Source organism: Panicum virgatum, chromosome 1N (assembly GCF_016808335.1).
Source record: "Panicum virgatum strain AP13 chromosome 1N, P.virgatum_v5, whole genome shotgun sequence".
NCBI classification, from domain to species: domain Eukaryota; kingdom Viridiplantae; phylum Streptophyta; class Magnoliopsida; order Poales; family Poaceae; genus Panicum; species Panicum virgatum.
The window spans coordinates 16,997,056-17,139,934 of NC_053145.1; the positions used below are offsets into that span (position 1 = coordinate 16,997,056).

Below are 142,879 nucleotides of genomic sequence, written 5' to 3' on the forward strand. Positions count from 1 at the left end.
AAGCCAGGTCCGGAAAGATCGTGCTGTTTCCTGGAGTGGTCCGGAGCCCTGCGTAGCGCCTTAGCCTGGTTCCGACCCTAAGCCTACGCACTCCCCCACTCTGTAACAAGCACAGAGCTACCTGGGCCTGCGCATCTAGAGTCCTGGACCTGGTACCAAGCCTGGGATTGGTCAGGAATGAGTCCCGCGGGTCTGCTCTAAGCTATAACTTTGAAGTGGTACACAGGTTCAAACCTGGCCGGTGGTAGACAGTCTCAAACCATTGAGCCTACCTACCAGGGGGTCCGAGTATCTGCTTCAAAGCTTCCATGCAGGATAAGAGCCAATCTCGGTGGTAGACAGACTCACAGCGACTGAGTCTCTCTCCCAGGGGGCCGCTTCGTCCCAGACATCATGGATGAATTCTGCATGCGTCAAATAGCTAAGAGGCAGTATCGTTGCTACTATATAAGCGAACTTGATTTTTCTATCTGTACTCCTGTATACTACGCAGGGAACAAGGCGCTTGCTCGTCTTGCAGACTATGCAGCCCTATGCCAAGGAGGTCCGCAGTATCTTCTACGGCTCAGATGGCAGACAGGTCCAAGCAACTGAACCTATCTGCCAGAGGGCCAGGGCGCCGGGGTGCTGCATATTGCAAATCAACAACTGACAAACAGCTAAGTTGAAGTTTTTTCTGCTTCAAAAATTTCAGCTAGTACAAGTTTGTTACATAATGCAAAAGGAAAAAGATACGATGCCCAGCTCAAGAGTCTGCAGGTTCTCGCTTGAAGTAGGCGGCGACGAAGTCAACGGCCTCCGTCTCCGCTACAGGGCCGTCGATCACGGGCGCCAGCGAGATGGTCGGGTCGTGGCTCCGGAGGCAGGTCAGGATGTGCTCCGCCACCAGCCGGATCAGTTCGCGGCCCTCGGATTCAAGCTGTCCAGCAAGGACTGGCCCCAGACGCTGGAGCCTATCCGAAGCAGAACTCAGCACCGGGAGGGCGTCAGCTACCGAAGCTGGCGGCTCCGCCATCTGGATCGGGCTCAGACCAAATGGCACCAGCGCCAGGCTTGCTTCGCTTGCCTAGTCAGCAATCCGCTGGGCCTCGATGCGCTGGTCTTCCTGATGCTTCCGGACTGCCTCTCGGACCGCCTCCTGCACCCGGGTGTCCAGGGCCGCCTTGGCCACCTCCACCTCGCGGGACCTCTCCTCGAGCTCGCGGGATCTCTCCTCGAGTCCGCGGGACCGCTCCTCCAGCTTGGTCTCCCTCTGCTCCGCGTATACCTTCCGCTTCTTGAGCGACTCTCGCTGGCGCCCAAGCTCCTTCTCTATGGCGGTGGCGTGAGCTTCCCGCTTGGCAAGAGACTTCCGGTCCTCCTCCAAGTCCGCCTCGTCGGCAGTCAGCTGGCGGGCTCTCTCCTGCAGTTGTTCACGCCATCCCTGCAGAGTCGCAGAGAAGACGTCGAGCTCCTGCCTCCGGACCTCGAGGTCCTCGTTGCGAGTCTCCAGCTCTGATTGCTGGGCTGCGAGGTGAGCCTCGAGGTCGGACCGCTGAGCAGCGAACCCAACAACCTCCAGGGTGAAGTCCTGCTCCCGCTGCGCCAAGGATTTCTCTCGGCTTGACACTGCAAGCTCTCGGTCAAACACCTTCTTAAGGTTGACTCGGTAGGCCGCTTGGTCTGCCTTGAGCTTTGACCGAGTTTCCGCGGCGTGGGAGGCTTCAGCCTTCGTGTGTGCCTCCAGGCGGGTGTGCCAGTCGGAGAGGCGCTGACGCTCGCTCTCCAGCGCAGACCACTCCCGCCGGAAGGCCACCTCGGCGGAGGAGGTTGCCTCCTCAATCGAACGCCGAACTCGCAACAGCACCTGAGGAAGCGGAGTCGTATCCTCCTCCGGGGATTGGAGCTGCAGGAGCCGCCTGCCAAACACCACCTCCAACTCTTCCTCCGCAACAGGACCAGAGCTGGAGGTAGGGGCTTCCGCCGCGGCACTTGTCTCCGGCGCCTCCACTGCCGCCGAGTCGGGCGCGGCCGGGCCCAGCTCTGGTGCCCCCGCTGCCGCCGAGTCGGGCGCCGCCGGACCCAGCTCCGGCGCCCCCGCTGCCGCCGAGTCGGGAGTAGCCGAGCCTAACTCCGGCGCTCCCGCAGCCGCCGTGGCAGACGCGGCCGCATCGGGTGCCCCCACCACCGGTACGTCAGGAGCGGCCACGCCCTGCACTGGCACCTCCACCACCGTGTCGGGTGCGGCTGCACCCAGCACCGGAGCCACCACCGCCGCCGCTGCTGCGCTGAGCACTGCAGAGTCTGGAAATGGCATGACAGTCAGCATCACACCATGTGCCACGGAGTTAGCAGCAGGACGCCGTACCTGAAGGTCCCGCACCTGCTGCCACCATCGCTGTCGATGCCGAGGTCGCCGCCGCCCGGGCACCTGCAGATGTGCCAACGGTGGTAGAAGAACCGCTGGGGCGGGAAGCCCTGGTAGCAAAGCAGAAAGGCTGTCAACAAAAAAAAAACGAACAAACAGAACACCGGCGCAAGGGAGGAGAGCAGGATGACACTAACCCAGCAGTACCGGGTACCCAGCGTCCCCGGAGCCCGGGCCTCTTCTCTTGCGGCTGCTGCTGTTGCTGTTGCTGTTGTTGCCCCTGCAGCTGCGATGCAGGCGCAACCCGGGCCTGCACCCGTTGCTGCTGTTCCTGCGGCTGCGGCATGGGTGCGACCCGGGGTCGTGCCTGTTGCTGCTGCTGCCGTCCGCGTGCCTGCAGCCGCTGCTCTTGCGGCTGCTCCTGCTGCTGCTGCTCTTGCTGCCGGCGCGATGAATTCCTCGGCGGCGATGGTGGTGGTCCAGTCGCGCCAGAGGACCCGTGGGGGCCAGCAGCCCGGGAGCTACCCTGGCCTGCGCCCTCGGAAGACCTCTGGCGCTTCGCGGCGGGCTCCGACACCAGGGTCCCGTCGCCCCGGAGTAGCCTCCGCCGGCCTACGTCCCCCGACGACGCACCGGAGCTGCCCTGGGCCCGGCTGGAGCCGGCCGCGGCCGCACTGCTAGCCGCGGCCTGTTTCCCCTTCGTAGTGGCGCCGGACCCCGCAGCGCTCAGCGTAGCCTGATCCCCGGACGTGCCAGGGATCCGGAGCCCACGGTTCGGGTCACCCCCGGTCTGTCGCGGGGCCAGTCCCCCGTCGTCCAGGGTTGGCAGGGTGGCCAGCACCGCCACCCTCGCTGGGTCCTCGCAGAGGGGGACTATGCTCTGCGGGAGGATTAGATTCTCTGGGATGAAGGTGTCTCCCGTTACGTTCCGCACCAGGACCTCCAAGGCCTCCTGGGTCAGGTCGCTTCCCTCCCCGCGGTGGGTCCTGCTGCAATCGTTGAGGCCGGTGAAGCTCCACGCCGGTCGCGGCCGCTGCTTCAGGGGGGCGATCCGGCGCTTCACGAAGTCGCCGAGCACGTGCCACGAGGTGAGGCCGCTCCCTGCCAGTGACCTGATCTTATCCAGCACGGAGTCGAACTCCGGCTGCAGCGATGGCTTGGCCCTCCAGGATGCTTTGTCGGAGGCGGGCCCCGCGGTCGGCAGGACAAGGCGCTCGTTGGCTTCGGTGGTGGCAATCACCCAATCCCTGCGCCACTCCTCCCACTTTCCGCCAGCAAGGCCCGGAATGTAAGGAGTCGGCAGGTCGCTCCTTATCTGGAAGTAGTACCCTCCTACTTCATCCCTGCTCCTTCCGGACCTCACCAGGATGAAGAAGTAGCGGAAGAGGATGACGCAGGGACGCACTCCCACGAACATCTCGCATAAATGCACAAAGATGGACGCCAGGAGGAGGGAGTGGGGCGTCAGATGCTGAAGCTGGAGGCCGAAGTCTTCCAGCAGCAGCAGCAAGAATGAAGAAATCGGCAGTCCCACGCCGGCGGAGACGTGCGAGGTGAATAGCACGAACTCCCCGGCGCGGAGGTTGCCAAGGGGAACCGAGCCTGCTCGCACCCCCCAGCCGGTCTCCTGAGCGCTCCACCCAAGCAGGCGACGCACTGTGTTCAGCTCTCCCTCGGTCTAGAAGCGACGGGGATGAACAAGGGATGCCATCTCCTGATGGGTGAGGAAGGAGCCTGTGTAGGGGGGAGAGAAGGGCGAGGAAGGCTCGGAGGCAAGGGGGCGCAAAGGCTGGAGGAAGAAGACGAATGCGGGAAAGCAACCGTGGAATGCGGTATACCCCGTTATAAAGCCTGTCTCAACCGGCGCGCCCCGGAACCGTCGCCGGAACTCAAGCGACGCCCGCACCAGGAGTTAGCCGCCCAGTCCATGACGTGGGGGCCCAGGCCCACCTGTCAGGGAGGGTGGGTAATCAACGGGGGTGCGAAAAGGCGGGATCCGAACCGTCGCCCGCGCGCGTGAAGCAAGGCGGAAGCCGAGCTGACGTGCGCGCATTAATCGCAGGCGTGGCCGAGCTTTTCGGGAGCTGCGCTGGGGGTAAATGATTCGTTTACTCCGGCCGCAACAATGCCGAACGTCGCGCGTGTGACTAGGTGAACCAATGATCGTGGGGCCCATAGTCAGTAATCCGTTGAGACGTGATGAGGCAGCATCCAACCCGACGGGTGGTCGAAGCCGGTCGAGACCCCTGCAGAAGGGAACTCCAAGCCATACAGAGCCAAGTCGCAGAAGTGGCCCCACCTGTGGGTGCGTACCTTCCCCAAGGTGGGCCCGGGGGCCACTGTCGGTACCCTGTAACAGGGATACCCACTCTTACTGCAGCAAGGCAGGACCCGCGTAGTTGTCCATAGCTGCGTGGGAAAGGCGGAGTAGCCAGGCCCCACCGGTCAGGCTCTTCCCTCACTAGGCCAACGGCCCCGGACCCGCTCCCCGCCTGGGGTAGGGTCCGGAGACGCCACGTATCCCTAAAGAAGGGACGCTCCGTACCGACCGCCGAGGCCCGGACCCCAATAGGGGTCCGGGACCTCCTGCGCCCGTCCGGACGACCCTCACCATGTGGTGGTCCGGAACCGCCACGTGTCCCGAGGACGCGGGATCGTGCGCGAGTCTTCCGCAGGGGGACTCACCCACCCACCGCATTTAATGTGGTGGACAAGGCGTGCTCTGCCACCGCGGTACGTGAGGCAGCCTTTGTCAGGCCTCGCTGAGCACCACGTATTACCAAGAAGCACAGTGCAGCCGCCTGTGCCGCACCTGCGCAGGGCCCGCCTGTAGCATTAAATGGATACGACGGCACGGCACTTTTCCATCATGCCGCCTACGCCGCAAGCTACACCACCCGCTTAAGCAATGTGACGGGCGGTGTCACTAGCTACGACGGGCCGACCTGACAAGACGACGCTAGGACATGATGGACGAAGGGCTCCGGGAGCAGGCGAGGGAATCCAAGAGAGAGATCTCCTTTGCCTGCGACACCATAATGTATGAACAGTACGTTAGGTTATACTGCATCGTTGGACCCACCTGTCGGGGATCCAACGGCTGTGTACGCGCCCCCTTGAGATATAAAAGGGAGGCGCTCGCTGTGCACAGGACAGATCCATACAGACTCAAGCTCTCGCACCTCCTCACTCTCGTGGGAAGGCAATACAACACACAGTGGACGTAGGGTATTACGCTCCGGCGGCCCGAACCACTCTAAATCCTGCTGTGTTTCTTGTGTTCTTGAGGGAGATCGATCTAAGACTAGCTACCCCCTGAGTACACACCCTCTGGGCTAGGGCGGGTGCCTTCCGCCACCCGGCCGTGGTTGGTACCCTGTAACAGGGATACCCACTCTTACTGCAGCAAGGCAGGACCCGCGTAGTTGTCCATAGCTGCGTGGGAAAGGCGGAGTAGCCAGGCCCCACCGGTCAGGCTCTTCCCTCACTAGGCCAACGGCCCCGGACCCGCTCCCCGCCTGGGGTAGGGTCCGGAGACGCCACGTATCCCTAAAGAAGGGACGCTCCGTACCGACCGCCGAGGCCCGGACCCCAATAGGGGTCCGGGACCTCCTGCGCCCGTCCGGACGACCCTCACCATGTGGTGGTCCGGAACCGCCACGTGTCCCGAGGACGCGGGATCGTGCGCGACTCTTCCGCAGGGGGACTCACCCACCCACCGCATTTAATGTGGTGGACAAGGCGTGCTCTGCCACCGCGGTACGTGAGGCAGCCTTTGTCAGGCCTCGCTGAGCACCGCGTATTACCAAGAAGCACAGTGCAGCCGCCTGTGCCGCACCTGCGCAGGGCCCGCCTGTAGCATTAAATGGATACGACGGCACGGCACTTTTCCATCATGCCGCCTATGCCGCAAGCTACACCACCCGCTTAAGCAATGTGACGGGCGGTGTCACTAGCTACGACGGGGTCGCATTTCGTCATCCTCTTCGTCCCCATGGTTCGCGTGGACGACGTGGAGATGACGGAGGGGGTGGCGTCCTCCACGCCACACGCCTCTCGCGTTCCTGCTCCAGGGGCAACTGTGCCTGTGGAGCAGCCACCGTTGGCGGCGGCGCGAGCCGCCCGCCGGCAAGAGTCAGGGCGCCCATCAAGGGCCCCCTCACAGGCTGCGAGCGGCGGAGCGCTAGCAGCGGCTAGGGAGTTGCTTCGCAACCCTCCGGCTGAGGCAGCCTCGCCAGACACCCTGAGGCAGTGGCGAGACGACGTCGACCGTCTCCTCCACCTGGCTCAGGCCTCCCCCAGTTCTGCAAAGACTGGGCAACGACCTCCGCCTGGCAACGCGGTGGTACCTTACCACCAGCGTCAGGGCGGTGCGTCGGCATCTGTGCGCTCCCCCACCGTGAGGGGTGCACGAACAGAAGACTTGCGGGCGGAGCTCAACCGCCGGCGCGCGGGGGAGGATGCCCGCGTCGCTGTCGAGAGGGCGCGAGAGCGCCGTCTCAACATTGAGGGACGCAACCTCAATGTCGATCTGGATGCGGCGGCACCCAGGCCTCCGGTGAACGCCCGGATTCAGCCAGGTGCACCGGTGGCCGGGGTGGGCTGTGCTGCGCTTGCGGAGCACCTCCGCGCCGTGGCGTGGCCACCCAAGTTCCGCCCCCACCTGCCGGAAAAGTACGACGGTACTACTAACCCGTCGGAATTCCTGCAGGTGTACGTTACCGCTATCACAGCGGCTGGTGGCAACGGCGCCGTCATGGCAAGCTACTTTCATGTAGCCTTGTCTGGGCCAGCCCGGACCTGGCTCATGAACCTCACACCTGGGACGATCCAGTCCTGGGAAGAGCTCTGTGCAAGGTTCACAGCGAACTTCGCCAGCGCCTACCAGCAGCATGGTGTGGAGGCACACCTTCACGCCGTGAGGCAAAAACCCGGGGAAACGCTTCGGGCTTTCATCTCGCGCTTCACCAAGGTACGGGGTACCATTCCTCATATCTCAGATGCATCTATTATTACTGCTTTCCGTCAGGGGGTGCGTGATAAGAAGATGCTCGAGAAGCTGGCGACGCACGAGGTGGAAAGCGTCACTACGCTTGTCGTGGTGCTGCAAACCACAGCCGGGTGGCGGAAGGCACCCGCCCTAGCCCAGAGGGTGTGTACTCAGGGGGTAGCTAGTCTTAGATCGATCTCCCTCCAGAACACAAGAAACACAGCAGGATTTAGAGTGGTTCGGGCCGCCGGAGCGTAATACCCTACGTCCACTGTGTTGTATTGCCTTCCCACAAGCGTGAGGAGGTGCGAGAGCTTGAGTCTGTATTGTGGAGATGATGTGTGAACTTCCTGTGTTCTAGCGGGCGTGCTCTCCCTTTTATATGTCCAAGGGGAGCACGTACACTGAGCGGGGCCCCGACATGTGGACCCGGCGATGTATTATAAACTACACTTTGGCCTTCAATGGCTCAGATCCGGAGATCTTGTCGTCGGCTTCTGTGCGTAGCTTCTGACCAGGGATGGTCTTGAGTTGTCCTGTCAGAGTAGAGTCTAGCCTTTGCAGTCGCGCGTCGAGGTCACGATGAAGCGCCGAACTACTGACTCAGTCCACTGTAGCAGCGTGCACTGTTGCTTCAGTCAGTAGCTGGTCATCATGACTCGTCGCTCATGCGCGCAGCGCTGAGTCTTTAATGCTTGTCTCGGTATCTGGCGATCCACAGTGTGGACTGACAAAAGCTGCCCCGTGCCCAGAGGCAGCAGATCCCGCCTCAACCACTCGCACTTAATGCGGGTGGGTGAGGGAGCTTCCAGCGGAAGGCTGGCGCCCGCGCCCGCGTCTGCGTGACACGTGGCGGCTCCGGACCCCACCCGAGCAGCTTGCTGAGCCGAGAGCTCACGGGGTCCGGGTAGGCACGTGGAGGTCCCGGACCTGCCTGCGGGAGTCCGGATGGCACGTGGAGGTCCCGGACCCGCCTGCGGGGGTCCGGGTCCGCGGCCACAGGTGCTGAGCATTTCCACCTCTGGGACACGTGGTGACACCGGACCCGTCCCCAAACGGGAAGCGGGTCCGGGACCGTTGGTCCGGTGAGATGGAGTCGGAACCCAGGAGTCCGGCTGCTCAGCTCCTTAGGGCGTAGTTACGGATAACTACGCGAGTCTTGGCACAGTAGGAGTGGGTACCCCAGTTGTAGGGTACCGACAGTGGCCCCCGGGCCCGCCTCGGGAGAGGCAACGAACCCGCAGGTGGGGCCACTACTGTGAGCAACTTGGCTGCTTCTGGCACCCAGCGGTGCGCCCCGCAAGGGTCTTGCCCTGCATCGTCCATCCCTTGGGTCACCTGCTGCATCATCACGTTTGGACCTGCACATGACTCAAGGTAGATGCTTAGTAGCGTGCCCACGGGTCCCAAATCCTGTTGGCTGTAATCCTTTGAGATGGATAGCTAGGTTCAGTGAACGAAGCTCAAGGGGCCGGCCTTTAGGTTAAGAGAAAGTCCGGACCTCCAGGTTCCCAGTCCTAGGTACTACGGCACTCATTCACAGGAGGTGGTGCGTGCAGGCTTAGGGTACAGAACCAGGCTAAGCGGCTACACGGCTCCGGACCTCCCCGGAGAATGAGTGCGCTTCCCTGAACCTGCAGGTTCCCAGGGGTCCGAACCCCTCTCTTCCATGAGGGGTCTCGAGCTAAGTCACTAACTAGCCAACTCAATTCGGACCACAATCACCGCACAAGAGTAAGAAGCCACGTGGGGGTTAGCGCAAACAGAATGCGTAGATCGAAATTGGAATGTAACATCCTTAGAGGCGAACTGAGAATAAACTTTTCCTTTATAACTAGATGTACATGAGATGTGCGATGTAAGCCAGAACACGGGTTTATGAGGCCGGAGCTGTCCGGACCTCCGGGCCCCCAGTCTTAGGTACTACGGTACTCACCCTAGGGAGGTAGAGCATGCAGGCTTAGGGTACGGAACCAGGCTAAGCGGCTACACGGCTCCGGACCTCCCCGGAGGGTGAATACGCTTCCCTGAACCTGGTTCGCAGAGGTCCGGACCCCTCCACGGGGGAGGCTCACCGGACTGGACCACACGGAAGTACTACATAGTTACAAAGGAAAAGATTTTATTCCCTGCTGGGCCTCTAAGAGTAGGACTTACAGAGATGTAGAGTCGGGGGTACGACCGGAGTCGGCTTTCCGCCGGAGAGAGCCACTAGAGCCGGCTTTCCGCCGGAGCGGGCTTGGTGCGACCGGAGTCGGCTTTCCGCCGGAGCGGCTTGGTGCGACCGGAGTCGGCTTTCCGCCGGAGCGGGCTTGGTGCGACCGGAGTCGGCAGTCCGCCGGAGCGGGCTTGGTGCGACCGGAGTCGGCTTTCCGCCGGAGCGGGCTTCCTCTCATGAGTGAGGTATGCTGTGAGCTGGGATTTGTCGCTCCGCCGCTCGCAGCTTGTGAGGGGGCCCTTGACGGGTGCCCTGACTCTTGCCGGCGGGCGGCGCGCGCCGCCGCCAACGGTGGCTGCTCCACAGGCACAGTTGCCCCTGGAGCAGGAACGCGAGAGGCATGTGGCGTGGAGGACGCCACCCCCTCCGTCATCTCCACGTCGTCCACGCGAACCATGGGGACGAAGAAGATGATGAAATGCGACCAGCTAGCCCCCCTACCTGGCGCGCCAAATGTCGTGGTGCTGCAAACCACAGCCGGGTGGCGGAAGGCACCCGCCCTAGCCCAGAGGGTGTGTACTCAGGGGTTAGCTAGTCTTAGATCGATCTCCCTCCAGAACACAAGAAACACAGCAGGATTTAGAGTGGTTCGGGCCGCCGGAGCGTAATACCCTACGTCCACTGTGTTGTATTGCCTTCCCACAAGCGTGAGGAGGTGCGAGAGCTTGAGTCTGTATTGTGGAGATGATGTGTGAACCTCCTGTGTTCTAGCGGGCGTGCTCTCCCTTTTATATGTCCAAGGGGAGCACGTACACTGAGCGGGGCCCCGACATGTGGACCCGGCGATGTATTATAAACTACACTTTGGCCTTCAATGGCTCAGATCCGGAGATCTTGTCGTCGGCTTCTGTGCGTAGCTTCTGACCAGGGATGGTCTTGAGTTGTCCTGTCAGAGTAGAGTCTAGCCTTTGCAGTCGCGCGTCGAGGTCACGATGAAGCGCCGAACTACTGACTCAGTCCACTGTAGCAGCGTGCACTGTTGCTTCAGTCAGTAGCTGGTCATCATGACTCGTCGCTCATGCGCGCAGCGCTGAGTCTTTAATGCTTGTCTCGGTATCTGGCGATCCACAGTGTGGACTGACAAAAGCTGCCCCGTGCCCAGAGGCAGCAGATCCCGCCTCAACCACTCGCACTTAATGCGGGTGGGTGAGGGAGCTTCCAGCGGAAGGCTGGCGCCCGCGCCCGCGTCTGCGTGACACGTGGCGGCTCCGGACCCCACCCGAGCAGCTTGCTGAGCCGAGAGCTCACGGGGTCCGGGTAGGCACGTGGAGGTCCCGGACCTGCCTGCGGGAGTCCGGATGGCACGTGGAGGTCCCGGACCCGCCTGCGGGGGTCCGGGTCCGCGGCCACAGGTGCTGAGCATTTCCACCTCTGGGACACGTGGTGACACCGGACCCGTCCCCAAACGGGAAGCGGGTCCGGGACCGTTGGTCCGGTGAGATGGAGTCGGAACCCAGGAGTCCGGCTGCTCAGCTCCTTAGGGCGTAGTTACGGATAACTACGCGAGTCTTGGCACAGTAGGAGTGGGTACCCCAGTTGTAGGGTACCGACAACGCTTTTCTCCCTGGCAGACAAGTGTGCCAGGGCCGCTGAGGGCCGTGCATGGCACTCAGCCCCCCGAGACGGAGACACCAAGGCTGGTGGCTCCAGTGCTACCGCTCAGGGCGGTGGCAAGAAGAAGAAGAAGAACCGGGGTCGTGGGGAGCCGCATTCTGGCGGACCAGTCGTTGCAGCAGCAGCGCCAGCAGCGGCGCCGGCTGCGGCGGCAGCGGCTGGGGGCCAGAATGCACACGGCAAACGCCCTCGCCCGCAAGGTGGAAGCGGAGGTTCATGCCCAGTGCATCCCACCGCTCGCCACAGCGCCGCTGACTGCCGCGAGATCCAAAAGCTCGCGAAACGGGTCAGTGGGCAGCGGGAGCAGCCCTCTAAGGATGACTCACCCCCTCCTCGCCAGCGGGCCGGCAAGGAGAAGGCCTCTGACAGCGGGGCCGCAGCCGGGGAGAAGGAGCTGGGGTACCAATCCCCCGCTCGAGAGCTGAAGGGCGTCTATCACAACGACGACTCCGATTCCGACAACGGCGACCGCCGCAAGAAGCTGTACGTGATGTATGGCGGGAGCTGGGAGCTTGTCTCCCGGCGGGACGTGAAGACCCTTCGCCGGGAGGTCCTTTCGGTGAAGCCGGGGGTCCCGAGGGCGGCGCCGCACCAGAGGTGGATGAACACCACCATCTCTTTCGGGCCATCCGATTGCCCGGAGAATATGGCCGGAGCTGGTGTGCTACCTTTAGTCACCGCTCCTGTCATATCCAATGTGAGGCTTTACCACGTGCTGATTGACGGAGGGGCTGGCCTCAACGTCATCAGTTATGCAGCATTTAAGCAGCTGCAGATCCCAGAGTCCAAGCTGACTCCCTCTCGCCCATTCTCCAGAGTGGGCCCACACCCGGTGTTCCCCCTGGGGAGCATCACATTGCCGGTCACGTTCGGGACCGAGGAGAACTTCCGCACAGAGAGCGTCATGTTCGATGTTGCGGAGGTGAACCTCCCGTTCAACGCCATCATTGGCCGACCGGCACTCTACCGCTTCATGGCCATTGCCCACTATGGGTATTTGGTCTTGAAGATGCCTTCCCCTGCTAGAGTCCTCACCGTGCAGGGCGACCGCACCGCTGCCGTTGCAGCAGTTGAGAGACTGCATACTCTGGCGGCAGAGGCTGCACGCTCCAAGGAGGATCCGTCCACCTCGCAACCCAGGGCGCCTGCAAAGGCTCCCAAGGTCCAACCATCTGATCCGGACCAAGTTCCCGTGAAGTCGGTACAGATTGGAGCAGACTCCACCAGGACCACCCGCATCGCGGGGAACCTGGAGGAGAAATAGGAAGACGCGCTCATCGCTTTCCTCCGGGCAAATGTCGACGTGTTCGCCTGGGAACCGTCGCAGATGCCCGGGATCCCCAGGGAAGTGATCGAGCACAATCTGAGGATCTACCCCGACGCCACGCCGGTGCGCCAGAAGCCTCGGAAGCAGTCTGTGGAGCGGCAGAACTTCATCCGCGAAGAAGTCCACAAGCTCCTACATGCTGGCTTCATCGAGGAGGTCCACCATCCCGAGTGGTTGGCCAATCCGGTCGTCGTCCCAAAGGCCAACGGGAAGCTCCGGATGTGCATCGACTACACCAGCCTCAACAAGGCATGTCCAAGAGACCCCTACCCTCTTCCGCGTATCGATCAGATCGTGGACTCCACCTCCGGGTGTGATCTTTTGTCTTTCCTAGATGCATACTCTGGTTTCCACCAGATTCAGATGTCTAGAGAGGATAGGAAGCATACTGCCTTTGTAACAGTAGATGGGCTTTATTGCTACATTGTCATGCCGTATGGTCTAAGGAATGCCTTACCCACGTTTGTGCGAGCTATGAACAAAACCTTCTGTAATCTAATTAGAGATATTGTTGAGGTTTATGTCGATGACATTGTGGTCAAGACTAAGGTAGGATCAACACTAGTGGAGGACCTGTCCCTCGTCTTCGACCGTCTTCGCGCCACCCGCACGAAGCTGAACCCAGAGAAGTGCATCTTCGGCGTCTCAGCAGGGAAGCTGCTGGGTTTCCTGGTCTCGCATCGAGGCATCGAGGCAAACCCAGCCAAGATCAAGGCGATCGAAGCAATGAGGCCTCCTGGCCGCATCAAGGACGTCCAGAAGCTTACTGGATCTCTCGCTGCTCTTAGCCGCTTCATATCGAGGCTGGCTGAGAGGGCCCTTCCCTTCTTCAAGCTGTTGAGGAGGTCCGGTCCATTTTCATGGACCGAAGAGGCTGAACAGGCCTTCCAGGAGCTGAAGCAGCACCTCACCTCGCTGCCAGTATTGGTGGCACCAGAACCCGGTGAGCCGTTGTTTCTGTATCTTGCTGCATCTGCGGAGGCGGTCAGCATGGTGCTGGTCGCCGAAAGGATGGAGCAAACCTGCCAAGGGAGCACCAAGGTCCTCTTGGCCAAGGATGGTGAGCCGGACCCCGGACACGGGGGCCCGTCAGCCTCACCCCAGCTTGAAGGTCCGGACCCTGCACAGGCAGGTCCGGAGGAGCCTCATCCCAGTGGGAGCCCAGAACCACTGGGGGCCCAAGGGACAGATGCGGTGGACAAGGGCGAACCGGACCCAGGAACTAGGGTCCGGACCGTCCAAAAGCCAGTCTACTACGTCAGTGAAGTCCTCCACGAGGCAAAGGCCAGGTATCTTGAGACGCATAAGCTTATCTATGCAATACTTATTGCGTCCAGGAAACTGCGCCACTACTTTCAAGCACACCGAGTTGTTGTAGTGACCTCTTACCCATTAAGAGCGATTCTACACAATTCCAACGCCACAGGCAATATCGCCAAGTGGGCAGCGGAGCTGGCGGAGTTCCAACTGGAATTCCAGCCACGCCATGCGGTCAAAAGCCAGATCCTGGCTGATTTCATAGCGGAGTGGACTCCTTCCCCAAGCAACCCTGGGGGTCCGGTCATAAATGTTGGACCCCCGGAGCCGGAAATCAGGACACCAGTCTTCACCGAGCCTCACTGGACACTCTTCTTTGATGGGTCCGCCCGCGAGAAGTGGGCCGGAGCTGGTGTGGTCCTCATCGACCCAAATGAAGATCAGCTGAAGTACATGGTGCACCTTGAGTTCAAGGCCACCAACAACATGGCGGAATACGAGGCTCTGATCTTCGGCCTGACGCAAGCCCTCTCATTGGGGGTCCGGCAGCTTCTGGTGAAGGGGGACTCCCAGCTAATCATTAAGCAGGTCCGAGGGGATTGCAATTGCAATAATCCCCAGCTCGCGGCATACCTCATACACGTGAGGAAGCTCAAGAAGGACTTCGACGCCTTGGAACTACAACACGTTCCCCGCGAGCACAACTCAGCAGCAGATGATCTCTCTGCGAGAGCATCTACCTGGGCATCTGTGCCTGAGGGTGTCTTTGAAAGACGGCTGCTGAAGCCTACTGCCCAGCCTGCCGAGCCGGGTGACGGGGATCAAGCTGGCACCTCGAAGCTAGCGGTCCCGGCAGCATTCCACCTATGGTGCCCAACTAGGGCTGTGTGTTCTGTTGAGGAGCCTGGTGTCCTCATAGAACCACCCCTATCTGCTTTGGGAGCTCCCGATGCATGGATCTCCGAGATCCGGGACTACCTGAAAGATAACATCCTCCCTGATGACGATGTGTCCGCTGAGCGCATAGTCCGATTGGCTAAACGCTACGCGGTGGTAGAAGGGGATCTCTACCGCCGTGGCGCCAACGGAATCCTCATGCGATGCATTTCCCAGGGAGAGGGCCGCGAACTGCTTGCGGAGATCCATGGAGGCGAGTGCGGAAGTCATTCCTCCTCTCGCACGCTTGTTGGCAAGGCCTTTCGGCATGGGTTCTACTGGCCAACAGCACTCCAGGATGCGGCTGAGCTGGTAAGGTCCTGCAAAGCATGCCAGTTCCATGCAAAGCAAATACACACCCCAGCTCAAGCTCTACAGATGATTCCGCCCTCATGGCCATTTGCTGTGTGGGGTGTGGATATCCTGGGGCCTTTCCCCCGGGCTGTCGGCGGGTACCGGTTCCTCTATGTCGCCATCGACAAGTTCACCAAGTGGCCAGAGGTTACTCCTGTGGTAAATATTACTAAGAAATCAGCAGTCGCATTCCTCAGGTCCATTGTGTGCAGATTTGGCGTCCCAAACCGCATCATCGCGGACAACGGGACCCAATTCAAAAGCAGACTCTTCCAAGAGTACTGTGAGGACATTGGCATCCAGCTATGCTTTGCGTCCGTGGCACATCCCCGCAGCAATGGACAGGTTGAGAGAGCGAATGCAGAGATCCTCAGGGGACTCAAGACCCGCACCTACAACTGCTTGAAAAAGCATGGTGCCAAATGGGTTGACGAGCTTCCGTGTGTACTATGGGGCAACCGAACCACACCCAGCCGAGCTACCGGGGAGACTCCGTTCTTCCTGGTCTACGGGGCTGAGGCATGCCTTCCCCCAGAAATTCACCTGGGCTCACCACGGGTCCAGGCCTTTGACGAATCCATGCAGGAGCAGCTGCGGTGCGACGACGTGGACTTCGTTGACGAGCGAAGGTGGCGAGCAGCAATCCGAAATGCACGCTACAACCAGGCGCTCCGGCGCTATCGTCAACGGTTCGTGCACAGTAGGGAGCTCCGGGCTGGCGACCTCGTCCTCAGACGGATCCTGAACCGAGCGGGGCTCCACAAACTCTCCCCCAGCTGGGAGGGGCCTTTCAAGGTTACAGAGGTATGCCGGCCCGGATGCGTTCGCCTTGCCACAGAAGACGGAGTGCCGCTGCCCAACCCGTGGAACATAGAGCATCTGCGTAAGTTTTACACCTAGGCAGAGCAGGGAAATAACCTTTCCTTTGTAATAAGATAGAGTTAGCGTGCGGCCCGGAGCGGTTGAGGGCCACCCTCGTAAACCCGACCTCTGGCATCCATCGCACTAGCGGCTAACGCGCGGCTCAGAGCGGTAGAGGTCCGACCTCATAAACCCGGCCTCTGGCATCCATCGCGCAAGCCATGTACATCGAGATTGCAAAGGAAGGATTTTCTCCTAGTTCTGTCTTTGTGTCAAAGTTAAATTACGCATTTCGATTCTCGGAATTTTCGCTTTTTTCTAACCCCCGCGGGACCTCTACTCTTGTTGCTGCAACTAAGATCTGCATTGAGCTGCTGGACTACCGTACAGGTCCGGACCCTCTTGCTGCTGGAGAGGGGTCCGGACCCCTAGGGACCTACTCTGGGGAGCGGGTACTTGTTTCCTGGGGTGGTTCGGAGCCCAGTGTAGCCACTTAGCTGGTTCCGTACCCAAAAGCCTGCACTCTCCACCACCCTGTAACGAGTGCTCTAGTACCTGGAGCCGGGTAATTGGGGGCCCGGACCTCGTCCCAGCTCAAGAGCTGGCTTCCTAAGTCCAACACGGCGTGTCCAGCACCATATCTCAAAGGATCAAGCACAGCAAAGTGACCTCACCCACTGCTGCGAAGGGTCTAGGACGATGAAGCCAGGTCCGGAAAGATCGTGCTGTTTCCTGGAGTGGTCCGGAGCCCTGCGTAGCGCCTTAGCCTGGTTCCGACCCTAAGCCTACGCACTCCCCCACTCTGTAACAAGCACAGAGCTACCTGGGCCTGCGCATCTAGAGTCCTGGACCTGGTACCAAGCCTGGGATTGGTCAGGAATGAGTCCCGCGGGTCTGCTCTAAGCTATAACTTTGAAGTGGTACACAGGTTCAAACCTGGCCGGTGGTAGACAGTCTCAAACCATTGAGCCTACCTACCAGGGGGTCCGAGTATCTGCTTCAAAGCTTCCATGCAGGATAAGAGCCAATCTCGGTGGTAGACAGACTCACAGCGACTGAGTCTCTCTCCCAGGGGGCCGCTTCGTCCCAGACATCATGGATGAATTCTGCATGCGTCAAATAGCTAAGAGGCAGTATCGTTGCTACTATATAAGCGAACTTGATTTTTCTATCTGTACTCCTGTATACTACGCAGGGAACAAGGCGCTTGCTCGTCTTGCAGACTATGCAGCCCTATGCCAAGGAGGTCCGCAGTATCTTCTACGGCTCAGATGGCAGACAGGTCCAAGCAACTGAACCTATCTGCCAGAGGGCCAGGGCGCCGGGGTGCTGCATATTGCAAATCAACAACTGACAAACAGCTAAGTTGAAGTTTTTTCTGCTTCAAAAATTTCAGCTAGTACAAGTTTGTTACATAATGCAAAAGGAAAAAGATACGATGCCCAGCTCAAGAGTCTGCAGGTTCTCGCTTGAAGTAGGCTGCGACGAAGTCAACGGCCTCCCGCACGCTGTCCCGAGCGGCGGCCTCCGTCTCCGCTACAGGGCCGTCGATCACGGGCGCCAGCGAGATGGTCGGGTCGTGGCTCCGGAGGCAGGTCAGGATGTGCTCCGCCACCAGCCGGATCAGTTCGCGGCCCTCGGATTCAAGCTGTCCAGCAAGGACTGGCCCCAGACGCTGGAGCCTATCCGAAGCAGAACTCAGCACCGGGAGGGCGTCAGCTACCGAAGCTGGCGGCTCCGCCATCTGGATCGGGCTCAGACCAAATGGCACCAGCGCCAGGCTTGCTTCACTTGCCCAGTCAGCAATCCGCTGGGCCTCGATGCGCTGGTCTTCCTGATGCTTCCGGACCGCCTCTCGGACCGCCTCCTGCACCCGGGTGTCCAGGGCCGCCTTGGCCACCTCCACCTCGCGGGACCTCTCCTCGAGCTCGCGGGATCTCTCCTCGAGTCCGCGGGACCGCTCCTCCAGCTTGGTCTCCCTCTGCTCCGCGTATACCTTCCGCTTCTTGAGCGACTCTCGCTGGCGCCCAAGCTCCTTCTCTATGGCGGTGGCGTGAGCTTCCCGCTTGGCAAGAGACTTCCGGTCCTCCTCCAAGTCCGCCTCGTCGGCAGTCAGCTGGCGGGCTCTCTCCTGCAGTTGTTCACGCCATCCCTGCAGAGTCGCAGAGAAGACGTCGAGCTCCTGCCTCCGGACCTCGAGGTCCTCGCTGCGAGTCTCCAGCTCTGATTGCTGGGCTGCGAGGTGAGCCTCGAGGTCGGACCGCTGAGCAGCGAACCCAACAACCTCCAGGGTGAAGTCCTGCTCCCGCTGCGCCAAGGATTTCTCTCGGCTTGACACTGCAAGCTCTCGGTCAAACACCTTCTTAAGGTTGACTCGGTAGGCCGCTTGGTCTGCCTTGAGCTTTGACCGAGTTTCCGCGGCGTGGGAGGCTTCAGCCTTCGTGTGTGCCTCCAGGCGGGTGTGCCAGTCGGAGAGGCGCTGACGCTCGCTCTCCAGCGCAGACCACTCCCGCCGGAAGGCCACCTCGGCGGAGGAGGTTGCCTCCTCAATCGAACGCCGAACTCGCAACAGCACCTGAGGAAGCGGAGTCGTATCCTCCTCCGGGGATTGGAGCTGCAGGAGCCGCCTGCCAAACACCACCTCCAACTCTTCCTCCGCAACAGGACCAGAGCTGGAGGTAGGGGCTTCCGCCGCGGCACTTGTCTCCGGCGCCTCCACTGCCGCCGAGTCGGGCGCGGCCGGGCCCAGCTCCGGCGCCTCCGCTGCCGCCAAGTCGGGCGCGGCCGGGCCCAGCTCCGGCACCCCCGCTGCCGCCGAGTCGGGCGCGGCCGGGCCCAGCTCCGGCGCCCCCGCTGCCGCCAAGTCGGGCGCGGCCGGGCCCAGCTCCGGCGCCTCCGCTGCGGCCAAGTCGGGCGCGGCCGGGCCCAGCTCCGGTGCCCCCGCTGCCGCCGAGTCGGGCGCGGCCGGGCCCAGCTCCGGCGCCCCCGCTGCCGCCAAGTCGGGCGCCGCCGGACCCAGCCCTGGCGCCCCCGCTGCCGCCGAGTCGGGCGCGGCCGGGCCCAGCTCTGGTGCCCCCGCTGCCGCCGAGTCGGGCGCCGCCGGACCCAGCTCCGGCGCCCCCGCTGCCGCCGAGTCGGGAGCAGCCGAGCCTAACTCCGGCGCTCCCGCAGCCGCCGTGGCAGACGCGGCCGCATCGGGTGCCCCCACCACCGGTACGTCAGGAGCGGCCACGCCCTGCACTGGCACCTCCACCACCGTGTCGGGTGCGGCTGCACCCAGCACCGGAGCCACCACCGCCGCCGCTGCTGCGCTGAGCACTGCAGAGTCTGGAAATGGCATGACAGTCAGCATCGCACCATGTGCCACGGAGTTAGCAGCAGGACGCCATACCTGAAGGTCCCGCACCTGCTGCCACCATCGCTGTCGATGCCGAGGTCGCCGCCGCCCGGGCACCTGCAGATGTGCCAACGGTGGTAGAAGAACCGCTGGGGCGGGAAGCCCTGGTAGCAAAGCAGAAAGGCTGTCAACAACAAAAAAAAACGAACAAACAGAACACCGGCGCAAGGGAGGAGAGCAGGATGACACTAACCCAGCAGTACCGGGTACCCAGCGTCCCCGGAGCCCGGGCCTCTTCTCTTGCGGCTGCTGCTGTTGCTGTTGCTGTTGTTGCCCCTGCAGCTGCGATGCAGGCGCAACCCGGGCCTGCACCCGTTGCTGCTGTTCCTGCGGCTGCGGCATGGGTGCGACCCGGGGTCGCGCCTGTTGCTGCTGCTGCCGTCCGCGTGCCTGCAGCCGCTGCTCTTGCGGCTGCTCCTGCTGCTGCTGCTCTTGCTGCCGGCGCGATGAATTCCTCGGCGGCGATGGTGGTGGTCCAGTCGCGCCAGAGGACCCGTGGGGGCCAGCAGCCCGGGAGCTACCCTGGCCTGCGCCCTCGGAAGACCTCTGGCGCTTCGCGGCGGGCTCCGACACCAGGGTCCCGTCGCCCCGGAGTAGCCTCCGCCGGCCTACGTCCCCCGACGACGCACCGGAGCTGCCCTGGGCCCGGCTGGAGCCGGCCGCGGCCGCACTGCTAGCCGCGGCCTGTTTCCCCTTCGTAGTGGCGCCGGACCCCGCATCGCTCAGCGTAGCCTGATCCCCGGACGTGCCAGGGATCCGGAGCCCACGGTTCGGGTCACCCCCGGTCTGTCGCGGGGCCAGTCCCCCGTCGTCCAGGGTTGGCAGGGTGGCCAGCACCGCCACCCTCGCTGGGTCCTCGCAGAGGGGGACTATGCTCTGCGGGAGGATCAGATTCTCTGGGATGAAGGTGTCTCCCGTTACGTTCCGCACCAGGACCTCCAAGGCCTCCTGGGTCAGGTCGCTTCCCTCCCCACGGACGGTGCCAAAATGTCGCGGGGTTTCTAGGGGTACCCACAGCCGGGTGGCGGAGCGCACCCGCCTATTCCCTGAGAGGGAGTACTCGGGGAAGTACTAGGCGATGGGGCTGGATCTACGCTGAGACAAGGACTCAAGAACACGTGATTTAGAGTGGTTCGGGCCGCCGGAGCGTAATACCCTACGTCCACTGGGAGATGTATTGTTCTTGGTGGTGTGAATGACTCTATCCTCTGCTGGCCTTGGTTCTTGCCCAGCCTGAGGTCTTCTAGCGGCGCCTCCTCCTTTTATAGATCAAGGGGAGCGGATACATAGGACGTTGATGCCCCGACAGGTGGGCCCAACGCGACTGCGGCTACAGTGGTAGCGAATCTTTCCTCCGATATGCGTACTGCTGCTCTTCTGACTCAGGGGGTCTTCTCTTGTCCCGTCAGCTAGGTGCCCGTTGGAGTAGCGTAGCTTGCGGCGTGGCCTGCTGAGGCTATTATGTAGCGTCATAATGGGCGAAGCCGAGCCGTCGTATCCGACTGTTACGGCAGACTGGCAGACGCGGCATGGGCGGCGCCAGCGGCTCCACTGCCTTGGTAATACGCGATCAATAGTGCCCCCTGGTCAATCAAACGCCTCGGCTTCCGCTATATCAATGCGGACGCCCACCTACCGAAATGAATGCGAAGGTAGGTGGACCTCAATATGGAGACCAAGGGCCTCATACACGTGTCGGCCCCGGACCACCCTGAGGCGGGGCGTCGGAACCTTCCCTTGGAGAGGGGTCCGGTTGCTATGCGGGGGGTCCGGGACCCTATGAGGGGTCCGGGATCCGGCGGGGGTCCGGACTCTTCGGGAGGTCCGGAGCCCTGGCTGCTTAAGTGCCTGTCTCTCCTGGGACACGTGGCGTCCCCGGACCTTCCCCGGCCGTGGAACGGGTCCGGTCTATTATCGGAAGGACAGGACTTCGGACCGCAGGGGTCCGATTGTTTGGTTGTAGTCAGGGATGACCACTAAGGCTCTTGCCTAGACACAGCAAGAGGGGGTACCCCAGTCCTGGGGTACCGACAAATAGTATTTATCCTTTTTATTTCTCCTCATATAAGGCCTTGTTTAGTTCACTTTGCATTTTGCATTTTTGGATTTTTGGAAAAGAATTTATCACATTTGATGTATTAAATGTAGACTAATCACAAAACTAATTATAGATCTCGTCTGTAAACTACGAAACGAATCTAATGAGTCTAATTAATCCATCATTAGAGCATAGTTACTGTAGATTTAATGTATCAATTTAATGTCTAATGACGCCCTAATTAGGCTCATTAGATTCGTCTCACGATTTACAGTCCATTTGTGTAATGCGATTTATTTTTCAACTATATTTAATACACTATGCAGACGATTTACAAAAATTTTACGTTTTGGGATTTGGATCTAAACAGGGCCTAAATCGAGTTTTAAGTGCAAATTTTGTAAAGTGGCGGAGAACATCATATCCTATGTTAGAAAGATAGACCAGTAACTTTTCATGAATCCTTTTCAGGCAATTTTTACCATGGAAGGAAACATCGTTTGAGGGTGGATGGGACTAAATGCAAACTTTTTGAAAAGTCAGCATCTTTATCCACTTAGTTAAGTTACAATGAATAAGAGTAGCAAAATATGGAGTAGATTTTCTTTTTTGTTTTGCAAATCTTATTGTGATACTTCTGCCCGTGGCTGTATCGTGCGGATCAGGATCACCCCAGACTAGAAGTCTGATTGGTTGGCTGCCAAATTCTTTAGCATACCAATGTTTTGGTTAGGCAAAATTTATCAATTTTTTAATCATCACTTAATTTGCTACCAAGAGCTACTAATATTTCATGTTTAGTTTATCAAAATGGTGGCAAATTTTTTACCTATATTTTAGTTTGCCAAAAAATTAGCATGCCAAAATTTGGGTAGGAAATTATTATTCAGAACACATAGTACATGGACACCCTGCCATTCCAAAATTTTTGGATCGGTCTGCACTAGTATTCCTCCTCCGCTCTTCGTACTCGACACGACGGTGTCCAGGTAGGAGTAAGGGTGTGTTTAGTTCCCCATTTTGGAATTTTAAAAGGGAATTTTTACACATTTGAAGTATTAAATATAGACTAATCACAAAACTAATTATAAAACTCGTCTGTACACTACGAGACGAATCTAATGAGTCTAATTATTCCATCATTAGCATATATTTACTGTAGTTTTATTATAGCAATTTAGGCCCCGTTTAGTTTCAAAAAAAACTTCACAGTATCCGTCACATCAAATCTTCGGACACATGGATGAAGCATTAAATGCAGTTGAAAAAATAACTAATTACACAGCCTAACTGATTAGCACGAGATGAATTTTTTAAATCTAATTAGTCTATGATTGGACATTATTTATCAAGTAACAACGAAATGTGCTACAATGTCAAAAACCTAACTTTTTCACAAACTAAACACATCCTTAGTATCTAATCACGATCTAATTAGATTCGTCTCGTGATTTACAGTCCATTTGTGTAATGCGATTTTTTTCGACTACATTTAATACACTGTGCAGACGACTTATAAATCTTATGGAATTTTGAAAAAATATTTTGGCCAAATTTTTTTGCCTCCCCCTTTGGGCAAATATATGAAGCATTAAATGTAATTAAAAAACAAAACTAATTATACAATGTGGTACAATAACTCACATGTGCTAATAATGTGGTCAAATGCCTCAAAATATTCGTCTCGCGGTTTCCAGGTAAGTTCTGAAATTAGTTTTTTAATTAGTGTCTAAAAAATCTTCACAACATCTTGTCAAACAGTCGATTTAACACCTGAAAAATTTTGTTTCGGGAACTAAACGAGCCCTAAACAAACTCTACAGTGCAAAGGATGCAAGAAAAAAAACAAAGCACGCACGGGCGACAACCTTCTGCCCCGGCCATCGCGTTGGCCCCCCCCACCGGGAAAGTTCCAGACGGGTCTGGACTCTGGCATAGTCCCAGCGCCAAACGTGCACCGCTGAAACAGAGCACCTCAACGCACAACGGAGGAGGAGGCCGCAGCGGAAAACACAGGAAACTCTTTTCACCGTCCGGCCCTCCGTGCACCCTTTGGGAGCGTCTGCGCGGCGGGGCCCGACCGATACACGGGGCCACACGTCGGTGGGTTGCGGGACTCGCATAGCGGCATAGCCGGGGGGGGGGGCGGGGGGGGGGGGGGCGGGGCGGTCAATTCCGCGCCGACGCGCGCGCACTCACCAGCGGGCAGCGCTGTGCGAGGTGGGCCCGGTTTGGGGGGCGGCGCGGGGCGCACAAAAGATTCGCGGCCACGCGTCGCCGCCTCCGCGAGGGCGCGCGGCGTCGCGTTCGCACGCTAGGGCCTGTGGCCTGTGGGAGTTTTTTTTTTTTTTTTTTGTGGAAGTGGCCTGTGGGAGTTGGTTTTCGGCTTTTCGCCATTTTTGCACGGGCGCCCTCCTCAACCCTGGAATATTCTGGTACTTGTGCCGTAGTCGCATATAAAGCATTTTTCCAGGAAATATAATAGTTAATAAAAGATGCCGGTGAACCAAGTTGATTTATATTAACTTATTGCTGGCTTTATTATTATCTCTTCCTTTACAGACTTACTTTTAGTAAATAAGTCCATATACATTTTCTAATAGTTTCTATGTGAAAAAATTAGTCAGTCCTCTATATCGTCCATCTCTTCTTTTTTTTTTTTACCAAGCGACTATTATATCATATCTTCGTTAGCTTCATCTAAATTATTTTATTTCCAAATACCATAGCTCACACAAAATAACCTTATCATATATGACATCAATAAGTTCTTTTTACATCAACCCATTTCTTCTCAGCTCTATTAAGATGCCGCAGTACCACCCTCACACATGCTCACTAAATGTAAAGTAGTAGTAGTTGTTGTAATCTTTGACAAAGGTTAGTAAATTTTTACAAATACAATCCATCTTTTAGAGTTTCCGTCTAAAGTAACATTGTGTCCGTCATCTATAATTTTTACACATAACATGATGAATAAGCACCATGAGCTCGATTTAGCCTCTTAGGTTTGCAGTGTTTCCACATCGACGCTGGGGTAAGGTGATTTAAATTTGCACTAGAGTGAGACACCACCTCTATACATATGGTGAGCAGGGTTTTAATTACCGACCGGTCCGGTCAAACCGGTGATGTCCGGTACCGGTATACCGGTCCGATTTGGCCGGAAACCGGTCGGTACCGGTGGAATTCAAATTTGAATTCAAATGGCGCAGTTCAACCGGTTCGTACCGGTATACCGGCCGGTTTGACCGATTTACCGGCCGGTTTGACTGGCAACCGGTCGGTTTGACTGGCAACCGGTCGGTTTGACTGATAACCGGTCAAATTCAAATTGTTTTTTTTTGTTTAAATTCAAATGCCCGCAAAGTATACTAAATAAATGTTTGTATAACATATTTTAATCTAAATGAACCCTCTAACCCTCTTTTGTACTACTTTTACATTGAATTCGTATACTTTTGTATACACATTTTTTTTTATTTAACTTCAAATCCCCGCAAACTATACTAAATGAACAAATTTTAGAGAAAATTTGACACCATTAGATTCGTCGCACCTTGAAGTATTTTTAGGAAATTTTCATTTTTTTGAATTTAAATTTAAATTTTGAATTTGGGCCGGTTTGGTACCGGCCCAAACCGGAACACCGGTCAAACCGGACCGGTTCCCACCGCTTAGGTGAACCCTGATCGTGAGACCTTGGAATCAGATTCATACATGAGTTGGCTGTGGTTTATGTAAAATTTTGATTTTCCAGTTTCCTCATAAACGAAAACCCCTTTTGAGGTTTGACGCAAAGCCCTTTTCCGAGCCTGCAAGTGACTCCCCGTAGAAGTAGAACCGGCGACGCAACCCAACAGACGGCCTGAGCGCCCAAAAGTAATGCGGTGTTTAGTTGGTGAAAAGTTTGGGTTTTGATATTGTAGCAATTTTGTTGTTATTTGGTAATTAATGTCCAATCATGACCTAATTAGATTTAGAAGATTCGTTCTCGTCCTAATCAGCTAAACTGTGTAATTAGTTATTTTTATAGCTACATTTAATACTTTATGTATGTGTTCAAAGATTCGATCACCGCGTTCGGCAGGCTGGAGTGGTGTGAGAGAAAAACACTGTTACCTGGCTGGTGGCTGAAGGCTGGAGCTGGAATAGTGAGAGAGAGAATTACTGTAGGGCTGGAGGCCTACCCACCAGCCGAACATGGTGGATGTGACAGATACGGTAGGAAATTTTTTAGAACTGAACGGGGCCTAAATTCCATGACCTGCAAGGGCCTGTACGCGAAATGCCCTCCCTTCCTCCCCGTCCTGCTTCCACCAGGAGCGAACCGACCGACACCGCCTGGAAAGCAAAGGTGGCTTGCGTGTCGCCCCCGTGTTGGCCTTCGCCCTCGCAGCTCAGCTCACCACGACCTCATCTCATCACGGCACCGGTTGCCCTTCCCCCCACCCGCGATCTCCGCGCTGGCAGCTAGCCCGGCAGGCAGGCCCTCACCCACCTCCCCTCCTCTCGGCCTCCGTGCTCCCTCGCCGAACCCACCCCGGGCTCAACCGCAGCCGAAGCAACGCTGGGCGCTCCCTCCCCTCCCTCCTCGGCTCCTCCCCAGATCCGGCGCCGCCTCCACGCTCCGCTCCGCTGCCCTGCCTGCCCCCCTCCTCACCTGCGCGATCTGATGCGCCCCCACGCGATCGCCAGGTAAACAAGCCTCGTACTCCGATTAATTTACTTAACCGCCGCTATTAATACGCCAACCCGTGTCTCCCCCCTCCCCCTCCCCCTCCTCCATCGAGACCGGCCCAGATCTCTCTCGACCCCGACCCCGCCCCCGCCCCCGAACCCCCCAATCCCTCCTCCATGCTGCTCCGGATCGCTTGTTGATCGCTTGTTGGCTTTTTTTTTCTCTCTCTGGGATCAGCGGCGATGCGGTGGAAGCTTAACTCGTCGGTGTACAAGCGCGTGCCGTCCAGGGAGGCCGCCATGGAGCCCGACGTCGAGACGCCGAGTTCGTGCACCCTGTCCCCCCTTGCCATTTCTCCTGCCCAGAAATTTAAGGGTGAGATTTTGAATCCCGCTCTCTCCGTTTCCCGCAGTGAGGGCGACGACGGACGCTGTCGCGGACCCGTCGTGGCGCATGTCGCTGCCGCACGTCTGCGTCGCCACGCTCACCTCGTTCCTCTTCGGATACCACTCCGGGTGCGTGCGTGCGCTCCTCCTCCTCACGTTTTTCACTCCGTCGAGATTGCTCTGCCGCACCTCATCTCAAACTCGTGCTCGTTTGGTGCCGTGGCTGTGGTGACGCAGGGTGGTCAACGAGCCCCTGGAGAGCATCTCTGCCGACCTCGGCTTCTCCGGCAACACACTCGCTGAAGGTACCATCCGTTCGTCCCCGCTGCTAATATGGTGGTTTTTGGTCAATTTTTTTATTACTCAGGTTGTGCCTCTGCTGGGTGCAGGACTCGTGGTGAGCATCTGCTTGGGCGGAGCCTTTATTGGGTGCTTGTTCAGCGGCTCTGTCGCCGATGGGATCGGGCGCCGCCGGGCGTTCCAGCTCAGTGCACTGCCCATGATCATTGGTGCTGCCATAAGGTGACATCATGTGCTAGTTGATTTGTCTTCCTCTTTTCACTAAATCCTTGTCTCTGTAGTTTGGTCGGTTTACTGCTGTATTAAACTGCCACTTGCTACCATTCCTCGTTCTTATGGTGGGTGGAGTCAGCATACAAAATTGATTACTTTAGAGTTAAAAATAACTAATATTGTTTCGTGGCAACATGTGGGGACTGGCTGACTGGTGACCTGTTGTAGTGGTGCTGATGGTTGATGGTACTTTTAGAATTGCTGAAAAGTTGAATTATGGGTTCAACAACTCCAGGCCTTTATTTTTCTGAGCACGTGGCTGGGGTAACAAATGGCGGCTCCAAGAGTACATCCTTCTGCAAAAATTTGAATCTTGTGCTGTTAGGACTTAGATGATGAAAAATGAAAGTTATGGTCCTGTAGCAATTTTGTGGGATTGGCTGGAATAAGGTGATTGGTGACCTGGTCTATTGGTGGTTCTGTAGAATAGCTGGAAACTTGCATTGTGGATTAACAACTCTTACCTTTTCTTTAACGGGGCATGCTGGACTTACGTGGGAAATTGACCCATCTGTAAAATTTAAATTTTTTTAACTTCCTTGATACTTAGAAGAACCAAGTATGTGATGGTTCTGTGGCAGTTATGTCCAAGTAGTGCGTGTAGTCTACATGTCATGGTGTTATTTGGGCACAGGGAAGCCCCTCACCAAGTCAAGGAAACATTAAATTTCCCCATTGACAAGGAGCAACTGGACAGAGCAGTCAAAGTAAAATAGTAACAGTTAGTTGAAATTTTAATCCCGTCACAAAAACTGTGGAGGACTGCTAAGCGAACCATGACTGTGCCATGTAACATCTTTTCCAGCTTTTCAGAACTCTTGAATCTAGTGTAAACTTACTGTACTTGTCACATTGTCATGTGGGCACGTTGAAGGCTCCACAGTCATAGAAATCATAGAGAGAATCTCCCTAATGATGAGAAGGAACTGAATAATTCCATACAAATCTTTGAATTTAAATTGACTTCGACTTGCTGAGTAGGAAGAGATCGAGTTACTGATCACAACTATTTTCCAAAGGTTGTTAAGTAATCTTCTTTTCCTGATTATGAGGATTCTGAATTGCAATAAGCGAGAAGGCTGTCTCAAATATAGATGAGCTGCTAGACTATGTCGAATAATGAATTCAATTATTCAGAAAAAAAAACTAAGAGATGGATGAAATTATACAAGGGATCCTGTTTTCAAAGGAAAGGAAAATGGGGATATGGCGAAATAGGTAGACACTACGGACTTGATTGTATTAAGCCTTGGTATGGAAACCTGCTAAGTGGTAACTTCCAAATTCAGAGAAACCACTGTTGTCTAGATCTGCCTTAAATTATACATACAGATTTACCATGAACACCAGGTTCATAATATCATAACCTTATTGGACTAAATTCCAAGGTAGAACCAAGAGCAGTTATTGTACCCTTTCCAGTCAGCCTAGTCAACAGTGATGGTGCAGTGCTGAAGAATGATGGAAATGTGGGTGATTTGACAATCTGAGTTTCAGAGGATGTGAATGTGATGATCTGGAAGAAAAATGGGTGGTGGGATATCTTGTAATTTTCACAATGCAAATGTGATGGTCCTATATCATATCTGGCATTCCGGGGTTCACAAGACATTCTAAGGTGTCTTGGGTTTCCATTTTGTTATTAGCTTCGTTATGTAATTATGTGTTCTATTCTATATGCCTTCACGCGGAATTTATGTGATACCATATGGCATTGAATGTTATGTTCTCTGCCCTCCTTCAAGTTATTTAATAATACTGCATTCTAAAATCTAAATTGCACTTCAATGGGCATCAAGAATGTTATGATGCACGAAAGAAGTGTATTAGATTGCATCAATGATGGTTGCATGTACTACTGTTCTGCAATTAAAGGAACCATGTATGCTCAGAATGTTTGTTTATGTTACTTCGTATCTGTCCCGTTTGAATGATTCTGATGAATAAACAATCTGCAGTGCTCTCACCAATAGTTTGGAGGGTATGCTTCTAGGAAGATTTTTGGTTGGAACAGGGATGGGCTTGGGCCCACCAGTAGCTTCATTATACATAACGGAGGTATGTAGCTGGTGTTTTTCATCAATAAGTGATTTGATAGATTTCAACTACAGCTCGCCTTATCCCCTGATGGAAATTTTGATATAGTTCATCTTTGTTCGCATTCACCTCTGATGGAATGCAGATTTCTCCTCCTACAGTGAGGGGTACATATGGCAGCTTTGTTCAGATTGCGACCTGTCTTGGAATCATTGTAGCACTCCTAATTGGTACACCTGTTAAAGATATTGATAGATGGTCAGAGACTTTCTGCTGTATTGCGAGCCTGTTGAAGTTTATCTGTGTGAAATCCATCTGTACTAAAGATGTTGCTTTCGGCAGGTGGAGAGTATGTTTCTGGGTTGCAGCTATACCAGCAACTTTACAAGCTCTTGCTATGGAGTTCTGTGCCGAGAGCCCCCAGTGGCTATATAAGGTGCATTTACTTTGGGCCACTGCTGGTTCTTTATGTTATGCTTCTGATTTATCAAGTCAAACATGCATATGTGCTCCTTTTATCACCCATATTGGTGGGCTGTTTTTAGTTTTTTGTTTCTGTTAAAGAGTTTAGGTTACAACATACTATGTGTTTGCAAACCATGGAACTGTATCTCATGTTGCTTTAGTACTTCACAAAGTACTGCACAATGTGATAATTTGATATACTACGGGTTGACAAGGCCACTAAGTGTATGCATGAATTGATGTTCAAGGAATTTACAGAATGATTTGATGAAACCTGTTCTTCTATGCAGTGTGGAAGAACAATTGAAGCAGAGATGCAATTCGAAAAGCTTCTAGGCCCCCTTCATGTAAATTCAGCCATGGCAGAACTTTCTAGATCTGAAAGAGATGATGGAGAAAGTGTAAAGTACTCAGAATTGTTTTATGGTCGCCACTTCAATGGTACAAGCTATTCTGTTATCCATTTTGTTGCATCTGTGCTCTTCTTATAACCTAATTTCTATTTGACCATGAAATTTGTTCATTATAAGTTCATTTTTCGCTACAGTTGTTTTTATTGGCGCGGTGCTCTTTGCTTTACAACAGTTATCTGGCATAAATTCTGTGTTCTATTTCTCCTCAACTGTGTTCAGAGGTGTGGGGGTGCCTGCTAACCTTGCCAACATAAGCATGGGGATTTCGAATCTATCAGGTGAGTGTCCAAGTAATTCTTATACTGCATTATTATGTTCATTTCATCTGACACTTACTTTCTGTGCTATATCCCAGGCTCCATTATAGCAATGGTTCTAATGGACAAGTTAGGTAGAAAAATGCTTCTTTCTGGGAGTTTCCTTGGAATGGTAAGCAACCACCATAAATGGAACTTTAAGTGATATGTTGAATAGAACATTTTTTTAAAGAAAGAATTGTTGAACATTACTGACAGCACCTTACTGGTATAGGCCTTCGCAATGGGGCTTCAGGCTGTTGGAGCAAACCGTCAGTTTCTTGGTTCTACAAGTGTATATCTTTCAGTTGGTGGAATGCTGTTGTAAGTTCCAAGAGTTCTACATATTTGAGCTTGGTTCTCTGTGATTTTCATGTTAAACTGGATTTACTTCAGATATCTATCTTTGGTACTGCATACAGCATGAGTTACATTAATGTATCCGACATTAACATGTTTTGTTATGGCTTTCTAAGACTTGTAAAAAAGTGAAAGGCACTCCATGTTGGGCTATGACATTCTTATCATGTTAAACTTTGATTGTTGTCTTGAGCATTGAACAGTTCTTTACCCTGCTCCTTTGGCTTACTGATTGCTACCAGATTAAATTACTTCTTTTACTTGTCTAATAGCATCAATGATTGTAATTCCCTGAACGTGTTTCATCTTAATTCTTGTGCAGTAATTTTCCCTAATAATACTGCATCACCTATTATGTGTAACAGTTTTCTGTACAGGATATTACCAATTGGTTGAATTGTAAGCTAGCAGTTAGATATCTGTTTGTCATTTGCCTCTATGTTTATAGCATACTTGTTACCTTTTTACAACAGTTGTGGCACTTTTGGTCCAGCTACTTATAGTTAGAAATTTGCAGGTTTGTCTTGTCATTTTCATTAGGAGCAGGCCCAGTTCCTGGACTTCTTTTGCCTGAGATTTTCCCCAATAAAATTCGAGCGAAGGCTGTGGCTCTCTGCATGTCTGTGCATTGGGTAAGACGTATATGTTTGATATCTGCCAGATGTAAATTGATGCAGTAGAAATAAACATATCTGTGTGCAAGTATACACTATATTTTTCTCGAATATAGTATACACTATATATGATATATCTCTGCACTGGTTTGCCTTTGTTTTAGTTCAATCGGGAGGAATCCCATCAACTAGCACAGAAATGATGAAGCTTTATTATTAGAGTATATTTGAGATATCTCTATAATAGGTAGGTTTGGATTGTTTCCGGACTCTACCAAACCGTAGGAGAGGCTTGCCCTTCAAGTCATGTACCCCAATATATACCGGCCTAGACCTCAATGCAACACAATAATCCACACATTACACCAATACTATTATTCTACACTTATCCTGTCCAAATGTTTTCAAATTGAGGTGTGCAGTCTAGGCTTGCATTTCCATAGATTTGTAGACTTAAATACTTTTAATTCAGTTTCAAAAACTTACACTATTCTAACAAGAAATTACTGCCACTCTACAGAATTCTAACGAAATAGTTGTGGACCCACCTGTGAGCCTAATACTACAACTTTTATGAAATGGATCAGGCTTTTGCCTTTTACTCTTTTGAAATTATTTGTCTTTAGACTTTTTTGTTATGGGTGTACATATCACTAAAATTATCTAGTCGCAAAAAAAAAAGTGACCGCCACCTAAAAGTTAACTATTTGTGGTTCTTTCTTTAATTTCTTCCCAACCTTGCAACTGGAATCTCATAAGGCACTGCTACTGATAGGAACCGAGTTCCTACCGCGGCTGCGAAGGTTGTAGGGGTGCGTGGATGGAGGGCGAGGCCTTGGGGGTCGCCGGCGGATGGGCGCCGTGGCGACCAGCAAGGGAAGCGGCGGCGGCGTGGAAGGGGGCGCGCGCGTGAGAGGGAGATCGCGAGGGAGAGAGACGCGAGAGTAGGGGCGGCCCCGTGAGGCCAACTGGAATCAATTCTCAGCCTAATCTGTTTCCATCTAGAGGAGAGTATTTAACTTACAAATTGTCCCACACTTTAGGAAACCGAATAAAACCCTAAGGAAATAAATCGTGGCTCTCCTAGCCACTTGGGCGGCGCCCCCGGCGTTGGTACGTGATCCACGCCGGGGCCGTCGGCTGCTGCGCCGGCTAGGCCTGGGCCGGCTGCTCCTGGCCCGTAACAGCTACCCTGTTTCTGGATTCAATGCACTTGCTAACATGCTATTGTTGAACCTAAATTCCGCAGATTGTAAACTTCTTTGTTAGTCTGCTGTTCTTGCGTCTTCTGGAGCAACTTGGTCCACAGGTTCTGTACACAATATTTTCATCAGTCTGTGTGATAGCTTCAATATTTGTGCGGCGCCATGTCCTTGAAACAAAGGGAAAGACATTGCAAGAGATAGAAGTTTCACTCCTACAAGCACAATAAAGGTACTTCAGCTTAACACTGTCACATTTTGCATATCTGGCAGCGACATTTTAAGGCAGTGATGACGTATAACAGATGCTGGACGTGAACTGACTTTAAAGTTTGAAATTTAAGGCCCATATGGATTAGAAGCATGTAGTCGAGCACAGCTTACCACATGATGAAATGGATTCATAGGCTGCAAAATGCTCTTGTAACTGCAGGTTCTATCTGGGTGGTACAGATTCGGCGTTGATTGGAGTCTGACATGACACTGCTTGCTGAATACCAACCAGCTGCTCTGGTATCCTGCTCGCTGATTCCTGAATCAAGTCGTCTCTTGAGAATGGCGATGCCCTACAATGGTCCCAGGGAAGTTACAGACATGCGCCTGCGACTGCTAGGGCATCCCAGTTTCTACGTAGACATGTACTGAGGTTGTGCCTGTATAGCCCGCCCTAGTTATAGGATACCATGTATTTTCTTTTCTATTTATACAAATACGTGTTGATGTACCAGTGAGAAGATACTACAGCTGGGCTGTTGATGAGCACAGTTAGAACGAGGAACATCTCATGATTTGCATTATACGTTCGGACGAATAATTAAGAACATCTCGTCTAGTTGAAACAATGAAACTGGAGGCGTTGTTGGACGGAAGATTTGTATTTCATCTCAATATTAGAGAATTCTCAAGGGTGAACATCTCGTCTAGTTGAAACAATGAAACTGGAGGCTCCTACGCACCGTGTAAATTCAGGATCTATTGCACTTTTTTTTTTGGGTCTCGAGTAGGGGCTGGCGACAACATCACGAAAACATATTTTAAGTTTCAAGTCAAGGAGCGCTTCGCAACAATTAGTAGTTACTCGATTTGCTTTATTGTTAGCAAATCACTATGTTTGCTTTGGTCGATCGAGTTTGGAAAGGCGGAGTTGTTGGGTCGTCGTTGCTGGATGCTGCCTAGAGCTCCGCCGCGCAGCGGGCAGTGGCCGAAGTTGTCGGCAGAAACTATGCATAAAAGAAGCATGGATCACGCGGTTGGAGGCTTGGAGCTAGGCTTGACTGCGTGTGTGAGAGAGAGGAAAAAGGTTCTGAAGGTGCGGCAAGCATCTATGCACCCACCGGATAACGGATTGGGTGGTAACGCGTGTTGAGAACCAGCAGTAGATGATTTATCCGATGGGAGAGCAATCGTGAGTGAGGCTTGGGTGGACCTTGTTAGGCCACGGGGTAGGGACGTAGGGTTACAAATCCCCCGACTGGATCGTTTAATCAGCTACCAGGAAGTATATCTCACTCGGTTAGTCGGTTACACTAGCAACCATTCGTAAATATCTACTAAGTGTTTGATTCGGGCCATTTGCTCTGTTATCTGTTCGCAGTGGCATCGAATCACATTGCTTGCCGTTTGGTTTCTGTAGGGACGTAATCAGTTAGCATGGTATCGGATACGGTCTTCCGAAACAACGATACCGGTGCCTGCCTAATCACATTTCGCCCCGTCTTTTGCTTGCACAATTGTTTGTGAGGTCCAACCAAACAAATGCCGCTATCCCTTGATCTGGAACGGATAGCACTGATACTACGAGATATATCTTTGTATCAAGAGTTTGCTTTTTGTCATCCCATCCATTACGTTTCTGCCTTTCATACTTACAACTTGTGTGCCTTTACTTTGTTAGAATAGTATCCGGATTGGCTATAAGTTGCAAAACTCTTTTAGGATGGGGATTTTATACTACTTGAATCATAATTGCACATGTAGATAACATGTTTTAGTTTATATTTTGTGCAAACTAGTTTGAGCCACATGTTAAGATTTTAAATTTGCCTAATTCAACTCCTCTCTTTTTAGATTAGAGCACCGATTGCTTTCACATGGATGCAGTCGCTCTTATTTATCTATAAGAAAACACGAGTCAAACCTCAACCCGGGTATTTGATTGATACTTTCATTGCCGGTATAAGAAGATGATGCAAGTTTTCGTTTTGCTGAAACAATACGCCTCATTCATTGTAGACACTTGATTCTACTTCTTTAGTGGTATGTATAACACTCGAGCATCTTGTCACAATCATGTGCAAAGTTTCTGTTTCGACGACAATTTTTTCTATTTCGATGTCAGGACTTCAATGGGTTCTCTTTCCCTAGGAAAAACACTTTCCCTACTACTCTTACCCATTCCCTGGGATTTTAGACCCTAAGGAAACCATCGAATTCCAGTATTGTTCAACCAAAAATTTTATCCACACATCGCCCCGGTAGGTATTTAAACATAGGCCAAATACCAGTGTCGAAAAACAAGTTGGGTCGACTTTTTATTATACCAAAAAAGGTGAGCCACATGGTGCGCGATGAAAATTCTTATTTCTACTAAAAATAAGGAAATTCTTATTTGTACTAAAAGTATTTGCATGGGTCTGGTTTAGACAATTTTTACTAATACTAGGGAAGATGTACGTGCCACAGACACGTATTTAATTTTTCTTCCATCAAACAATGATGTTATTTATTTTCTTTTTAAAAATAATACACTTCTTTCTTTTCCTTTCATAAACAATGATGTCAATTAATATCCTTCCAAAACCATCAAGCAACAATGCCATTTATTTTTCTTCTAAAAATAATACACGTCTTTCTTTTCTTTCCATAAACAATGATGTCAATTATTATCCTTCCAAAAGAAAAAATGACGTGAATTATGGGTTAACGTATGTGCAAAGAAAAGTATGTATATACTAAAGGAAAGTATGTTAATACATGTCTTTTTTTTCCTTCCATAAACAATGATGTCAATTATTATTCTTCCAAAAGAAAAATGACGTGGATTATGGGTCAATATATGTGCAAAAGAATATATGTGTATGTTAAAGGAAAATAATATGTGGGTACAAGAGATAGGTATAGGAAATTGCTGGTGTAAAAGTAATAGGATTTTGGTGGAAAATATTGGCGAAACCAATCTCCCCCTCCCTTTTGTCATGCCTTTTGGTCTGACAAGTGGGGCCTTCGTGAGGGGTACGGTGGACCTATCTTTGGTGAGAAATGTTTTCAATTGTTTTAACTTTTATAGTATAGATTAAAAATAAGATCAGTAGATTTGAAACACATCAGATTGTATTATTTGCTAGATGTATAAGGAAAAATATTATTTCTATTAGAATTTTACCACGTGTCACGCTATAGAATCTTGGCAGTTACTATACCAATGGTATCCGAGGCAACTTTGGCTATATTTAATGGCATCACTCGGAAGAGGAGCAGACCACAAGCCTCAACAATAGCCAAGGAACTAACACATTTTTTTGCAGCAAAATTGTTCTTCAGCCGAGCAGATAGATACCTATTTCACTTGTGGTTGCGCTCTGCGGGTATGGGATAGATCACCATATGCAAGGTAATTTTTAGATCTAAAAAGTTCCCTTATGTAGATCTAGGGTTTTATTGGGGTGCAAATCAAGTGCCGGTGGTGTGATGATTGCTTGCTGCCGGTGGTGGTCGTTGGTTCAGATCCTAGCATTGTGATGTTGGACGCTGCACGCTACGGGGTTGCCATCTTGAACAAGATGATGAGGGTGGGGATCGCTGATTCAGTCACCTAGCGGCGAAACATGGATTAGATTTCCGGATAGGAGTGGTTGATATGGGTGGGCATTCGAATTAGTTCGGGTAATTTGGGCAACATTTCGGGTAATAAGAACTGCTTCTAGAAATACACTCGTAAAAAGGAATACCTGAAAATTCGGGTTCGGGTATTGGGTAATCTTGATTACCCGATGCACAAGGTAGCATGTTGGGGGGCGGCGGCTCGACTGAGGCATGGGCACGTGGCCGCACGGACTCGGTGCGATGGGTAGCTGGGGTGCAGTCGCTCAGGGCGCTTGGAAGCGGGCGGTGGCATAGCGGGGCGTGGTTGCTCAGGTGAGTCTGGTGCGACGGGCAGTGCTGCAGTAGGGGTGGATGCATGGCGTGGTGTGCGGCGCCACAGTGGTCAGTGGGGGTGAAAGGCCCTTGTTTGGTTTTGGTAATTGAGTGACAACTTAGGTGGACTAATAATTGTTTATGTCGAGATACACAGGAGATTAATCCACACAAAGACACTAGTATGAGCGACATGTGCCATGGAGGAGGAATGACTAAGGGTTGATGCTATGCTCATATAGTATGATGGAGGAACTCATTGCATATGAGACATAACATGGAGTTATGTGACCAAAGTGGAGAAGATCAAGACAAGGCTTGGCTTGATAGACCGGTTGCAATGGAGAAGGACAAGTCAAGGCTTTGAAGCGAGGGACCGCGAGGCGGTGAAGCTTGGGCAAGATTTGGCGCCGATGGATCGAGGCAACGGTGAAGAGCGAACAAGGTCAAGATCGATGGACCAAAGAGATCATGTGATGATATGGAGTGGATCATATCATTCAAGGAAGATCAAGCCAAGTGTTGATTCATGATGATGATCAAAAGGCTTGATAGAGTTTGGTGCTTGTATGGCATCAATATTTGGGAAGATGAAATGGAATGCGCAAGGCAAAGGTATAACTTGTAGGGCATTTCATTTCACCGGTCAAAGGTTGTGTAGAGAAGTGCATTACCGGATTTAGGATAGATGGCCGTACTATCAAGAGGGGCAAACTTGTTTGCATATCGGTCATCTAGTGCCACTTGAGCGATCTAACATTGCGATATTGCTAGGATCGAGTGGCGTGGTGAGATCAAGTGAAAGTTCTTTGAAAATGATTGTGAAATGCTAACACACATGCACATGGTATTGTTCACGTGGTGGTGTTGGCACATTTGCAAAGGAGAAAGAGTTGGAGTTGATGTTTATCAACTTGGGTAAGCAAGAAAGGCTTTTTGGTGTTCTTCGGAGATTAGGTTGGCTCTTGGAGTGAAATACTGCTTTGATCCATTGTGTTTTGGATCAAATATTCAGTTGGGTTGTGTAGCCCTCTGAATAAACTTTCCATAGAGTCCAAGATCACCAAATTTGGACATTGAAGCTAAGAGTTATGACCGTTTTACCGAGGTACATTTCTGCTGGAAATAGACCTGCGGGTGGTCCGCTCCTTGGGGGAGGACGGTCCGCCATTATCTCGGATGAGCTCGAACAAAACCGTTTTTGGCTCTGTTGGTGGTCCAAAATGAACTGCGGACGGTCCGGTCCATGGGGGCGGACGGTCCGCCTTTAAAAGCTGAAACGAGCGCAGGAACTTGGTAGTTCTGTCTTGGGTGTCCAAATTGTACTGCGGATGGTCCGGCCCTTGGGGGCGGACGGTCTGCCTCCTACTGAAAATTCTGGGACAGAAACACTGCGGTTTCTGTGTGTGCTCACTTTTTGAACGGCGGACGGTCTGCCGGTCACTTCCAGATTTAGTCAGAGACGTTTGCAAATCGGTTGGTTCGAAGTTTTGAACCGCGGACAGTCCGCCCGGGGCTCTAACGGTCGACTCTGACACATAATCATTGCAGTTCTAGCCGTTGGTTTTGAATGGCGGACGGTCCGGTCTCTGTGAGGCGGACAGTCCGCAAAAACTCTGTTTTCACGGGATTTGAGTGTAACGGCTAGTTTGGGGCGTCCCTCTATAAATAGAAGGTGTGGCCGGCCATTTGAGGTTGCTGAGCACCTTGGAGACTTGGTGTCCATGTGTGAGAGTGCTTGAGAACCCTCTACTCACTCTAACTTGATAGTAATCATCCGATCGAGTGAGAGAGCGATTCTTGTAACACCCTGGGTGTCTGCACAGTAATTAATTAGGTGTCTGCACAGTAATTGTGTAGGTTTGCTTTGCATCATGTGCTTGATTTACTTAAAAAGGATCTTTTTGTAATTATGAAAGGTTATATGTGTAATTATGATTTTATGCAAGGTCCTTTCTACAGTGGTGTTGAATAGGTTGTGTAATTATAGCTTTAGTGGAGGGTGTTTTTGCAAAATTTCAGAACATTTAATGCATGGCAGCCATTTTTGCTTTTGAGTCTAGAGTTGAAGTGAATTTGCTTTGAAAAAGACAAATTTCCTAGAATTCAAAATCTCTTCAATGATTTTAATTTTAGCTCTTGAATCTTTGGTCAAATAAATTTTTGCACAACTTCAAAGTTGTAGATCTTGAAAAGTTGAACAACTTTCATGTTGGGCACTTTTCCATTTGAGTTTTGGTTTAAAAGTTATCGTTGGTTTATAGATTAGTCCCTGGAAGTTTTGGAAATTTCAAATCGGTCCTTATCACCATCTCCCACCTCCCTGCTCTGTTCTCGCCGCCGACGCCACCGACAGCGCCGCCCGCCGGCGCCTTCCCGGCCATTCCGGCCATTACTTCGCCGTGCGCTGGCGCCCACGCGTCGCGGACGACCTCCTCCACCGCCCTCTAGCCTTGCGCTGGAGCTCCTCGGCCGTGCCACGCGCCCCGCCGCTTCCAGAGCCGCCCTGGCGGCCGCCACCGCGGCACCGCCGTGGACAGCCCCGGGCAGAGCTCGCCGCCCTCCCCTAGCGCGCGCACGGGCACTACTTAAACCCCAGAGTCCCTTTTCGCAGGCCCTTTTGCTCTCTCCTCGCTCTCACACCGCAGAACGCCGCCGCCGCCCCGCTTGAACCCCGGCGAGCTCACCCCGCCGCGGAGCCGTCTCACCGCCGCTCCTCCGCCCGCTCTGACCCCCTAGCTAGCGCCGCCTCGCCCTCGCGCAACTCCCAGGCCACTTCCCCTCACCCGAACCCCACCGGAGCCACCCCGCCGCCGTGCTCCGAGCCCGCAAGCCGCCGCTCGCCGTCGACACCCCATCTCCGACCACCCTAGCCTCGATTCCAAGCACCCAGAGGTGCGCCTTGAACCCGTGAAGCTCCCACACCCCTCCACCCTCACCGCCGGTGAGCCCCTCGCCGGGAAACCGCCGGTCAAACCCGCGCTCCCCCTCTGACCCGACCCGAGGACATCGGGTTTGAATTTGAAAAACCCCAGGGGGTTATCTGCGTAGTCAGTGACTCATAGGAATAGTGCCTTAGGGACTGCTTTGTAATGTTTTTCAGTGAACTTTGAAATTCTAGATCAATTCGTAGAAAATTCGTAAAATAGAAAATCTTAATGTTTTGGAATCCTCTTGAAGATCTCTATGCAGTAGAACCATATTATGTTAGGCTTTAGTTGCAAGTTTTTGCTGTATAAATGGTTTTGTGTCACTAGGTAAATAAATATTAGATGTTTAGTCTTTTTCTTATCTAATACTTGAAAGCTGGTCTTGCTCTGAAATTTTTGTGGTAGTTTACTCATGTTACACTAGCTTTGCTATAAAAATTTCATGATCAGTTCTCTTGTGTAGTTAGTTATTTGGTTTAATCCTTGTTTAATAGACTTTATTTATGATAAATAGTTTCTTTTCTTGATAAATCCTGAATTTATTCCTGAGTGTTCATCTGAAGTATCTTGGCTTGTATAGGAAGTTTGAGCTTCAGTTTATGGCTAGAACAGGAGTTAAAATTTAATCTTGCTAAATTGATGTCTGTTTTGTTTATTTTCTCAGAATTAATTCTGTGTAGATAAAATCATGAGAAATTCACAGTAGGTAAAATATCTCTGTGTAGATCTCCTGTTAAAATTTGAGCTTCTGTTTGGCTCTAGTTTGATCTGTATAATTCAAGCTTGTACTAGGTGTTGCATGCATAAATGATTTATTGTAATTAAATGGTTACATGTCTTGGCGTGATTTTTACAGGGTAGATTACTTTGTTCATGTTCTGTTTAGTGTAATGTGTTTAGAATTTATTACTATTTGTACTCTGAGTTGTTGATTTATTTACAAACCATGACTTAATTGTATAGGAAATCACCACCACTCATTTTATGAAGTTAGTTAACTTCTTTTGTGCTGTTGATCATGATGCCTTGTGTAGTTAAATTTGGTATTTAACTACTCTATAAACGATTGCCCATGTGTGTTTATAATGTTGTTCTTGCATTACATATAGACACGACTGCCTTATCGGACGGGACGTACGAGCTGATTCCGGAGTCTGACGGAGGTGATCTCGAAGCTCAAGTGAACACTGCTGAACTAACTGAAGCCCCGGACCAAAGTTCGGAAGAGCCTAGAGCTGAAATAGTTAGCAATTACCGAGAAGGCAAGCCCCGGACATAACCTATACTTCAAATTAATATCATTTACTGTATTATTTTACTTGTGCATTTACAGTTCATAGGAGTTGAATTGAAACCCTAGATGCATGATCCTAGGAACCTATATACTGAACACTAGACTTGAGTTCGAATAATTGCTAAGCTTATAGGACCGGTAAAAGTCGAGTGATTGCCTGTCACTCGCGAGCTTTATAGGAATTGATTGTTTACTTTCTGTTATCAATATAAGGACGACGGACGGGGTTGTGTTCGATATCATGACCTTATGTGAGACCCCGTCTGTGTTGATGAACTTGCTAAGGTCGCGGTGTGTGGTAGTGCCGGTTAAGTTTTTGAAAGTACTAGCCACATGCCGTAAATATGGTACGCGGCAAGCCTAGTAGCCGATTGGACCGGGGAGTGGATATACCTGACACTCTCTCTTAGAGATAGGTTTTATTTTATGTTGCGCAACACTACGACTTCTAGGGACAAGGGTGGACCGGGCACGGGTGGACCTTGGAGCCCTGTAGTCGGGGAGAGTGTTCCTATCCATGAGCCGGAAAGAAAGGCAAACGGTTGTTTGGAAACGACCCGACGGTGTTCCAAACGTGTGTGTTAGGTTTTCCTTGCAAGGTTGAATTTCGATTCAGAATCGTCCACCTCTCACGATGAAATGAGACTACTTGATTGATCTGCCACACAGAGTAATAAGAGCAACAATATTATGATCAATCTTGATGTTTGCTTAGAAGTTCCACCATGATTGGATAGTAGTTGCTTACATAGAACGGTTAATCTACTAGAATCTTGAAAGCTAAAATTTGAAAGTAAGGACCTACTCTTTATTGCTTTTCAGCAAAGGAAAACCAGAGCCTTACAAAGCCTTGCATAGTCTAGCTAAGGTAGGCTACTTATACCCGTTGACGGTTAAGTCTTGCTGAGTATTAGAATACTCAGCCTTGCTGTTGAAACCCTTTTTCAGGTATGACTTTTGAGGATCAGATCGCTAGCTTAACCTATCCTTGCTCATTGCCTCCTGGCTGGTCCGTAGAGTGGGATACGTCTGCGACCGGCAACGACTCTGACGAGTAATACCATGCTTGGGCTAGCCTGGTATTCTTTTGCGATGTGTTGTAGCCGTCACATCTTATCTTCCGCTGTTTAAAACTCTGAAGTTTTACCATTATGGCTTGTATAACTGTTTTACTTAAGTTGGTTTTGTAATAATGTTTTGAACTGGTTTGTAATCATTACTATGCCTGTGTTGTAAAATTGTGGTTGTAATATCTCTGAACTCTCCCTCGTGCAGGGTATGCTTGTTCGATCCGAGAATCGGTGGTTGTATCGGGACGTTACCCGACAAACCAAAAATTGTTCCGTTTGAAGTGCGTTTAAGCTAATGTTGCCTTTATGGTGATGGCCTGCGCACTTGAGCCGGGATAATTTAGGCGGTTCTGCCACAATTCTAGTGCGATTGCTTTGAGAGATTGCATCGAGTGGCAATAGGTGATCGTGTTGCAAGCCGGTGTGCTTGTTACTCTTGGAGGTTGCCACCTCCTAGACGGCTTGGTGGCAAGAGGCTCCGTTGAAGTCCACAAGAAGATTGTGCGGTGCTCCGGAGAAGAGATTGTGAGGGGTATTGTGCTCACCCCGCGGGAGCCGCGAAGAGCAACTCTAGTTGAGCGAGACGTGAAGAGCAACAAGTGGTTGGGCCGGATCATGTGCTAGAGCTCGGGTACATCGGATTCGAGTAATTCGGGATCAGGTTGGTTATTTCGGGTTCAGGAAATTCTACCCACCCCTAGTGGGTGAGTGTGGGTGGAGAATGGGTCAACCCAGGTATAGCTAGCTAGTGGGCATACAAGGGTTGAGCAGACCATTGTTGGGCCTCTTCTTTGTTTTGGGCCTTGAGAAGCTAACAAAGGGTTTTATCCAAAATATAAGGTAGTTCCAGACCTATATAAACTACTATTAGCCCACCTATATATATATATATCACCAAATACTAGGTAATATTTATTAGATTTAGGAAGTTGCACTCTCCAGATATGGGATAGATCGACACATATTTAACTCTCTTAAATTTAGCAAAAGGCTTTCATAAGGTAGAGAGTGCCTCTAATTGAGCACTAAAGATGTGTTTATGTTTTGCAGCTTCACTCCCCACGGACCGCTCTTCTAAAGTTCCGTAAATCTTCTCAATGGCAAGGTTTCTTGATGACCCCATCTTATTTATTGTAAGCTGTTGGACAGACATCTCAGATCTACAAACAAATGAGTATAGAGAACAATATTGCAAGCCTCATGGCACAGGTACAGTTCAACTTCTATTGTTGTTCTTGTTGGTAGTTGCCACGTCATGTCTATCAACATAAATGACGATGATGCTACTTTTTCCCATCACCATGTCGAAGAACCAGCAGATTTTCGGTTTGTATTAGTTGCATAATTCTTAGTTTCCAGTTTGTATTGGTTGTTGGTTATTATCATTGACTCTACCAAGCCATCTTAGAGTTAGAAAATTATTTTTGTAAATGTCACTGGTAGACTTGCGTCCCACTTGTTGTGGCACATATTTCACTGTTTATCACATTGTAAACAATCACAGAGATAGAAAGACTCTGCTTAGTTTATATCGTCTTGTCTCACCTCTAAAAAATACTAAGAGATTGAAATTTGACGTGTAAATGTTAGGAATAGAGATAGAAAGCAATTGATTGCTATTATTTCACTACCAGACACGGCACATAAGTGTTGTGACGCTGCTAAACTATTAAGAGATACAAAGTTGATATTTGGTTCCTATAAATAGAAACTTACTGCACATTAGTAATAGTATGGGCTCAACTCGTTCGGATGGCTGGGCTGGTGACTAGTATGAAATATTCAAGCTGGTAGGCTGGCTGGCTGGTGCCAAGTGCCAACAGCCCAGCCGCTGAGGTGACAGTTGTCGCTGAGAGGCCACGTCCAACAACAGTTGAGAGCCAGCTGCCCATTCCCGATGCTAAAAGCCCCATTTAAATTCAAATCTCTAGCCAGATTTAGCCCACTGGCCGAACGGCTGGCTTAGGATGGTTGGGCTGGTCAGCCCAGCCAGCCGTTTCCGCCCATTCAAACATTTGCTGGTACGTACAAGTACATAACTCACTATTGTCATACACACAAAGCCAAACAATCTTAAAGATAGAAACGTGCTCCATGAATGTTGTTGTTGTGTGTTTCTCTCTCTATACACACACACACACACACACACACACACACACACACACACACACACACACACACACACACACACACACACACACACACACATGCTATTGGGAGCCCCGGGCTCTCTAGGGAGCTCTAGCCACGCCCATTAACTGGTCCAACCGAATCAGCTCCCCCTCCCTCCCAGCACAGCACTAGTTCCCCGGCACCAGGCTACATGCGCTAGTTTCCCCTCCCCTCCCCCACCACGTGGCTAACTAGGTGAGGGAGGGATGGGTTGCATGCAAAACATATTTTATTTTTTCACGATAACTTTTCGCTCGGATATTGGATATCCAATTCGCTAATGGTTTTCACCACTAGATTACTGTTTTTTTTGCATCATATGAGATTCATTTGAAATTTGAATCTAGACATCAGAGAAACCCAAACTTTATTGTCATAGATCCATCTGTCCTAGAAACATGGCATATAAATATATGCGTGCAATCATAGAAACATATGTGTAGAGGCACAAATTATCTCTGAAATTTGTGTTCTATGACATGCTACTTTGATTCCTATGAGCTAATTAGATTCAAAATTAAAATTTCTCATCCCCTAGCTGTTATATCTAGGTTTATCTGTGTCTGCAGAGAACGACTGATTATATGCCAATGTTCATGCGCGTATATGCCAATGTTCGATCTCTACAGACCTGTATGGCAGTGTTATAGATACTATAAACCTTATATGACCGATATCGTTGTCTTCTATGATATGTATATAGTATAAGCTGCCATCTATGACCTTTTTATGACCTGTATCGCTGTCTTCTCACTAGCTGTTATATGCGGTTCTATGGGCGTATGTACAAATTTCTATGACATGCTAGATGTTTATTTGATTATTTCTATGCTTCTATATAAATTATTCTAGGCTTCTATAATTCAAATTTCAAATTTCAAAGATAATTTGTGCCTCTACACATATGTTTCTATGATTACACATATATGTTTCTATGCCCATATATATAGAACTGCACGGTTCTCTTGTATTGGGGATAACATTTCTTTGTGTTTCTTTGACTGTTTCATTACCCATCTCATATGTTTCCAATGTAGGTTCAAACATTCAGCATAGTCTGGAATTTGGAAGGCGAAAGCATGACCCCAACTTGTAGATCGATCTATCTTCATTTGGGTAAAATTCCTAGATTTGCCTTTCCAGCTGCAGCATGGTCAGGGATTTGAAAGGCAAAAGCATGACTCCAATTTGTAGATCGATATGCGAAATCATAATTTAGGGTAGAATTCCTGGATTTGCCAACTTCATTTAGGGTAGAATTCCTAGATTTGCCTTTCGAGCTGAAGCATTATCTAGAATTTGAAAGGCTAAAGCATATGACCCAACTTGAAGGTCGATCTGCCAAATCTCCATTTGGGGCAGAATCCTTGGATTTGCCTCCAGCTGAAGCATGGTCCGAAATAATTTGAAAGGTGAAAGCATGACCCCAACTTGTAAATTGAGGAATGTTGAGTACTCTATCCTGCTTGTGATGAGTGAATTGTCAACCGTGCGGTGTGATCGTGCGCTTGGTCTTTGGATTGCAGGTACACGGGCGTCGAGTGTCGACGGGGAGCTGCCGTGGAGGTGCTGTGGCCGATGGACCGTGCGGTGGACGGCGGTGAAGGGCAATCGGGACCGGAGCTCGGACCGGGCGGCAGCTGTGGCGTCCACTCCTGGATCGAGGGCGCAAGCGGCGACGGAAGGCGGGTTTCCTGGTTTGCGCCACAAAACCAAGGAGGCAGACGGCCGTTGAAGACGCCAAGTCGTGGAGGTGACGGGCATCGGTCTCGGGACTGACGGAGGCGACGGGCGTCGACGGCATCTAGGGCCTCACTGCGGGCGAGGAGGTGACGGGCGTCGGACGGCGTCTAGGGCCACGGCGCGGAGGCGGGAATCTTCCCGCGCGTGAGGTTTTGGCGGTTTTCTCAAAACCGGCCACCTACCCGGGTTTCGCGGACCCTCCAAAACCGCGGACTGGATCTTCATCAAGACGGCGGCATCACGGAGAAGACTTCATTTCGAAGAAAGAACCTCGGCCGTCGGATGAGATCGTGTACAGGGGGTGCTGCAGGCCAACCGGTCTGACCGGTCCCTGGCACCGGTCTGACCGGTCTAACCAACCGGTCTGACCGGTCCAGCGTACCGGTCTGACCGGTCCAGCGTACCGGTCTGACCAGTCCCGCGGGTATAAATACCCCTTCACTTGTGTTAGGTCAAGTGCGGCTTTTGTAATCTATTCGTTTACACTTCTGTTCTCCAGGCCGCCGCCCCTGTGTTCCTCTCCCTCCGTTCTTCTCTTTAGAGTAGAATTAGTCCATGGATTTGTGAGAGTTTGTATTGGATTTGATTGGGAAAGGAGGCCCCATCCTCCTTGTGCCCTCTGGGCTTTTGAATCAATCCAATCACGTCCCTCTTGTGCATTTTGTGATGGATTTTCGTTTTGGTTTTGATGCACTTGATTGCGACGGTTCGTAGAGCTCTTTGGAGTGATTCCTGTGCTTCTAGCTTCGTGCCAATCCCTCTGGAATCATGAGCTCTTCAGAATTGAAGTTTTCGAGTATTTGAGAAAACCCCAATCCCTTTTGATCTCCCCCATAATTCTCAAGATTCGTTGATCTTTAGGCCGAGATCTTTTGGGGATATGTTCACAGGGTAGGGGCGAAGCAATCCCCCAAGTTTCATCGATTTTCGTGGTCGTTTGGCTGAGATTCATCGTTTGAATCTAAGTTTTCGGGGATTTTCTAGGTGCCACCGGTCAGACCGGTAGGCCAGACCGGTCAGACCGGTCTGCTCACTTTTGAATAGACACGACCGGTCAGACCAGTCCATCGCACTGGTCAGACCGGTCCTGGCAGATCAGTTCTGCAGTTTTCCCATTTTGCTTCCGATTTGCTTCGTGTTTTCGTTCGCTGGTTCGAGACCTTTTGTGTTGGTTTAGCTCTTCAATAGCTACTCCAAACTTTGGTCAGAACGCTTGAGGGATTGGGTGATTTTGGGATATAGGCCGATGATTCGAATTTCGAAGAAATTTTGATCGGCTCCCATTCACCCCCCTCTGGTCGCCGGCTTCGGTCCCTCAATTGGTATCAGAGCTTGGTTGAGGTTTTCAGTACCTTAACCGGTTCAAAAACCACTCGGCGACCATGGCGAGTCTTGGTAAGATCCGCGTGTTTTCCAACGAGGATTATGCCTACTGGAAGGTTCGTATGAGAGCCTTCCTGCAGAGCATGGGAGCCGATGTCTGGGAGATTACCAAGAACCAGCTTTACGAGGTGCTTGCTGTTCGGACCACACCTCTCCAGGTGACCCAGCACGAGGCTAACGCCAAGGCCGTCAATGCCTTGTTCGCTGGCGTTTCTCGTGCTGAGTTCTCACGCGTCCAGGGTTTTCAGGAAGCCCACAAAATTTGGACGTGCCTTGAGAACTACCACGAGGGTACACCTCAGGTGAAGGCCAGACTGTTCGAGACTCACCGGTGTGAGTACGAGAACTTCACACAGGAGCCGGGTGAGAGCATTGACCTGATGTTCAGTCGTTTTCAGTTGATTGTGAACAAGGTCAATGCGAACAGATCTGCTGGTGCCCTTGAGTACACAGAGCACGAGAAGGCTCTCAAGTTGCTCTATGCACTTGACCGCTCTGTGTGGGATCTCAAGGTGAACACGATCATTGAGTCTGCAGGATATGAGACTCTGATCGTGAATGAGCTTTTCAGCAAGCTCAAGGCCACGGAGGTGGATAACCAGACACAAGCCAAGCTCAATGGTGCCCCTCCTTCCAAGAGCATCGCTCTTGTGACTGGCCCAGGTGGTGGATCGAGCTCTAACGCTAACTCTGCTTTTGGCTTTTCTCTTGCCTCTTTGCCTTCTGTTTCAGATGAGCAGCTGGAGACGCTGGGCGACGACGACTTGTGCCTCCTCATCAGCAAGTTCCAGCGCGTCTACCACAACAGGCAGAGGAAGAAGAACCCCGGGTGCTACAACTGCGGCGATTTGAACCACTTCATCGCCGATTGCCCCAAGAAGTCCGGCGGTGGCCAAAACAACTCCTTCGACTACTACCGCCACCGCGACCGCGACGAGGGAGGCTCCAACAAGGAGCGTCGGCGCCACAAGCACCGCAGTCGTGACCGGGGAGGACGCTTCGACAAGGAGTCGCTCAAGAAGCGCTTCCAGTACAAGGCCAAGAAGCAGGAGAAGGCCTTCCTGACGCAGCTCAGCGACCTCGACAAGAGCTCCGACACCGACCGCTCTTCTTCACCGACCTCCGACGACGACGACAAGAAGAAGAAGAAGCGGGACAAGGAAGCCTCCGGCTTCATCGGCCTTTGCTTGGCGGCCGGTCGGCGCAAGAGCTTCTACACCATGGCGGGCGAAGCCGATGGTGCTCGTGCGTCTTCAGGTGGACATGCTACACCGATGCACTCCGGCTCTTCTCCTGGATCTGAGAGCGATTCAGAGGTAAACTCCACAATCGACCTGCTTGATACAGAGGTTAGGGAGTTGTACGCCTCTCTCGACAACCAGAAGAGGCTGCTTAAGGAAGCAGCTAGAGAGCGTAGAAAGCTTAGGGCTGAGCTGGCTTGTGCTAGGGAGAAATCTAGTGAGGATGAGTGCGCTGGCTGCATATCTCACATGAATGATCTTGTTGCTCTCCGTGCCAAGCATGATGAGAATGTCGCAAACTTAGATGTTGCTAAGGCTTCGCTTTCTGACGTGTCTCACGAGCTAGCCAAGGCCAAGCATGAGGTTGAACTTGTCAAGGACGCTCCCATTGTTAGTGATGTGCTTGAATGCGATGAGTGTCCTATCTTCAAGTCTGATCTAGCTTCTTTGCAGTCCAAGTTTGCTACTGTTGTTTGTGAACTAGAGGAGCTTAGATCTAGGCCTGTTTTGCTTGGTGCTTGTAAGCTTTGTCCCACGCTTAGGTCGGAGCTAGAGGAGAAGAACGCTTTGATCAAGTCTTTTGGAAAGACTAAGGTCACAGAGTCTAGCCCACCTATCGACTGCTCTGTTTGCCCTGGTTTGATCTCTGATTTGGATAGTCTTGCGGTAGAGAAAGCCAACCTGGAGAATGAGAATACTTATCTTAGGGCGATTCTGAGTTGGGTTTCTAGCAGTGAGCCGCAGTTGGGCATGATGATTAAGAAGTTCAAGCATGGTGATGGGTTTGGGGTCGGTTACACATACACGAAGTCAGACTTTGACAGGTTGTATGGTAAGATTGGTAAGGCTGCTGGAAACACTACTAGCACGAGCACGCAGCCTTCGCTTGTTGACCCCGCAGATGGTGTGCTTAAAGAACCACCGAAAGCACCTCCGCAGAAGCAGGTTTGGGTTCTAAAGCCCAATGAGCTGAGGAATCCCCTCGACACGCTCTCTGCTGCCACAGCCTAGGTTGCCCAGAAGAAGGGGGCTGCTCCTCCCCGTCCGCAGGCTAGGCCTCCACCTCCCAAGCGTGAGGTGAGGTACCACTGCGAGTTCTGTGACAGGGAAGGTCACCTGGAGGAGTTTTGCTTCAGGAGGAAGCGGGCTGTGAGGAGAGAGCAGGAGAGACGGAACGCGGACATGTACTCTGCTCGGGTGCATGGTCCTTCTCGGCGTGGTGATAGGCGAGATGCTAGGGTGCGCCGTGTAGGTGGAGGTCAGGGAGACGGTGGTGGTTACCATGCTCCAGCGAGTGGTCGCTTTGCCGGCCGTGCTGCTGGTCGTTTTCAGTACGGCTATGGACCACGAGACCGAGGCTATGGACCACGGGACCGAGGCTATGGAGGAGGTTTTGAGGCTCCACGCTTTCCTCGCGGTGGTGTTCGTCAGTCACGCGGTAGACGGGACGGGGGATACGCTTTGTCTGGTTTTGCTAACCCTTCTGTAGAGCAAATGGCTCGACACTGGTTTGCTTCTCACTTTGCTAACCCCAGTGTTGAGACATTTGCTCACCCTTTGTCTCACTACTGATGTGCAGGTCGGAGGCTTGGAGAACAGGTGGATCATGGACTCCGGTTGTTCGCGCCACATGACCGGAAATGACAAATGGTTCTCTAGCCTCACCCCGATGCGCTCAAAGGAGTACATTGTGTTCGGGGATAATGGAAGAGGAAAGGTACGTGGACTTGGCGCTGTTCGAGTTTCTGATCGCTTTACCCTGAGAGAAGTTGCTTTGGTTTCGAATCTTGGTTTTAATTTGCTCTCTGTCTCGCAACTTCTTGATGAGGGGTTTGAGGTTCGCTTCAAGGAGGGTTATTCGCGTGTTTTGGATTCCATGAGAGATTTGGTTTGCCGGATTACACCTCGCGATCGGATTTTCTTGGTTGACTTCTCTGGAACTCCTTTTGGCCCTTCTCATTGCTTGATGGCTGGTCCTTCTTCTTATTTGTGGAAGTGGCATAGGAGACTAGGACATTTGAGCTTCGATTTGTTGTCGAGACTGAGCTCACTTGGCCTGATCCGAGGATTGCCCAAATTGAAGTTTGAGAAGAACCTTGTTTGCCATCCGTGTCGTCACGGTAAGATGATTGCCACTTCACATCCGCCTGTTAATCAGGTGATGACCTCTCACCCTGGAGAGTTGCTACACATGGACACAGTTGGTCCTTCTAGGGTGATGTCTGTTGGTGGGAAGTGGTACGTGCTTGTGATTGTGGACGACTTTTCTCGCTATTCTTGGGTCTTTTTCATGAGAACCAAGGATGAGGCTTTCGAGTTTGTTCGAGACTTGATCTTGAGGTTGAAAAACGAGCTACCCCAGGCCAGAGAGCGATTCGCAGTGATAATGACACAGTTTTGATGTCTTTTGCAGTGATCAAGGGCTTAAACACCAGTATTCTTCTCCCTACACTCCACAGCAGAATGGAGTTGTAGAGCGGAAGAATCGGACGCTGGTTGAGATGGCGAGGACGATGCTCGATGAGCATAGTACTCCTCGCAAATACTGGGTTGAGACGGTTAACACCGCTTGTTACGTGTCCAACCGCATTTTCTTGCGTGCTTTCATACACAGGACTTCTTATGAGTTGCGGTTTGGACGCCAGCCCCGTGTTGACCATCTCAGAGTTTTCGGTTGCCGGTGCTTTGTGCTGAAAGATGGAAATCTTGATAAGTTTGAGTCTCGCTCGTCTGACGGTGTTTTTCTCGGTTATGCTTCTCATTCTAGAGCATACCGTGTGCTGATTATTGATACTAACATCGTCAGAGAGACTTGTGAAGTCACTTTCGACGAGACTGCACCGTGCAATTCTTCTGTCTTTGAAGTTGCAGGAGATGATGAGCTCGGCACCTACATCTTTGAAGATGAGGAGGAAGAAGCTGCAGATGGCGAGGCTGAGGCTACCACGCGTGCTGTGGACCCAGCTATCTCTGCTACGAGCTCGGACGATGACGACGGCCCCGACCCGACTACGTCTACTTCCCGGGGGCTGTTCGAGGAGGTGACTCAGGCTACACCAGCTGCACCTGAGGAGACACCAGCTTTGGTTGAGGACGAGGCGACTTCGACACGGGAAGCACCGCGACACATTCAGCGTCGCCATCCACCTCAACAGATGCTAGGTGATCTCAACGAGCGAGTCACCAGGTCCAAGGTAACAAGTATCGTTGGCTTTGCTCATTCAGCGTATGTTGCCTCTTTTGAGCCCAAAGATATTGGACACGCTCTTTCTGATTCTAATTGGGTCAATGCCATGCATGAGGAACTTGAAAATTTTGAAAGAAACCAAGTTTGGGTTTTAGTCGAGCCTCCACCTGCTTGTAATCCCATCGGAACGAAGTGGGTTTTCAAAAACAAGCAGGGTGATGATGGTTTGGTTGTTCGGAACAAGGCTCGACTTGTTGCCCATGGGTTTTGCCAAAAAGAGGGTATTGATTTTGAGGAGATTTTTGCCCCTGTTGCTCGTTTGGAAGCTATTCGAATCTTTCTTGCATTTGCTGCTTCCAAGGGTTTTAAGGTTTTCCAAATGGATGTTAAATCTGCCTTCTTGAATGGCTTTATCGAAGAAGAAGTTTATGTGAAGCAACCCCCTGGTTTCGAAAATCTCAAGTTTCCAAACCGTGTTTATAAACTTCAGAAAGCTCTTTACGGTTTGAAATAGGCACCTAGAGCTTGGTATGATAGATTGAAAACCTTTTTGCTGGCTCAGGGTTTTAAAATGGGATGTGTTGATAAAACTTTGTTCCTCATGCGATCTGGCACTGATTTCCTTTTGGTTCAGATATACGTGGATGATATTATCTTTGGTGGCTCTTCTCACGCTCTTGTCTCCAAGTTTTCTGAGCAGATGTCCAGGGAGTTCGAGATGAACATGATGGGTGAGTTGCTGTTTTTCCTCGGGCTGCAGATCAAGTAAACTCCTCAGGGCACTTTTGTCCATCAAGCCAAGTACACTAGAGACTTGCTGCGGAAGTTCGACATGAGCAACCTGTCTCCTCAGCCGACTCCGATCAGCACATCGACGGTGCTTGATGAGGACTTGGACGGCGAGGCGGTGGACCAGAAGGAGTACAGGAGCATGATCGGCTCTCTCCTGTACCTGACGGCGACGCGACCGGACATCCAGTTCGGTGTCTGTCTCTGCGCGTGGTATCAGGCTTCGCCGCGCACCTCCCACAGGCAGGTGGTGAAACGCATCTTCAGGTATCTAAAATTCACCCCTGAATTTGGTCTTTGGTATTCTGCGGATTCTTCTCAGGTTTTGGTGGGCTTTTCTGATGCCGATTTCAGTGGGTGTCAGTTGGATCGCAAGTCGACATCCGGCATTTGTCAATTTCTCGGTACATCTTTGGTGTCTTGGTCCTCTCGCAAGCAGGCTAGCGTAGCGCTTTCTTTCATAGAAGCTAAGTATGTTGCCGCTGCTAGCTGCTGCTCCCAGATACTTTGGATGAAACAAACCTTGCAGGATTTTGGCTTGAGTTTCGGTAGGGTTCCCATCTTTGTAGACAACATGTCAGCTATTAGCATTGCAAAGAACCCTATCCTACACTCCAGAACCAAACACATAGACATCCGATTCCATTTCCTGCGAGACAACCATGAGAGAGGACACATAGACTTGATCCATGTCCCATCTGAGAGGCAAACCGCAGATATACTAACCAAACCGCTAGAGCTGGACACCTTTGCTCGCTTGCGAGGGGAGCTTGGGGTTTGTTACCCCTTTTGATTGCTGACTTTTCTTTGGTTAGCTTTGTAGATTTTATTTGCTTCTCTTTGTTTTCTAGGTTTGGTAGTTGCATTGTGCATATGCATTGTACATTTTGCATTGTTTCACTTGCACTAGCATTCTTGTATATATTGCTATGATCTTCTAGTGCCTGCTAGTGTGAGTTGATAAACTTGATCATGTATAGCTTGCTCCACTGTGTATATTACATCATCTGAGTTAAGCTATTTTGATTTGAAAATCTGAAAACATGATCACCCTGTCTTGGCTACTAGCATGTTAGGGCGTGTTGATATGCTTTGCTATCTTATTCATGCTAGTGTGGCTTTTTGTTCAGCAATTCATACTTGAAATGATAAAAAATCTGATAAAATTGCTTGAACTATTCTTGAAATGGATTGAAAAGATCCAGGTGGGATTGCTTGTCGTACTGATCGAGTTTTCGGGACGGCTCACTTTGCACTTGTGAGAACCCGGGCAAGGCTGTGCATGACTGAAACGAGTGCTTTAAGCTTCTGACTGTCTTTTGGCATAGGCTTGGCCTCGTTGCTAAGTGAAGCATGACAAGCTTTCAACCCCTGGCATTAAGAATTGATTGCTATAAATTTATTTGAAAAATAAACGTTAACAACATCTTTGGCTGGTTTGGCTCACCTGTATGAGTTTGAGTAGCACTGCCTTCCATTTCCTACTTGTTAGTGCTATATCATGGGTGATGCTTTTATTTCTCCTAAACTGAACTCGCCTAGCTCTAGACTGATTTGATATACCCTGTTGAGCTAGATGCAGGTCTAGTTTATGGAAGCACACGTGCTTGTGACCAGATGTTGCTCATATCTTTATATCCCTGAATGCTTTCACTTACACCTCCTGCATCGCATTCATTGCATAGCATCTGTTCAGGGGGAGTTTCAGCTTCAGGGGGAGATTTAGGTCTTTTTAGACTTGATGTGTGCATGTGCCAACAAGGGGGAGATTTTTTGAGAGAATTGATCGAACAAGGGGGAGACTTGTTTGATTTTTGAAAAACTTGTTGTGCACAGGGCTTTGAGAGTGAGAGTGCATCATTTTGGGAGAGTTGCACTTGTGAGAGGGAAAAACTTTGCTTGGGGAGTTTCTGCTTTGGTTTTGGCTCCTGGTTTCCTCGTTTTCCCTCTGCTTCCTGCATGACTGCATCGAGCGTTACCTCTGTCTTTGAGGAGTCATGTTTTGGCTTTTAATCGATTGCGTCGAGCCGTTGCCCTTGTCTTAGGGGATCGATCTCTACTTAAGTAAGTGACTGTTTCTACCTTTCTGAGCTTTTTGTCACTTGCTTGAGTTCTTCACTTTTTGCTTCTCTTTTTATCACTTCTCTGCTTTCAGGTGGTGTGTTGACAATGCACTCATCAAGGGGGAGATTGAGGAATGTTGAGTACTCTATGTAGGATCAAGAACACCGACTAGAGGGGGGGTGAATAGGCGGTTTAAAATCTAAAGCCAACAACACTAGAGAAATTTAATTAGTAACAAAAGAAAGCCCTATGTCATGCTATTACTATCTCTAGATGGGTTTGCAACCTAGGGTGACAAGATACAAATCAAGCTCTAGTAAAGTAAATTGCTCAAAGTAAAAATAACAATTAAAGTGAGCAAGAGAAGTAACCAAGCTTGACACAAGAATTTATCCTGTGGTGTCGATGACTTGCCGGTCACCCCTAATACACGTTGAGGTGGATTCCAAGAATCAACCGCTCCTCTATCAAGAACCTCTTGATCTTGAGCCGGCTTGAATCAAGAAACCGCTCCACACCTCGATTCCACTAGAGTTGCTCTTCACCACTCCGGTGAGGTGAGCACAAACCTCTCACAACCGAAATCGGGGCTCCTCAACAATCTCCTTGGAGGAGCTCCACGAAATCCTCTTCTCCAAGCCGTCTAGGGAGCGGCAACTCCCAAGAGTAACAAGTCGTTGACGCTTGCTTGAAGTTTCCCTAGTGCCACAAAGCTCAAACTCTTGATGCAATGCACTAGGATGCCCTCACACTCTCAAGTATGCAATCTCTAAGCAAGTGTGTGTGAGAGAGGGAAGTCTTAGCTCTAAGATGTCAACGGGGAGCTGCCGTGGAGGTGTTGTGGCCGATGGACCGTGCGGTGGACGGCGGTGAAGGGCAGCCGGGACCGGAGCTCGGACCGGGTGACAGCTGTGGCGTCCACTCCTGGATCGAGGGCGCAAGCGGCGACGGAAGGCGGGTTTCTTGGTTTGCGCCACAAAACCAAGGAGGCGGACGGCGGTTGAAGATGCCAAGTCGTGGAGATGACGGACGTTGGTCTCGGGACTGACGGAGGCGACGGGCGTCGACGGCGTCTAGGGCCTCGCTGCGGGCGAGGTGGTGACGGGCGTCGGACGGCGTATATGGCCGTCAGAAGGCCGAGGCGGGAACGACGTCTAGGGCCACGGCGCGGAGGTGGGAATCTTCCCGCGCGTGAGGTTTTGGCGGTTTTCTGAAAACTGGCCACCTACCCGAGTTTCGCGGACCCTCCAAAACCGCGGACTGGATCTTCATCAAGACGGCGGCATCGCGGAGAAGACTTCGTTTCGAAGAAAGAACCTCGGCCGTCGGATGAGATCGAGTACAGGGGGTACTGCAGGCCAACCGGTCTGACCGGTCCCTGGCACCGGTCTGACCGGTCCAGCGTACCGGTCTGACCGGTCCCGCGGGTATAAATACCCCTTCACTTGTGTTAGGTCAAGTGCAGCTTTTGTAATCTGTTTGTGGACACTTCTGTTCTCTAGGCCGCCGCCCCTGTGTTCCTCTCCCTCCGTTCTTCTCTTTAGAGTAGAATTAGTCCATGGATTTGTGAGAGTTTGTATTGGATTTGATTGGGAAAGGAGGCCCCATCCTCCTTGTGCCCTCTGGGCTTTTGAATCAATCTAATCCCGTCCCTCTTGTGCGTTTTGTGATGGATTTTGGTTTTGGTTTTGATGCACTTGATTGCGACGGTTCGTAGAGCTCTTTGGAGTGATTCCTGTGCTTCTAGCTTCATGCCAATCCCTCTGGAATCATGAGCTCTTCAGAATTGAAGTTTTCGAGTATTTGAGAAAACCCCAATCCCTTTTGATCTCCCCCATAATTCTCAAGATTCGTTGATCTTTAGGCCGAGATCTTTTGGGAATATGTTCACAGGGTAGGGGCGAAGCAATCCCCCAAGTTTCATCGATTTTCGTGGTCGTTTGGCTGAGATTCATTGTTTGAATCCAAGTTTTCGGGGGGTTTTCTGGGTGCCACCGGTCAGACCGGTAGGCCAGACCGGTCAGACCGGTCTGCTCACTTTTGAACAGACATGACCGGTCAGACCGGTCCATCGCACCGGTCAGACCGGTCCTGGCAGATCAGTTCTGTAGTTTTCCCATTTTGCTTCCGATTTGCTTCGTGTTTTCGTTCGCTGGTTCGAGACCTTTTGTGTTGGTTTAGCTCTTCAATAGCTACTCCAAACTTTAGTCAGAACGCTTGAGGGATTGGGTGATTTTGAGATATAGGCCGACGATTCGAATTTCGAAGAAATTTTGATCGGCTCCCATTCACCCCACTCTGGTCGCCGGCTTCGGTCCCTCATAAATTGATAATCTTCATTCCTTTGATCCGCCTTTCCAGCTGTAGCAGAAGAGAGCAAAATGCCCAGCTCTATACACGATTAAGAGGTGAAAATTCACCGTCACACGATATCAACATTTATGTGATAGAAAGATGTGGGTGTGCTAATTATTTCGTAGCTCATCAAGAAGTGGACACTACATCTTTGCCGAACTCATAAAAGACACCTGATTTGGCCAACACATCTTTATTAGATGTGATGTTCCCGTGCAAATCAACAGCTACGACACTTCCAATGGAGTTGACGACAAAGTATTGCCGAGACTCATCCTGCCTAATGATGGAAATAGATTAATTAGTACTTCATAAGCTGATCTCTTTGTACGTGTGCAAGTGACAATACGTGTTGATCTTGGTAGCGATCTGAACTAACCTTGATTCCATATGTGAAACGCAGATAATAATAAAGTACTGAAGAGAAAAAAAATGGAAGACGTAAAGAGGAGATCCGAATAATGAATAAAATGGATGTTAGCATCATAGGAGAACATGCCTATGCTAGACCGAACCCGCTCAAACAACGAAAACTAGTAATCGAAGAACGTTGATGCCTTCTTGTTCTTGCACCCCAGCCGGTCTTGGGTGGTGATCTGGAGGAATAATACTAGCACCCATGCCGCCGGCGCTACTCCCTCGAATGGAACTCACTCTTCACAAATCTCAATGTTTGCCCACCAACAAAACGAAAACGAAAACTAAAACGAAAACGAAAACAGTAATGCAACAGCTTAGACGTCCAATTTTTGTTTATTGTCGGACGCTCCACACATGTTGCAACAGATGAGCATCGATGTTGTAATAATTATTTCTTTATGTTCCACAGTGGATGTTGCATTAAGCAATGTATGAATGATGCGGTGGAAATTTTCTTTCTTCGAATCGGATATTTCTTTTAACGTGCAAGCGTTGATTTCTAATATTGCAACTATTATTTATTAATGTTGCGATGGGCTGTCAGATGAAAATATTCAGTTCAGACGTCCGAGCGCTAGAAGTGTGAATAAAAAAGAATGTGACGGAAACGGAGGTGGATCCGTAATTGCAAATGGGCCGTGATCCAAATGTTAGATTAGGCCTAATTTTACCATCAAACTACCTGCATTTCCGACCCACTTGGCCCAAGCCTACAGCCGACCTTGCACCACTAGGGGCCTGTTTGACAGGGCTCCGGCTCCGGCTCCAGGAAAAACGGCTCTGGCTCCGGCTCCTTTGGTGGAGCGGCTTCTCTAGTGGAGCTAGAGCCGTTTTGCAAAATATTTGGCAAAACAACTTCACTTGATGGATTGATGTTGTAAAATGTCTAAATTACCCTTCTTTATATTTTTCATTTTTTTTATTTTCTTTCTTTTCTCCTTTTTTTCTTCTTTCCCTTTTCCTTTTTTTCCTCCTATTCTCTTATCCATTCGGCCGCCTCCCTCATCCTGTCTCTCCTTCCTCACGAGTCACGCCCCTTGCTCCAACCCCTTTCGCGTCCTCCAGTCGCTCGCCCGGCCATCGTCAACGGCCCTGGACCCCCCGATGCCTGCAGCAGCCAGCACCACCGGGTCTCCCGCAGCCCGCCGCTGCCTGGCCGCGCCTGGAACACAAGCTCCCGCCGCCGGCGGCCTCCCTCCCTGCCCCGCCCGGTCTCCCGCCACCGGCTGCCCCGCTCCGCCTGGTCTCCCGCCACCATCCTCCCACTCCGCCGCGCTCGGTCTCCCGCCGCCGCCCGGCCGCGCTAGGGGCACAGGCCTCTACTGCTGCCGTCCTCCTGCCCCGCCGCGCCTCGGGCTCCGCTGCCGCCTCCGGTGTGACCCGCTGCAGCCCGGCCTCCGCGAGGAGGCATAGCGCGCAGGCGGGGGGCAAAGGTGGCAGGGGGTCTTGCGGAGCTCCCGGAGCTGCGCGGAGCCATGTTTTTGTGGCTCCGGCTCGCTCAAACCACTCCAGTCAGCGGGATTTTAGGGGGCTCCGATGTCGAAGCCGCTTTAGAATCACCGTTTGGAAGGGCTTCACTTGGAGCCGCTCGAGAAGCCGCGCAGAGCCCTCCCAAACGACGCCTAGCTCTTCTCTCGTTGGACGCCTACACCGCGCACATGATAAAAAATCTTTTATCACCCGAAGAGTCTACTCGTCATGCATTGACCGTGGGAAGGAGTGCGGTCCAATGCTCCCAGGACGGACATTGGGTGACGCAACTTCATGCCCGCTAGGCCACGAAGTCTGAGAAGAATAACGTTAGCTGTTTCTTCTCTTTTTTTAGAGTTAATTAGATCTATGACATTATAATTTTGCAAGTCCTCTTATCTATTATTATAATTTATTTATTTGGAAATATACCATTACAATTCGTTTTTTATTTGAGATGTACAATTTTATACATATTTGATGCTCTCGGATCCACTTACAGGCTTCTATATTTTCGTATGATCTAAAATACTTCTACTGTCTCTCTTCTCTCCACTTACTGACATATAGACCCCACGTCATCTTCTTCATCGTTCCTTTCTTCTCCAACCTGCCTTTCTTCTCTCCAGCGGTCTTCGCACCTCCGCGAAAGGGGCCGCCGCCGCGAGCTCACAAGACCTCACCCGCCGTCGCGAGCTCCAAGGCATCATCCGCCTCGCCCCCGTCCCAAGACCATAGCGCGGCCAGCACGGCTGCCACCCCGCGGTCCACACCTCCCCCCCCTCCGCAGGTCCATAGGAAGGTGTGCTGGAGCGGTTTGAATTCGCACCTGCAATCTGATGGATACATCAGTACATGCAAGCCCTGGAACCCCTGGAGAGAAGGTGTGCTCGAGCGGGCCTTGTGCTCGTAGTAAGTGGCGACGTGGTCGACGGCGGCATCCACGCCTCGCCGGCGCAGCACGGAGGTGCTGGTGCGCGGCGCACGCGTGGGGGGGGGGGGGGGGGGGGGGTGGGGGTGGGGGTTCGGGGCATGGCGGAGCCCCTGCTGCATCCTCACGAGCACGGCTTCCTCGACGCATGACGGCGAGCAGAACAGAGGAGAGGAGAAGAATGGACGGACGAAAGGGATGACATCTGGGGCCAGATGTCAGTGAGTGGAGTGAGAGTGTTATAGCAGGGGTATTTTGATCCATACGGTACTACAGACGCCTGCATGTGGGCCTAAGAGTATCAAATACATATAAAATGGCACGCCTTAGAGAAGATTAAGAATTGTAATGGCATAGTTCAGAATAGGTGAATTGTAATGGCGGATTAAAGAATTTGCAAAATTGTAATAGCATGGATTCAATTAATCTTTTTTTATCAAGTGTTTGATCAGCGGACTTCTGTTTTCTTCTCTTTTTTCTATTTTTAATTTTTTTCTTCTCTTTTAGATATTTATTTTCATCCACCTTTTTACTTTCCTTTCCTTTTCCATTCTAATTCTCTATTTGCACTTACGCTTGTCCCATAAAGAGTGTAATTTTATTTTTCATACAGATTAGTAATGTCATGAAATAATCTCCATGCTTTCATTTCAATTTTCATGATATGTCAGGTTTGGTGGGTCAAAATATGATTGTAGTGCAAATTTTTCCATGCAAATTTCTTCCAAATCCTATATTCGTTTGTGCACAATAATATTACTCGCAATTAATCCAATAGAACAAGACCACATATGAATGTATTGAATTTTTCTCTTCTATTTAATTTTCTTCTTATGTTTATTACTTATTCTGTTCTTTTCTTCTCTTTGCTATTTCTTTCCTTCAATTTTTATTTTTCTTTCTCTTTTCTAATTCTCTTTATCTGTTTATTTATTTATTCTCTCTCTTCTAATTATGAAGCTCATGTACTTTATCTTTATTTGAATTTGTACTATATCTTTTTTCTATAATCATATCAACAATATTTATTTCTTATATAATTGATTGTTCACATACATATACTTACCTATTACTTAGTATAAAACTATTTGTTCACATTTAAGAGCGATGCATGCTTAATGTACAGTAATTTATTTGTATTGTAAACTTATAAGTTGGTGTCTGAAATAATTTATTTTGTTTATATTCTAACTTATTTAGCACAACATGTATATATATGCTAATAAGAATAGTTCTTTTTCTGTGTAAATGCATTTGTTCTTCATGTAAAATTCTTTGTTTGCGTATAACTAATTTATTCGCAATGCTAAATTATTTGTTTACTTTGTAGATTAAATTATTTCACGATATTGACTAATTTGTTCGTAATATTCATTTGTCATTATTTGTCTTACAAAATCAAATGTTCGTGATGTTCAACATATGTTCATAGTATATTATTATTTGTGCACCATGTTTAATTTTTATTTTATGGAAAAAAATAATTTTCTTCGTGTGTCAAAATATTTGTTCCCACTAGCGGAAATGAAGTATTTTGTATTAAAAATATATTTTTAAAAATATTATGTAAACATAGGCAGATGTGGTCTCGTTTTGAAGATATTGTGATGATAATGTTGCAATCCAAATTTAACTTGGATGCTTACTTTAATATTCATAGTTTTCTTAGTTTGGAATTTGTATGCACATGAGTGACATCCAGGGGTGGACCCACCATGTATTCATGGGTATTCAGTTGAATACCCAACATTTTTGGCAAAACAATTCATATACATAGTATATAATATGTGTATGTATGAAAAAAATAGAAAATAACAACACAACTCAACAAACACAGGCTTCGCATTCCATCTTGGGCTCAAATGGCCCACAAATCTCCCTGCTCCAGGCTCAATCGCTGACCCAAACTGCTTCCCCCGAGGCCCCGATTCTCCCACTTCCCTCACCAGGCAGGCGCCCTCCACGACACAAACTCCATCCCCGACCCTGCCTGTTCCTTCCCCTCCCCTAGCCCAGGACGAACCCTACCGGCGGCAGCGACCGGCAGCGTGATGCGGCGTAGGGGCCAGGCGCTCAGGCGGCCAGCGGCAGCGACCGGCAGCGTGACGCCGCGTGGGGCCGTTGGCATTCGGCAGGGGCCTGCCCTCAGCGGTGCGCACGGGCGCAGCCGCGCAGGGTGGGCGCCGAGCAGCAGACTGCAACTAGCTGGCAGCTGCTAGCCATTTCGATTGGGAAAAAAAAAGGTGAGCACAAATCATTTTCCACTGGCGATTGTTTGTTAATTTGTGACTGCGAGTTAGTTTAGCCATCTAAGGGCTAAATTTTATAGAGCTAATCTATATAACTAATCCTGGTGCATTTTCTTGCATCAGGAATTTGCCACGTCGACAAAAATATATGGACCGTTGGATCGGCCGATCCAACGACCAGAAACAATTCTAGGGCATTTGACCCCATATGTGGGACCTGTCGACATGGGTCCCACATGTGGGCCCCACGTGAGCCCTGTAGGACCCGACAATGTGGGTCCCACAAGTGGGCCCCACTGTGGACCCACGGGACCCACAAGTGGGTCTCCCCATATGTGGAGCCCATGAAACCAATTATGTGTGAGGTTTACTGTAGTTTTTCAAATAAAAAACCCTCTAAATTATGATAAAATCAATACGCACTCTATCTACGTCGCTCCGCATAAAACTCTATGAACTTTGGTGAAATTAATTTGCACTCCACGAACAACAAATTCATAGAAAACACCCCAAGACTTCTGCAAAACCAACCGCTTAATGTATATTGGTGACGGGTTAAATTGCCTCACACATTTACACACTGCATATACCACAACATTGACATGTATGATGACTGACACATACAAACTTTCTCGCTACGGACGCATGGACGATCTGGGGACGTAAATTTGGCAAAAAACCCTCGACCTTTGATGAAATCAACCCGCAGTCTATGGATGGCAATTTTAAAAAAAAAACCCCGGACTTTGTGAATGTCTACAAAAGACCACCTGTACCACAACATTGACACGTATGATGACTGCTACATACAAGCATTCTCGCTACGAACGCATGGACGATCTGGGGATGTAAATTTGGCGAAAAACCCTCGACCTTTGGTGAAATCAACCCGCAGTCCATGGATGACAATTTTACAAAAAAGCCCTCGGACTTTGTGAATGTCTACAAAAGACCACCTGAACTTCAACGAAATCGATACGCACTCTATTGATGGCAACTTTATGAAAAAAAACCCTGGTCCTTGGCGAAACCAATCTGCACTCGACGGACATCAAATTCACAGAAAACCTCCTTAATGTGTATCCGTGACGGGTTTAATCGCCTCGCACATTTACATACTGCATATACCACAGCATTGACATCTATAATGACCGCCACATATAAACTTTCTCGCTACGAATGCATGGACGATCTGTAGACATATTTCAACAGTCTACACCTCACACACATACATTTAACAATCCAAATCAAATTTGACCGAACTAGCAACAAAACTTAATAACCACACATATATATATATCCGTGACGGGCCTCTCGGGAGCGCCAACAGCGCATCATTTTTCTAGTTCAACGGCTAAATTTTAATCCTCAAATTAACCCAAGAGCTAATATCCAAAAACATGACTCTAGCCCAAACATGACCCTAGCCTACCGATGGCCGGCTGTGCCTGTGCGCCGCCTCGCCCTCTCACCCTCTCGCTCGGCGCTCCAACCCCACCGCCGAATTTTCCCTTCCACCACGGATTCAAATCAAAACCCCAAACACGCAGATGTGGGTCCAGTGTTATTTAAAGATATTCTTTTTTTTGAAGGATTATTTAAAGATATTCAGTTGCATATCTATTATTTTTGGCAAAAAATTAGCATTTCTCAAGTCTCAAGTATATAAAAAACGAAAATGAAGAGCATAACGGGCTTCAAAACGCGAAGCAGCCCACTTCTCCCGTTTCCCTCTTCCCACCGCCGGCCCACGTTGTCCCCCTGGCCCACGATCTGCCCCAGCCCATCCCTGCCCCCCTGCCGTCCTGCTCCCTATTCCCCAATCCCAGCCGCAACCCTAGGGAGCGGCGCGCTGCACGGCGACCGGCGGCGAGGGCAGGCGACCAGGCGCTGTCGAGCCGGCGAGCCGCGGAGGGGCTGCGGGGCGCGGGCTACGGGCACTGGCTGCTCCTCCTGTTCGGCACGCGCGCGCGACGGCCTCGGCACCTCGGCGGCCAGGCGCAGGCGCGCAGCGCCGCATCCAGCAGGCAGTCAGGCAGGCGGCAGCAGGCGCAAGCATTCAAGCAAGGGCAACCAAGCCGTAACATCACGGTCAGTGAAACTTGTCTTTGCAATTTACGAAATTAATGAAAAATTCACAACAACGCAGTAGCACAATGAGATTTCTGAAACTCGATTACACCATTTGAAATTTTGAATACCTGCCTCCCAAATGCTGAGCCCGCCCCTGCTAACCCCGGCGTCGGCGGGCGGTAAGCTTCATTGTCCCCTTCTCTTTTCTTCTTTCTTTTTTAGGGGTAAGATCAGCCGGTGGCTGCTATACAAGTGGGAACATCCACTAGAACCGCTTTATAGCAATCCGGAAGTACAATGATTTCAAGTTTATACATTGTAGTGTAGGACGAGTTGTGAGTAAGTGTTTGAATTCTGAGCAAGTGTTTCACCGTTGTTCACCGCAAGCGGCGGTGCAAGTGGAGTAACCCCAAGGAGGCAGTGGCCGTAAACCCAGCCTCCCCTCTTGCTCTTGCTGAACTGATATCCTGCGTCATCGCCGATGATTACCTCCACCCCTTGACTTCCCTTCTAAATACCCTCCCCCATCTAGAACCACAAGGTGTTATTTTTTCCTTTCTATTTTCTATTTGCGAGTTTTCAGAAGTTTCGGTTCAATTTAAGAAGATGCCAGTAGTTTCAATCTGGTATTGATAATTCGAACACTCAGCTCAAAGTTTTCTAAACTTTTCAGTTCAGAGTGCATACTCGGTGCTGATAGTCTACAGAATTTCCAATGAAAAGGTTCAAAGCTCCATGTTCCGTTTTCAGACCTCCAATTTGGATCTTAAAATTTGTGAATAATCGAGGCCATATTTTGGTTGGATCTGAAGGAAAGATTTGGGAAAATAACTGGTGTTAATGAAGAGAAAGCATGTCAACTCTCCCTTTCCAAATTGATGGCTCTATCTTTTCTTGTGTCAGAACTTGGTTGAGCTCTCAATATTTTCTTAGACTTGATTAGTCATTTATAAGGTTGGTGGTTTGGTATATACCGATTGATGCTTTGAATTAATGTTCTGTTTGAACAAAAGTAGGTGCAATTTGTTCCTGTGTAGCTCTTCTCATGTCAGTGTAATGGCACAAGCTATGACTTAACCTGTTTGCCCCCCTTTTTCTCTCTCTCAGGCTCAATCCATTGCTAGTTAATTGTTATAACACGAATCGAGTAAGTTGGATTTTGCTATGGCAGCCGAGGAAGATGTCAAGCAGAGGCAGATCATTGAAAACCGTGCAAGAAATATAAGCCACAATGTTCGATGTACTGAATGTGGTAGCCAATCAATTGAGGATTCACAAGCTGATGTTGCTATTCTCCTTAGAAAGGTTCTTCCTTTTACCCTTGAATAAATGAGTTGCCTTGCCTATTGGTCATTACAAAAACTCATGTTAACTGTAGTTTTTGGTCATTCTCTAACTGAATAATTCAGATTTTCTCATATTGTTATGTGTTTCTTTCTGATGTTTCCATGCAACTTCAACTATTTATCTGAAGCAAAGTTAGAATTACATCTTGGATATTGAAAATGGAAATGTAGTAGCTTCCACTTTGTTGGATGTATCTCAAGGCAGCTGTATTGCTTGGTGCATCTGCCCTTTAATAACTGAGTTGACATTTCCTCCTGGTAGTTAAAGAACTGTGCTGTAACTGGGTTGTTTTTAGTCATTCTATAACTTAATTTGTCAGATGTGTGGACATTGTGAATGTGTTTGTTTCTGTATTTTGGTGAACCAACCATTCAATTATGGACCTAGAGCAGACAAGACTTGTTGGAAAGTGAAGTAATGTAGTTATGAAACTCCTGATTTTGTAAGATGGAATCTATTTTCATGCAATCATTTGTTTTTTAAAATATTTTCTTTATAAATTTACTGCTTTCAGAAGCATGCTTAAATCTGATAATTTTTAGGGAACCGAAGATCATGATAACAAACATCTCACATTCTCAGTGGTAACCATTCCACAAAAGGAATATCTCAAGATAGTGTGTATTCTTTTATACATGATGGGCCTGTCAATTCTTGGCATATAAAACATCTCACATTTTGAAGTTTGTTTTGATAACTGAAGCTTTCACCATGTGGTTTGGTAGTTGGAACTTGGAAACTTAATGCTACCATGTTAGTCTCCAAGATGTTAAGCTTTATGAGCTTTTGGTTCCTCTGCTATATTTTGTATATTTGGTTGCACAATCAGGAACGTATTGTTGACATGTATGTTAATGAGGAAAAAACAACATTCAGTAATAATACTAATTTAACAGCGTAATGCTTTTTTGTACATTAAACAATTTATATTTTCTGTCAGGCAGTAATGACATTGCATTTTGCAGCTCATTCGTGATGAAATAAAAGCAGGAAAGAGTGATAAAGAGATCTACAAGAAACTAGAGGATGAGTATGGAGAGACGGTTTTATATGCCCCTAAGTTTGATCTTCAGACCGCTGGGATATGGCTTTCACCTGTAAGCCCTAATTGAGATCTAGCATTTCGTACATGTTTCCATTTGTCTGAAAGTAATTTTTTTAATGGGTTGTGCTACTCTGAGACATGCTAATTGAGCTAGTTGCTTATCAAATCCCCAGATACCTAATAAATCTGTTCATCTGAATCTGAGACAAAGCGTTACTTCACCTGATTTGAGTACATTCTGTGCAGGTCATTGTGGGTGGTATAGCAGCTGGAATCTGGGCTTACCAAAAGCACAGGCAAAGGACGAATGTTCACATTATGGCTTTGAACCTTGTCCGAGGGGTTCCGCTGACTCCAAGGGAGAAGGAAACCATGCTTGAGATCCTCACACCACCACCGCCTCCAAGGAAGTGGTGGTGGCCAGGCCAATGATGTAGTGTTCATGTGTTTATCCAGCAGTATAGAGTATGTTTCCCATGTTGCAAATTTTTAGCTCAGAGTTTGGATGCATATTGGATATATGTGATACTTCCATAACGAATTTTGGTTGAAACAAACAGTTGCAACATGTACTCCATGGAACTAGCAGCATTTGCTGCATTACTGAAGGCAATGCATTTCTGGCAGATTGGGAACAGATGAAAACAAGTCTGGTGTTGTCTGTGCTCTGCTGCTTCTGTGAGCAGTATTTGAAGTCTACCCATAAGTTACCAAGATTACCACTTGTTCCACTATTAGTCAAAACACCAAGATTACCACCTTACCACAGTTCACTTTCTTCTACCTTTCTTTCTGTATAACGTATGCATCTACAGTATTCACCTATCTACTGAATGAGTGTTTCTTCAACCTTTGGTGCCTTATTTTCTCATGTCTTCTTGAGCCAAATAGCATGCCTGTCAGACAAATATTACCACTGGTTGCTGCTCTCATTGACAAGCTTGATGCCGCATTTGACGTCCACGCAGCGCCTGATGTACGGCGTCACCTTGTCCAGGTCCACGTCCCTCCCAGCCGCGCAGCCGTAGGCCAACGGCGAGTGGAAGCACGGCTCGACGGAGACCGCCCGCCGGCAAGGCAGGTCCCGTGGATCCAGTCCCTCCGTCCAGTCGTCGGCCCACATGGGCGCCCTGGCCATCACCCAGGGCCGCAGCCCGGCGAGCCCCTGCGCGACGTACCCGAACGTGGAGTAGCCGCTGGTGACGAGCACGTCGCACATGCTGAGCAGGTACATCTCGCTCAGCGCCCACATGTCGTGCGCCGCGTCGCGCCACCGCTGCCGCCCCTCGTGGCTCGGCTGGTGCACGCCGCCGGCGACCCTGCCGCCGTACTCGTCCCTGATGCGCTCGTAGTACCACGAGCTCAGCGACGTCACCAGGACGGCGTGCGAGGACGTGCCGTTGCCGCCCCCGGTCGTCTCCGGGAGGAGCCTCTCGCCGCGGACACAGGAGAGGACCTGGTCCAGGACGGCCTGCGGCGGCTGCTTCTTCTGGAACACCCTGATCTGCACGCCGACGCGCTGGGCGGCACCGGCGAGGTTTGAGTGGTAGTAGTTCGTGACGGCGTGCCAGACGCGGTTCGTCGGGTGCAAGAGGTACCGGCCCAGGTGGTAGAACACGGCGTCCTTCTCCGGGAACATGGCCTCCAGCTCGCCGGTGAATGGCGGCGTCAGGAAGAGTCCCGGCACGATGTAGTTGTCCGTCCACATGAAGAGCCACGGCACCTCGCCGAGGAGCCTCTGGTGCGCGCCGCAGAAGAAGAGCTTGTCGTGGAAGCCGTAGCTGCTGCCGCCGGAGAGGTGGAGGTACAGATACGGCGGCGGCCGCGGCGCCGACCAAGACACGTTCCCGTCGGCTGACACGGTGACGGCGCCGCTCTGCAGCATGTTCCCGAGGCTCTCCTTGGAGCCGCCCAAGTAGCACCGCGTAGAGGAAGGACGATGTGATGGCGAGCATGCGGTTGCCGAGGCCGCGGTAGCTGATGTACACGAGGTAGCGGCAGCCATCGTCGACGACGCCCTCGCCGGAGTCGAGCCGCCGGACCGCCTTCTCATACGCGGCCGTGCCTGGGCCGCATCGCTTCTGGAGCGCCTCTTGCTTCCGGAGCTTGTCGATGAGGTACGGGGACGGCTTGCGCGACGACTCCTTGTGGTAGCCGGCGAACTCGTACCGGCTCCGGCACGACCCGTAGGTGAATTCTGCGGTAAGAAGGCCGTCGAGGAGATGGTCGGCGGTGATGTTCGACCGAGGATCCCGTTCTGTTTCATCACATGTTCAAAAAAATTGTAAACTAAGCTTTCAGTATAAATTCAGGGGATTTGTTTGGCGCGAGTGTACTGCTCAAACATAAAATTTTCTAATTTGCATGAGGAATGAACCACCTCAGTTGAACTATGCAAAATTATTTTTTGCATTCTAAACGTGTTTGCAGAGAGGTGTTCCGTTCTCTAATACTATCTATTATGCGTGATTAAAGGGTAAATGACAGCTGAATATATGTTCTGATAGTCAGTAAAGAGCAATTTTTGGTGGATTTGTGTTGCTTGCCTTCTAAATAAAGATGATCAGCGCCTATATATGATATGGAAACAGTAGCTTTGCATTTGGGGATCGGATGAACGAAGGCATGGACCTTGCTTGGAATTTTTGAAATGATAATAATTCATGATACAAATAGAAAAAAAAATGAATGAATGCATGTTGTAGCTACCTCGTTTTTCCAGGCGCATGTAGTCTAGGTGTGTAAAAATCAAAGTTTTTAATAGCCAGCTATAGCTAAATGGCTATAACTGCTAGGAAGGGCTACCACTATGGCATTTAGCCCGCTAAAGCCGGCTATAGCCCGCTAAGTGCTGGTTATAACCCGCTAAATGTCGTAACGGTAGCCGTGCCGCTAAACATTTTAGCCGGCGATTTAAAACATTAGTAAAAATAATGGCAATAGTCAAACAAGTCATTGTAGGATCTGGAGGCTAGGCATATTGGACAATTAATGGACATTAAACATTATATTGAAGATAGTGGCCTAGTGTACTCGTCAGTGTCGTCACTGATAGTACGTTGGGGCAGTTTTAATTTTCTGTTCCCGAACAAGTCGTTGCACTAATATTCCCGATAATGTCTCCGAGTACTCGTCACTAACAGTACTTCAAGAAGTTTTGTTACCGAAGGAGTCGTTGCACTCATATTCTCGGTAACATATCTCCGAGTACGCGTCACCAACAGTACATTTGGAAAGTTTTTGTTACCAAATCAGTCATTGCACTCAAATTCTCAGTAACATCTCCGAGTACTCATCACTAGCAGTACCTTCAGGAAGTTTTGTTACCGAAGGAGTCGTTGCACTCATATTTCTGGTAACATCTTCGAGTACTTGTCCTGAACAGTACCTTCAGGAAGTTTTGTTACCAAATGATTCATTGCACCCATACTTTCGGTAACGCTCCGAGTGCTTGTCAATGACGGTATCTACGGTAAGTTACATTACCGAAGGGGTCAACACACCCATAGCCCAGAGTTTATCAACTACATACGGGAAACCGGAAAGCCTAAGTGGCTCATTTCCTCCAAAGATTTACGACCGTTGACGCCCACCGTGGGGTAGATAATTGGGTGAACTTGAAAGACCCTTTCATCAAAAGTTCATGATAGGGATTTTATAATGAAGTAATGTGTTTTTTAAATTTTTAACCTAGAGGTCTAACTAGCCATTACACCAGGGATAAGATCTATTTTGAGCGTATTTTGCACCACATGCCACGTTGTTTTGGATCCTTTTTCCAAATTTGGAATTCGGATTCAAGGTTCGGGGGCTATGGATACGTGTCATCAGTGACTTGTTTCGCAAATTTATTTGGAAGATAAAGGAATGACACTCAAGATGGACTCTTAGCCTGATTCTTCAATTTAACCTGAGGCTCGAGGGCTACTCCATATAGAGTGTGATTTTCATCGCACCCCATATATGAAGATTATTTTTGAAGACTTAAAATCTACTCGGACAAGAGCACCACGCTGCCATGGAGCAGCTAGCAAAGTACTTAGAAGACACGTTCTAGGTTAAGTTCAAGGAACTCGATAACTACTTCAGAAGTAATGGGAAGCCTGCACAATTCGGCTATGAAGAGCTCGGGGGGTTGTCAGACCTAGGACCACGGGATAGCTGATCGATGTGGCACAGATCTGTAAGGAACAAGGGATGGGGCATGTCCCATATCGTATCAGAATAGGGCTAGTCAGTACGGAAAAAAACTATTCGAGAAGTACTCGGGAGGACTCCTAGGCTAGTACCGATCTAGGGTTCCATGTAACCCCTATCCCCCAGGCTATATAAGAGCGGGCAGGAACTTCTCCGAAGCATATACTCACCTCAGGCAATACAAAACCACAAAACAGGCCAGGCCGAACGTAGGGTGTTACACAACTCGCAGTCTGAATCTATCTAAATCTTGTGTTCATTGCACCATCGTGTTCCTCAACATAAGAGTTAGACATGACGATAGTGCGTGGTCTATTCTAACTGCCCCCAATATCATACTGCCCACCCTAGTAAGGTGAATGCTCTATATATCCTTTGACATCACTGGTAGTGTTCCAGTAGCAGTAATGCCAAGATGAGGACATGTTCTCTGCCACCCAAAAATTGTGATGATCGATTGTATATATAATGACTAATACGTAAGAGCAAGGTTAATGATTTAGCCTGCTGCTGGCTGCAAGAATCTTTACAGCTCATCTCTCAGCCTACTTATATAATGGTTTAGCCATCCATCATAAATACATGACCCACTTGTCTATCTCACAAAATGTCTTTGGTTCTTGTGTCGAAGCTGGCTATAAACTAACAGCCCACTTTCTCTCTTTCCTCTTCTCTCTCCACCTTAGTATTTAGCCTATTTTTAGTCCACCATAATACGGACGCGGATTCAGTCACGGCGTAACTGGCGCAAGAAGACAAAAACATTGGAGCGAGAGTACTGTAGATGGTACTGTAGAAAATTACTGTATCACATGTACTGTTTGATACTGTAGCTTACACACTGTTTATTCAGATCCAGCCGTTGATCTTGCAATGGACGGCTATCAAGAGGTGGTACGTCGCCGCTACAGTACTCAATGACTTACCTTCAGTAAGTCACTGAATCTCAATCCTCATCATACTTGCTCTGACGAAATGCGCTATTCCTATCATCTTATTCGGCAATGAAGTACACTCATCAGCTTTTGTCGACATTATTATATATATTGAGGCATCTCGATCGATAGTCAATAATATACTGAACTCCAACTCCACACCAAATCACATGCCCTGTAGTGTGACCTCTCTATTTCATCTTTTTGTAGCAAGCTAGTGATCGATGTGCCATCCTTATTAGCCTTGCCTAGCTTTTGATGTATAACATTACTTAGAGCATCTCCAGCAGTTTGGCAAATCGAGTTGTCATCTTTGATTTTTGGCAAAAACGTTAAAAATACTCCTCCAACAGTTTGGCAAAAGACTTGACAATTTTTGGCAACTTGAGAAAAACCAGCCTCCAGCACGTAAATATACGCGCGCGGCGCGCGGTTGGCATCGTGGTTTCTAGTCAGGTGGGAGGGTGAAAAAAGGAATAAATAACAGAGAAGGGTTCCTGATTTAAGTTTTCAAGAGGTGGAAGGGCATAAATATAATTTTGTTTCTCTCTCAGGGTTCCTGATGTAAGTTAGATCTGGATTTGGCAAGTGAATTATGCCAAACTATTGGAGATAAGTTTTTTTTACTTGGCATATCTTTTTAGAAGTTGGCAAAACACAAGATATGCCAAGTAAAATATGGCAAACTCTTGGAGATGCTCTTAGAGCATCTCCAGCAGTTTGGCAAATCGAGTTGCCATATTTGATTTTTTGGCAAAAATATTAAAAATACTCCTCCAACAGTTTGGCAAAAGACTTGGCAATTTTTGGCAACTTGGGAAAAACCAGCCTCCACCGCGTAAATATACGCGCGCGGCGCGCGGTTGGCATCATGGTTTCTAGTCAGGTGGGAGGGTGAAAAAAGAAATAAATAACAAAGAAGGGTTAATGATTTAAGTTTTCAAGAGGTGGAAGAGCATAAATATAATTATGTTTCTCTCTCAGGATTCCTGATGTAAGTTAGATCTGGATTTGGCAAGTGAATTATGCCAAACTGTTGGAGATAAGCTCTTTTTTTACTTGGCATATTTTTTTAGAAGTTGGCAAAACACAAGATATGCCAAATAAAATATGACAAACTCTTGGAAATGCTCAAACATTGTTGCACTGACCCTCTCATGTATCGCCTTCACCGATCTAATTCGTGGCGGTGTTGCATCACTGCATCTAAAAGGAGGTCAACTCTATATTACAGCCGAACGCATTATGTGACAGCACGCATATAGCCAAACATGTGCGTGCATGGTGAGTGTCTGATTTATACTGCACAATCTGAAAATAATATATATGGTATGCACACATTAAAAAGGCAACGATCGATCGTTGACAACGGTTGACTCGTCGTCTGCGTCCGTGTCCTCTGACTGTGGGGTGGCCCTCCGGCCTCCGCGCGCCGTCGACGTGGGGATGTATGGAGGCCCAGCGCCGCGCCGCACCGGCCGGCCGGCCTCGTAGAGCTTATCAGGTTCGTATGGCACCGCTCGACGGATCTAGCTACACTAAGCTACAATACTTTTAAAAAATATATATTTTTAGAGCAGGTTCGGTACCCGCTTTTACTTTTCGTAGCTAAAATTCAATTTGTCGGACGGATAATGTGCATGTCCCTACGATATGCATTTGTAGGGACGTCATGGCATCACCCGCTCCCACAAAATTGACTGGTGATGACATAATCTGCCGCTACAAATCAATTTAGAGAAAATGAAAAAATAGAAAAAGCTTGAAAACAACGAAGTAAAAAAGAAAAATATCTCAGGTAACCAACTACCACCAAAGCCCATGTACTACTGGGGTACAATTTTGACAAAATTTGCATATTTGTGTGGGGCCGTTTAGTTCCCAAAATGAAACTTTTTGAATGTCAAGTCGACTGTTTGACCAAATGTCGGGAGGGTTTTTCGGACACTAATTTAAAAACTAATTTCATTACTCGCCGAGAAACCGCAAGACGAATCTTTTGAGGCCTTTGCCCGCATCATTAGCACATGTGAGTTACTATAGCACTTATGGCTAATTATGCACTAATTAGGCTCAAAAAATTCGTCTCGTCGTGTACATCCAAACTGTGCAATTAGTTTTGTTGTTTAACTACATTTAATGCTCTATGCATGTGTCCAAAGGGGGAGGCAAAAACTTTTGGGAACTAAACGGCCCCTTAAACCAGGGTTCGAAACGCTTACCTCAAACCTCGGGTACCCTCCTCTCCACCATACTACACAGTCACTTATGACTCTATGTGATATGTTATTCTTTCATATTAACTCTGAAATCCATATCCGTCCCTAAAAATATTTTTCTATTTCATTCCAAAAATTTATTTAAATCTTTAAGTACAGAACAAATAAAAAGGTGAAACTTCTACACTATATTTATTATGAACTATAGATACAGAAAAATATATCAAGTATATAGAGGTTAAGATCTTGGAAACTTAAAAATATAACTTGAGTTGTATTAGATACTATATAGTTAAAACCATATGTTTGGCACAAAAATGATTTATCCTAAACAATTTTAAATGAATAATGTATAAATTATAAAATTTTTAATCTTACCACTACAACTTTGATATGGAACTTATGTGCATCCGAGGTTACAACTTCAATATGGAACTATCTACCTCCGAGGTTATTTGAAAACAAATCAAAATTTGTAGATTTGAAACTAGAAAACTTATAATAGTTTCTTAAACTATTAAATAATCTTAAATGGAAAAGTTATCAACTAAAAATTTTTAGATTTCATTAAGCTCTATAATTTTGACATAAAGTTTGTCTTCATCTAAAATCATATAAAAAAGTTATATTTTTTATATGAAACCATTTGTAGAGACGTGTTATGCTATCACCCATTTTTAGATGCGGCTGATGGCATGTATTTTTTGGGGCGGGTGACACCATTATCCGTTGGACGGAAGATGGGGCGGGTGATGGTTTCACCCGCCCCTAAAAATGGTTCCATTTCCGAGGATGGGTAACGCAATCACCTGCCACTAGAAATGCCTTTTCAGCAACTGATCAATTGCCACAGTACCTCCGTTCCGATCAGACTCGCTACTGGAAAAAAAATAAGATTTTGCTGCAAATCATTTAATTATTTTTGTAGTAGATTATTCTAGCAAGAGGCTTGCAAGGTGTTTCGTCGCGTAGCTGCTCGTAGACAGCTCGTCGTATAGTATAGCTAGACTAGATAGCCCGGTCGTCGGCTCCATATGAAGAGGATCTATCGACGCTCGTGGCCACATGGTTTTATATTTTCTTTGAGAGGAAGCAAGCCACATGTTTTTATATATATCCCAAAAACAAGAAGAAGAATATATAGTCTGTGTATAGAAATGATGATCAAATAAATCGATCGATACGATGGTTGTTGGTTGGCACGTTTGGGTCTGTAGATCGATCATCCTGTCTAGCTAGTTTCGGTAAGCTCGAGGAAGCAGACTGTAGTAGTATGTCACTACCGGATTTCCAAACTTTGCCGAGTGTCAGTTACACTCGGCAAAGGACAGGTTACGCTCGGCAAAGTATTTGCCGAGTGTAACACTCGGCAAACGACACTCGGCAAAGAATCCCACGGCAATGCGGACTTTGCCGAGTGTCGTATCACGGGCACTCGACAAAGGATTTGCCGAGTGCCCTGGCACTCGGTAAATAAGCCACGTGGCGCCACCCCTGGTCCGGCGCTTTGCCGAGTGTCTAACGGCAAACAATTGGCAAAGTTTGAAGTTTTGCCGAGTGTCCTAGTCTGACACTCGGCAAAGTCCGCGCGCCGGGGGGCCTGCCATGTGGCCGCTTTGCCGAGTGCTGGCTTATGGCACTCGGTAAAGTGCCCGCGTCAGGGTGCGGCCACGTGGCTATTTTACCGAGTGCTGGCACTCGGCAAACTTTCAAATCTTTGCCGAGTGCCAGTACTTTAGCACTCGGCAAAGTTGCTGCGCTGCTGACCTGTGCAGGCCCCTTTGCCGAGTGTTTTGGCTTAAACACTCTGCAAAGTGGTGAATTTTTCTTTTTTTGTTTCTATTTTCTCTGTTTTTCCATACAAATACGACAGAAATATATATGAATGCAGGTCATTACAGGCAGTTATAGTCCATCACATATAATTGACAATTACGAGAATGACATCGATACAAATAACACAGTCCATCACATATATCACAAGTCCAATACATAACACGAGTCCGTTACATAACACAAGTCCATCACATAGAATATAGTCTGATACGTATAATAAGTCAAATACAGTAGTACTACAAGACACTCACTGCTCAGGTCTGGGGGACGAAGATGGCCACTGGGCCGCCGGCGAGTTCTGGTCCGGAGGAGGATTGTTCGATGTGTTCCACGACTGATTCTGCAAATAGGAACTTATAAATTGAAGAAGCATAACAAAAATATAATAATATCTACAAACAAAGCATACTCACGGGGACACAAATAAAAAAAAGAGACTGTGACTATTTTATGTTCTACTATTATACACATAGGCCACAAATAGTCAAAGTCCAAAGATCATGGACTCAATATAGCAGGTTGCATAATGGACAGTACAAGAAGAAACAATAAGAACTATAAGCAAGCTGGATGTCCAATTGTGAGCTTCTAGTTCCTGTGCGTGCATCTTAAGTTCTTGACATTAAACAGTGGCCACATTAGGACCAACTATTTGTTATTGAGCAGGATATAGTACAACGTATCATAATTCAGAAGAGCACAAAAATCATATACCGCTACCATTTTCCCTTATCGACGCAGTACTATGAAGATTAAATATCGAGCTGAACGAACGAGATCTGATTCTGCGGGATCGCCAATAAATTGAAGAAGCATAACAAAAATATAATAATATTTACAAACAAAGCATACTCACGGGAGTGTCAGAAGGTCCTGCAGGAAAGTAAGGCTGAGCTGGTAAGACGAAGGGAGGAGGCGGCGTCGCATAGTTCATCGACGCGCCAAGTCCTTGCATCCAGGTGACCATGCTCTGCAACATAACCGACTGCTCCTCCCTCAACTTCCGCTCCTGCTCCAGCTTGGTCTCGATCTCCATTCGGCACCTCCTCTCCTCCTCAAACTTTGCCTCCATCTCGGCCTACAAGATTTAAAGCTCCATGTTACAATACGAAGCAAAATTTCATTTTAATCATAGAACGGCAACTAAATCTAAACTAACCTGTCTCTTGTGCACGCTAGCCACTGAAGTCTCAGGCCGTAGGCGTATGGGCGGGGTCGAGTCGGTGGTACTTGCCCTAAGCTGCGAGAGACTGGGCGTACTCGCCGTGTCGACCAAGCTGTTGGCGATCAAGTACCGCCCGTGCTTCTTCCCTTGTCCCGCCCTCATGATGGCTTCTCCGGAGAGTGGCGCGGTGGTCGGATCCCAAGTCTCCCCGTGGAGCGCCCTTCCCACCTCCGTGTATGCATTGATGCGCGCGTGGATGTTTGGGTTTGTGTATGCCTCTGGTGGAGCCGCTGGGTTGTAGGCCACGTCCGACTTTGCCCTGCCCATGTGAGACATGGCGTACGCCGTGAAGTCGTTGCAAGACTGGCCTGGATGAGACTCCGACTACCAAGAAGTCAACAAGATGATTAGTAAGAATTAAAAATATAGTTTTAGAAAGAATGAAGAAATTAGTGAACTTACCCAAGTATTCTTGTACTCGCCGAGGCTAAGGCTCCCTTCATCAAGCGGCGCTCCCGGCATAAGGCGTGCTGGCGGGCCCAATCCTCGCTGATCCACTTGTCCACCATCATAGACCAGCACTCAGCCTTGTTTGCACACCAGTTCGGAGGCACCTAAACGTAATAAAGTGCATGACATATTGTATTATCAAATACAAGATAAATGAATAGAGATGACATTTATTTACCCTTAAGTACTGGTCTCGCGTGAGGAAGATGTCCCTTGCGGCTGGTTTCTTGACACTCCTCTTCTCGTACTCGGCGCAGTACACAACGACGGCCTGGATACGCGCCTCGTAGTGCATGTCCTTCACCAGCTTGTAGCAAGCCTGGTGAGCCAGCTCGTTCGCCCGGGCCTCATAGCCTTCCTCGCACCTGTAGAAATCCTGCATATATACCCACAAGATAATTGCAATCATTATTCCAAAAATTGAAACAGAATGCGATATTTCAACCATTTTAGTACGAGGATGACTTACCCACAACTCCCCGACCACCCGCCTCGCTTTGGTGTTGAAGTTCCTTCCTTCGCGATCAGTAGCGTCCGGGCTGGCCATGTAGTGGTCCCACGTGTATGCCGGCTCCAGCACCCCGGCATGCATCACGAGCCCGGGGAAGTGCAGCCGGCACAAAAGACCCAAGATATCATTGGGCTTCCGTTTGTGCTCACCAGGCTGCACAAAAAATCACCCCCTGCAAGAGTGTTTAAGGTAAAATTTTCATTAGTATTGCAATTTTAAATATATGTAATGCATAATAAATAAGTACTAACATACTTACTTAGGCTCTAGTGGTATCGGACGTCGCGGGAGTTGCGACGGTCCACGCAACCACACCACCCGCTCATCTCCTGCCGCCCCCTCCTCGGCCTCCTCCTCATCCTCCTCGTCCCCCTCCACGTGCTCCTCCTCCTCGCTCCCCTGGTCCTCCACCCTCTCCTCCTCCTCCTCCTCCTCGGCCTCTACAGGAGAAGGGGTCCTCTCCCTCCTCCCCTCCTCCTACTACCTCCTCCTCCACCCCTCCCTCTCTGTCTCCCTTTTGCTCCCCCTCCTCCACCACCTTTGCGAACACTACGGCTCCCGGACCCCTCGGGTGCGTCGGACCCACTACCGCCTCCTCCACCACTGCCTCTGTACAAGGAGCTCAGCCAAGTCATCTTTTGGCCGCCTGGCATCTTTGTTTAGTTACCTGAAATCAAAAGGAGTGAACGAATTAGTCAGGATAAACAATACTTGCAAATAAATGAAAATAAAAAATATATAACTAGAAATTAACAAAATATATATTAAATATTGCGAGTCCTACATGTTTTAAAAGGAGTAATGTTGTCTTCACTGTCTCTGCCTAAACGTAGTCGCTCTAGTAATTGTAAGTCCTGAATATTTTGAACCTCATCTCCACCTTCCTCGTCAACTTCCCTTTCATTGTCGACTTCCATTCCAATCTCGTCGGATAAGTCTATCACGAAACTGCCTTGTAGCCCTTCTTCTTGAAAAAACTCTCCATCATTGTTGTAATCTTCGTTGTTTGGGAGAGGTAGTTTGCCGTGTGATGATACTTTATACACAACATCCCAACCCCAAAGACGGTGGTCGGATTGGCACGGGTATGAGAGATAATAAACTTGTATGGCTTGTTGAGCCACAATGTACACATCTTCGCCTTGTAACGTTGAATCCTGTCGAATTTCGACTAGGCCAACACTAGGGGTATGTCTTGTTAATGTTGGATCAAACCAATGGCATTTGAAAATGACTGGAGTGAGCGGTACAGAACCATGAAACTTGAGTTCGTATATTTTTTCAACTCTTCTGTAATACTCGACTCCGTCTTGACCTAGCGTAAAAACACCGGTATTAGTGGTTCTTCGATTGGGTCGACTCTGCTCGTATGTCATTGTGTGGAAGCGATATCCATTCACATCATAAACGTTAAACGACTTGACCCTGTAGCTAAAACCATCGGCAACCTGTCTCAACTCGGCACTCATGGACGAATCAGTTTGGCCCTGCAAGCGTATGCACGATAGTTTGTCATATAGTTCGAGGACAACGAAATGGAATAGAACTATGAATTCAAGACTACATTCTGTTGGAACCAATAAATGAAATCGGAAAAATGGCTTTTGTATTTCATTATGTTATGTGACCCTGAAACAAAGCCTTTGCAACATGTATTTATTAATTTGGACTTCTATTAATTTTGTATTTCAATGTTAAATTCACAAAAATGGCTTTTGTATTTCATTATGTTATGTGCCAATTTAAATGATATGAATACAAGTAAAATAATGTTATTACTTAATTCAATATTGTAGATCGATGGACCGACAATGGATGTACGGCGACCGGTGCACCATGGCGTGGATTAATGGTCTAAAGTCTTTTCTCGATGCGGCGGAGGCCCACAAGTCATCGAAAGGTTTTATGTGTTGTCCGTGCCACGTTTGCCAAAATAAAAAGGAATACTCTAAGAGGAGCACTCTACACGCCCACATTTATGAAAAGGGTTTCATGGATAACTATACTCTTTGGACCAAGCACGGTGAACCTAGAGTTGTGATGCAAGATGGTGAAGAAGATGATGATCATAATATTGCAGACTGGGCTCATCTATATGAAGCGGGAGCCTTTGAAGATGAACCCATGGACGAGGCTGGAGAAAATGCAGCAGAAGACCAACCACCTGATGAATTAGGTCAGGTTCTAGTGGATTCACAAAGAGACTGTGAAACTTTAAAGGAGTCAAAGAAGTTTGAGAAGATGTTGGAGGATCACAAAAAATTATTGTATCCAGATTGCAAGCATGGGCTTAAAAAGTTGGGTACCACACTTGAAATGCTGCAGTGGAAGGCAGCTAATGGTGTCACCGATAAGGGATTTGAGGAGCTACTTGGAATCATAAAGAACATGCTTCCAGAGGGAAATGAACTGCCCTCTACAACATACGAAGCAAAGAAGGTTGTTTGCCCTCTTGGATTGGAGGTACAGAAAATTCACGCATGTCCTAACGAGTGTATTCTCTATCGAGGCGAAGAATGTGAGAAACTGGATGCTTGTCCTGTCTGTGATGCAAAACGGTACAAGATCATGCAAAATGATCCTGGTAAGGTCGACGGGGAGCCCGTCAAGAAAAAAGTTCCCGCTAAGGTGATGTGGTATTTCCCAGTAATATCACGTTTTAAGCGCTTTTTCAGAAATAAATCCAATGCTAAATTGATGCGGTGGCACAAAGAAGAGCGCAAGCAAGATCAGATGCTGAGACACCCTGCGTATGGGTCCCAGTGGAGAAACGTGGATAGAGATTTCCCAGATTTTGATAACGACCCAAGGAACATAAGGTTCGGTTTAAGTACGGACGGAATGAATCCATTCGGCGAGTGGGGCAGCAGTCACAGTACATGGCCTGTGACCCTCTGTATGTTCAATCTTCCTTCTTGGCTATGCATGAAGTGGAAGTACATGATGATGCCGGTGCTTATCCAAGGCCCAAAACAACCGGGCAATGATATTGACGTGTACCTAAGACCATTGGTTGATGAACTTTTGCTGCTGTGGAAGGAGGAAGGTGTACGTGTTTGGGACGAGTACAAACAGGAGAATTTTGACCTGCGAGCATAGCTTTTTGTTACCATCAACGATTGGCATGCACTTAGCAATCCGTCCAGACAGTCGAATAAGGGATACCAGGCATGCACTCATTGTCTAGAAGAAACCGATAGCTTGTATCTAAAAAATTGTAGGAAGGTCGTGTACATGGGTCATCGTCGATTCCTTCCCCTCAACCACCCCTTAAGAAGAAAAGGAAAACATTTCAAAGGGGAACCAGAAACTCGTGCTAAGCCTATATTCCGAAACGGGAAGCGTGTTTTCTCGATGGTGAAGGATGTCCATGTCGTGTTTTGAAAGGGCCGTGGAAGCAAACAGGTTCCAAATGATGAAATCGGCCATGCCCCAATGTGGAAGAAGAAGTCCATACTATGGGAGCTCCCATATTGGGATGTCCTGGAGGTCCGCAACGCAATCGATGTGATGCACTTGACGAAGAATCTTTGCGTGAACCTGCTAGGATTCCTTGGTATGTATGGGCAGTCAAAAGATACACTAGAAGCAAGACGTGATTTGAAAGAAACAAAACAACGAGAAGACCTACGTCCTGAGAAGAGAGAAAATGGACAGCACTACTTACGTCCTGCTAGCTACACTCTCAGCAAAGAGGAGAAGGAAAGCATGTTTGATTGCTTGAACAGTATGAAGGTACCGTCCGGTTACTCCTCGAATATGCAGGGAAGAATTAATATGAAAGAGAAAAAGTTCACAAACCTAAAGTCTCATGATTGCCACGTTTTGATGACCCAATTGTTTCCAGTCGCGTTGAGGGGTATTCTACCAGAAAATGTAAGATTAGCAGTGGTGAAGCTATGTGCCTTTCTTAATGAAATTTCGCAGAAGGCAATCGATCCGAATAAGCTCACAAGTCTACAGAATGATGTGGTCCAATGTCTTGTCAGTTTTGAGATGGTCTTTCCACCTTCGTTCTTTAATATTATGACCACCTCCTGGTTCATATTGTGAAAGAGATAAACATTTTAGGCCCTGTATTCCTACACAATATGTTCCCTTTCGAGAGATACATGGCAGTCTTAAAGAAGTACGTTCGGAATCGTTCTCGGCCAGAAGGATGTATCGCCAAGGGCTATGGAACAGAGGAGGTCATTGAGTTTTGTGTTGATTTCATTGATGAACTTAGTCCGATTGGGGTCCCCATGTCACGCTATGATGGGTGATTGGAAGGAAAGGGACACTAAGTAAGAAATCTAATATGCACATCCCTGAAAGTGAAATCCGCAAAGCAAAATTCACCATTCTACATAATTCATCCCTCGTGGCCCCATATATGGATGAGCACATCAATATTGTCCGATATGAAAACATAGGGAAGTCTGAGGCATGGATTACACGTCATCACATAGATATCTTTGCGGTTTGGCTGAGAAGAAAACTCATAGGTGGCAGCACGATTGATGTACAACTACAATGGCTTGCTAGGGGACCATCGGCCACAATCATGCAATACCAAGGATACGAGATCAATGGATATACGTTTTACACAAGAGCCCAAGATGAAAAGAGCACGAACCAAAATAGTGGTGTGCGTATTGATGCAATAGGCCATGATGGAAATAAGGACAACTACTTTGGTGTCATAGAGAAAATATGGGAGCTTGACTATGGCCCCTTGAAGATTCCTTTTTTCAATGCCAATGGGTGAACCGAGCAGGTGGCGGTGTAACGATAGACCGGTATGGAATGACAATAGTGGACTTCAAAAAGATTGGATATAAAGACGAACCATTCGTCCTCGCCAAGGATGTGACGCAGGTTTTCTATGTGAAGGACATGGCAAGTAAACCTAAGAAAAATCAAGGCAAGTCCGACGACGAGCCAAAATGCCACATAGTTCTTCTAGGAAAAAGAAAAATCATTGGAGTTGAAGACATTTCGGACAAGTCAGAAGACTTTGATCAGTTTTACGACCGTCCTCCATTCTCTATCGATGTTGACCCTAGCATCCTGTTGTCCAAAGAGGATGCTCCTTACTTACGCCTCGATCATGATCAAGGGACATTCGTAAAAAGAAAGGTTGTCAACGTTCCATTAAACAATGATGTGTAATCATTATGTTATACTTTCATGTTCATGTAACCAAGTGATTGATGTAATATATGGTGTATGAAATAACTTATATTTTAATTTTTATGCATTTATATAATAGTTTGCACAGAAAACACAATTGAAACAGATATAAAAAAATTTAGACTCAATATGTTAAATTAATTAAGTGCATACTCAACGTGATAAACATAATTAAAACAGAAAATCTACTTAATTTTGCATGCACATATATGATAAAACACCCAAAAAAACAGAAAATCTATTTAATTAACTGTTTAATTAACATGTATGAATTAACTGAGATTTAAATTTTTTATGCATTTATATAATAGTTTGCACAGAAAATACAATTGAAACAGATATAAAAAAATTTGGACTAAATATGATAAATTAAGTGCATACACATTAAATATATCCAATATAGTGACCTATAATACAGAAATATAATTTTGTATGGTGAAAACAACATATATTTGTATCTATAATTAATTTATTATGAATAAACAACATGTAAAACACTAAAAAAGAAAACAGAAGAGCTATCTAATTAGCTGTTTAGTACCGGGCCGTGGCTACGCCCGGTACTAAAGAGCTACGTGAAAATTTTCCCGCCAGATGGGGCAGGTTAGTACCGGGCGATGCCCTTGACCGGTACTAAATGTGGCCATTTAGTACCAGGCCGTGGCTACGTCTGGTACTAATCTGCGTTGGCGCCAGTTTAGTACCGGCGTAGCCACGGCCCGGTACTAAAGTGGCACCCCTATATATATAACACAGCCCCGGCCGTTCCCCCTCACCTTCAACTCTCGTCTCCGCCCAGATCGATTTCGCCGCCGCTGCTGCCGCCGGTCGCCACTCCGCCTCCGCCCCGCCGCCGCGCCGCGCCTCCGTCTCCGCGCCGATGCCCCGTCGCGCCTCTGCTTCCTCCACCGCGACGCCGGGCCCTCTCCTCCTCGGAAGCGGGCGCCCCCGATCTCCACGCCGGCCGCCGGCGCCTCCTCGCGCGCGCACGCCGCCGTTCGCCGCCGCGCGGCTCCCGGCCCCCTCCGCCTCCGGCTCCTGCGCTGCCCCGGGCCGTCCGCAGCGCCACCTTCGCGCCGCCGCCTCTAGCGCCGCCGCCTCGAACGCCGCCGCTACTGCCGCCGTCGTCATTGTGAGAACTGGGGCTGACGTCAGCACGAGTACGTGCTGACATCAGCAAAGCTATTTAATTGTTAGAAATTTGCAGAAAATTGATGAAATTGTTAGAAATTTGTTCAAATCGATGGAATGTCTATAGATATTTATGAACTTTGTGAACATTTGTTAAAATCGACGAAATTTGTGAACTTTTGTACAAATTTGTGAACATTTATAGAAAATGATTAATTACATCGAACATTTGTGAAAATTTGTGAACATTAGTAAAAATTTATAGAAAATAGTACGAACGGTTACAATATTTTTCATGTAAAAAATTATAGTAAATTTGTCGAACATTTGTAGATATTTATACAAATGAAGTAAATAATGGAAATTATAGATATTCTTTCAAATTATAGTAAATTTGTAGAAAATTTGTAGATATTTGTAAAAATTCGGTAGATATATACGTAGAAATAATAAAAATAGTAGGAAAATGTTAGGAATTGATAAGCAATAGTGAAAATTGTAGTAATTTTAGAACATTCATAGAAAATTATAGATATTTGTGCAAATTGTACTAAATTTGTTGAAATTTGTAGAAAATGTATGGAAAATTATAGAAAATGTGGAGAAATTATGGAAATTTTTGGAAAATGTATGGAAAATTACTGAAAATGTATGGAAAATTATGAAAAATGTATGGAAAATGTAGAGAAATTACGAGAAATTATGGAAAATGTATGGGAAATTATTGCTTAGGTATATTGTACAAAAATCTTCATGTCTTTACAGCTTTATTGAAGTTATAAGGGAGACGCGTACGGAGGCGTTGGACCCCGACAGGTGGGCCCAACGAGGATGAATAGTATACCATGAAAAAGACATTAATGGTGCTACAGTGGTTGAGAATCTCTCCCCGGATACGCTTCATCGCACTGTAGACTCTCTGACTGAGGGGGGTCTTCACTTGTCCCATCGACGAGGCGCCCGTTGGGGCAGTGTAGGTTGCGGCGTAGACTGTTGGGTCTACGGCGTAGGCGTTATGATGGGCAAAGCCGAGCTGTCATGTCTAACTGGCGTAGCAGACTGACGCGCGTGGCGTGGGCGGCTCCAGCGGCTGCACTGCGCACCTTGGTAACGCGCGATCAACAGTACAGCCTGGCAAAAGTCGCCTCGGGCACTGTTGTGGCAGAGCGCACTTACGACTCCCGCATTGAATGCGGTAGGTGGGCGAGTCTTCCAGTGAAGCCTCGTGACCGCGCGCGTGTCCATACCTGTGGACACGTGGCGGCTCCGGACCCCCCCTAGGCGGGGTGTCTATTCCCTCCCCGCTGAGGGGTCCGGATAGTATATGGGGGTCCGGGACCCCGTGGGAGGTCCTGGGCCCCCGGTTGTTTTGTCCGAGCGCTCCCTTCTCCGGGACACGCGGCGTCACCGGACCCTTCCCTAGCAAGGAACGGGTCTGGGGCCGCTGACCGGGTGAGAAGGGCTTCGGACCGCGGGGGTCCAGCTGCTCAGGCCATCAGCGCATAGTTCAAGGATAACTACGAGGCTCTCGCCTAGACACAGCAACACCTCTGGGACACATGGAGACACCGGACCCGTCCCCGAGCGGGAAGCGGATCCAGGACCGTTGGTCCGGTGAGATGGAGTCGGATCCCAGGGGTCCGGCTGCTCAACTCCTTAGGGCGTAGTTACGGATAACTACGCGAGTCTTGACACAGCAAGAGGGGGTACCCTAGTCTAGAGGTACCGACACTGCTCGAATTAAACATACCCATTTCTATCGGGGAATGGATGATATTTGGATTGATTTTGACCATTTTTGGTTTCTATTCCATCAAGACGCCCTAGACAAGTCCCTTGTCAGTGTATGGTCTATGTAAGTGTTTTCTGTCAATTGTATACTCTAGCTCTACTAAGTCGTTTAGATTTCTCATTCCCTCCTTTTATTTTTAATCGTGCAGGATGAAAATGCAAGAATGCCGAAAGAGCGGGATTTACAAAGTTGGCTTCATAGATCCGAATGTTATACATGAGGAGTGTGTACGCCAATATCCTAATCGGACCGAGAATAATTTAGTCATGTCCTTGGATGGGCAGCTCGATCGCACATTCATTCTGTTGCCGTACAACTTCAAGTGAGTCCTTTCACTTTTTGAGTCACTTCAACTAGCCAATAAGTGTATATATCTAACATTTCTTGTATCCATATGTATGTATCAACAGTTTCCACTGGATCCTACTTGTGATCGAAATCGATCGGTCCCGAGTTACTGTGTGGGACTCCTTGAATAAGCCACCAGAATTATATCAAAATCTCATAGACATCATGCAAAGGGCATGGTCTCGGTTCCTCAAAACACAATTAGGAGTCGCGTCAACACCGATTGAGCTTGAATTCAACTATAACAAGTCGGTACGAATATCTCACGTCTACTTTCATTTATTCAAACAGCATGAATATTTCATAACATGTATATATGTATATAGTGTTTGAAACAGAAACAAGGAACCAACCTCTGCGGATACTACATATGTGAGCACATGCACTTTTTTTGCAGAGATACCAAGAGGGTGACACAAGAAAACTTCGAAGTACGTATAACATTAGTAACAATTTCTTGTATCTAATTCCATGCAGGTACTAAATTAAACTATTGGTGTTTATTTGTTGTTGACAGATTTGGAGACTGAAAGAGAACCTCATCGAACCGGAAAGAATCAGGGCAATTCAAGAAGCACTCTGTGGATTCCTATTGGATGAGGTGATAAATCCAAAAGGTGAATTTTATTCCGATCCAATGATAAGTGTGGCTCGAGCTGATAAACTCAACAAACTCAATAAACCCACGAAGACGAGATCAAGATACTTCGGGGTTAAGCAAAGCAAATGAAGATTTAAGGAAGGATTCCCTATCTTATCATTTCCTCGAAGATATCTCCAAGATAACGACGTCCAAAGGGGTGCAATCGTGAAGGACATAAACTCTAGAAGATGCGAGGAGTCTACACGCGAAAGATGAGACCGAGGCGGGCCCGAAAGAGGGTAGGCCAGCCGGCCTAGGCCCATGAGCCGTCCGGCCTAGCCCGTTTCCGAGGCGGTTTGGCCTCCCCTTCGACCGGTGGCTTCCTCGGCTCATAAATAGCTCGCACCTTATTCAACTCGTGGCATCCATCCACCCAGAACTCGACGAAAACCTAGGGCCAAGACCGGAGGGAGACGACGGCCGCCGCAAGTCTTCGAAGTTGTCTAGGAGATGGCTTAGGCCGCCCCTAGCTGCCATGGCCTCCCTGTGTGGTTGTGCCATGGCGGAGTTCATGAGCTAGTTAGATTCATCGATGGTGTGCACACGACGGTGATGATCCAAACACATCTATTATGTGAGTAATGATAATCATGTCTTCCGAATCTATTAGCGATCATGTCTCTTCTTTTTGATTTTGTTCTTGCCTTGTGTGCGCTTATTCCTAGATCTATTCTCGAGATAGATTGCATGGGGTGTTCTTGTAGCTATGGTGGCTAGGAGTTCATACCGGATCTACCCAAGGGGGTTCGACACGTCTAGCGTGCTTCGGGGTGCTTTTGTCCAAAGGGAGCGTCGTGACAGGGCGTGGCCTGAGTAGGGGGTTCCCAAGGGGTTGGATTGGAGGTTTTGATTTAAGGATGCTATTGATTGAGATGCATGATTTATTTGCTCGTTAGCTTGAACTACAACTAGATGACGATAGGCCTAGTCATGTCTTTGGTTTTGCTATGGTTACGCCTATGTTCATGGATGAGATCAACCTTTACACAACACTCATATCTATCAAAGGTTTACTCTATATGTGCAATTCATGCTTCATGTTAGGATAGATCCGTTAGATTAGATGGAAAACCTTAGGTAGTTCTTTGTCGATCCACGGATTGATAAACCTTGGGGGAGTACTCTAAGGGAAATGCTACCATGATCCGTGCGCTTGCGGTACATAAATTGGGGTGCTAAGGAGCGTCAACAAGCTTTTTTGGTGCCGTTGCCAGGGATCGGCAACTCGAACCCTAGGGCGATCTATCTAGTTTTTTTAGACTAACCCTAATTTTTATTATTGCATATACCCTTGTTTTCTTGTTTGTGTCCTTGAAAGCAGGTGGAAAAAGCTAGACACCAAACTTGGACTTCGAGAAGTCCATAATCCACTTCAACAAATTTCAACAATTGGCAACAATATGATCAAGGAGCCTCGACATGGAACATCGATAACGTGCACATCGACATGACGGCAACAATATCAAGATTCGCTCTTTAGTGGTTGGTGCTAACTTTTGTTAGCGGCCCAGCATCCGCTATCGAGTCCCCACTCCCCATAGAAAAAGATGATAAATAAGGTACGCCGCTATGTCAATTAATTTTAAAGACTAATGCTTTTGGGAAGAATTGTTTATTCAAGCAATAGGTATGAAGCATGCCCGCGAAGAAAATCGTGCGATCATCATCATCTATGAAGTGTTACTGTTGTGATGAGTTTTTTGTCCAAGATCAGAGAAGTACCATGAGCAAATAATAGATTATTTTGAAGCTCCATCAAGTCTTCTTTCCAACGGATCAAGAACCGTCAACTTTGGAGATCGGTATGAAGAGTTATGGTAAAATCTTTCAACGCTGCGCGTTCTGAAATCCATCTGGACAGATTGCAGCGCCGTAATAAAAAAACATAACTTCTTTATCCGGAGTCCAATTGGGGCGAATGACCACTTGTTGGAAATATAATTTGATGCACGTTGCAATGGAGCAGAAGTTTGGTACATGTTCTACACTGGATGAAGGGGAATTCAACGAGGACAGAGGCAGTAGCAACCAACGAAGACGGTGATGACGATGTCAAAGGATGATTGGAAGGCTGTGTACGTAAAGATGATGATTTGAAGTTGACCAAAGCTGGAGGCAACAAGATTAGAAGAACCACGACACCACCCATCTTCTCTAGTGGGATGCTCGATATACTTCTAATCGAGTGATGCTATCAAGGAAGGAAACTGTTCGGATCATCAACATGAAGCACATGAGCATCTTCCAATCCCGACACATTGGGTAGAGCAAGAATAATGGAGAAGGCACATTATTGAAGCCTTGATATTTACTGGTAATCAATGGTGATGACCTTGAATCCTAGGGACGCACGACACTACGCTCCAAAGACCACATGATCGAGATCATTGACATCTTCGGATGAATTCACAAAAAGATATTGTTCTCATCAATGTCCAGCTCGACCTCAGAAGAAAATAGCAGCATATTTTTGGATATTCAAAAGCTCCACGAAGTTCCCATTCCAACAAATCAAGAACCAAGTCAATCGGAGATTCCAACAATCGGATATGGCCAAAATATTGAAGGTTGTGCACTCTGAAAATTTCTGGACAGCATGCAGTACCAAAAGTGAAACGGGCATAACTCCCTCGTTTGGACTCGGTTTAAGATGAATGACTACTCGTTGGAAAGGTAATTTCATAAAAATTTCAATAGGTCTATATTTTGGTATATGTTCTGTTGAGTATACAGGAGAGATTCCATGAAGAATAGGCAGGAGCAACGCGATGAGAACAAGATAGAGAAGATGACGATGACAACAATGAAGGGGAGTTTGGGCGATGCTTTCATCAAGCATACATGATAAAATTCAGAGGCTTGGAGTAGAGGAAGAACCCCAATGACATTGGCAAATGAAGGCACAAGCGGTCGACCTTCGACAAACGAAAATGTTGCAAACAAACCACGACGGATTACAAGAGCGCAACATTCAACACATGGAGACGTGAGAAGCAAACCACGACGGACCACGAAGAGTGCATCAAGATGACATCTCGCACAAAGCACCACGACTCCAATGAGTATGAAAAAGCTCCGAGGCTAAGGTATACATTGAATTCTCAAGCTTCTATTGGTTTTGTTGATAATCTTTAATAATCTCATGCTCGAACCGATAGTCGGAATGAAAGTTTAAATTCTATGCCTTGTTCTTTTCATGATAGGCTAGAGTTTCTTGAGAATGTTGATTTCATGCTTAAAGAACCTCTGGCTAATAATGAGCTCTGCGCTATGCAAGAAACACATGCTGCATTTAATTACACCATGTCTTGTTGATGAAATTTAATTGAGGATATGATTATGTTGCTTATATTTACAAATAATTGCAAATCTCGATCTTGCTTTGCGCTTGGTCAAGCTCATGACCCTAAAAGAGCACATGTCGGGAGAAGCCCCGAATTTCACTAACCATGCTGGACATGAAACTCAAATCATGAGGAGGGAAACCGTGCCTAAAATTTTGAACACCATCATCAACATCTTCAATTTTCAAGAACAGATGTCGCTAAGCCTCATCAATTTTGTGCTCAAGTCCATAGATTTACAATGCAAGAAAGTTGAATATTCAGGATCTCCATCAAGTCCTCAGTTCAATGCATCCATGATCGATACAATTGAAGACTCACAGGAGGAGCAATGTCTCAAACATCGGAGATGCACGTGCTGAAATCAGCACGGGGCAGATTGCAGTGACGGGGAAAAAGGGGCATAACTCCCTCAATTAGAATGCATTTTGGGCAAATGAAGACTTGTTGGAAAGAAGATTTCGTGCACCTTGCATTGGATCAATTGGTTGGCACAACTCCCAATCTGGACAGAGAGGAAAATCCGTGAAAAGAAAGGTAGCGACGAAGGACAACAAAGAAGGAGGTTACGATGATGTGAGAAACGACTGGGCAAGTTTTCCATTAAGCGTGATTGATCATGTCCAACATGGGAAGTGGAATAAGAGCTGCATGGAACATCTTCACCTCTTGCATGAAGGACCATGGCTTCGCATCAGTTTGAAGGTAAGAAAGTCGAGCTCTATGACTTTAAATGAAGCGCTTTGCGGGAGGCAACCCGATCTTTTATTTTATATATATTAATATGACTGTCTACATTGCACTCTTTAATCGGAATATCAAGTAACATTGTACCATTGCTCTAACAAAAACCACAACTTCATGTTGTTCATTCTAAATGTTATTGAGGTAGCACTTTGTTATTTGATCTTGGGAAACTTGTAGACCTTTTTGTGTGCCTATTAGTGTTTTGAGTCTTTTTCTTTGTGTTTTTTTAGAGAGATTTACGAAGCATTGCACCACCCTTTGATTCTAAACTTGTGGCTAGTTAACTTAGGCTAACTTTTTATTTTGTTTTAGACCACCTCATCATGTCATATCATTTTGTTCACCCACCCCGTGTTGTATTGCATATCATGTTGTTCGTCTCACCCTTGCATTGCATTGCATTTTGCATTTAAAAAAATTCTTAAAAAATTGACTAGCCTCGCTTTTGAAATCCTAAAACTCTTAGGAAAACCACTCATAGAGCAATCCTAAAACCATAAGTTATGTTTTTTATTCAAAAAAAAATCTAACTTTTGTTTCTCTCTAGTTTTTTTTAAACCACCTTAGATAGAATTTCTATACCCAAGATGGTGACACAAGAAAACTTCGAAGTACGTATAACATTAGTAACAATTTCTTGTATCTGATTCCATGCAGGTACTAAATTAAACTATTGGTGTTTATTTGTTGTTGACAGATTTGGGGACGGAAAGAGAACCTCATCGAACCAGAAAGAATCAGGACAATTTAAGAAGCACTCTGTGGATTCCTGTTGGATGAGGTGATAAATCCAAAAGGTGAATTTCATTCCGATCCAAGGATAAGTGTGGCTCGAGCTGATAAACTCAACAAACGCCGCAAGAAGGATGCCGGTGCCGATGATGATGCAGATGATTAGAATTATTGAAGAATTTGTCGGAAAAAACTTATGAGAATTCATACTTGTAAATATTATTGTCTTTTATCCATGTATGTATATAATTTCTAACATTTCTTTTATCCATGTATGTATATAATTTTTTTATTTGCTTTGCTCCATATACATATACGAATTCTAGATACGAGTACGAGTACGAATACACAAACCGCTGCGAGTACGACTACTAATACTAATTAATTGAAATTGAAAGGGAAAGAGAACAAATATAAAGCATCAAAAAGAAAAAAAAATTGTTTAGTACCGGTTGGTATTACCAACCGGTACTAAACTGCTGGCCACGCCAGCAGCTAGGCCGAGCACTAAGTGTGTGTGCACTTAGTACCGGTACTAAGTGTGTGTGCACTTAGTACCGGAGGAGCGGTACCGGTCGGAAACCGGTACAAACTGGGGGTTCCCGACCAGTACTAATGAGAGATTTTCTAGCAGTGCATGCTGTGCAACATAACCGACTACTCCCTTAGCTTCCGCTCCTGCTCCAGCTTGGGCTCGATCTCCATTCGGCGCCTCCTCTCCTCCTCAAACTTTGCCTCCATCTCGGCCTACAAGATTTTAACCTCCATGTTACGATACGTAGCAAAGTTTCATTTTAATCATAGAACGACAACTAAATCTAAACTAACCTGTCTCTGGTGCACGCTGGCCACTAAAGTCTCAAGCCGTGGGCGTATGGGCGCGGTCGAGTCGATGGTACTTGCCCTAAGCTGCGAGAGACTGGGCGTACTCGCCGTGTCGACCAAGCTGTTTGCGATCAAATACCGCCCGTGCTTCTTCCCTTGTCCCACCCTCATGATGGCTTCTCCGGAGAGTGGCGCGGTGGCCGGATCCCAAGTCTCCCCGTGGAGCGCCCTTCCTACCTCCCTGTATGCATTGATGCGTGCGTGGATGCTTGGGTTTGTGTAGGCCTCTAGTGGAGCCGCCGGGTTGTAGGCCATGTCTGACGTCGCCCTGCCCATGTGAGACATGGCGTACGCCGTGAAATCGTTGCAAGACTAGCTTGGATGAGACTCCGACTGCCAAGAAATCAACAAGATGATTAGTAACAATTCAAAATATAGCTTTAGAAAAAATGAAGAAATTAGTGAACTTACCCAAGTTTTCTTGTACTCGCCGAGCCTAAGGCTCCCTTGATGATGTGCCGGACCCGGCATCATCAAGCGGCGCTCCCGGCATAAGGTGTGCTGGCGGGCCCATTCCTCACTGATCCACTTGTCCACCATCATAGACCAGCACTCGGCCTTGTTTGCGCACCAGTTCGGAGGCACCTAAACATAATGAAGTGCATGACATATTGTAATATCAAATACAAGATAAATGAGTAGAGATGGCATTTATTTACCCTTAAGTACTGGTCTCGCGTGAGGAAGATGTCCCTTGCGGCTGTTTTCTTGACGATCCTCTTCTCGAATTCGGCGCAGTACACAACGACGGCCTGGACACGCGCCTCGTAGTGCATGTCCTTCACCAGCTTGTAGCAAGCCTGGTGAGCCTGCTCGTTCGCCCGGGCCTCATAGCCTTCCTCGCACCTGTAGAAATCCTGTATATATACCCACAAGATAATTGCAATCATCATTCCAAAAATTGAAACATAATACGATATTTCGACCATTTTAGTGCGAGGATGACTTACCCACAACTCCCCGACCACCTGCGCCGCTTTGGTGGTGAAGTTCCTTTCTTCGCGATCAGTAGCGTCCGGGGTGGCCATGTAGTGGTCCCACGTGTATGCCGGCTCCAGAACCCCAGCATGCATCACGAGCCCGGGGAAGTGCAGCCGACACAGAAGACACAAGATACCATTGGGCTTCCATTTGCGCTCACCAGGCTGCACAAAAAACCACCCACTGCAAGAGTATTTAAGGTAAAATTTTAGTTAGTATTGTGATTTTAAACATATGTAATGCATAATAAATAAGTACTAACATACTTACTTAGGCTCTAGTGGCCGAATGATCGAGCGTCTCGCTAGAGGTATCGGACGTCGCGGGAGTTGCGACGGTCCACGCAACCACACCTTCTGCTCACCTCCTGGTGCCCCCTCCTCGGCCTCCTCCTCGTCCTCCTCCTCCTCCCCCTGCACATGCTCCTCCTCCTCCTCCTCCTCCTCGCTCCCCTGGTCCTCCACCCTCTGTTGCTCCTCCTCATCCTCGCTCCCCTTCTCCTCCCTCTCCTCCTCCACCTCCTCCTCCTCCTCCTCGTCCTCTACAGGAGAAGGGGTCCTCTCCCTCGTCCTCCTCCTCACCTTACCTCCTCCACCACTCCCACTACCTCCTCCTCCACCCCTCACTCTCCCTCTCCCTTTCCCTCCCCCTCCTCCACCACCTTTGCGAACACTACGGCTCCCGGACCCCTCGGGTGCGTCGGAACCACTACTGCCTCCTCCACCACTGCCCCTGTATAAGGAGCTCAGCCAAGTCATCTTGTGACCGCCTGGCATATTTGTTTAGTTACCTGAAATCAAAAGGAGTGAACGAATTAGTCAAGATAAACAATACTTGCAAATAAATGAAAATAAACAATACTACAAATTAACATAATATATATTAAATATTGCGAGTCATACATGTTTTAGAAGTAGTCATCATAATCGGGATTAGCTGGATCGAAATCCTCATCATCACTATCAGCTATGTCAACATAACCAGCAGAATCCGAAGGAGGAATGTCGTCTTCACTGTCTCTGCCTAAACGTAGTCGCTCTAGTAATTGTAAGTCCTGAATATTTTGAACCTCATCTCCACCTTCCTCGTCAACTTCCCTTTCATTGTCGACTTCCATTCCGATCTCGTCGGATAAGTCTATCTCAAAACTCCCTTGTAGCCCCTCTTCTTGAAAAAACTCTCTATGATTGTTGTAATCTTCGTTGTTTGGGAGAGGTAGTTTGCCGTGTGGCGATACTTTATACACAACATACCAACCCCGAAGACGGTGGTCGCTTTGGCATGGGTATGAGAGATAATAAATTTGTGTGGCCTGTTGAGCCACAATGTACACATCATCGCCATGTAACGTTGAATCCTGTCAAATTTTGACTAAGCCAACACTAGGGTTATGTCTTGTTAATGTTGGATCAAACCAATGGCATTTGAAGATGACTGGAGTGAGCGATACAGAACCATGAAACTTGAGTTCGTATATTTTTTCAACTCTTCCGTAATACTCGACTCCATCTTGACCTGGCGTAAAAACGTTGGTATTAGTGGTTCTTCGATTGGGTTGACTATGCTCGTATGTCATTGTGTGGAAGCGATATCCGTTCACATCATAAACGTTAAACGACTTGACCCTGTAGCTAAAACCATCGGCAACCTGTCTCAACTCGGCACTCATGGACGAATCAGTTTGGCCCTGCAAGCGTAGGCAGGATAGTTTGTCATATAGTTCGAGGACAATGAAATGGAATAGAACTATGAATTTAAGACTACCTTCTGTTGAAACCAATAAATGAAATCGGGTTGTGAATTTCCCGCGCCATTTTTAAGAAGACTCTCTATTTCTATTGGGGTTGGAGCCCTTGACCGATGCCAAAATAGTTGTTGAAATTTTCTATATAAAAAATGACAAAGGGGGTTGGATGCTAAGTAGTGCAAACTTGTGAAACGGAAACTCGTGAAGTGGTCACAATGTTGAGAACTTACACAATATACGGCTCCACCTCGGAAAGGTTGGTCAACACGTATAGCATGATACGACGCCACTCTTCATGGTTCAAGGTCTTGTACCTCACATCACTTGCACTTCCAAGTTGTCCTCGGAAGATGCTGAGACTCGATTCATTATCGCCAGCATTGTAACGAGGGGGTGGATTATGCACGCTGGGAATATTGTCACCATAGTATTTGGTTGTGAAGTTTGACACCTCCTCTAGAATATATGACTCCGCAATAGAAGCTTCAATTTTACATTTATTTTTGCATTTCGTTCGAAGGACCTTCTGGCATCTCTCAATTGGATAGCACCAACGGTACTGCACAGGCCCCCCCATCCGTGCCTCATACGGAAGGTGTAGAAGCAAATGCTGCATCGGATTGAAGAAGGTGGGTGGAAAGATCTTCTCCAGCTTACATAGCAACACAGGGGCCACTTTTCCATGTCCGAAATGACGACCCGAGATAACTCCTTAGGACACAGCTGGCGGAAGAAATTGCTCAACTCTGCCAGCACTCACCATATATTATCAGGGAGATAGCCTCGAACCATCACCGGAAGAAGCCGCTCAATCCATATGTGGTAGTCATGACTCTTCAGCCCGTTGATTCGCATCATAGTCAAATTAACTCCCCTCCTTAGATTCGCTTCATACCCATCTGGAAATTGTAACTTTTGGATCCACTCTAGTGCTTCCTTTTTTTGGGGTCTCGTTAGGACGAAATCCGCCGGAGTCTTCCTCCATTGTCTCCTTGGTCTCGGAGTCTTCATTTTGTATCTTGGTCTATCACACAACATTGCCAGATCCACTCGAGCCTTGACGTTGTCCTTCGTCTTATCAGGGATGTCCATGACAGTTCCAAAAAGAGCCTCACCCCAATTCTTTTCAGTGTGCATGGCATCAATGTTGTGTGGAAGGAGAAGATCGTTAATATAGGGAAGCCTCCACAAGCCAGAGATCTGAGTCCAGGAATGTTCTTCGCCATATCCCACAAAACCACCTGCATCATTGACCTGGAGAGCATCTATCTGAGCATGAAGCACGGCACTCGTCAGCATCTGCGGTGCAAGTTGTGTAACTACGACACCTTTCTTGAAGTTCTTAGTGTCTCTTCTAAATGGATGGTCAGCAGGAAGGAATTGTCGATGTTTGTCAAACGACGAATACTTGCCACCCTTTCTCAACCAAATGAACTGTAGAGTTGCCTTGCATGTTGGGCATGGGAACTTTCCATGAGTACACCATCCGCAGAAAATGCCATACGCTGGGAGGTCATGCAGGGAGTAGTGGTACCACACATACATTCTGAAGTTTGTCTTTGTCGCTCGGTCGTACGTCCACACCACCTCCTCCCATGCTTTGATCAACTCATCGATTAGAGGCTCCATGTAAACACTCATTTTATTCCCTGGGTGCTCAGAAATAATCAACGACACAAATATGGTTTGTCGTTGAAAGAGAACGCCGGGGGAGAGATTCAAGGGAATAACGAACACGGGCCAACATGAGTACGATGCGGCCATCATACCATAAGGATTGAACCCATCGGTTGCCAGCGCAACACGTACATTACGAGCTTCTTTAGCTTTCTCATGATGAATCTCATCAAAATGAGTCCATGACTCACCGTCGGAGGGATGCACCATCTTATTTGGGTTGTATCGAACACTTTTTTTGTGCCATGTCATCTGTTTCGCGGTTTCCTCATTCATATAGAGTCTTTGGTTCCTCTGAATGAACGGAAGGTAGCGTACGATTTTCACAGGAATCGTGAGCTGCCTCTTAGGCTGACCGTCACCAGCATCCACCTCCAAGAACCTTGAGGCTTTGCATTTTGGACAGTAAGTTTCATCCTCGTTCTCTTTCCTATATAAGATGCACCCATTAGGACAAGAGTGTATCTGCTCATATGGCATCTTCAGTGCACTAAGGATTTTCGTCGCCTGATACATTGTCTTGGGCAGAATGTGATCTTCCGGAAGCATGCTACCAAAAACAGTCAACATACTATCAAAGGCGTCACGACTCAATCCAAACTGTGACTTCAAGGCCATTAGGCGTCCAATGCCGTCCAGCTGAAAAACCTTTGTTTGGCCATGAAGGGGCTTCTGTGCCGCCTCCAACATCTCATAAAACGCCTTTGTGGTTGCCTCTGGCTCCTCCTCCTGCGGTCCTTCACCGAAATGTTCCCCCTCATAGTTATCTAACATGTCTCCAATCCCACCAGCTGCATCACATTCATCGATGCATTGCCTAACGACCTCGTCCCTCATACGATGCGCTTCACCGTGAAAGATCCACCGGGTATAGTCTGGCATAAACCCATACTTGACAAGATGTTCGCCCATGACCTTCTTTGTCTTTCGTTTCTGGTTTCCACAACTGTTGTAGGGACACCACATGAAACTCGACCCTTTAGCTTGCGCCCATGCCCCTTCCAAGAACTTGTTGGTCTTCTCAATCCATTCTTCGGTCATGCTAGCTCGGGTAACCCGGCCCGTGTACATCCACTCACGGTCATTCATCTTCGAAGATATCAGCGACTACTGTCAAAATTAAATGCATGTAGACGTTGGGTCTAGACTCTAGTAGGTGAAGATAGGTCCTAATCCCACCCGACCATGCGTAGATGCGGTTAGCTTCCATGATCCACTCCTATCCGAGACAGAATTTTGGCAGCACTTCCCCACTGTTCTCCAGATACACGTCCTAGAAGGAAGTTTGTGTATCCGAAGAACACCGGGGAGATGATGCCAAAACCCAGTCTCAACTGTCCGCATCTATGCATCCTCGGGCTGTCCAAAAAATGTGGACAATTCGAAAAAGATACATTTATAGATATGCAAAGATATACATATCTTCAACTGTATCTATTCTGAACGGGAGCCACCTAACTATGTGTCATGATCTACGAACATTAACATGCAGAACATTAACATGCAGATGGACGGTGACGGTGTTTACAGTGGGTCGGCGGTGTAGGCGTGACCGGCTTGGTGTGGACTCGCAGTTCAAGCTTCTCGTCGAGCACCTCCACTAGGCCCTGCAAAATCAGGTAGCCCGTAGGCCCTGCAAAATCACCAATGTCAGCTTCAAATTTTGGCAGCACCTCCCCTGCATGGGGAGGTTACAAAACCTGCAACAAAAGAGCGGCACGATGACCGGCAACCACATATACGGCTAACCAATTTTCAATTAATACTAATTACAACTAAATTTAAATCCAACTAAATCTAACTAAAACTAAATCTAACTAACTAATAACTAATTGTAACTAACTAATAACCAATTCTAACTGTTTCTAAATAATACTACCTAATATAGATTATTACTAATTATATATATATATATATATATATATATATATATATATATATATATATATATATATATATATATATATATATAGAAAAAACCTTACCTCACTGCCGACAGCAGTAGTGTGTGGGGAGACCGCCGGCGTAGGGGCCGGGGAGGATGGCCGCGGTCGGGGGCCGGGGTCGGGGGCCGGGAAGGAGCACGCGCGGCAGCGGCCTGCCAGCAACGGGGAGGAGGACGCGCGGCAGCGCGTCGCCGCAGGGCCCGGGGAGGAGGGCCGGGGTCCGGCCGGTGTCGGGGAGGAGGCCCGGGGTCAGGGGTCGGGGAGAAGCAAGCCCGGCGGCGGCCGCCGCCCCCGTGGAGGACGACGCACGGCGGCGCGGGGGCTGGGGCGACGGCGTGGCGCGGGGGCCGGGGCGACGGGGCCGGTGTAACACCCTAATTTAAATTCCAGCATTTATTAATAAATTTAATTGGCTTTATTTAATTTTCTAAGTTTTATTGTGTTAGACTTGCATTTAATCTAAAAAATTTTGTTCCTTAAGTAATTAAAATTTTATCATAGATTTAAATTTTGGTGTTGCATTCATGCTGGTGTATAGTTTTAATTAATTGAGTGTGGTTTGAATTCAAATTTGAATTTGAATTCAAACTTGGTTTGAATTAGAAATAGAAGGGAAGAAGAAATAGAAAAGGAACCCAAAACCAAACTCAACCCAGCACCGGCCCAACCCATCTCCGCAGTCCAACCCTCTCCCGCGACCCAGCCCAGCCAGCTCGGCCCACTTCTTTCCCCAGTGCTTTCTCCTCCGCACCCGGCCTGCCCAACGCTCACCTAGCCCACTTCCGTTTCTTCCCAGCGCGGCCCGCACGAACCTCCGCCCCGCTGACCAGCCTGGCCCACATGGCAGTCCCGTCCGCTTCCTCCGTTTCCCTCGCGCACGCTTAACGGCCGCGCCCTCGCCGCAAATCCCGGCGAGGATTCCATGCCGGACGCGCACGCCTAGGTTGGCCGCCGCCCTATAAGTAAGCCTCGGCCTTCCCTGTACCCCATCATCCACACCCTAGCCGCCCGAACCCTAGCACGCCGAGCCGCCCCCCCCCCCCCCGCTCCGCCGCCGCAGGTAAACCGGCCCGCCTCCGCGTTTCCCCCGCCGCCGTCGACCTCAAAGCTTCTTTGACCCCTGGACCCCCTTCGCAGGGCCACTAGTGTCTTCCCGGCGAGTCAGCAGTCTCGGAGCACCCCTGCAGTGACCCGTCCACGGCCACCGCACCGATCCCGCCGCCGAACCTCGCCGACGACCCATCTGCGCGACGTCTCCGGCCACCAGAAGCCCCGGTGAGAACCCACAACCCTCCCCGGTTCTTTTGGCGTTGAGTCTGATAGTCTGTAGTCCCTTGCCCCTGAGAACCCCGCTCGCCGGCGAAGTGCGCCGCCGCACAGATCCACCCCCCCCGTCGCGCTCGCCGTAGTAGGCCTCCCCGAACCCATCTGATGCCTCGTGTGGTTTACGCGTGGTGCACTGACCCGCTCTGACCCAGGCCTGGGTCGGATTGACCCCCGGAGGGCCGGAATCGGCGAACTCCGGCGAGCCTAGCGCCGCGCCGCCGCGGACAGAGCCGCCGGCGGTCGAGCGCCGCCGCCTCCCGCACCCGCTTAACCCTGGCCGCCCGATCTGGTTTCGACGCTCGAGATTAGATCGGAGTTGCATTAGATCTAAGCTACCAGATCTCAATCCGACGGCTGAGATCCAAAGATAACGGTTCGCTGGCCTTTTTGCTTATGAGCCCCCGCGCTTTCTGGTAATCAACCCGCACTCCTTTGTAGTTCAAAAGTAATTGCAGATAGGCCCAAAACTTTGCAAGGACCCCCCTGACCTTCCTAGAAATTGAACCCGCCGTCCAGCCCCTGTCTTTTTGCGAGTTAGACCCCAGAACTACCTTTTAATTATGTTTAGGCCCTCAGTTTTTTGCAGAAAACCCCCTGGAACCTTAGTTTTCTTGCAGTTTAGTCCCTATAACTTGTTTTTAGCCTAGATTATGCGTTTTAGCTCCGTTTTAGGCGTTCTTTATGTCCACGCGATCGTTGTAACGCGTAGAATAGTTTTAGACTAGTTTAATGTGCTGTTTTTATGTATTGATGTATTGTTTCTTAGTTTTTGTTAGTGTTTGCTTGTATGCTTATTATTGTGCATTGTTTTGGCCATGTGTTCGTGAGTAGACGTTGATCCATCTGAGGAGCCCCAGTACCAGTACCCGGAGCAGCCGTCTTCCGAGCACTTTGAGCAGCAGCAGGAGCAGTTTGAGGAAGGCAAGTGTAACATGAACAACCTATCACCTTTAAATACACTTTCATACTGCATTTTAATACTGTATGCCTATAAGGATTTCCTAGCCACTTTATATCCTTTATATATATCCTTTATGTTGCATTTTGTTTAGTTGTGCTAGGTTGTTGCGCTATAACACACTCTGGTCCTTTTTAATTAATTTGATTAATGGTTTACTTGAACTTAATTCTGAGAGTGGCCCTCTGTGCTTCGTGCTTGGGTGGCTCACGTCTCGTTAAAATATGGTTTTTGTAGAAACATGGTTTAGGGGGCCAGCACAGTGCTTAGTGCTTGGTTGGCCACTCTCCATAAGGACCGGTTCATAGAGCGACAACCTGGGACAACAGCGCTACCACAAGGCTAGAATGGGATAGACTTGGCGTAATAATTAGATCTTTTTGGTTTGGAGTAACTTACCTGCGGGGCAGGGGCGGTAAGCTTCTATGGCCCTCGTGCTGAGTGGCCTCGTCTGTGCTTCGTGTCTTGACACCCACTAGACCTGCTCCATAGTCGCTGATCCACCCTCGCGGTTACTCCCTACCAACGAGATTCTTTGTAAAGGCCTCGTAGTGAGTCGCTAGTCATCTCACCTAAGGAAGTGTGATGAACAACTGGCGTAGCTCACGACTTGTGGGTAAAGATGTGCAACCTCTGCAGAGTGTAAAACTGGTATACTAGCCGTGCTCACGGTTATGAGCGGCCCAGATCCTCCTTTTGATTAGTGGGGTTATCTCCTTCCGACGAGGGAGGTGCCTCTCGGGGTTACTTGGTGGTTTTGGTTTGGTTCTCAGTAGTATCATGATTAAATTTGACTAATTACTATGTAACTGGGTTAATGGTAATACATCAACTCGTAGTAAATAGCTTAAATAAAATCTTGCCAACACTTAAAAGCTAATGCAGTTGAGTCAGCCAACCTTAGAGCCTCATAGTTTGTGTTATACTTGTTGAGTACGGTTGTGTACTCACTCTTGCCTCTTCTCTACTTTTTCCTCTTGGCTACGCTACTGCTGCTCAGTTCCTGCCGACGCGAGGGAGTTCGCTCAGCGCTTCTAGGACTACGAGGACTTCTAGGCATTCGTCTCCCAGTCGACGTCCCTGTGGCGCCCTGCTCAGCTTCGGAGAGTTTTTATCGTATTTTGTACTTCGCTTCCGCTGTATCAGACATTTTGTCATTAATGTAATAAATAACATTCGTATTCGCTTTATTATATCTTTTTACGTGATATGTGCTATGATATACTGTTCATTCTATTGTATATACGTGTGACTTGATCCTGGCACGTATATGATTGATCGGTTTATGTCCTTTTTATAAACCGGGTTTTACAGCCTGGGATGGCGTCGACCCGGGCGCGGGGCGATGGCGTGGGGGCAGTCCGTGCACAGAGGCGGGCGGGGTGGCGGCGGGTGGGGGGGGAGGCGTCGGAGCGGCGGTGAGCGGAGCGGCGGCGCGAATAGGAAAAATGGCTAAGTGTGTGGCCGCGGGGGGGGGGGGGGGGGGGTTATTTCCACTAAAATGCCGTGTGGCAGTTATGCCGAGGGCGGGATCTGATCACTCAGCATACTAACCATATGCCGAGTGCCGGATCCTAGGCACTCGGCATACCCTAAGTATGCCGAGTGTCATAATTTTGGTACTCGACATATTTAATTTTTCAAATGCAATTTACACCCTTTAGATAAACTCAATTAAAAAAAATTTTAACTACAAAGTTGTTTGCCTTGTCAACATCTACAACTTTTCTATATAACTTTTTCTCATTTCACAAAGTGACCGTAAAATTGTTCACAAATCGGATAGCTCTGGGAGATGATTCTAGAATCAACACAGAGATCAATAAAATTAGTGAACTATCTCAACAATATTTTGTCAAATGCATAAAATATCAAAATAAAACTTGTTCCTCTTCTCAATATTGATAACTTTGTAGTTCAAAACTTTTTTGTTTCAAGTAATTCTGACGGCGCAAATTACATTTGAATTTAAACGAATTCAATTTTGAAGTTCTTTTGAAATACCTCGGATGGGTAAACAGCCAAAAGAAAATGTGTAGATCTCGAAAATATAAGAAACTTTGCAGTTCACAAGTTTTTATTTAGAAATCATGTTGTCAAAGAAAATTAAGTTTGAACTTTTAAAATTTGAAAATTCAAAATTTCAAATTCACCTCGTATGAAGATTCTACCAAAATGAAAGTTGAAGATCTAGGTAAGATATGAAATTTTGTAGTTCAAAAGTTTTTTTTAATCTGTTTAGACGCTTAAACTTGCGATTTACAGTAACTTAAATATATAATTTAAGGAACTGCAACCCTAACTGGACACTAAACAAACTACGGCGCGATGGTAACGGTGGGTTTTTGGTATGCGGGAGGTCGCGTGCTCGATTCCACCGTCGGCCACAATTTTTTTTTTGGGTAAAACTGGACTTTGCCGAGTGCTGGGAAAAGACACTCGACAAAATCTCATTTTGCCGAGTGCCAAACGGGAAGCACTCGGCAAAGCAAACAGACGTGACGGCCGTCGCGCATGACGAGCACGTGCACCGGCTTTGCCGTGTGCTCGCTCCGAGGCACTCGGCATATCCATATTTTGCCAAGTGCCATTTATTTGCCGAGCGCCGGCACTCGGTAAATATGGATTATGGCATGTGCCTCTGGTTTGCCGAGTGTTGGGCTCTAGGCACTCGGCAAAGAGGTTCTTTGCCGAGTGCCTGTGTTGTAGCTCTCGGCAAACCTTCTGGCACACGGCATATAATAGGTTTCCGGTAGTGTATATACGGCCGGCAGCGATACATCGTCATCACACATACGCTCCACGACATTCGACACATACGTGCGCAGAGTTCTCCAACCCTTTTATATCCATAACCAAACCTGAGATACATTTCAAAGAATAAGTTATTATATAGTATATTATTAAATTTGGTACAGTGATTATATAGAAATTTTAGAATATGAAAGAACAAATAATTATTAGAAGTATTATTACCTCACAACTATGGTGTAAGAATATATTTATATACACTATTTTTCGTGAACGTACCATTGACAGTTGGATTTTATTTCTTCTCATTCTTTTCTATTTTCTCCTTCCCATTCTTTTTACCCTTTTTTCACTTTTTTTTATGTTGGTCGTCTTACTCAACAACATTAGGTGGTTTTGCGAGAATCTTGATGTTGTTTTTCCTCGAAGTGGCTCTAGACATCGCAACATAAAACTGGCTATGAGAAAAGGTAAAGACTTATTTTAGGCCGGCCGTAAATCAGACTGGTCGTACGGCCGTTCGGACCGTGGGTGTTGCATGCATGTGAGGGACAATGACAGAACCAAACAACGCATGCATGCACTTAATTTCAAAATAGAAAAGATCATAGTTTCAACACCGAGCATTGAAATCAAAATTCGATTGCACAGGTGTGTTTGTTTCAATAAAAACTTCAAAACAAGATCTCACACCACTATGTTTTAATGATATAATTTTTTTTGAGAGAAAATACTTTTTCATGCATTCTAATTTGCATATGATGTTTGCGAAAATTGCTCATGGGTTTACATAATGTTGCTTTTGCATGCCCGAGTTCAGTTAAGTGGATATTGATGTTCATATTGTGAAGATAGAATATTTAATGTGAATAGTGGATAAGGGTAAACAACTTTGTTAGGTAGGTGAATGTTTATCGCATGATCAATAATAGGCAACTTTAGCAGATCGATTGAGCATTTTGACTAATTGATTTTGGTATTTTTTCATTGTAAATAAAGCAATTTATGTGTTTTGAAAATTATCGTCGAAATATATTCAAGTGGGGTCTTGTTTTGAATGTCTCCTTGAAAGAGATACAAGTGTGCAATCGGAATTTGTATTTGCTGGATGGTTTAAGAACTACAACTTTTTTAAGTTTTGAGGTCATTTGCACGTGTCACTGCCCGCACGTTGATTCCTAATCATTGTATTCCTAAAACAGTGCGGCCATACGAACAACTAAATTTACGGCCGGCCGTATTGTAGTTGTGTCCATGAGAAAATACTGGCTCGGGAAGGTACACACTAACATTAGGGATTGTTTGACCTTGTGACTTGTTAACCGTCATGTAAAACTTAATCTGACTGGGAACTGCTTTCTTTTAAATTGGAAGGGGAACATCTCATCATCGTCGGACGGGCATAATGGTATCCGGAGGAGGAAAAAATATTTCCCCGCATGATGACCTAACACAATTTCTGCATCGATTCACTATGTAAGAAACACTCTAAGATGATGCTCACAAAGGTGACAAGTTGTTGTTGCATGTCACCTTTGTTATATGGGTGACGCGTGAAGATGATGCATGTCACCTTTGGACCCTTGGGGGTCTTCCTAAAACGTTGCTCGTCACCTTTGTTATGTGATAGGTGACGTGCAACATCAATAACATCACCTTTATTATAGGTGACGGGGCATTAAAGCAGGTCACCTATAGGGATAGTATAGTGACATGTTTTGACAAGACAAAGGTGACGGGCAACATCAAAATACGTCACCTTTGTGATGACATAGGTGACAAACAACATGCTGATGGTTCGGATGTCTAAACATTTTGTACTGCAGACGGTCCGCCAAGGGGGGCGGACTGTCTGTGACCTTGTTGGTATTTCTTAACGTCAACTGTAGAAGCATAACTAAAATACATGTCCTAGTAACAGCACCAAGAAATGGTTAACATCTCTTAGCACAATTACTGAGGAACACGAGTATTCAGAATCATGAACTATTCCGCAAGCGCAAAAAATATATCAGTGAAGCATTTTACGCAATGAATATATTGGGGTGTCATTTATATTTCCGCAGGCAAGGCAGCAGTGTAAAGATATTACTAAGCTAGGGAGAATTTCTACTGAGTTAATATTTAAGTCTGAACACGGGTAAGTGATAATAATAGCAGAGGTAGTGTGAGACAAGATGAGCTTAATAAATATAACTTTTATGGGTAGCAGAAGAATGAAAAGCAAGACAAGGGAACTAGAGATGTTTCATCAACTTTAGCATGCATGAGACATAACAGAGTTGTTTGTTTATCTAGATCAATGATCAACTTGGACTAAAGATCCAATACACAACATGGAGAACCACGCATGCCAGACAGATTTGACTGTCTGGCCATCATGAACATTTATGCACCTCCTACCCTCCTAACTAATGTGGAGGATTACGATGGCACAAAATGGGGCTGTCACCACCTGCAGGCTACCTCTACAAACTGTTGGAAAGGCCGACATGTGTCCCTAATGTCTTAACGTTTATAGAAAAATCCGCAAGCGCACGGATATACCATTGTAGCATTTCACCCGAAATTATTCAGGGTATCGTTATTTATATTTTTCTAAGGGATGGCGAGGTTGTGTAAAGATATTTACTAGTTACATAACCATGACATTATGAAATAAGGTGCAAACTGCTGATTATATAGGGGTAAGTGACAAATAAAAAATAATCAGGAGTAATGTGACACACAGAGCAACCAACTCTCATGAATAAAGAATAAACAAGCACACCTAAGGTTAGTGGGAGCATAGGCACAGATTCTAGTATACTATTCATATTAGCAGATAAGTTATGTTAGCCACATGCTTAGAACTGCAGGTGCCGGGAAATTAGGGACATCGAAGAGAATGACCCACACTGGAGAACATCCAGTCCCATTTCATCTTTGCATGAACTCCTACATGATACTCGAACGTCAGGGAGTACGCTAACTGAGAAGCAACTTCCCGGCGGACCGACAGGGCTGTCACCACCTGCGGTCTACCCCAGTCAAACCGTGGAGCACCGTCATATCCGAGGGATCCCGCATACCCGGGTGCCATACCTGCATATGAGGCCACTACCTTAGCACCCTCGGGTCCCCCACCCTTCGGATGGACAGGTAAGATGCTAAGGCAAGCCCGAAAGCACAACGAACCGATATCCTTACCCAAATCATCTGGTCTAAGCAAGCAACTAGTATAACTTGATAAAGCACAGATCAAGGCTAAGCATGCTAAGAACATAGCAAGATAACCAAGAACAAACTCAGTACGAATAGCATAACGAATGTCGGAATACAAAGCCATACCAGAGGCCAAGGATTGCTCGCCTACCTCGAGGACGACTGGATTCGCTAAAGAAGATGAAGTACTAGCCTAGCCCCACTACCCTAAGGAGTACAAGTCACAAGAGAGTGTGAGAGAGAGGCCTTCAAGTGGTGTGTGTGGAGTGTGTGGAGGGAGGCCCCTTATATACCTTGGATAGGTCGGTTCCCGCCAAAACTATACATGGAAACACTGAGAACCGCCTTCAGGAGGATCAGCACTGCCTTCCCGCCAAAGTGTACCTGGACGGGAGCCAGGGCAGGTTCGGCCGGCCCCACCTTGGCGGCCCTGGCCACCGCCTTCCTTTGTGTGTCTGCCTGGTGGGCCCTGATGTTGGTACGTCGGTGTCGGGGTCCAGTTGGTTGGTTTGGTCTGGTTTGTGGGCCTCTTTTACATGTGTTATGCAGATCGCGATCTTCTGCGACTTTATCTGTGTATTTTTTGTGTTTTCTTCTTATTCCGGACTTGTGCTCCTGAAAACATAAATCTTCGAAAACAACTGTGGAGCTAGGTTAGTGATACAAATATGCGAGTAAGAGGTATCTTTTCCTTCTTTTATGAGTATAGTTGACGGTCATATTTCGCACTTAACGACCGTCAACACACCCCCAAGCTAGCCTTTTGCTCGTCCCGAGCAAAACAAGGCGCTTGTTGTTGATCAGGAGTTGCTACGATGTTGAATTTCTAACTCATACTTAGGCACAACCAAATGCTTCTTACCTTGATTTTGAATAAGTTGGCCTTTGTTCTTACCTTTTACCTTACTCCTGTGGAGCTTATAGCATCACCTCATCTTTGGCGGTTGAGATTCAGAATGGTATCATAGAGTGCTCTCAAAAGAAATTTATAAAGTTCATCGGATGATCTCTCAGATCGCTCAATGTATATGATTCCTTACCAAGGCTTTTTATTGTGCCTTTCTTCCTCATCCTACCTCTAATGGCTGTTATTGTGGAGCTGTAGGTATGGAGGATTTGAAGGCATACCTGCTTCTCATATTTTGCTAAGTCAAATACCGGATTCAAAGGAGAAACAAATCATAAACCTTGATCAAGATGTGCAAGTGTGTGGATATTTTTGGTAGATGGTGTATGAACTCCTTTGTATGTACCATCTCTTTTTTTGGATAAGGGGCTATCTTTTCTTTCTTTTTTTTGATATGCCTAAGCATGTGGCATACCTTCTTTGGGTATGCATCTTTTCTCTCTTTTTTTTGACATGCCTAAGCATGTGGCATACCTTCTTTGGGTATGCATCTTTTATTTTCTTTTTGCATAGCCCCATATTCTTGATATATTTCTTTTGAGAGAGAGTGGTTTCATACATAAACATGGAGTTTTATTTTGTGGATGGATGGATGTTTGCTTACTTCTAGTGTAGAAGCATAGCATGTGGTGAAAACGTGTACGTGATCTTGATCATGTGAGTATGAAATGAATGTCACTAAGGGTCACACCAATTTGACAAAACTCAATGAGATAGCAAGTTGCATATGTGTAAGGTTTTCCAATGAAAACAACATATGGCTTTGGATAGAAATTTTCATATCATCGAGGAACTTTATTATATTTTTGTGTTTTCAAAATTAAATACTCCGGATGTCAAGTATCACATAAGAGAATATCATAGCAACTCTACTTAACCATATCATAGCTCACAACAATTTATATTTGGATCATGCTTTTCGCTACCCACAAGTTTCAAGTTTAAGGTTTGAACTTTTAAGCCAACAAACCCAAAACTAGATAGAGCATAACTAAGGATATGAAGGAAAATAACACAGTAACTATTCATCATCTCAACAAGGAAAACTTACATTGTGCTTACTACACATATTAAAGAAATATTTTGGTATTTTCTAAGTTTTGCAAATTTTTATTTGTTTTTAATTATGCAGTTTTTTATTTGTTTTTAATTATGCAATTTTTTATGGATTTTCTATATTTTGCAAATTTTTATGGGTTTCATGCAAGGTTATGAAAGTAGTAAAAATAAATGGTACAAGTTACCTCTCGTGGGGGTCCTCCCCCAAGCTAGCTTCAGGCTCACTACGGTTGGTCGGGGTTGAAACCCGTCCAGCGGCAGTAGGCCCTCCACTCCTCCTGTCGCTGCAACTGCAATTGCTCCATGTCGTGGAGTCTCTCGCCAGTGTGACGCTGCCATGCTTGGGATGTATCGATGTGTTGGTGCAGCGTTTCTTGTATGTTGTCGCCCTGCACCCGCAGCTCACCTAGCTGCTGGGTGATGGCATCGAAACCTCGGGATGAGTCCGTCCGTTTGATGAGGTTCGGGCCTCCACTGGAGCTGGAGCTGGTGGACCGGCGGCTTGGTGCCTGTCGTGCCCACTCCTCAGTGCTGGTACTATGCCATGACGAACCACCGGCCTCATACTGATGTGAGTGCTGTGGCTGCTGAGGCAGTGGTGTCGATTCTGCTTCCCTTCTGGTCCTACTTCTTGTCATCCTGCCAGGCAAAGCAGAAGATCTATGCCTACGAGCCCCTTCTCATGGAACGAGAGGGATGGTTAGCGAATGTCAATTATACGAATGGAACTCTGCATTGGGTAATAGGATCTCATTTGTATTGCCCAAGTAAAAGAAAATCAAAGAGTCATCCGGGCCTTTCTTGAGTGTGTGACCTTGGATCAGATAAGCCTCGTCGATATACGCACGATCGCCCTCAATGAAAGGAATAAAATTCCCCTCTAAGACACCGACACGTGTAGCGATGCGAGTAATCAAAGAAGTGCACTCAATAGGACCCGTCATCTTGAAATTCGAAAGCCATTGCTTAACCAAAGCTTGCGCGGGGGAGATTTTAATCTTGTTGACCAAGGCAGAATGAGCAACTCATCGTTGCGCACGGGTCGGACATCATCTCTAGGAAAGAGAGTGATGGCTAACCACTTGTGCATCAACTGAAGAGTCGGATTATGAATATCGTTGCACCGAGGTGCAAACTTGTCATGGACAACTTGACCCGAAATCTGGCCCCAAAATTCATGATGATTAAAACCGCGGCAAGCTTGCTTAAGAGAAATTGGCCAGCGTTTGTTGAAATCGAGGTGGCTAGCAAAAGTTTTACAAGAAAGCAAATACTCTTTCCCGAAAAGTCCAAAATAAACCCTGTTTTCCATCTCCCGAAGAGTGTAAATAAATTGGATGGTGAGGAGTCGAGAACCATACTCCTCAACGAGAATGAAGTTATCCCATCTATTGGCATGCCAAACGTTAGAGAAGTCTTCGTACATACCTTTTTTGATGAGGGGATCTGGATCGAATGCTCGGGTGTGGATGAAGCTTCGGTTCTTGAGGATGGCGTAGCCTTGTCGTTCACGGTCATCTCGCAAGTCAAGGTAGGGGGCATCTTCTGCATCAGTCTCTATGGCCTTGGCTTGCGGTTCGGCTTGCATCTCTTCGTATTGTTCTTCTTCCTCATAGTCCGTCATGCTTGGTGTAGGCATAGGTTTGGGTGTGTACGAGCTTGGGCCACCCCGAGAACGGGATGAACTTCCACCCGTCATCTTCTTGAATGCGCCGGAAACCTTTGCCCTAAGCCTTTCATGATGAAGCAAAACAAACATGTACAACTCAAAACAAGTTATGTTAATAAAATCGAAATGAATGTTCTTACCTGCGATTTGCTCCTTCTTTTCTTGCAGCAAAGAAATGAGAGAGAGAGAGAGAGGTTTCTTGAAATCAAATTTGAGGAAAAATCCAATGAAAACCTGAGAGCAAAGTTTGAGAGAGTTCGAGAGGGAGTGGGTGAATGAGAGTTGAGTGTGAGAGCTCAAAACTCACCCCTTGGCGTCTATTTAAAGAGAGAATGGCCAGGCACCGTTGGAAGAGACAAGCCTCAACGGCTATTGACCGTTGGAGAAGGATGGGCCCACTAGCCATTGGCAAGGGGCCGGCCGACCCTAGGGTTCGGCCGAACCCTAGGTGGCCCACCCTGCTGACAGCCAGGGCCCACTGCCCTTGTAACGGTCATATGCTTTTTAAACTTTGGTGCTGGCCAAACTTTGCTTTGAAAAAATGTTCAAATTTATTTTCCAAAGGATTTTAACACTCGAAAATATTTTTAGATTTTTGTGAAAACAGAAAAAGTGCTAGAAAAGTTTCTAGCATGCAAGAGTGTTTTGAAAATGCAGTGGGAAAAATTGAAAAAGTCGAGAAAAGCAAAATAGTGAAGAATAAATATGAGATACGTACCGATTTACCTTCGGCAAGGGCCCATCATTTTTGAGTCTGACGAGCGGGACCTTTCTCCTGCTTTGGTTACCACTGTTCAGCTCGTCTTGGAGAATTGGACGAGGACGAACTTGCAACTTTACGCCACTTCTTCTTGGTTGTCTTTGTGATCGTGTGGTTGTAGAATCTTGATTAGGAGACGTTGCTTCGGCTTTTTCTTGCATTCTTGGCCCGGATTTTATGTTGATCATTGAACACTATTCCTTCTTGGGCCGGAACGGGAATTTTTCTTCTTTTCCATTGATGTTGAAGCGGATTTCTCTAACCCCCACATCGATGTGTGCTCCAGCAGTGCTCAGGAATGGCCGCCCAAGGATGAGCGGTGTCTCTTTTGATATTTCCATGTCGAGCACTACAAAGTCAACTGGGATGAAGTAATCTCGAACTCTAACTAGAACATCTTCAGCGAGTTCCTCCGGATAGCAAACTGAAGAGTCGGCTAGCTAGAGGTGCATCGGTGTTGGCGTCAGATGCGTGAAGTTGAGCTTGTCAAAGACGACCTTGGGCATTACGCTGACAGTAGCCCCAAGGTCACACAAGGCATTGCCGAAGTGTTGAGTGCCAATCGAACAATTGATCGTTGGGCATCCCGGGTCTTCTTTCTTCTTTGGAGGTTGGTTGAGTATAGCAGCGCTACATTCTTCTGTAAGCTTGACAACCACCATTGTGGGCAGTGGTCACTTGTTGTTGATGATGTCCTTGATGTAGTGGGCGTAAGTTGGTACATGCATTACGTCCAGCAATGGGACATTGACATGTATCTTCTGGATTTTCTTCCTCGGGTTCTTCAGAGTCATCATGTTTTGGAGATTCTTCCTCCTCTACTTGTGGACTTGCTATTTTCTCTGCATGGTTAGGATGCGGTGGATCACGAGTGGACTTACCACCCCTCGTGGTCACCGCATTTATCTTTTCTAAAAAGGGAACAACATCAGCTATTTGCGCAAGTTGTGTTTCTATCATTTTGTTGAAACTTAATTGATTTTTGAGTGCAGAAGAAAGAGTTTCAACTTTTGCATTTATATTTTCCAAAATTTTATCGTTGGCAGCAAGCTTTTTGTTTAAGGATTCATTTATTTTAGCTTGGCCAAAGACTAGATCTCTCAAGGAGGGTTGGTTCGAATTGAAATTTGAGTTAAAGTTGTTACCTCCTCCTTGGAATGGTGGGCGTGCTTGACCCCACCCCTGGCCTCCTTGTGGACGAAACCTGGTGTTGTTGTTGTTGATGTGGGCTGCGTCTTCTCGGGTCTCAGGGCAGTCATTCCCCGAGTGTCCACCGTCACCACAAACCTCGCACATTGAGTACGAGTTCATGGCATGGACGGAAACGGGCATCTATTGCCGGTTCCCTTCATCAAGTTTCTTCAGTAGGAGGTCCAGCTTGGCGGCGAGCATGTCCGTCTCCTTGACGGTATGCATTCCGCCCTTTGTTCTGGGCTGGGAACGCTCCTCGTTCCAGCCCTGGTTGGAGACCATCTTTTCAATTAAAGATTTTGTCAAGTCCAGATAGGTTCCTCCAGCAGCAGCATCAAGATGGGCTCTAGATGTAGTCGTTAGCCCATTGTAGAAGCTTTGGAGCACGAGCCACTCGTCCATCCCAAGATGAGGACAGGCGAGTATGTATTCTTGAAGTCTCTCCCAAGCTTCTGGGATGGATTCCATCCCCGTCTGTTGGAAACTTGAAATTCTTCCATGCAGGGCATTTGTTTTGCCCAACGGAAAGAATTTTGCGAGAAACGACGTAGAACATTTGTCCCACTTGATGACGGCTTCCTTGTTCTGATAAAACTATTGTTTTGCTTTCCCCAGGAGAGAGAAAGGAAACAGGCGAAGTCTGATGGCATCGGCCGTAACGCCCCGTATGGTCACGGTCTTGCATAACTCTAGAAAGTTCTGGAGATGGACGTTGGCGTCCTCATTTGGCTTGCCACAGAATGGGCTAGCCTGCACCATATTTATGAAGCTAGACTTCATCTCAAAGTTCACGTCCCCAATATCAACATTAGGTCCAGTTGCCACATTGGCAGCTGAGGGGACGGAGAAATCGCGGAGAGTCTTCTCAGCCATGGGTTCGGTGATTGTTGATGGTGCTTGAAGGGCTGGTTCGCTTGTGGACTGCGAGAGCGGAGGAGGGACGATGCGAGGTCGAACCCTTCTTACGAGCTTCTCTAGATTTTTAACGAAGTTTGTCGGCAAGGAGAAACCAGACATACACTACCCTGTTTTCATCCAATCATGAGAAAAAAAGATAAACACATTATCCTGTATAAGCAGTAGCTACTTCTTACTCATATTGCCAGGTTTATGTGCTTAGTAAAATCTTTACACCTAGTGCCATCCCCGGCAACGGCGCCAGAAATGCTTGTTGGCATTTCTTAGAGCAATCACTAGGAACGGGGTTGTTAAGCTCGTTCCCGGCAACAGCGCCAGAAATACTTGGTTGGTATGTCTTAATGTTTACAGAAAAATCTACAAGCGCACGGTGTTGACAGCCAAAATTGGCACCAACCGGTCTGACCGACCGGTCTGACCGGTCGAGGCACTGTGGCCAGTCCGGCAGGGGACCGACCGGTCTGACCGGTGGGTCCGACTGGTCTGACCGGTCTAGGAGGAATCCGATTGTAATTAGAGTTCTTAATAGATTTAGATATGTAAACATAATTTCTTGCGGGGTAAGTCTTCCCCACTCTATAAATATAAAGGGTCACGGCCAATTGAGGACACAACCCAATCGAATCTATCAAAAACACATCTTTTATCTCTTTACTTTTTCGCTTTACCCTACTTTTCCAACCTCGACATGCTATTCTTCTCTCGTCTCCATGGCATTTGAGGACGCCCTAGCCAGCCTGCCGAGCCTAGGGCAACCCTACGCGCGCTTTCCCCGACGGGGTGCCCCCCGGGTGAGCGTTCGTCGGGTCATCGTCGTTCTACACGGCGACCGGTCTGACCGATCCCTCTGACCAGTCTGACCGCCCCACGCAGGAAGAGCTGCAAGGAGCCCCTCCTCGCGCCGCGTGACCTAGTGCGATCGTGTGTTGATCCGTAAAAGGAGTCAACACACGGATATACCGTTGTAGCATTTCACCCGAAAGTATTCACGGTATCGTTATTTATATTTTCCAAAGGGATGGCAAGGTTGTGTAAAGATATTTACTAGTTACATAACCATGACATTATGAAATAAAGTGCAAACTGCTAATTATAAAGAGGTAAGTGATAAATAAAGGATAATCAGGGGTAATGGGACACACACAGAACAACCAACTCTCATGAATAAAGAATAAACAAGCACACCTAAGGTTAGTGGGAGCATAGGCACAAATTCTAGTATACTATTCATGTTAGCAGATAAGTTATGTTAGCCACATGTTTAGAACTGCAGGTGCCATGAAATTAGGGACATCGGGGAGAATGACCTGCACTGGAGAACATCCAGTCCCGTTTCATCTTTGCATGAACTCCTACACGATACCCGAACGTCGGGGAGTATGCTAACCTAGAAGCAGCTTTTCGGCGGACCGACAGGGCTATCACCACCTGCGGTCTACCCCAGTCAAACCATGGAGCACCGTCATATCCGAGGGATCCCGCATACCCGGGCACCATGCCCGCATATGAGGTCACTACCTTAGCAGCCCCGGGTCCCCCACCCTTCGGATGGACAGTTAAGATGCTAAGGCAAGCCCGAAAGCACAAAGAACCGATATCCTTACCCAGATCATCTGGTCTAAGCAAGCAACTAGTATAACTTGATAAAGCACAGATCAAGGCTAAGCATGCTAAGAACATAGCAAGATAACCAAGAACTAACTTAGTATGAATAGCATGACGAATGTCGGAATACAAAGCCATACCAGAGGCCGAGGATTGCTCGCTGACCCCGAGGATGACTAGATTCGCTAAAGAAGATGAAGTACTAGCCTAGCTCCACTACCCTGAGGAGTACAAGTCACAAGATAGTGTGAGAGAAAGAGACCTTCAAGTGGTGTGTGTGGAGTGTGTGGAGGGAGGCCCCTTATATAGCTTGGATAGGTCGGTTCCTACCAAAACTATACATGGAAACACTGAGAACCGCCTTCAGGAGGATCAGCACCACCTTCCCGCCAAAGTGTACCTGGACGGGAGCCAGGGCAGGTTCAGCTGAACCATAGGTTCGGCCGGCCCCACCTTGGCGCCCCTGGCCACCGCCTTCCTTTGTGTGTCTGCCTGGTGGGCCCTGATGTTGGTACGTCGGTGCCGGGGTCCAGTTGGTCAGTTTGGTCTGGTTTGTGGGTCTCTTTTGCATGTGTTATGCAGGATGCTATCTTCTGCGACTTTATTTGCGTATTCTTCGTGTTTTCTTCTTATTCCGGACTTGTACTCCTGAAAACATAAATCTTCGAAAACAACTGTGGAGCTAGGTTATTGATACAAATATGCGAGTAAGAGGAATGATATTTCACACTTAATGACCATCAACAAAATTCAAACGTAAACTTTAACCCAAACACCACGTCTGCATTAACGATTACTACTATAGCCTTGCACAAGGGACATCCGTCTCTATCAGGAACCTTAGTTCTAGAGCACCCAATTAAGGGAGATGTAACCAAATTGTGTTGTTATCTTACTAACTCAAGTTGACATGTAAGATAAACTACTCAAAATATTATCATGAAAGGATCACATATATTACCAAGCATATGAATCAAACATACCAAATTCAATAAAACAAACATCTAGAACAAAGTAAAGACATACATAAAGAGATGATACAAGACATACTAACTCTTCATGAAGACTCTAACTCCATGAGTTACAACTCCACACCTGAATTCTACTCCCTAAAGCTTTACAAGAGAATATCTCTCAGTCCGGTTTCAAATGAAAGAGCTTGGAGAGTTGAAGCACTTTCTTGGACTTGTGGTGGAGCGCACAAAGGAAGGGCTATTTCTGGTACAATAGAAATATGCCATGGATCTTCTACATAAAGGTTCGGGATGATTGACTGCAAGCCCATGTCTACTCCTATAGATCCCAATGTGAGGCTACAAGAAGTTGAAGGGAAGGACTTGGAGGATGTGACTATGTATCGACAGCTGGTCGGAAGACTTATCTATCTTACCCTGACTCGGCCAAATATTTTCCTATCTAGTGGGAGTGGTCAGTCGATACATGAGCAATCTAAAGAAGCCTCACCTTTATGTAGTCAAACGCATCCTCAGATACGTTAAAGGCACCATCAATTTTGGTATTCTATACAAGGAGACGAAAGATTGCCAGGTGATGGGATATTGCAATGCCGATTACGCTGGAGATTGTGGCGCACGACGATCAACCACAGGATACTTCTTCAGTCTTGAGTCAAGACCCATATCATGGTGCAGCAAGAGACAACCCACGGTGGCATTATCAAGTCCTGAAGTTGAGTATCGATCAGCAGCAATGACAGGTCAAGAAAGCACCTGGCTTAAGCAATTGATGGAGGATCTTCATCAACCGATGGATTATCAAGTAAGGATTTCTGTGACAACTTATCCTCTATACGCCTAGCAGAAAATCCATTTTTTCATGCAAGGACCAAACACATAGAAGTCCACTACCACTACATAAGGGAAAAGTTCCTTGAAGGTAAGATTGAGATGGTGCCTACAAAGACAGATGGGCAATTTGCTGACATCTTCACAAAAGGTCTAAACAAGGCAAAATTTGAGCAGTTTCGAGAAGCACTCGGCATGGTCTGCAAAAACAAGTCTGGATAGAAGTTTACCTTGAGGGCGAGTGTTGGAAGAATGCAAGACAACCTTCTAGAGTATTCTCTACAAGGCAATAACAAGATATTTTATGGTGTACTCTAGAATTAGGAATAAATAAATTAAAAAACCTTGTAATATTTAGGAAGAAGGGGGACACATATCACCACCCAATGATCCTTCTTGACCTATAAATAGAGGACCTCCTCTTTGCCATGCCATCTATCAAAGATTATGGTAGATGAGAAGGGTGAGTGCTAGAATAGCTACAAAGAGAGGGTGTGTTGTGTACTCTTGTGTAATACTATTGTGTTGTAATAAAGCAAGTGTTTTTGTAAGTGTTAGTCTCCTAGTTTCTAATTACTTAGTGTATAAGTTGTGATCTATCGTAGGCTAGCTCTGCCACCTGGGATCAGAAAGGATCTGGGCTTTTCATCATAGGAAGTGTCTGTCTCCCGGAAGCCAGCTTCTTCTGTTTGTAGGCTCTGCCACTCAAAAGCGAGAAAGAAGCTCTACCATCGAAAGGATCTTATACACTAAGTAGTTAGAAATTGAAAAAGCTAACTGACTCTAGAGTGAGTTGGTGTGTCTTATGTGTAGGTCCTCAGCTAAGGGGGTATTAGGGCCACCTCGGTTCCCAACATAGTGTATCCCTGTATACAGTAAGGACACTTTTGGGCTTGCAGTGCTTTGGCTAGAAGGTCTGATGCACATGTCTTGGTTTCGACTAGTTTCAAGGCAAAAGATCTGGATTTGAATACCCAATACATCTGCTAATGCTATAATTGCTGGATTATCAGGTGAAATGAATCGGGTTTTCGAAAGAAGAACCCGGCTCTCTATATTGTTGTGATAGTCCCTAGATCAGTAGCTATCATATACAGAACTCATTTCAATCACACATCACAGTCGTACAACATCTTAGATACAAACATGGGTTTATTTATTACATAAATCCAGAGGATCTGTGTTACAATATTCTGATACAAGCCTCTTGGGCTAAAAAGGAAACAAGCAGAAATCGGAAATGCTAGCTAAACTTCTGGGCCGTCCTCCATCTTGATGTTTCTTCTCCATAGGCAGACTTGAGCATAGAACGAACCGTCCTTAACCTTCATCCTTCATCACCTAGCTTGATCTTCGAGTCTGGTACTGACTGAAATGTCGGATCCTCAGCTCTATTCTTTAGCTTCAGACTTGGTCTCCACGTCGGATCCTGTATCTAACAAACTATCCCCAAGGACGGGATATGTTCACGTCACAATCCGTATGCAGCTTGAAGTGGATGCAAGGGTAAGAAAAGTGTCCAAGGATAAGGCCGAGTTTTTCCTATGCTACAACAGCAAGCTCAAAGCATCATCCAAATCTCCTGACGCGGTCCATTCCGGCATCCCGGACTACCGATCGACTCACCTTCAAACACTCACTTAGTCGGTACGAGAACTCCCACTCCTCACACCTCAACTGCTATCTGAGCAGGAAAGTAAGACTAGAGGGAGGTAGAAATATCTAGCGGGACTACACTATGAGAGTCAAGCCGGATCAAGAGTTGTACATATCCGAGTACACAGCTATACGTATAGTTTTAACTCTGCAGAGCTTGTACACCTGTACCCACTCGGGCTGCAAGTCGGGAGTTAACCAACTGAGACACAACACACAACCACAACTCTCTAGCCGATACGGTACCATCCTGCTTTCCCGGGGTTAGGGACATTCGGCACAACGAATGACCCAGGACTGTGAATCTCTAACCTGGCCAACTGGCTTCAAGAGTCTTGAAGACTAGGGTCGTCCAATACGACTCGGCCCGATGCACCCCGAATGCCTCATGGGCGTGCACGGTCTACCCTCTTCTCAACACACTACTCTACTCCTACAGTCCTGGTACCGTACCGCTAGGAATGGCAGGAACCCCTGCCTATACGGGGGTAAGTAGTGTGCACGTTTAACATAGTTCCGTCATGAGGTCCACTCTCTCGATCTATGTTGCCAGGGAATCAAAATGCGTATCCGCCGCTAGCGGTCTGCAGAAGGCACCCATTACAGGTATCGCCTCTCCTTTCTCCATCCACCGGTGTCCTCCGACACTCATGCACCCACCACAGGTGCCTCGTAGGGTATCATAACACATACCCCTGGCTCCCTGATCCGAAGATCAGGCTGGTCGCTCGCCCCCGCTAAAATCCTATCCACCAGCTCCTCATATGTGAATCCCCACTCACGTCAAGACTACCACCACAGAAACCTAGTATCCCATCACACTCATATTCCCCTAACCATATGATTGTGGAGTAGGTGGTCAAGGAGTCGGTAAACAAATGGGTCATGCAGGTTCACTCAACAGTATGTAAAAGTGGTAGCAGATCTAGCATGCGATGTCTATAGGTGATAAGAACAGAGATGGGCGTGAACCTGGCATTTCTTCGTAGACTTCCTAGGTCTTCGTGTCGTCCGGGACGTACTCTTGGGTTTTTGGGGTCTTCTGTTCGCTCGCGACATGCTTCCGGGCCTTTAAGGTCTTCTCGTCGTCCGGTACGTTGATCAGCTCCTCCCCATAGGGACCTAATCATAATAACATATAAAGATAGGGGCTAAAGTGCAAATATGCACAAAACTACACGAATAAGATCCAAATCACCACACATCCTACTCTAACCGGTAGATCATGATTTTAGATGAATTTTGAAATTTATTTAATATTTTTCGGATGTCCGGTTGATTTATTATTAATTTTCAAAGATTAAACCAATTTCTGAAATTAATAATGGATTATCAAAAAAGAAAACAAACAGGGTGACATGTGGCAGCTCCTGGCAGCTCCGATTTGATGACATCAACAGTGGGCCCTGCTGATGTCAGTGTTGACCAAGTCAATGTGTTGACCTGGTCAACGAGTTTGTGGGGTCCACAGGTCAGATGGGGCCCACGAGTCAGTCTCACATTGAGGCTGACAGACGGAGCCCATGTGTTCAGGGTTTCTAAAAAGAAAAAGAAGAGGGAAAAGAAAAAAAGCTGGATAGGTTCTTGGGCTGGTGGACCGAGGTCAGCTCGGCCCAGCCCAGATGTGGCGGCTCGGCTTACCAGGCCGGCTCGGTTTGCAGCTAAGTGGGCTGGCTCGTTAATGGCTCAAGGAAAAGGCCGGCTCAGGACTCGGCTTATGGGAGAAAAAGGGTCGGCTCGTTTTGGTTAAGGGATCGTGGGTCGGCTTGGGTCTTGCGGCTAAAAAGGTTGGCTCGGCTCAGCAGGTTTCTATTTCCGCCCTCTCTCACTCTCTCTCTCTTTCTCTCTCTCTCTCTATTTCCCCCACCGACTGTCAGACCGGGCCCGCTGGTCAGCTGCGGCACACTCGCTGACACGTAGGGCCCATGTGTCGGCGTCAACGGGATCACGTGCGGCGCCGACCGATCCGGTGTGGCTAGGCTTGTTGCGTGCTGGCATATGGCGGGAACAATGGCACCGGCGGCGGCCGGTCCAGCAGCAGCGGCGGTGAGGGCTCGCCGGTGGCGAGGGCTTCTGGCGGCGACGGTGGTGGCATCTTGGGGGACTCCTCAGCGCGGAGCTTGGCCGTCGACGGATCGATGTCGGGTCTAGGGCAAGAAGAGGCGGGGCTTCGGCGAGGCAGGGCAACGGCGAGGTCAGACGGGGCGGCGGCATCCCCGGAGACGAGACCTGGCCCAGCAACTTCCCTCTCCTTCTCTCGCGGCTCCCCCTCTCCTTCTTCTTCTTGCTTCTCCCTAGTTCTTCTTCTACTCCTCTGTGCGGCGGCGGCGGACGGCTTGTGTCGGGTACCATAATTAGGGGCACCCAAATCCAGGGACCAAACCGCCCTCAAAACACAAAACGCAACAGGCCCACGGTGCCTGCCACCTTGCCAGGCTCTACAACCACAGCAAGCCTAGACCTACCATCTTCCTCCGATCCGAAGGGAAAGAAGGATTACTCGACGGCTCCAAATCTCTTAAACAATGCCCAAAGAGGCCCAATTCGCACTCAGCCCACATCCTAGCTCTGTGGAACGGCCCATCCGGACCCCCCTCGAACCCACGGACCAATCTCTGCGTCGCTCAAGGCCTCCCCGCCGAGACCCTCGACAGCGCACCGCTTCTCCGCCTCACTCGAGGGTAACGAGCCTACCCTCGGGAGAGCGGACAAACTCTGCCTCGCTCGAGGCCACCCCTCGGCAGACGGATCTAGTAACCCATTTGCTCACCCACCCGACGAACGGAGGCATTAAATGCTAACAACTCCACCGCAGGGCCCGGGTCAGACGGCGTCAGGCCGCCATGCCGCACAGTGGCTGTGACTGGAGTCCCGTCCACCAACCCCGGTCACTACTCCGCCATCCCCAGCGCTACAGCGACACTGTGGGAACCCTTCGACGCTCTGTGCAGACGTGCCCGGCACTGCTCCCCTAGTCTGTGTACTTTCTTCACTGCAGAACCCTCGACGGGCATGGGCGCAACCCTCGAACGCGGCCTCGGCCTTGACCGGAGCAAAACCCCCGCTTGGAGGACCCTCGGCGCTCTGCCACGCCATGCCTAGAGGACGATACCCCCCACAGCAACTACCACGACGCCCACAGGAGCTATCAGGACGCCAGCGCGATCTCCGCAAGGCCAGGACATTCCCCGGGGCGACTGCACGCCCGGCGCCATGATCTCTAGTACCTCACAGTGTACTTTCTACAGTAGACTTCCACCACGCACCCCCAATTCGGGGAGAAGACGACGACTTCTAACCCCCTCCGTACATGTACTCCACCCCTCCTTGTGTCTATAAAAGAAGGAGGCGGGCCTCTCATCCACACGAACGAACACACGATCTAACTCCGCTAGCTCCACTCGCACACAGAGCACTCGCTCACTCTCCGGATATTGGCACTTGCCTCAATCACTTAGCAGAGACCTGGGAGCCTCCCTCCCTCTCTTGCCTTGCTTGTACCCCTACTACAGGCACTCTGGTGCAAGATAATACAGCGCCCTCGCACACCCCTGCTGGACGTACGGCCCCACAGCCGGAACTAGGATAAACCCGCGTGTTCTTGTATTGCCTCTTGCATCAACCGTCTAGGGTTAGGGATCACGCAGCATCTTCACTAGTTGGTGCCGGGCCGCCGGGTCTGGACACCAATAGTTGGCGCACCAGGTAGAGGAGCGCTGCGTGACTTTTGTCTTTGTTCCTGTTGTCCCCTAGATGGCAGACGGGCCACGCCTGCTCCCGGCAGGCATGGTGCTCAGGTTTGGGAGCCTTGACTTCGTCGCGACTGGCATCAGTTACGACATGGAGCTTCTCCCGGCCGGAGCAAACCCCGACACTCCGACTCCACCACCCCGGCGCAGGAGGCGCTCGGGCCAGCGCGCGCAACAAGCGTGCATGGAGTGGTGCAGAGTGGTTCGCCTTAGCTCCCCCACATGGGTCGAGGCAGGCATATCGTAGCCTAGCGCCATGGTGGAGGACGTCACTACATTACCACCACCAAGTGCAGCCCCGGCGCCTCCCAAGGAGGGCGCGACCATGCCATCGCCCTTTCCCTTCGGGATGCGCTCCGCTGCTGCGACCTACGCTTCGTCAGTCAGCACCAACATGAGCGCGTACGAGGATCTGCCGGGTCATCACCTCATCTCGATCCGCAACCTCATCGCGTCGACTCTAGATGATTCGTACCCCACATTTAGCAGCTACATCGCTTCTATCCTTTAAATTCCAATCTATTTGTACATAGTTTGTACTTGTATCTCAAAGTTCCCGAAGCAATAAAGAGTATGCTTTATTTATTTTTATTTTTTTGGAACCTTTCGAACCCTCAGGGGCTCGGACGCACATGAACAGTGAGGTAGGCTCTGCTTTACCCTCGGCAAAACCAAACTTCCCTCGCGGGCTACTATGGGGGAAACCCCGAACGTCCCCAAAAACACCAATGTTTTTTTTGAAAAAATTATGTATCTAAGTTCCTCGTATACTTAGAAAGATAGACGCAAGGCATAAGCGACTGTGGAACGGGATCGGCCGAGCCGCGGGACCACCTACGCCTCCGGGATACAGCATTCCCACACACCACCCTACGCCTAAGTTACTTATGAACGCAAACTTCCTCGCTGAAACCTATCTAAGATGCATACGAGAACACGGAAATAAAGTAAAGAAAATGAGGGCTCGAATAAGGCCTCGAGCAGCCACACTGTCAATATACATTAACTAGTATTCTCACACAAAAACATAGTTAAGACAAAATATTAACTCATTTACATGGGCTCCGAGGCCCAGACTTCCTACAGGTTGCCTTCTCCCCCCTGCGGATCCTCAGTAGCATTGTCTTCGGCTTCGGGGAGGAGATCGTCCTTAAGCTTATTGGACAAGGCGGCGGCGAAGCCCTCGACGGCGGCATCAGCCTCTTCCATAGCAACCATCGCAGCATCCCCCTCGACGCCAGGCGCGATGACGTATCCCAATGACACCCGCTCGAGGTTCATGTCGTAGTGTGTCGAGGCCACGGCGAGGGTCCTTTGAACGCCGAGGCAGAAGGCGTTCCTGATACGCTCGGCCACCCGACCACCCAGTGACCGCAGGTGACTGGACACCGAGCTACCAGATGAGGCTCCCTCCCCCTTGAGTTCTTGGCACACGGCCATGGCGGTCTTCTCCAGGTCTGCATGTTCAAGCTACACCGTTGTGAACGCGACCTGGATTGCTTCCTTTGCCGTGGTCTCGTCCGCCACCCTCTTCCTCAGCTCTGAATGAGAAAACAAAGATGAGTTTCGGCAAACTAAGAATCGACTTAAGCAAAAATCTCGGATACTTACCCTTGATGCATTCTTGTGCTTGCGCCAGCTGAGTCTGCGCGGCATCCGCCTGCTCCCGGAGCGTGGACAAGGAGGCCTCCCTCTCTCTGAGGGTGGTTTCTGCGTTGCGGATGGCCACCTCCCATGCCTTGAGGACAATGTCCTTCTCCGTGAGGGTGACGGTGAGTGTGGTGATGGACGTCCTCTCGCGCTGGAGCTCAGCATCCTTACGCTGGAGCTCAGCCTTTGCGCCCTGGAGTTTAGCCTCCTTCGCCTCGAGTGTTTTATCCTTCAGCTCTAGCGCCGCTCTAGCTCGCCGCAACTCGGCCTCATGTGCCTCGGCCTCTTGGGCCTTCTGGTTGGCTGCGGCTCGCTGTGCATCACGCTCGCTGTGGGCTCGGGCCAGCTTGAGCTCCAGCTCACGGCTCCGCACCTCCAGAGGGAACACCTGGCCAGCCCGGGCATTGGCTTCGTCCAGCTGTGTGATCAGATTGATGTTGTATTGATCAAGCTAGCACACCCTGGAGTACAGCTGCATGAGCCTAGCACTCTTATCTCGCGACATGGACATCAGCTGCTGTAGACGAAGAAACATGAGTGGAAATCATATGCATGAAACCGAAAACAGGCGAATAGGACACTCACATTGTTGACGTTGAAGTTTGCATGCGAAAAAAAGGCTCAGAGCGAGAGAGGTTCTCCTCGATCTGGACCCCGATGGCGATATGTACCCGCCAGGCGTTGCCATCTTCCCGCTCGGCACGGGCAAAATCCGAGGGAACCCCAGACTGGGTGATCGCACAGTCGACCCCGTGGTGGGGCCCCTCGGATGTACCAGCCTCAAAAACATCTTCGGAGGCCAAGATGAACTCGGCAATCCGGACGGCGGCGTTAGCCGCAACAGCCGGGTCGATGTCCTGCGAGTCCCCGTACTCCTCGCTCGGCGGCAACTCCACCACCGGCACTACGTTTCCCGTCGCCGACTGTGCCGCTAATCCCGCAGCGTCACCCTCGCCCCCAGCCCTCGTGGGTTCCGGGACGAGGGTCTCCTCCAACACCCCCGCGGGGGTCATCTGCATCATCGCCGCGGCCCCTGCACCCTCGACCTCAGCCCCCGCGGGCTAAGGGGCGAGGACCTCTCCCTCTGCTTGGCTAGCGAGGTGCTCCGACGCATCCCCGCCAGTCTCTCCTCCTACAGCCCCTGGCCGGGCGGTGTCATCTGCGCCGCCTCGGCCGGCATCATCTGCAGTTCCCGGCCGGGCGGTGTCTTCCGCGCCGCCTCGGCCGGTCTCATCTCCGGCACCCGGCAGGGCAGCACCCTCCGTGCTATCCCGGCCGGCCTCCTCTTCGGTGTCCGCCCGAGCGGTCGCTGCTGCTCCGCTCTGGCCGGCGTCGCTCCCGCCCTCCAATGCTCGGTGTCGGTGTTTACCGCCAAGCCTGCTCAGGGATACCCTTAGCAGTAAGGTTTGTAGGTAGGGATCGACTGCTCTGGAACTCGATGGTGTAAGGAACACAAAGATTTAGATAGGTTTGGGCCGCGAGTTGCGTAATACCCTACGTCTTATGTGGTTGCATTGTCTTAGGTGTTGATGATCGTTTGGAGGGGTTCCCTGCCCGCCCTTATATATCCGGGGGAACAGGGTTACATGAAAAGTCCTATCCGAGTACAGTTGGAGTCTTACTACAACACAATCGGGTAGTTTCCTTTGTACTGCAGCTAGTTCTACGCCTATTCAGGTAGTTACAAAAGAGGTAAGGTACATCCATGAGCTATCCCTTACTCTAGAACATTCTATGTCTATAAGCAGCCCCGCTGCCCCGGGCCTGACAAGCCCCCGAGCTCTTCGTAGCCGAGTCCTGCAGGCGTCGAGTACTTGGTGGGCGTCTTCGAGTACTTCAAGTAGTCAGAATGTCCTTCCGATTGCTTCTGGGCCTTCCTTCGGATACGTCGAGTAGTCTTTCAAGTACTTCCGGTTGCTTCGAGGCTGTGAGGTGCTCAAGCCCCGAAATCTTGATCATATATGGTGCGCAAAGTACTCGCGCTCCATATGGAGTAGCCCCCGAGCCTTAGGTTGAATCGCAGAATCAGGCTGAGGGTCACTTTAGTATTTTTCCTTCATTATTTTTCAAAAAAATTGAAAAATAAATATCTGATGCACATATCCCGCAACCCCCAAGCCTTAAATCAAAATCCCATATGCTACGAGTAGCCCCCGAGCTAATATTTGGACTTAAGGATTTAAGACGTGGCATCAGATTTTATTCTTCAGAATATTTGCAGGATTTATCAGATCCAGTATCCGAAAAGACCTCTTTTTCGGATAAAATCCCAGAAAAATGATACAATTGAATATGCCACACTGATTGCACCCGAAATAACTTCAGAAATAAAACACGTGATGTACAGCTCTTTTCTGTGTGTTCACATGTGATGTTACTGTATGGAGAATCTGCATTATTGCGTCCTTGAATGCATCCGTGAATGCTGCAACTGTAGCGTCATGGGTTGTCCTCCAGTCGTGTCCCTTGTGACTATAAAAGGGGGGAGAGAGGCCTTTGCCAGAAGCACCAATGTGTAACAGCCATGGCTTATCCTTGGTGTTCTTGCTCTCGCCCTCCTGAAGTTTGTGTAGTCCTTTCAAGCAAAAGATGCTAGAAGAGAACTTGCGAATGACAAAAAAAGTCCCTGCTACCTCATCCTGCCACTCGCATGCTCTCATTGGATCCATTCTGGACATCATGTCCTTGCATCTTCCAATGAGGCAGGTTCTCTGTGGACTGGTTGAGTCTTGTAGTGTCACATCCTTGGGGTTGCCTATTTCTGGGTGCCCAAGAACTTACATCTCTGGCAAGGAGACTCAATCTTGTCACAACGTATTCAGGGAGAACGAGAAATTTCTTCGCAAGATGCTACAAGAGGAATTGCGAGGTGATTACTGTAATCTGCCTCCATACTCTTGAAATTTTTCTCCCAGAATACGAGTATCATTATTCCCTTGATGGGAATAACAAGTTTGTACTTTGTCATGGTCTCAGGCCAATCTAGTTGTAGCAGGCTTCTCAGGAAGCCAAGAAGTGCGCGTGCAAAGCCTAGTCGTTGTAAAGTTAGTTAGGAAAAAGTACTCGAGTTGTAATATCGAGTAGTTGTACTGTGTCGAGTACTTTTCCTTGTTCTAAAATGTAATCCCAGTCGAGGAAAGAAGAGTCGAGTAGTTGACAAGGGATGTGAGTGTTTTCTTTTTGAGTCCGGCGACTAAAGTGCCGCGGACCTCAACATCTGGGGATGATGCTGTGGTGGGACAAACCATCCCTTCCGCCACAGTGGACTCGTCAAAAGGGACTGGGACTACTCTTTCGGCGAGTAGTTCCAATGTAGATAAAGCCGGTGACGTGGGTAAGTAGGCCCTAATTGTGAAGCCTGCCCGCAAATTTGGCATCAAGGGGTTTGCTCTGAAAAGAGCTCCTATGTAAGTTTTCGAAAAAACATGTATTTTGTAGTTTTTTGTCTGTGTATCGAGTAGTTTATAACTACTTTGTCTTTTTAGCGACACGATCTTGGGGAAAGATGCTGAGGACAACTCAGCCCCCAAATCGGCAATGGAGAAGCCTCCGGATACTCCTGATATGAGTGCTCATGAGACAGAAGATATGGTGAATTCCATGCTTCGGGATTCTCTGTTGCCTGACACCGGGAGGAGCGATGAGAAGCTCCTAGAGGATGGTGGAAGCGACAGGCTTCCAGAGGAGCTGGATGGCGAAAAGCTTCCTGACGGAGGCAACGATAAGCTGCCTGAGGAAACCCCTGCAAGTAAACTTATGCCACCTTGTATTAAAAAGGTATCTTTTCTCTGCTCTTAATTTGATTAAGTAGCATATTGTTCCTCTAGATTCCCAAAATACAGGGAATACTATAGAGAAGATTGAAGAAGTGCCCAAAAGGGCTGTGTCTGAAGTGCGGGCAAGTACTTCCCAGGTCTCATCGGGAAGTGTCTTGCCGCGAGAGAAGGTGGAGCTTGCTTTCAAGATACTGGAGGTAAATAATCGAATACTTTAGTGTAGATCGAGTAATGTACTGATCTTTTTATTTTTTGCAGGAAGCACTAGGGCGGGAGGGTGGCCAAGCCTAGGACGATACAGAGCTGAATGCTCTGAGAGAGAGAGAGAGAGAGAGAGAGAGAGAGAGAGAGAGAGAGAGAGAGAGAGAGAGTGAAGACGCTCTCGTCCGAGAAGACTGCTCTCCAAGGGAAGCTTAAGAAGCTATCCCAAACCAAGAAGGTTAGTCTTTAGCATATACTATGCATTCGACTAGTTGATCTGCTTGGTGTTTATAAGATTTTCTTTCAATTGAGTACGCAGCTTGTGCAAAATCTTTAAAGATTCAGGAAAGCTTAGTACTGAATCTAAAGATTCTTGTGTACCGAAATGTAGATGAGATTGAAAAGCTCAAGAAGATCAAGGAGAATTGTGATCGGGAGATGGTGGAAGTCATGAAGCAGCTGAAAGAGCTGTCAGAGTCCCGGGACTCAATGCAACAAGAGCTTGTCGCGCTGTGGCAAGTCAGGGATGCTGCCTAAGAAATAGCCGAGGTTATGGATATCCCGGAAGGGAACGAAGACGAACCGCTCTCGCTGGCGGGGAAACTTCGTAAAGTACCAGAGGCCTTTGAAAGGTATGTCTCCACAACCACCCGTCAGTACGTGGGTCATGTACTCGGGTTGGTAAAATCTTACTGGCCGACCACTCGGTTGGATGCACTTGGGAAGGGAGCCAAAGCTGATTGTACGGAAGAACAATTCAATTAGTATTTGGAAGAAACTTTTGTCGTGGCCAACCAGATAGTGGAATCCCTGAACAAGCCTGATTCTCCTTGAACTTTAAATGTAATTGATTTGGCATGTGGGCTAGAAGTACTTTTTGACAAATATTGAATATTTGTGTAATGTTTAAGTACTTGTTATGTGGTAGGATTGTGGAATCCTTTGGTGTGTCGAGTAGTTGTACTCGAAGGATCTGAGTGCTAGCAGCATCGCGCCTACTCAGTTACAATAGTAGATACGAGGATTTGTATCCATAGGTGCCTTATTCGGCAAGGTATTCTCGAATGGGGTCGAGTTTGTGTGATTCTGAATCAGAATTCTAGTGCTGATCGGTTAGGATTGAATCCCGCAGGATTAACCAAGTGGGAAAAGCACTTAAAAGAGTGTCAAAAAGCCGTAGCTTAAAGCAAATTTCCTTTTTAAAGGAAATGCTTTGTTAGAGCGAAGCTCATATGGATTTTGTTGTCCAATTGGGGAAAAGCTCTTATAGAGTATTCAGAGAGTTAGGAGCTTAAGATGTTCCTTGATAGATAGGTGAACATGAGACTCTTGTCAACCTATTTTAGAGTATCAAGGACTTATTCGTACTCCTTGAGGGATTTCGTAGTTGACCAATTAGGATGGACCTTGCTTGGTCACCCAGATAGTATACAACTTTTGTAAAAATATCCCGGACTACTCGATCTTATCGAGTAGTATGTCCTATAGATGAATTGGATTGATTTCTAAAATAGGACTGTTAGGATTGTACTCCGTCGAGTTAACCAAGATGTAAATATTCTAGAAATATCCCAAACTTACTCGAGTAGGGCGAGTAAGGTGTCCTACCCGAGGACTGGAGTAACTCTTAGGGGAAGTCTTGTTAGGTACGAACCCCGTCGAGTTGCCCAAGACGAAAATGCCGAAGGAGTATCCAAAACCTACTCGAGCCAGCGAGTAGGGTGTCCTTTAACCAAGGACTGGAGTAATCCTTAAGACAGAACTGTTAGGTATGAACCCCGTCGGGTTATCCAAAATGTAAATGTCGAAAGGATATCCAAAACTTACTCGAACGGGGCGAGTAAGGTGTCCTCTAACCAAGGACTGGAGTAATCCTTAAGACAGAACTGTTAGGTACGAACCCCGTCGGGTTGCCCAAGACGTAAATGTCGAAAAGATATCCAAAACCTACTCGAGCTAGCGAGTAGGGTGTCCGAAACACGGACTGGACTAATCCTTAAGACAGAACTGTTAGGAAAAGATATCCAAAACCTACTCGAGCTAGCGAGTAGGGTGTCCTAAACACGGACTGGAGTAAATCTTCGGACAAGTCTGTTAGGTATGAACCCCGTCGGGTTGCCCAAGACGAAAATGTCGGAAGAGCACTCAAGGGTAAACCATAAAAACTAATTGAAAGCTGCTCTAGTGTTGAGCATGACTTTCGAGGTGGAGTATTGGTCATATGAGCGAAAGCCAAGTAGCCGATTTATGGAAGAAATCAACTTTTATTTAGATTTGTCAAAATTACAATATTTGTAAAGTGACAGACTCTGACTCCTAAGACCTACCCCTTGCCCGTTGGATGTGAGCAATGGTTTACATGACTGAATAAAACTATTCGATGGTAGAACTAGTCGATACAGGGGTCGACTAGATTTTTGGTAGGGTCTCCTTCAGGAGTGGTGCCCCAAGGGCCTTGCGGAGTGAGTCACACTGAAAGATCGTGTGAGAGCTCTTTGGGTGGATGAAGCACATGCGTAGCAGTGCTTTATTGATCCTGTTTCCGCCATGAGACGATTCTCCTTGATGCGGGGTGCGTGATTTATGCTTCTTGAAGGATGCAGAAGCCTTTGGTGGGATGCGGTAGTTCGAAGAAGGACTGTAAACCTCTATCTCCTCGCGTTCCTTTCTCCTTGAGATGATGACGTTGCGAGCGTCGCGACCAACGTTGATCACATTGCGGAAGTCACAGTTGGTGTAGTTGTAGTTGTCGCCCTGCTGTTATTGCTGGCTATTGGCGAGGCGCTGGCGCCTCAACGCCCTTTTCTGGTTAAGCAGGCGGCGATGCTCGTAGAGGTCTTCTTCTGGATGTTGCTCTTCCAATTGCACAGTGACTGTCACTGCTGGAGGAGGCGCAGGCGGATCTTGCTTGATAGTAGCTTGGGCTTCTATGATTGTGGGAGGAGTAGTTTCCATGTTGTCGGAAAGGTACTCATCGAAATCATCAGAGTTGTAGTTGTCGAGGTTGAGATGCTCCGTGGACTCACCCTCAGGTTCCTGAACTTCGGAGATGCAAACCACGAGGATTTCGCGGCAAAGATCTTGAATCTTTTGGTCTTGTTTGCTTGAAGACAGGTCTAGAGGGGTGCTCTGCTGGAAGGGCGGATCCGTTGGCTGTGAGCCAGAAGTGTTGGGATCTTGTGAATTCCTTAGGTGCACTGTTCGTCCTTGCGGCGTTGTATATATGACCAAGTTAGGGAGGGAATCCTGATCGGACTTGGGATTCTTAGCCGAGTTGGACTCGACATGCTTGTTGTACTGGATTAGGTCATCCAGCTCGTCCTCCGAGTTGGAAAAGTACTCGGATTCGGAATCGGTTAGTCCACCGATTTTAGAGTATGTGTGTTTTGGGTGAGCGAGAAGCGGGATGCCCATCTCTATGTGGAGGGCGTTCTCGTTCATCCAATGTAGCCATGATTGAGTGGGAGTCAGCCCTTCTAGTTCTTTAATCCAGGGTTTGTCGAAGGTCGACTTGCTGGATTGTTCCGGAGCTTTGGCTTTTCCCTTCTTAAGCTTGGCTAGTTCCCAAAGAGCATCAGCATGTTCAGGTGGATTGGCCATAGCGTCCATGAACAAGTCGAGGTTATCAGACCAGCCTTTGAGATCATCGAATGGTTCAAAGTTGTCGAGAATGTTCATGAATTGATCAAAGTCCTGATCGAATGAGGACTAGAATGGTTCAGGAGTTCGAATGTGAGCAGGTTTTGGTGAAGGGCTCTAGGGTATCCTGGAGATAGACGATCCATGTTTTGCAGGGTGTTTTCAGCTATCTTGATACAGTCGGCGAGCTTGGAGTCCACTGGATCGATCCCTGAGAGTATATCACCCGACCTTTTCAGTGGCGGGTTCAACACTTCTGAGTTCTGCTGCGATGTAGATGAGCCCAGAGCAGCTTCTGCAAGTTTAATGCAGCCCTCAATTGATCGTGAAACTTGACCTACTCCTCCGAGTAGTTCAAAGTTGTTGATCTTGGGGCGTTTGATCATCTTGAGATGAGTCAAATATTTTCCGAGGGTTTCGGAAAAGTGAGTTTTTTCAGTATCAGAATTTGTGTCGGACTCAGCAAACTCAGAGGGTCGAGTTGGAGTCGACACGTTTTTTGATTTACCCGAACCGAGTTCGAGTACAACTCTTTTTTCGTCGAGATCTGCTGTCTTGCATATGTCGGCGAGATGAGCGGTGGTTTTTTTGTTTAGGCGAGTTGGGCGTGACAAGGTGGCTGGTGAAGCCTCCCGATCCGTCAGCCGTGCATGCCCAGGAACCGAAAACGAGGGTTGTGCCCTCTGGCACGTTGTTGGCGTCGCTTGAGCCGGCCATCGAATTCGCTAATGAACTTGCCGAATCCCCGACCTGACGCGCCAGCTGTCGGTGTTTACCGCCAAGCCTGCTCAGCGATACCCTTAGCAGTAAGGTTTGTAGGTAGGGATCGACTGCTCTGGAACTCGATGGTGTAAGGAACACAAAGATTTAGACAGGTTCGGGCCGCGAGTTGCGTAATACCCTACGTCATGTGTAGTTGTATTGCCTTAGGTGTTGATGATCGTTTGGAGGGGGTCCCTGGCCGCCCTTATATATCCGGGGGAACAGGGTTACATGGAAAATCCTAGCCGAGTACAGTTGGAGTCTTACTACAACACAATCGGGTAGTTTCCTTTGTACTGCAGCTAGTTCTACGCCTATTCGGGTAGTTACAAAAGAGGTAAGGTACATCCATGAGCTATCTTACTGGGCCGACTAGGCCCCTCGAGCCATCGCCTCCTGGAGCGCCGCGGCTGCCATCTCCAGTGTCTGGGACCCTCCGGTCGGGGGCTGTGACGCAGAACGCAGCATCGCACCAACCCCAGACTTGAGGGCCATGATCGGCGCAAGCGAGACGGCATCCCGGGTAGCGGCCCTGTGGCTGCACCAATAGGGAAGAACGACAAATCAGCAAGGACTGCACGAAATTGAGATCGCTTACTCTGACAGGGAGCTCAGCCTACGCTTGCCCGTGCTGCTCCTCTGGTCTCGCGGCGCGCTGCCGCTTCCCGACGACTGGCCCGAGGGCTTCGCCCCTCGATCAACTTGAACCCTCGGGGCCGTCTGCCTGAGGGTCTCCGCGCTTGCCGCGGACGTCCTGCCACCAGCTGATGTTGCGGATGCAGACGTCCGCCCGCCCGTCGCCGCCGCTGGCGCAGGCGTCACCCTGCCTGCTGCCGTGGGGGATCCCCTGCCCGCCGCCGGCGCGGGCGACCTCCGATCCGTCCTCGACGCGGGCACCCTCTCCAGCATCGCCGGTGCACGCCTCCCCTTGCCTAGCGTCGCTAGCGCGAACCTTCTCTCGCCCAGCGCTGGCGCCGTGGCCTCGACGTCGGCCCGTTGCGGGGCCGGCGGAGGGCTTTCGGCCGTCACCGCCTCGAAGTCTTCAGACTCCGAGAAATCCACCCCGCCGGTCAAGGAGTCTTCCTCCTCGGTGGACTCAGGCGTGGTCGGTGGTGAGAGTCCCTCCCTCTTCGCTCTGGCACACACCTTCTCGTGGTTCTCCTTTCTCTCTCTCTCTTCCTGGCGGCGGTCGCCTTCGCCTCGTCCTTCCTCTTCTAGTACGCCTGCGCATGCAGACGGTTCACTTTGTGGACCTCGGGGAGCAGGGGCTTTGAGACATAGCCTTTTTGGCTCAGTCCCTGCAAGCATGACCCAGATCAAAAACAAGAAGAAGGAGATGGATCAGAACGAAATCGACAACAATCAAAAGCCAGACTCACCAAACCGATGTACCTTTCTCGGGGCGCATCTTCATCTTCCAAGGGTCCTCGGGGTCAGAGGGGAAGTGCGCCACTGCACTCTTCGCCCTCTGGGCATCGGCTTTGAGGGAGAGTAGCACGCTCGACATCCTCGAACCCTCTGCTGCGGCCTTGGGAGTCAGCTCGAAGATCGCCAACCTCCTCTCCATGAGGGGAATCACCCTTTGCTGGTGGAAATTCACAATAACGGCGGCCGCCGTCAGCCCCTTCTTCGCCAAGTACTGCAGCACAACGATGAAGTTCTCGAGCCTGGCCTAGCGCTCGGGAGGCGACACCCCCTACTTCCATGCGTCCGGCCTCTCCTGCAGGACTTTGTTGGTGAACGCTGGAAGCCTCCCGTCATCGTTGCGCAGGTAGAACCATCCTCGGCTCCACCCTGCGTTGTTCATGGTCATTTTGCAGGGGATGTACATGTTTCCCCTATTCTTGCGCACTTGGAGCGTGAGGCCACCGGCGCGGGCGACTCTCCTCGGCTGGCCCTGGACATACTCGGTGTTGAGCTCGCCGCGGAACAAGTGCACCCATAGATCCCAGTGCACCTACACCCCCAAGTATCCCTCGCATACGGCGGCAAAGACCGCCGCCTGCGAAATGGAATTGGGGGCAAAGTTGTGCAGCTCCACCCCATAGTGGTGGCAGAGCGTACAAACAAACCGGCCGGCGGGGACGCTGAATCCCTACTCCTGGAGCCGCACGAGGCTCATGATGTAGCCGCTCGGGGGCTTCGGCTCCCTCTCCTTTGGCATTGGGATGATCCACACTGGCGGTGCCTGGTCGGTGTTCAATGGCAGGAGCCCCTCGTCGACCAGCGCCTCCAAATCCGCCGCACGGACGGTGGACTTGCCCCGATGGAGCCGGATCCAAAAACTGCGCCATCACTTCAACCGAAGGTGAACGCGGGGAGTGGGCTCGAACGAAGGCGAAGGTGCGCTCGCTTCTCTTCTCCTCCTTCTTCCTCTCACTTCTTGACTCCGGGCTCTGGAAGCAGGGGAGCGAAGAAAGCAGAGGAGGCGAGAGCAAATGGCCAGATGAGCCGAACCAATCCTCCCTCTCCCCCTTTTATTTACTGCACCGTGCAGATTCATCGCAGCGACCCCGGATCTGCCACGTTAAATGCAGTAGATTTTGCAGCCACCGACAGCCGGGCCCCACGCCCACAAAGACCCCCACGCACATGTACAATATTTACTGCGGTGCGGTAACCAACGGGACGCAGCGGGGCTGTAGCACCGTCCCATCGGCTAGTCACCACCCACGACTCTCCGCCTACCCGAGACGGCCGCCTGAAAAGGCGCGCCCGCACCGCACGCTCTGGGCCACGTCGCCCACGACCAGCGGGAGACTCACGCACGACCCGCGACTCTGCGCCGATTCGCAAACTGTGACGGAATATTTCCTCTGGGGGGTTCCTTACCGTCGAAGGAACTTTATTCTGAGGCCTTACTGATCAGGGGTTCGAAGCCTGACCCACCGAGGGCTCGACAGGTGCCCCAGATCACTAGAGTCAGGGACTGCATGGACGCGCCGTATGAGCTACCCTCGAACACAGAGTTCGAGACATCCTGTGTAGTGTTCAAGGCCAACCGAGGGTGCCTAGCAGGGGGATCCCATCGAGGGAGAGCATCGAGCCCTCGGACCCTATCGAATGGGTCCGAGCCCCGCCTAGCGAACCTTTGCAAGCGCTTTATGAGACGTGTCTACGGACCACGAGCTGACCCTTATCGAACAGGGCACGGGCGTCCGCTTGAACCACCCGCTAACAGCTCACCGAAGCAACCATGGCTCGCGGCCCGGGCATGGGCAGCATGGCGCGCTTCACCCCTCCTTCTTGCGGATGGGCGACGACGGTCATAACACTAAGTCGAGGGTTCCCTAAACGCCTTCACACAGGCCAGGGCTCAGGGGCTCTCCGCACGCCACAGCACAGGCCGCGCCCTCGAATAGATCAGCCGCCGCAGATTGTGAAGCTCCACGTGTCGAGCAAATCCCCCTCGTATGACCATAAAAAAGGCAACGGGTCACCACGTCAGCACTAAAAAAATGCTGAGGCCGGCTGAAAGGAACGCCGAGGCCGGCTGGAAGGGAAGCTGAGCGGTCGCCCCACCCAATCAACCATGCAACATGACATCTATAGTCCTTGGACGAGTGCTAGCACTCCTCCAAGGCCTCGGGGGCTACACCCGCAGGTGCGTTGACGCGCCCCAAGGGAGGAAACTTAACACATTCGAGGACCGAATAAGGCCGCAAGCGCCTCACCCTTCTCCTTGTTCCAGCTAGGTGTTGGGTTCGGAGTCGGACCCGTCAACACCCGTAGCCTCCGGCTCCGAATAAGGCCGCAAGCACCCGACCCTTCTCCTCGTTTCAATCTCGCCCCGCAAACCAGCCTAAACCCTCCCGTCAGCGCAATGGCAACAACCCCAGCTACGACACCATGGTGCTCGAGGTATGTCGTGCGCCCTACCGCCGCTCCTCTGTCGGCGAACTCCGATCTTGAACTAATCTCCTCTGACACCACACACGGAGGAAGCTTCTCGCATCCGGAGAATCAAACCCCCACAGTCGGCACCCGAGTCGCAGCTTCGAGGGATCAAGCCTCTACAGGGCTGATGCTCATCCCTACAAAGGCTCGGGGGCTACTGTCGGGTACCACAATTAGGGGCATCCTAATCTAGGGACCAAACCGCCCTCAAAACGCAAAATGCAATCAGGCCCACGGTGCCGGCCACCTTGCCATGCTCTACAACCACAGCAAGCCTAGACCTACCATCTTCCTCAGATCCGAAGGGAAAGAAGGATTACTCGACGGCTCCAACTCTCTTAAACAACACCCAAAGAGGCCCAATTCGCACTCAGCCCACAGCCCAGCTCTGTGGAACAGCCCATCCGGACCCCCCTCGAACCCGCGGAGCAATCTCCGCCTCGCTCGAGGGTAGCGAGCCTACCCTCGGGAGAGCGGACCAACTCCGCCTTGCTCGAGGCCACCCCTCGGCAGACGAAACTAGTAACCCATTTGCTCATCCACCTGACGGACGGAGGCATTAAATGCCAACCACTCCACCGCAGGGCCCGGGTCAGACGGCGTCAGGCCGCCATGCCGCACAGTGGCTGTGATCGGAGTCCCGTCCACCAACCCCGGTCACTGTTCCGCCATCCCCAGTGCTGCAGCGACACTGTGGGAACCTGCGACGCTCTGTGCGGACGTGCCCGGTTCTGCTCCCTCCACTGTGTTTCCTACTCCGTGTACTTTCTTCACTGTAGAACCCTCGATGGGCATGGGCGCGACCCTCGAACGCAGCCTAGGCCTTGACCGGACCAAGACCCTCGCCTAGAGGACCCTCGGCGCTCTGCCACGCCACGCCTAGAGGATGGTACCCTCCACAGCAACCACCACAATGCCCACAGGAGCTATCAGGATGCCGGCGTGATCTCTGCAAGGCCAGGACATCGCCCAGGACGACTGCACGCCCAGCGCCATGATCTCCAGTGCCACAGAGTGTACTTTCTACAGTAGACTTCCACTACGCACCCCCGATTCGGGGAGAAGACGATGACTTCTAACCCCCTCCGTACATGTACTCCGCCCCGTGGGGCAAACCGAAGGCCATGCGCTCGTGGGGCAAGTGTGTGGTCGTGGTGCGAGACGTCGTGGCGAGCCATCGGCGAGGTAAGGTGAGGGCCAAAGGCGCGGCCTTGGTTGCCGAGGCGGCATGTGCCCGCGTGTGCGCAAGTGCCTAGGGCTCCAGGTTCCCGGCGGTGTGCGCTCGGCAAGACCGATGGCCATAGAGCTCGGCCGGGGCGGTCTACGGTGGCAAAGAAAAACAGGGGCGCACAATGGCATATCAGGCAGATTGAGGAAGGCGAGCTCGAAGCAGCGACGAGGTGAAGCTGTGGCGACGTGGTGTAGTGTCGTAGCGCGCATGATTGTCGATGGAGCCGATCAGGGTGCTGGCTCGACGATGACGCTCCAGCGGCGTCCCCCTCTTCGATCTTGGTCCGCGACGGCAGCGGTCCGGCTCGATTGGCTCGCGTGCAGCGACGGCGTGCACTCCTCTTCGCGGCGGCGAGTGCTCCTTCCTTCCTTCCACCTTCTTCTTCTACCCCTACCTGGCTTCCTCTATTTCTTGTTCCTCTCGGCCCTCTTCTCCTGATTGTTGCGGCGGCTTGTGGGGAAAGAACCCCTTGGGTTTGGCGCAGGGGCTGCGGCGGCTAGAACTCTTATAGGTGGCGGCCAGCTAGGGTTCGGCCGGGGTGCACGGACGCCAAGGGCGTCGATTGGACGTGGGAGGCAGCCGGGATACACAGCGGAATCAGGACGAGTGTGCGCGGGCGGTCGCGGGCACCTGTGGAGAATGCGCCGCGAGGCGCGGGCTGACGCGAGCAAGGCAGGTGCGGCAGGCGGCGCAGAGCAGATGGGCGGACGGCGCTGGGAGAAAAGCAACGGGAAAGGAAATGGAGCGAGGTGGAGTGGAGGTGGAAGAAGAGCAGGGGAGGCACACTGATAGGGAGGGCCCACCTGTCAGTGTCCGAGAAAGGGAAGACGCGAGGGGGCATTGCTGGGCTGGAGCGGTGGTGTGGCAGGCCGCTCTCGCGGTCTCGGGCCAGAGCGGGCCAGTGTGCGAGGCAGGCCGACTGGGGGCGTGCGGTGTAGGCGAGACGGGTCGGTGCGAGGGGGTGGTGGTGACGTGTTGGGCTGGCGCGGCCAGTTTGGGCCGCGACGGGCCGTGCTGCTAGAAGCTGGCAGGCCGGGCTGGAAGTGTGCGGCGCAAGGGAGAGCCCTGGTTGGTTTGCTGGGCTGATTCGGAGGCAGGCCACAAATGGCCTTGGGTTAGGCTGAGTTTGGGTCTGGGCTAGGGCTTGGATTACGGGTCTGGGTAGCGGGTCGGTCAGTGGGTTAGAGTTAGGCCCGAGTTGGGTAGTTAGCATTTGAAATTAAATTGAGGGGCACAATTTCAAGCAAGAAAAATTAAATTCGATTTGAGTTCAAATAAACAATGTAGAGACGATAAAGTCTGGAAACTCCAAATATTCCACACTAGCATCAAATAATCATTAATTTAATTACAAGTTTTTAATTACTAAGAATTTTTAGAAGTCAGAGATCGTACTTACGTGAATTTAACTACTACATGCCAGAATTTTTTTTGAAATTCACGATTTTCGACTTTTAAACATTCCGGAAAAATCCGGGATGTTACATCAGCATATGATCGGTTTTGCACAATTTGTGATTTGCAGTACTGGTATCACAATAACATACCAGGGGGAAAGTAATTAGAACAAAAAAGTCCTGGGTGTGCAGCAAATGCCATACCATGCTGCTACAATACCTCTTCTAAGGTAATGCCATCTTCTATTGCATGGAATCCCGAGAACTACGGATTGGTCCATATCCAAGCAGAAGAAGAAATTCTAAAAAAGGAGAAAACTTGGGAAGAAAAAATATGTTAGATAAGTTCGAGAGAACATGAACAAAAAAGATATGTCTCATGCTTATGTCTAACTTCAGTCTGTTTATAGTCCCGAAAATATTTCAAGAGTAGCATCCTTCTGTAATTCCACCAAACACAATTCTGTCATTGAATGAAACAAATAATTTAAAACAATCTTATAAAAAAACATAATTTAAAATTTACCTTACTGCTCTCGTTTCAGTTTTCCAACTCTTTACTTTCTGCAGCAGCTCTTTGAATGCCTGATAGAAATAAAATAAATGTCATTTTCATATGTTTGTCTCCATGTAATTGAATATATATAGGAATGTCTTACAGCAATCACGAGTAGAAACAATCTACTCCAGCAAAACATCTTCATCTTTTTTTTACTGGTACAACAAAGGAATTGAAAAAACACAAGATATAAAGATCTAAACAAATTGTCATGATAAGCACTTTATTGTATAAAATGACACGAGTAATTAACATTTCTTTTTTTTAATTTTAGCCTAATATCAAATTCATAACCACTGCAAGAATAGGTACATAATAGGTTGATAGTTCAAAGATATCTTACTGTCTAGGGTTTGTAGAAGTCATCATACAACCATTCAAGCCCCATGCATGCTAATGAGACCTCTTCAATGGCATCATAAACGACGACTCTCTTCGGATATGTCATCATTCTCAAGAACAAACTCTTGTAGAAGAGTTAACAAAGAGCATAGTATAAAAGCTTATAAAAAGCAAGGGAACAGTAAGTGACATATGCTAGCTAGAAATATCACCATGTATGAGTAAATGAAACTCCTGTAGAAACACTCCTCATCTCCAAGAATAATTTTTTTAAATAATATTATTTTAATAGTTAATCGCAAAAATAAATGTCCAATTGGGAAAATTGCAAGAATAGATGCCTGACGGCTGCTGGCAAGCCGACTAGCTGGGTATTGGCCATTCAAGGGCCGACTGCCTACGTGGCCTATGACATGGCGCAACTGAATCCCGCGGACGTGGCTGTCGGCACCGAAAGGTCCTGTCGGCTGTCCAAAAGCCGACAGGTACTAATCGGGCCGATTGGTCTGTCGGCCCACGGCCGTTGACAGCCCAATTTTCCAAACAGGCCTGTTGGCTCCCCAGGGGCCGACAGGTACCTATCAACAGGGCCCTGTCGAGTTCCGGCGGGCTGACAGGTCCATTTGCCTATATATACAACTCCATTGAGGCCATGAACCTGCCATGGACATCCAGGGGAGAGGCACTTCGCATCATATGTGGATGGGTTTGAAATAACCACATGAAATGGTTTCTTTTCCACGAAACACCACTTCTTAACTGCATGCTACAAGTGTTTTTTATCGTGAGACAGTTGACCACTAGTGATCTCCATTTGGTTGTACACCCAGTTACTGTCATGACCATCATTAACCATAAGCCCATCCATTTCAAAGTTGCCCCAGTCCTCAGGAACGATATCTTCGTTTTCAAATTGTCAAGCATCTCGACCCCCAATAAAGGTTATGTACCCCTCATTCTCTAGCTCCATTTCATCAAAAATCACCTCATCCAACTTGCCCTGGTCAGCATTCATGTCACCGCCAATTCCTTCAACTTCAAACTCATCTTGTTGCAGGACCGCCGGCTGCGCATGTAGTTGCATTTTCATGGGGCCAATCGGTTTCAGCCACGACCTCTGTTGCTTGAATGGCATGGCTCGTGCTACTCTCTCCTTGAGTTACGTTAGCCTGTTCTTGCTGAACAAGCACAACAAGAGGGAATTTCATTTTGTTCATAGCCATGTCGACAAATGCACGCCAACAGAGTTCCTCATCTCATATAGTTCCCAGCGCCAACCATGCTCACGCGGCCTTGGAACTACACCACTAACTCTGAGCCTCCACTGGTTTGGATCCAGTTGCAGAAAATTATGCATCCAACCTAACAGATCCGCATGTCGCATGTGTAACGGACTGCTCACAGTTGTATCTACGTACTAAAACTGACTTAAATCTACCCCAGAGTCACAATAAACGATTAATCCATTGCCATGATGAACTCTGATGTGTACTAGTTGTGAATCCATGCCTGCTAATGCAACAGATGATCTTACGTTAAACGACACATCGACACACTTTTAATTTGTTTAAACTAAAAATCTTGCTACTAAAATTCTGATCATAAATTCATATCTCTTTGCAACTATGTTTCCGAGTAACATTCTAAACATAGATAACATTATGTTTCAAGTCATACATGAACAAACAGCAACCTAAAGTACTCTAATCTAACTGCAATTAAAAAAATACTACAATTCAAAACAAATCGAATCTAACTACAATTAACAAAGACTGTAATTAAAAAAGACTATAATTAAAAAAACAAAGTTATAAGAATTACCGAATCAATACAGTTGTCGGAGATTTGAGAGCCGAAACCCGCGGCCAGCCGGCCACCGCCGGCCCCCTGCACCGGCCGAGCGGAAGGGCGGCGGGACCCCGCAGGTGGGCGTAGCACGGGGAGCCAGAGGGGCGCGGGCGGGCAACGCGCAGGGAGGAGCCGAGGAGGGCGGCGCATCGAAGGGGGCGATAAAAAAAGTGACGGCGAGCGGCGGTGAATGGCCGGGCGAAGTGAATCGGGCATGGTTATGGGCCGACAGGCCAGTCGGCAGCCGAGGAGCCGACTACACCCCCTATCGGCCCGAATAGGCCTGTCGGTCAATGGGCGGCCGACTGGTGATTCTATCGGGCCGACAAGGCCTGTCGACCCCTCAATGGCCAACTAGCCCCAATATCGTCGACAGCCCTGCTGGCACCACGTCAAGGTGTGGGTGCCGATGTGGTCACCACCAGTCGGCCCTGGCACAGCCGACAAGGGCCTATCGGCCGTCCAGTGGCCGACTACTTATTTGTCGGCTCTTGGATGGCCGACAGGCACCTAGATTTGCGATTTTCCTAATTAGACATTTATTTTTGCGATTAACTATTAAAATAATATTATTTAAAAAAAAGCACTACACGAAAAGGGTGAGTACAATTCTGAATGTTCCTCCATAACTGATTCCTCGATCTTATAGTGACCTTTTGCTTCAGATATAGGAGTTCTCTACATTAATAGGGAACTAAATTGCAACAACGGAACTAAAGAGTGCAGAATAGCACAGCCTCCTCAGGAACCAGCTGGAGATTTTATTTTGTCAAAATATTTTCTGACGTAAACAAACCTGTTCATTGACATGAGGAAGCTTCAAATCTTTGCCAATAATTAGATCAACTAAACCACAACATTCAAACAAGCGGTTGAGAAACGTGGTCTTGTTCCATGAGAAGTCTGGTCCCTGTCATAATTCCAGCTCCAATGTTACAAAAAATAGGAAAGGATTTGCAATTCAATTCGAACAACAGAATGGTGTTAGGGGGGGGGGGGGGGGGGGGTAAAACGGGTGGGGACAAACCTTGCTGCCACCGGGAGCACAGGCCCGCTGTGGGATTCGCTTCTGCAGCTTCCTCTCCCCTCTTCTTGCCGGAAGTGGTCGTGGTGGCGGTGAGCTGGAGCCGCTTCTTTGGTTCGAGGCAAATCTCTTCTCTACTACTAAAAAAACGGTCACTTTTTTTTCGTCATTCGAATATTCCTCCGAGATACGTTCGTCCGTCCGTCCGCCT

At 48.8% G+C, this 142,879-nt stretch overlaps 4 protein-coding genes, 1 long non-coding RNA gene, 1 other non-coding gene and 1 pseudogene across 7 annotated transcripts; 4 read left to right on the top strand and 3 right to left on the bottom strand.

Annotated features, from left to right (window-relative positions):
- The first annotated feature begins 25,696 nt into the window (after positions 1 to 25,696).
- On the top strand, positions 25,697 to 33,230 carry LOC120655373 (probable plastidic glucose transporter 2). Of its 2 annotated transcripts, XM_039933139.1 has the most exons (15): positions 25,790 to 26,037; positions 26,258 to 26,344; positions 26,433 to 26,535; positions 26,644 to 26,711; positions 26,796 to 26,928; positions 28,938 to 29,037; positions 29,162 to 29,274; positions 29,359 to 29,452; positions 29,772 to 29,922; positions 30,029 to 30,172; positions 30,250 to 30,323; positions 30,426 to 30,514; positions 31,068 to 31,182; positions 32,414 to 32,598; positions 32,800 to 33,230. In XM_039933139.1, the coding sequence occupies exons 2-14, from the start codon at positions 26,263 to 26,265 to the stop codon at positions 32,594 to 32,596; spliced, it is 1,449 nt and encodes a 482-aa protein (XP_039789073.1). In that variant the 5' UTR covers positions 25,790 to 26,037; positions 26,258 to 26,262; the 3' UTR covers positions 32,597 to 32,598; positions 32,800 to 33,230. The 2 variants fall into 2 exon arrangements, with proteins under 2 accessions (XP_039789072.1, XP_039789073.1); XM_039933138.1 differs by having other exon boundaries at positions 25,697 to 26,037; positions 29,162 to 29,452.
- Positions 33,231 to 35,835: 2,605 nt separating this feature from the next.
- On the top strand, positions 35,836 to 45,402 carry LOC120655374. Its single transcript, XR_005667446.1, has 3 exons — positions 35,836 to 35,976; positions 42,845 to 43,003; positions 45,004 to 45,402. It is a non-coding gene; the product is annotated as an uncharacterized LOC120655374 (long non-coding RNA).
- An 18,188-nt stretch (positions 45,403 to 63,590) lies between these two features.
- On the top strand, positions 63,591 to 66,900 carry LOC120655375 (cytochrome c-type biogenesis CcmH-like mitochondrial protein). Its single transcript, XM_039933140.1, has 4 exons — positions 63,591 to 63,889; positions 64,979 to 65,176; positions 66,184 to 66,315; positions 66,510 to 66,900. The coding sequence occupies exons 2-4, from the start codon at positions 65,036 to 65,038 to the stop codon at positions 66,693 to 66,695; spliced, it is 459 nt and encodes a 152-aa protein (XP_039789074.1). The 5' UTR covers positions 63,591 to 63,889; positions 64,979 to 65,035; the 3' UTR covers positions 66,696 to 66,900.
- LOC120653371 lies at positions 66,834 to 69,691 on the bottom strand (annotated as a pseudogene).
- A 5,818-nt stretch (positions 69,692 to 75,509) lies between these two features.
- Positions 75,510 to 94,531, bottom strand: LOC120653373. Its single transcript, XM_039931130.1, has 8 exons — positions 94,484 to 94,531; positions 93,384 to 93,578; positions 93,093 to 93,290; positions 92,880 to 93,018; positions 77,078 to 77,112; positions 76,610 to 76,999; positions 76,307 to 76,528; positions 75,510 to 75,790 (listed from the first exon to the last, which is right to left on the bottom strand). The coding sequence occupies exons 1-8, from the start codon at positions 94,529 to 94,531 to the stop codon at positions 75,698 to 75,700; spliced, it is 1,320 nt and encodes a 439-aa protein (XP_039787064.1). The 3' UTR covers positions 75,510 to 75,697.
- An 18,478-nt stretch (positions 94,532 to 113,009) lies between these two features.
- LOC120657934 lies at positions 113,010 to 113,116 on the top strand. Its single transcript, XR_005668462.1, has one exon. It is a non-coding gene; the product is annotated as a small nucleolar RNA R71 (small nucleolar RNA).
- A 19,626-nt stretch (positions 113,117 to 132,742) lies between these two features.
- On the bottom strand, positions 132,743 to 133,937 carry LOC120653374 (skin secretory protein xP2-like). The gene is made up of 3 exons (XM_039931131.1): positions 133,763 to 133,937; positions 132,969 to 133,668; positions 132,743 to 132,908 (listed from the first exon to the last, which is right to left on the bottom strand). Exons 1-3 carry the CDS (start codon positions 133,935 to 133,937, stop codon positions 132,743 to 132,745), a joined length of 1,041 nt encoding a protein of 346 aa, XP_039787065.1.
- Between the last annotated feature and the right edge of the window lie 8,942 nt (positions 133,938 to 142,879).

Coding starts and splice junctions, on each gene's coding strand:
- LOC120655373 (XM_039933138.1), top strand. CDS start 26,263: ATGCGGTGGAAGCTTAACTCGTCGGTGTACAAGCGCGTGCCGTCCAGG. Junction 26,345..26,432: donor GCCCGACGTCGAGACGCCGA/GTTCGTGCACCC, acceptor CGTTTCCCGCAG/TGAGGGCGACGACGGACGCT. Junction 30,515..31,067: donor TCAGTTGGTGGAATGCTGTT/GTAAGTTCCAAG, acceptor AGAAATTTGCAG/GTTTGTCTTGTCATTTTCAT.
- LOC120655375 (XM_039933140.1), top strand. CDS start 65,036: ATGGCAGCCGAGGAAGATGTCAAGCAGAGGCAGATCATTGAAAACCGT. Junction 65,177..66,183: donor TTGCTATTCTCCTTAGAAAG/GTTCTTCCTTTT, acceptor TGCATTTTGCAG/CTCATTCGTGATGAAATAAA. Junction 66,316..66,509: donor CTGGGATATGGCTTTCACCT/GTAAGCCCTAAT, acceptor CATTCTGTGCAG/GTCATTGTGGGTGGTATAGC.
- LOC120653373 (XM_039931130.1), bottom strand. CDS start 94,531: ATGGAAGTCGACAATGAAAGGGAAGTTGACGAGGAAGGTGGAGATGAG. Junction 93,291..93,383: donor AGGTGGTCGGGGAGTTGTGG/GTAAGTCATCCT, acceptor GTATATATACAG/GATTTCTACAGGTGCGAGGA. Junction 76,529..76,609: donor CTAGCGTGCACAAGAGACAG/GTTAGTTTAGAT, acceptor TAAATCTTGTAG/GCCGAGATGGAGGCAAAGTT.
- LOC120653374 (XM_039931131.1), bottom strand. CDS start 133,937: ATGGAGAGGAGGTTGGCGATCTTCGAGCTGACTCCCAAGGCCGCAGCA. Junction 133,669..133,762: donor GAAGATGCGCCCCGAGAAAG/GTACATCGGTTT, acceptor TCATGCTTGCAG/GGACTGAGCCAAAAAGGCTA. Junction 132,909..132,968: donor AGGCTGAGCTCCCTGTCAGA/GTAAGCGATCTC, acceptor CTATTGGTGCAG/CCACAGGGCCGCTACCCGGG.